General features: G+C 44.8%; 1 long non-coding RNA gene across 1 annotated transcript; it reads right to left on the minus strand.

The window, feature by feature from the left end:
• Positions 1-29,247: 29,247 nt before the first annotated feature.
• On the minus strand, positions 29,248-83,104 carry LOC138658261 (uncharacterized). Its single transcript, XR_011317418.1, has 4 exons — positions 82,963-83,104; positions 36,246-36,312; positions 34,992-35,108; positions 29,248-30,969 (listed from the first exon to the last, which is right to left on the minus strand). It is a non-coding gene; the product is annotated as an uncharacterized lncRNA (long non-coding RNA).
• Positions 83,105-144,179: the final 61,075 nt, after the last annotated feature.

The raw sequence follows: 144,179 nt of genomic DNA on the forward strand, positions 1-144,179 counted from the left end.
TCTAATCTACCCGAAGATTTCATCCATTATAAGTTCATGCTAAAGACATACAATTCTGCCCTTCACCTCTCCAAACAAACCTACTTCAACACCCTCATCACCTCCCTGTCCAATAACCCTAAACGTCTCTTTGATACGTTCCAGTCCCTACTCAACCCAAGAGAGCAGGCCCCAACCACGGATCTCCGTGCTGACGATCTGGCCAATTACTTCAAAGAAAAAATTGACCACATTCGACAGGAAATCATCTCCCAATCTCTTCACACCATGCACTGTCCTCCCTCCCCCACTGCATCTAGTTCACTCTCTGACTTTGAAGCAGTTACAGAAGAAGAAGTAAGCAGGCTCCTTGCATCTTCGCGCCCGACCACTTGCACCAGTGACCCCATTCCGTCACATCTCCTCCAGTCCCTTTCCCCGGCTATCACCTCTCACCTAACAAAAATATTCAACCTTTCCCTCACTTCCGGTATTTTTCCCTCCTCATTTAAGCATGCCATCATACATCCATTACTTAAAAAACCATCCCTCGATCAAAACTGTGCCGCTAATTATAGACCTGTCTCTAATCTTCCCTTCATCTCTAAACTCCTCGAACGCCTGGTCCACTCCCGTCTTACCCGCTATCTCTCAGATAACTCTCTTCTCGACCCTCTTCAATCTGGCTTCCGCTCTTTACACTCTACTGAAACTGCCCTCATTAAAGTCTCTAATGACCTACTAACAGCTAAATCTAATGGTCACTACTCCATGCTAATTCTCTTGGATCTCTCTGCAGCATTTGACACTGTGGATCATCAGCTCCTCCTCACTATGCTCCGCTCCATCGGCCTCAAGGACACCGTTCTCTCCTGGTTCTCCTCCTATCTCTCTGACCGATCCTTCACTGTATGTTTTGCTGGTTCCTCCTCCTCTCACCTTCCCCTTACTGTTGGGGTTCCTCAAGGATCAGTCCTAGGCCCCCTACTCTTCTCGTTGTATACTGCCCCTATTGGACAAACAATCAGTAGATTTGGTTTCCAGTACCATCTCTATGCTGACGACACCCAATTATACACTTCTGCTCCCGATATCACACCGACCTTTTTAGAAAACACCAGTGATTGTCTTACCGCTGTCTCTAACATCATGTCCTCCCTCTATCTGAAACTAAACCTGTCAAAAACTGAACTCCTCGTGTTCTCTCCCTCTACTAACCTACCTTTGCCTGACATTGCCATCTCCGTGTGCGGTTCCACCATTACTCCAAAGCAACATGCCCGCTGCCTTGGGGTCATCCTTGATTCTGACCTTTCATTCACCCCCTACATCCGATCACTGGCTCGCTCTTCTTACCTGCATCTCAAAAACATTTCTAGAATTCGCCCTTTTCTTAATTTCGACTCTGCAAAAACTCTGACTGTTTCACTTATTCATTCTCGTCTGGACTATTGTAACTCTCTACTAATCGGTCTCCCTCTTGCAAAACTCTCCCCGCTCCAATCTGTCCTGAATGCTGCAGCCAGGATCATATTCCTCACCAACCGTTACACCGATGCCTCTACCCTGTGCCAGTCATTACACTGGCTACCCATCCACTCCAGAATCCAGTACAAAACTACTACCCTCATCCACAAAGCACTCCATGGCTCAGCACCACCCTACATCTCCTCCCTGGTATCAGTCTACCACCCTACCCGTGCCCTCCGCTCCGCTAATGACCTCAGGTTAGCATCCTCAATAATCAGAACCTCCCACTCCCGTCTCCAAGACTTTACACGTGCTGCGCCGATTCTTTGGAATGCACTACCTAGGTTAATACGATTAATCCCCAATCCCCACAGTTTTAAGCGTGCCCTAAAAACTCATTTGTTCAGACTGGCCTACCGCCTCAATGCATTAACCTAACGATCCCTGTGTGGCCTATTTATAATAAAAAAAAAAAAAAAGGTTCCTCGCATCATGTTCTCATACACTTTATGCAGTATTAGCCCTCTGTGTCTGTACTGCTACATACTTAGGCAGGTAACTGGTTCATGCAGCTTTACATGAACACCTGAGCCTTACACTATAGCTGGTCCGAATAACTAAAGCAATTGTTACCATCCACCTCTCGTGTCTCCCCTTTTCCCCATAGTTTGTAAGCTTGCGAGCAGGGCCCTCACTCCTCCTGGTATCTGTTTTGAACTGTATTTCTGTTATGCTGTAATGTTTATTGTCTGTACAAGTCCCCTCTATAATTTGTAAAGCGCTGCGGAATATGTTGGCGCTATATAAATAAAATTATTATTATTATTATTATTATTATATATAAATAGTAGATAGATAGTTGTTAGATAATAGAGAAATAGTTTAGAAATAGTGTATAGATAGATAGATATATAGTGTACAGATAGTTGATAATTGAGAGATAGATAGCAGACAACATGTGGATAGGTTGATAGGATAGAATTTTTTTTTTATTTTTTAACATTTTTCGATGTTACGTCACCAATATTTATCAATTTTTTTCTTTGAGGTTGTCGACTTCTCCATGTATCGGGGATCAAAGTGACAGATAATTTGATCCCACAACTTGCGGTTCTTCACAATGTCATGGTGGGAGCTGTCACTCTGGTCCCATATGGAGGGGTTGGCTTCCACAAGGTTGATCAGTGTCTCGTTGTGAATAGTCAATGGCTCTTCATCAACGACAATCCTTTTTTTTTTGGTCGCTGACTTGGACTATGTAAACACAAAACGTTATGTTGATAGTGTCAATTTCACTGGATGGCCATATTCATATATACAGAGATAGATAGATAGATACATAGATATAGCGATAGATAGATACATAGATATAGATAGATAGATAGATAGATAGATAGATAGATAGATACATAGATATAGATAGATAGATACATAGATATAGATAGATAGATACATAGATATAGATAGATACATAGATATAGATAGATAGATACATAGATATAGATAGATAGATACATAGATATAGATAGATAGATAGATAGATAGATAGATAGATAGATAGATACATAGATATAGATAGATAGATACATAGATAGATACATAGAGCGATGGATAGATATACATAGATATAGCGATAGATAGATAGATAGATAGATAGATAGATAGATAGATAGATAGATAGATAGATAGAGCGATAGATAGATAGATAGAGCGATAGATAGATACATAGATATAGATAGATAGATACATAGATATAGATAGATAAATAGATGGAGCGATAGATAGTTTATAGATATAGTAGATAGAAAGTGAATAGATAGATTGTTGGTAAATATTGGATAGAATATTTCTAGTTTTATATTTACCACTGGCAGTTGTGGCGACGACAGACGTCTAGGGACCTTCTTTCTTTTGTGTCCTCCGTGTGCCACAACCTATTGTGTATGTAAAATGTAAAAAAAAACAATTTAACATTAAATAATGTTAACATTCATTGGATCAATAAATTTATGCCTGAAAAATTCAACATGTGTGCTATGTACCTTTGTGGTTTTTGCCTGTTTTTTGGGGGGAGGTCTAGCAGCCTCGGGCTCAGAAGACTCCTATTCACAATAAAACAATAAACATGATTTTTATTACATGCTTAGCTCAATACAATGGAGTTTCACACAACATTATTGTGGTTTTTTAAAGTGCAAGCCTACCGACTGAGAAGAAAAAACCGCAGACACGCTGCTGCTACTGCTGACATCAGTATCCGACATCTGTGTGCAACAAAGCAATACATGTTTAGTACACACACATCCGACGGACATTACAAACTTCCTTGTTGTATACAGAGATATATAATATATAGAAATGTACTTACATTTCCTGTGATCTCTTGCAACACTCTGTCACGTGCAGTAGGCCTCAGGAGAAATGTGTGGGTGGGATACTCCTCATTTGGCCGAAATAACATTTCCTGTCACATGACCACCTGTGACCACCCTCAAATGCTATTAAAACGTGTGGTCCTGTTTGGAAATTTTTCATGATTTGCGTCTGACTGCGTTTGCCATAGCCTTCCATGGCAGAATGAACGCTTCCGTTAGTAGTGCGTTAGCTTGGCCGGACCCGAAAACGCTGCAAGCCGCGTTGAAGGTCCGTCAGAAAAAAAACGTTATGTGACAAACGCATACCAATTTAGGGATGCGTCACGATGCGTCAGACAATGAAAGTCTATGGGCGCGTTAGTATGTGCGTTACATTGCGTTTTTACTACTTAAAAACGAGTCCATTAGACGGACACACCTAGCGCAATGTGAACCTAGCCTAATTGAAGCCTTTTGATCTATAATCTCATAACTCAGACTATGCAATGTGATCTTTGCTCAATTTAAAGGGAATCTATCAGTAGGTTTTTTCTATATAATCTGAGGACATCATGAGGTAAGGGTTAAAACACTGAATTCAGAGATGTGTCACCTATCAGGCTGTGTGCTGCTGTTTAGTTACAATGAAAGTTTTATCACTATTTATTATTTTTTATTATTTTATTATTTATTTATATAGCACCATTAATTCCATGGTGCTGTACATGTGAAAAGGGCTTACATACAGGGTTATAGATATCATATATAGATATAGATAAACTGCTGCATGACCAGCTCTATCCTCCCCTACTGTATTCTCACCCATCCCTTGTAGATTGTGAGCCTTCGCGGGCAGGGTCCTCACTCCTCCTGTACCAGTTATGACTTGTATTGTTTAAGATTATTGTACTTGTTTTATTATGTTTTATTATGTATACCCCTCCTCACATGTAAAGCGCCATGGAATAAATGGCGCTATAACAATAAATAATAATAATAATATAATTAACAGTAAACAAATTTACAATGACAGACTGGTACAGAGGGGAGAGGACCCTGTCCTTGCGGACTTACATTCTTCGGGATAATGGAGAAGAGACAGGAGGTCGGTGTGCTGCAGCACTGGTGGTGGTGAGGCGGCAGCTCGGGTGGTTGGTGAGGCAGCAGCTCTGGCAGTGGTGACACGGCAGCTCGGGTGGTTGGTAAGGCGGCATCGGCTCAGGTGGTTGGTTGGGCGGCAGCTCGGGTGGTTGGTAAGACGGCAGCTCGGGTGGTTGGTGGGGCGGTAGAATGGCTATTGCAATCTGTAGGCTTTCCTGAAGAGATGGGCGTGTTGAGGCGTGGATTCCAGAGGATGGGGGATATTTGGGAGAAATCTTGGAGGCGGTTGTGTGAGGAACGAATAAGTGTGGAGGAGAGTAGGGGGTCTTGGGAGGATCAAAGATTACGTGAGGGAAGATAGTGGGAAATTAGTTCAGAGATATAGGGAGGGGACAAGTTGTGGATGGCTTTGTAGGTCAGTGTTAGTAGTTTGTTTATCACTAGGACATTATCATTGCCCTGACTAGCTGCCTCCTGCCAAGTCGTCTAACCACGCCCGCTCCTCCAAACAGCTCACTGTCAACACACCCTGTACATAGAGAGCCTGGTAGGGGTGGGGGTAGCTTCCTCAGCTCTGCTACATGATACATCTAAGAATTCTGATTCTGTCACAATGGCTGCACCGAGTAAATAAGTGATACAATTCTGAAATCATGGTCTCTTTTCCTACATCAGATGCTTTCAGATGAAGAAACAAAAATCTGATGACAGATTCCCTTTAAGTAGAACATTCTTTCATATCATGAAAAAGGACACCCATATCATACTGGATGGCTGCCTTGGTCCCCACTCCTTTTGAATACATCCCATTGATAGTGCAGCTGCTCATGTTCCCGTCTACCTCGGGCCCTACCATCAGACTGTAATTCTGGTAATTTGTATGTAAATATTTATGTATGTAAATATCCTTTAATTTGACACAAGTCGCTAGTAACCGTCTGCATGAGAGTCTCTTTGCGGAGATTTTAGAGACATACTGTCGGCAGACATGTCCCCTGCGGCTGTGTCTTTATTCCGGCACCGATGTCCCTAGTGATCTCTCCGTTCAGTCTAACATAGCGATTCTGCACATTGCTAGATCCCGGTCTGACTGGCTGACCTCTCAGCTCTGCCATGTCTTCCTGGAATCAGTAAAGCGGAGAGCACCATGGCAGGAGATCTCAGGGACAGTCAATGAATTCCCAATCCTCCAACGCTGACTGATTTGAATTTTGTCTGAGCGTTTCATGTGAACTGTAGCAACCACCGCACACGAGCTGCAGACGCCACTGTGGTGTCACTGTATAAATCAGCCGGCGTAGCACACAGTGTACGTATGTTCTCGCCACGAGACCCTCCATCTGTCAGTTACAGTGGCTGATGAGCAGTTAGACTTGCACGAATTCACCACATTGAACTGCAAGCCCCAGTGCCCGCCACACACATCACAGGAACATGGGGTTATGAGTACTTCTGTCATGCTGGTTTTGTGATTGATCTGTGCTCAGAACATGGCTACGAAGAGGGGGAACAGGCACTTAAGACAAAGAAACTGCTTTATTTCCCTACAATGGTCACACGCAGATGAAAAGCCAACATCAACTTCCCTCGAAGATGAATGGAAAGGGATAGTTCGATTGCATGGAACAAATTGGCGTAGCATCAAATGATACATAGAAAAAGTGCGAGATGAATTTACATGGTGGTGACTGCGAAATGTTTGCTCTAATGATCCCTTTTTGTTACCATGGAGATCTGCAGAGCATCGCAGCCAGGGAGGGAGAATGGATCCTCTTCAGATGAGAGCTGGAGGAGCGACAGAAAATGCTTTGTTACACTAAAACTGTTTAATGCGTCCGCCCGGTCTTCGCGGTGTCTCAATTGTTCTCATCCCAAATGCGAGCCTCTCGGATCGCACCCCTGATTTCTATCAGCTCAAGAGCATAACGATGCGCAGCCTTAATGATTCACTCCAAGACAATAAATCATTCTTTATTCCTACGTAAGCACAGCTCAATCTCCTCGCAATCAGCTCCGAGCTATGACTTTCTTCAACCCCGTAAACAGCTGAAGGGGAAAACCTGCTGCATATTTTTTTTTTCCGCTCCTTTCATTTCCAAATTGCAGGATAAAGTCTTATCATCTTACCTCCATTATTAATGTGTATGTAACTGTAGCTGTGATTTAAGGTCTCTTAACCCAGACTACGCCTTTGAAATGGAGGAAGATGACAGTAAGAATTAGGCTGTAATAACCTGTCACATAATGTGATTATAGCTAGCAGAGCGACACATCATGCTGGGATGGATTACAAGCGAGATGACACTTCCCTACAGGCCACCTGCTGCATTATTATTAATAAACAACTCATCCTAAAAATAATCCATACTAAAAGCAAGAAAATAGATTGCAGGTTCACAGCCCCGGCTGGGGAGCGGAGAATCCCTAATGCTCTTAATGATCAATGGGATAGATTATTATTAGTAGAAGGCTGTGGGAGAAAAATGAAATGGGTTCTGTTTGCATGCACTTGTGTATGGGGAATATTAGTATTGCGGGCTTTTAAAGACACGGCGCTTATGATTTAAACATGTTGGAATGTACAAGTCTCGTAAACAAAGCTTAGAGTGATCTCTATTCATTTTATACCTGTATAGAGCAAATTATCTTTGTAGGAGTCCCAGGGAGAGGAATCCTACACTTGCCATGTGTAGCATTAGATCTCAGAGAAGTCATCGGGGCAGTGCTTGTGGTGCTGCCATTACACAAACCTTTAAAGCACCACTCTAGCATTTTTTATTGTACCACTGGAGTGGTGCTTTAAATAGAATTCCCTTGCCCCCAGTCTCATACTCATCTGCAACCGCCTTCATTATTTTCCAGCGTCGATCCCTTCGGTCTCCGGCGAAACATGACCTGCCGGCAAACCAAATGTTTCATGGAGTGTCGCGGAGGTCACTTTTCAATACAAGTCTATGAGAGCCTTGTTCTGGATCTCATAGATTTACATTGAGAGCTTGTGATGTAGCTTCTAACTTTTTGCAAGCCACAAGATGTCGCAGGGGGACCGATCAGTGCAGAAAAACGGTGAAGATGCTGGAGGGTGAGTATATGACCAGGGGCAGGGGCTTACATTTAAAGCGCCACTCCAGTGCTGAAATAAAAATACTGGAGTGATGCTGAAAGGCGCATCATGGAAGATCTCAGTTATAGTCACGCCAAAGACGTCACCACAAGGCGTTTGTGAGAGTTTCCTCTGAGTACTGTGGTTTCCTCCCACACTCTAAAGACATAGTAATAGGGAACTTTGATTGGGACAGTGATGATGATGTCTTTGGAATTAATGGCTTTATATAATGAAAATAAACAATTGGCTTGGCTGGAGGCTACCCACCCACCAAAAGTGTTAGCCTAGGTCCACATTTGTATATAAGGTCCCGCTAAGAGCCTCCTTTGCAGATTCTATCAAAATTATCAGAAAAATAGTGGAGCGCACTCATTTATTTTTTTGTAAATTGATAGGCACCATGATGGAAAGCAGGCAGGATAGAAGGGAGGAAGGAATGGAGGGAGATCAGGCAGCACATGGTGCTGCTGCCTGTGCTTGTTTCATTCTCCGACAGTACGGATGACAGTGTCTGGACAGATTGTGGGTGTCCTGAACCAAACCCAACACTTTCATGTATCTACAGTTATATGAAAAGTTTGGGCACCCCTATTAATCTTAAGCTTAATGTTTTATAAAAATTGTTTTTTTTGCAACAGCTATTTCAGTTTCATATATCTAATAACTGTTGGACACAGTAATGTTTCTGCCTTGAAATGAGGTTTATTGTACTAACAGAAAATGTGCAATCTGCATTCAAACAAAATTTGACAGGTGCATAAGTATGGGCACCCCACCAGAAAAGTGACATTAATATTTAGTGGATCCTTCTTTTGCAAAAATAACAGCCTCTAGTCGCTTCCTGTAGCTTTTAATGAGTTCCTGGATCCTGGATGAAGGTATTTTTGACCATTCCTCTTTACAAAACAATTCCAGATCAGTTAAGTTTGATGGTCGCCGAGCATGGACAGCCCTCTTCAAATGATCCCACAGATGTTCAATGATGTTCAGGTCTGGGGACTGGGATGGCCATTCCAGAACAGTGTAATTGTTCCTCTGCATGAATGCCTGAGTAGATTTGGATCATTGTCTTGCTGAAAGATCCATCCCCTGCGTAACTTCAACTTGGTCACTGATTCATGAACATTATTGCCAAGAATCTGCTGATACTGAGAGGAATCCATGCGTCCCTCAACTTTAACAAGATTCCCGGTGCCGGCATTGGCCACACAGCCCCAAAGCATGATGGAACCTCCACCAAATTTTACTGTGGGTAGCAAGTGTTTTTCTTGGAATGCTGTGTTTTTTTGCCACCATGCATAACGCCTTTTTGTATGACCAAACAACTCAATCTTGGTTTCATCAGTCCACAGGACCTTCTTCCAAAAAGAAATTGGCTTCTCCAAATGCTTTTGCCTACCTCAGCCGACTCTGTTTGTGGTGTGCTTGCAGAAATGGCTTCTTTTGCATCACTCTCCCATACAGCTTCTCCTTGTGCAAAGTGCGTTGTATAGTTGACCGATGCACAGTGACACCATCTGCAGCAAGTTGATGGTGCAGCTCTCTGGAGGTGGTCTGAGGATTGTCCTTGACTGATCTCACCATTCTTCTTCTCTTCCTTTCTGATGTTTTTCTTGGCCTGCCACTTCTGGCCTTAACAAGAACTGCACCTGTGTTCTTCCATTTCCTTACTATGTTCCTCACAGTGGAAATTGACAGGTTAAATCTCTGAGACAGCTTTTTGTATCCTTCCCCTGAACAACTATGTTGAATAATCTTTGTTTTCAGATCATTAGACAGTTGTTTTGAGGAGCCCATGATGCCACTCTTCAGAGGAGATTCAAACAGGAGAACAACTTGCAAGTAGCCACTTTAAGTAGCTTTTCTCATGATTGCATACACCTGGCTATGAAGTTCAAAGCTCAATGAGGTTAGAAAACAAAAAAAGTGCTTTAGTAAGTCAGTAAAATGTAGGTAGGAGTATTTAAAACAAGAAAATGATAAGGGTGTCCATACTTGTGCACCTGTCAAATTTTGTTTGAATGCAGATTGCACATTTTCTCTTAGTACAATAAACCTCATTTCAAGGCAGAAACATTACTGTGTCCAACAGTTATTAGATATATGAAACTGAAATAGCTGTTGCAAAAAAAAAAAAATATTTATATAAAACATTAAGCTTAAGATTAATAGGGGTGCCCAAACTTTTTCATATAACTGTAGGTCTACGAGGCTGCTGAGGTTGAGTCAGGAGACCCATTACCTGTTCTGACATTGCGGTCCGTACTCACACCATAAATATCACATGTGTGTAATCAGCCATAGTAGAAGAATATGTAGCAATATGTTTTAGTGTTAAAGTTAGGCTGTGTGCACACGTTGCCGTTTTTTTGCATTTTTTTTTTTGTATTTTTTTGCTATAAAAACGCATAAAAAACACATACATATGCATCCCATCAATTATAATGCATTTTTCAATTTTTGTGCACATGATGCGTTTCTTTCTGCGAAAAAATGCATTGCGGTAAAAAATGCATCATGTTCATTAATTTTGCGGATTTTTTGCGTTTTTCACGCTATTTAATGCATTGGGAAGCTCTGGAAAAAAACGCATGCGGATTTCTTGCAGAAAATGTCCGGTTTTCTTCAGGAATTTTCTGCAAGAAATCCTGACGTGTGCACATAGCCTTAGGGGATTCATGCTGCCCAAACCACGGGCAGCATGAATTGCAGCATAATTGTAGGATTGCAGCCAGGTATATTATTCTCTGAAACGTTGTAAATATACTTTGGAGTTCTGGCTGGGGACAATAGCCGGAGACGAGTCTAGTCCAGCTCCACTCCCAGCGCTGCTAGAGATGACTGACAACCTCACATGTACATAGGCAGAGACCTGTCAATCACATCGGATCTTCAAAATATGTTTTCTCTGAAATGCCAGAGCTTTAAGGAGAATAATATGTGTGACTGCAGTCTGGACGGGATGAATAACCTAACAGGTTCCCTTTCACTTGGGGGCTTATTTCCATTTTCTGTTAACAAGTTCTGTTTTATTAACCCCTTAGCGACCGCCGATACGCCTTTTAACGGCGGCCGCTAAGGGTACTTAAAGCACAGCGCCGTTAATTAACGGCGCTGTGGAAAAAGTGAATAGCGCCCCCCAGAGTCGGATTTTCCCCGGGGTCTCGGCTGCCGGTTGTAGCTGAGACCCCAGAGAACATGATTCGAGGGGTTTTTTACCGACCCCGCATTTGCGATCGCCGGTAATTAACCGTTTACCGGCGATCGCAAAAAAAAAAAAACGCGATCTCTTTTTAATTTCTCTGTCCTCCGATGTGATCGCACATCAGAGGACAGAGAAAAGGGGTCCCAGATAGCCCCCCGATACTCACCTATCTCCCCCCGGTGCTCCTCATGGCTCCCGGTGGGCGCCGCCATCTTCAAAATGGCGGGCGCATGCGCAGTGCGCCCGCCAACCGGCACCGGGTGAATCTTTGGGGTCTCGGCTGCCGGGGTTAGCCGAGACCCCAAAGAACATGATCGGGGTCGGTTTTACCGACCCCTGTTTTGCGATCGCCGGTAATTAACTGTTTACCGGCGACCGCAAAAAAAAAAAAAAATTCAAAGTGTAATTCTCTGTCCTCTGATGTGATCGCACATCAGAGGACAGAGAAATAGGGGGATTCGGGGACCCTATCATACTCACCTGTGTCCCTGGGTCCTCCTGCTGCTCCTCCTGGCCGCCGGCAAAAGAAAATGGAGGGTGCATGCGCAGTGCGCCCACCATCTGTCTCCATCTGCCGGCCGGTAGGAGAACAGCAGTTGGGGCTAAAATTAGGGTTAGGGTTAGGGCTAGGGTTAGGGTTAGGGCTAGGGTTAGGGCTAGGGCTAGGGTTAGGGCTAGGGTTAGGGCTAGGGCTAGGGTTAGGGCTAGGGTTAGGGCTAGGGTTAGGGCTAGGGCTAAGGTTAGGGTTGGGGCTAAATTTAGGGTTAGGGTTGGGGCTAAATTTAGGGTTAGGGTTCTTTCACACTTACGTCGGTACGGGGCCGTCGCAATGCGTCGACCCGACATACCGACGCACGTTGTGAAAATTGTGCACAACGTGGGCAGCGGATGTAGTTTTTCAACGCATCCGCTGCCCAATCTATGTCCTGGGGAGGAGGGGGCGGAGTTACGGCCACGCATGTGCGGTCAGAAATGGCAGACGCGGCGTACAAAAAAACGTTACATTGAACGTTTTTTGTGCCGACGGTCCGCCAAAACACAACTGATCCAGTGCACGACGTACGCGACATGTGGCCATCCGTCACGATCCGTCGGCAATACAAGTCTATGGGCAAAAAACGCATCCTGCGGACACATTTGGAGGATCCATTTTTTGTCCAAAACGACGGATTGCGACAGATGCCAAATGACGCAAGTGTGAAAATAGCCTTAGGGTTAGGGTTGGGGCTAAAGTTAGGGTTAGAGTTGGGATTAGGGTTAGGGTTTGGATTAGGGTTGGTATTAGGGTTAGGGTTGGTATTAGGGTTACGCTTGGGATTAGGGTTAGGTTTGGGATTAGGGTTAAGATTAGGGTTGTGATTAGGGGTGTATTGGGATTAGGGTTAGGTTTGAGGTTAGGGTTGAGATTAGGATTAGGGGTGTGTTGGATTTAGGGTTTTGATTAGGGTTATGGTTAGGGTTGACATTAGGGTTGTTTTGGGTAAGGGTTGTGATTATCGTTAGGGTTAGTGATTAGGATTATGGATCGGGTTGGGATTAGGGTTAGGGGTGTGTTGGGGTTAGGGTTGGAGCTAGAATTGGGGGGTTTCCACTGTTTAGTTACATCAGGGGGTCTCCAAACACGACAGCCAATTTTGCGCTCAAAAAGTCAAATGGTGCTCCCTCCCTTCTGAGCTCTGCCGTGCGCCCAAACAGTGGGTTACCCTCACATATGGGGCATCAGCATACTCGGGATAAATTGGACAACAACTTTTGTGGTCCAATTTCTCCTGTTACCCTTGTGAAAATAAAAACTTGGGGGCTAAAAAATCTTTTTTGTGATAAAAAAAATATTTTTTTATTTTCACGACTCTGCATTCTAAACTTCTGTGAAGCACTTGGGCATTCAAAGTTCTCACCACACATCTAGATAAGTTTCTTGGGGGGTCTAGTTTCCAAAATGGGGTCACTTGTGGGGGGTTACTACAGTTTAGGTACATCAGGGGCTCTGCAATCGCAACATAATGCCCACAGACCATTCTATCAAAGTCTGCATTCCAAAAAGGCGCTCCTTCCCTTCCGAGCTCTGCCGTGCGCCCAATCAGTGGTTTACCCCCACATATGGCGCATCAGCGTACTCGGGATAAATTGGACAACAACTATTGCAGTCCAATTTCTCCTGTTACCCTTGTGAAAAAAAAAACTTGGGGGCTACAATATCTTTTTTGTGGAAAAAAAAAATATTTTTTATTTTCACGACTCTGCATTCTAAACTTCTGTGAAGCACTTGGGCATTCAAAGTTCTCACCACACATCTAGATAAGTTCCTTGTGGGGTCTAGTTTCCAAAATGGGGTCACATGTGGGGGGTTACTACTGTTTAGGTACATCAGGGGCTCTGCAAACGCAACATAACGCCCACAGACCATTCTATCTAAGTCTGCATTCCAAAACGGCGCTCCTTCCCTTCTGAGCTCTGCCGTGCGCCCAAACAGTGGTTTACCCCCACATATGGCGCATCAGCATACTCGGGATAAATTGGACAACAACTTTTGGGGTTCAATTTCTCCTGTTACCCTTGTGAAAATAAAAATTTGGGGGCAAAAAGATCATTTTTGTAGAAAAAATGTGATTTTTTTATTTTCACGGCTCAACGTTATAAACTTCTGTGAAGCACTTGGGCATTCAAAGTTCTCACCACACATCTAGATAAGTTCCTTGGGGGGTCTAGTTTCCAAAATGGGGTCACTTGTGGGGGTTTACTACTCTTTAGGTACATCAGGGGCTCTGCAAACGCAACATAACGCCCACAGACCATTTTATCTAAGTCTGCATTCCAAAACGGCGCTCCTTCCCTTCCGAGCTCTGCCGTGCGCCCAAACAGTGGTTTACCCCCACATATGGGGCATCAGCATACTCGGGATAAATTGGACAACAACTCTTGGGGTCCAATTTCTCCTGTTACCCTTGTGAAAATAAAAACTTGGGGGCTACAAAATCTTTTTTGTGGAAAAAAAATATTTTTTTATTTTCACAACTCTGCATTCTAAACTTCTGTGAAGCACTTGGGCATTCAAAGTTCTCACCACATATCTAGATAAGTTCCATGGGGGGTCTAGTTTCCAAAATGGGGTCACTTGTGGAGGGTTTCTACTGTTTAGGTACATCAGGGGCTCTGCAAACGCAACATAACGCCCGCAGACCATTCTATCAAAGTCTACATTCCAAAACGGCGCTCCTTCCTTCCGAGCTCTGCCATGCGCCCAAACAGTGGTTTAACCCCACATATGGGGTACCAGCATACTCAGGAAAATTGGACAACAACTTTTGGGGTCCGATTTCTCTTGTTACCCTTGTGAAAATAAAAAATTGGGGGCTAAAAAATCTTTTTTGTGGAAAAAAAAATATTTTTTATTTTCACGGCTCTGCATTCTAAACTTCTGTGAAGCACTTGGGCATTCAAAGTTCTCACCACACATCTAGATAAGTTCCATGGGGGTCTAGTTTACAAAATGGGGTCACTTGTGGGGGGTTTCCACTGTTTAGGCACATCAGGGGCTCTCCAAACGTGACATGGCGTCCAATCTCAATTCCAGACAATTCTACATTGAAAAAGTAAAACGGCACTCCTTCTCTTCCAAGCTCTGCAGTGCGCCCAAACAGTGGTTTACCCCCACATATGGGGTATCGACGTACTCAGGAGAAATTACACTACAACTTTTGTGGTCTAATTTCTCCTGTTACCCTTTTGAAAATAAAAATTTGGGGGCAAAAAGGTCATTTTTGTAGAAAAAATGCGATTTTTTTATTTTCACGGCTCAACGTTATAAACTTCTGTGAAGCACATGGGGGTTCAAAGTGCTCACCACACATCTAGATAAGTTCCTTAAGGGGTCTAGTTTCCAAAATGGTGCCACTTGTGGGGGGTTTCCACTGTTTAGGCACATCAGGGGCTTTCCAAACGCGACATGGCGTCCGATCTCAATTCCAGACAATTCTACATTGAAAAAGTAAAACGGTACTCCTTCTCTTCCAAGCTCTGCGGTGCGCCCAAACAGTGGTTTACCCCCACATATTGGGTATCGACGTAGTCAGGAGAAATCGCACTACAACTTTTGTGGTCTAATTTCTCCTGTTACCCTTGTGAAAATAGAAATTTGGGGGCAAAAAGATCATGTTTGTAGAAAAAATCCGATTTTTTATTCTCACGGCTCAACGTTATAAACTTCTGTGAAGCACATGGGGGTTCAAAGTGCTCACCACACATCTAGATAAGTTCCTTAAGGGGTCTAGTTTACAAAATGGTGTCACTTGGGGGGGTTTCCACTGTTTAGGCACATCAGGGGCTCTCCAAATGCGACATGGCGTCCAATCTCAATTCCTGCCAATTCTACATTGAAAAAGTAAAACGGCGCTCCTTCACTTCCAAGCTCTGCGGTGCGCCCAAACAGTGTTTTACCCTCACATATGGGGTATCGACGTATTCAGGAGAAATCGCACAACAACTTTTGTGGTCTAATTTCTCCTGTTACCCTTGTGAAAATAAGAATTTGTGGGCGAAAAGATCATTTTTGTGCAAACAAATGCGATTTTTTATTTTCACGGCTCTACGTTATAAACTTCGGTGAAGCTCTTGGGGGTTCAAAGTGCTCACCACACATCTAGTTATTTAAGGGGTCTAGTTTACAAAATGGTGTCACTTGTGGGGGGTTTCCACTGTTTAGGCACATCAGGGGCTCTCTAAACGTGACATGGCGTCCGATCTCAATTCCAGCCAATTCTGCATTGAAAAAGTCAAACGGCGCTCCTTCACTTCCAAGTTCTGCGGTGCGCCCAAACAGTGGTTTACCCCCACATATGGGGTATTGGCGTATTCAGGAGAAATTGCATAACAACATTTATGGTTAAATTTCTGTTTTTATACTTGTGAAAATAAAAAAAATGGTTCTGAATTAAAATGTTTGCAAAAAAAAGTTAAATGTTCATTTTTTCTTTCCACATTGTTTCAGTTCCTGTGAAGCACGTAAAGGGTTAATAAACTTCTTGAATGTGGTTTTGAGAACCTTGAGGGGTGTAGTTTTTAGAATGGTGTCACACTTCGTTATTTTCTATCATATAGACCCCTCAAAATGACTTCTAATGTGATGTGGTCCCTAAAAAAAAAAGGTGTTGTAAAAATGAGAAATTGCTGGTCAACTTTTAACCCTTATAACTCCCTAACAAAAAAAAAATTTGTTTCCAAAATTGTGCTGATGTAAAGTAGACATGTGGGAAATGTTATTTATTAACTATTTTTCATGACATATCTCTCTGATTTAAGGGCATAAAAATACAAAGTTTGAAAATTGCAAAATTTTAAAAATTTTCGCCATATTTCCGTTTTTTTCATAAATAATCGCAAGTAATATCGAAGAAATGTTACCACTAACATGAAGTACAATATGTCACGAAAAAACAGTCTCAGAATCACCAGGATCCGTTGAAGCGTTCCATAGTTATAACCTCATAAAGTGACAGTGGTCAGAATTGCAAAAATTGGCTCGGTCATTAAGTACCAAATTGGCTCTGTCACTAAAGGGCCCTTCACATTAAGCGACGCTGCAGCGATACCGACAACGATCCGGATCGCTGCAGCGTCGCTGTTTGGTCGCTGGAGAGCTGTCACACAGACCGCTCTCCAGCGACCAACGATCCCGAAGTCCCCTGGTAACCAGGGTAAACATCGGGTAACTAAGCGCAGGGCCGTGCTTAGTAACCCGATGTTTACCCTGGTTACCAGCGTAAAAGTAAAAAAAAACAAACACTACATACTTACCTACCGCTGTCTGTCCCCGGCGCTCAGCTTCTCTGCACTCCTCCTGTACTGGCTGTGAGCACAGCGGCCGGAAAGCAGAGCGGTGACGTCACCGCTCTGCTTTCCGGCTGACCGACACTCACAGCCAGTACAGGAGGAGTGCAGAGCACAGCGCCGGGGACAGACAGCGGTAGGTAAGTATGTAGTGTTTTTTTTTTTACTTTTACGCTGGTAACCAGGGTAAACATCGGGTTACTAAGCGCGGCCCTGCGCTTAGTTACCCGATGTTTACCCTGGTTACCAGTGAAGACATCGCTGGATCGGTGTCACACACGCCGATCCAGCGATGTCCATGGGAGATCCAGCGACGAAATAAAGTTCTGGACTTTGTTCAGCGACCAACGATCTCCCAGCAGGGGCCTGATCGTTGGTCGCTGTCACACATAACGATTTCCTTAACGATATCGTTGCTACGTCACAAAAAGCTACGATATCGTTAACGATATCGTTATGTGTGAAGGTACCTTAAGGGGTTAAATATTGCCCCAGAAAGTGCTAAAACCATGAAAATAATGTGCACAAACATATACAAATGGCTTTTATTGCTTCTCTCATAACTTGTCTTATGTTTCCTTGCTATCAACCCTGCCACCCCACAGAGGCCTCATCTACTATCATCCACCTTTCTACAGAAAGAGACTTGGCAAGTTGCATTTCATTATTGCTCCCTTGTGCTCAGAGAGATATAGACCCCCGTCCTGCACCCCCAGCCCCCCTCAAACCTCCCCCACTTCCCATGCCCTATGAAGCACTTGATATTTCAATTTAAGGAAAGTAAGGATCCACCATTATCAAATATGTTGTGTTGTTCCATCAGGGCATATGCAAAGTCAATAATAAGTAACATTGCATCTGTTTGTAAATGTCACGTGATAAAACTGACAAGTATTTTGCATTTTAGGTGTAAAAAAAAACAGAAATAAATCATCTTTGGGAGGTAGTAAAAGCTGCTGTGACAGGTTGAATGGGATTTTTTTTTTCCAGCAGACGGGGAGGAATTTTCACAGCTTGGGATGGTGTGAGATGAGTGGCAGGTTAGGAAGTCCATTGCAGAGGATTTCTCATATGTTCTTTTTATATCAGTCTAAATCAAAGATTGAGTCTTTGCTTTCTATTCTCACATTACACTGGTCTACAAAAAAAAATATTTCTGGCATGGACTTTAAGAACAGTTTTAGACTAATTTGAGGGTGCTGAATTCAAATCTGATCTTATAATTTCTCTATCACATCACGTTTTTGCGCTATAGGTATATAGCCTATTTTCATGAATTCCATGATAAATATAAGTAGTGTATGAAAAGTGCCGGTTTATACGGTTCACTAAGGTAAATTTAGTTTTCATTTAGTCTCCCAATAAATGTGAGAATATCTTTGTTTTCTTTGAACATGCAAAATTCCCATTTGTTATGATAACATCCTTGTTTTCTGTGCTACTGGGATATGTCATATGCTGCTCTCATCCTGCGCCCCCTTCCTGTCATGTGCAGTCCCCATCCTGCGCCCACATACTGTTTTGTGCGCCTCCATCTTGTCATGTGCGACTCTCTTTCTGTGCCCTCATCCTGTTATGTGCTCCCATCCTGCACCCCAATCCTGTCATGTGCTCCCATCCTGCACCCCAATCCTGTGATGTGGTGCTCCCATCCTGCGCCCCCATCCTGTCATGCGGTGCTCCGGTCCTGCACCCCCATGCTGTCATATGCTGCTCCCATCCTGCGCCCCCATTCTGATATGTGCTGCCCCCATCCTGGTATGTGCTACTCCAATTCTGCGCCCCCATCTTGTCATGTGGTGCTCTCACCCTGTCTCCCCATTCTGTCATGTGCTGCTCTCATCCTGCCCAATCCTGTCATGTGGTGCTCCCATCCTGCGCTCCATCCTGTCATGTGCTGCTCTCATCCTGCCCAATCCAGTCATGTGGTGCTCCCATCCTGCGCTCCATCCTGTCATGTGCTGCTCTCATCCTGCATCCCCATCCTGTCATGTGGTGCTCACATCTTATCATGTGCTGCTCCCATCCTGCACCCCATCTTGTCATGTGGTGCTCTCACCCTGTCTCCCCATTCTGTCAGGTGGTGCTCCCATCATGCGCCCTAATTCTGTCATATGGTGCTCCCATCCTGCGCCCCCATCCTGTCATGTGCTGCTCTCATCCTGCCCAATCCTGTCATGTGGTGCTCCCATCCTGCGCTCCATCCTGTCATGTGCTGCTCTCATCCTGCCCAATCCAGTCATGTGGTGCTCCCATCCTGCGCTCCATCCTGTCATGTGCTGCTCTCATCCTGCATCCCCATCCTGTCATGTGGTGCTCACATCTTATCATGTGCTGCTCCCATCCTGCACCCCATCTTGTCATGTACAGTCCCCATCCTGTGCCCTCATCCTGTTTTGTGCGCCTCCATCTTGTCATGTGCTACTCTCTTGCTGTGTCCTCATCATGTTATGTGCTCCCATCCTGCGCCCCAATCCTGGTATGTGCTGCTCCCATCCTGCGCTCCATTCTGTCATGTGCTGCTCCCATCCTGCACCCCCATTCTGTCATGTGCTGGTCCCATCCTGCGCTCCATTCTGTTATGTGCTGCTCCTATCCTGCACCCCCATTCTGTCATGTGCTGCTTTCATCCTGCGCCCCTATTCTGTCATGTGCTGGTCCCATCCTGCGCCCCATTCTGTCATGTGCTGCACCCAGTCTGCAACCTTATTCTGTCATGTTGCTGCGCTGACGTATTTTCGATATATATTCAGTAAATAGTCACTGCCCCGGATGCATAACTTACAAAATGCCGCATGGCGCCTGAAGTGCGCTATACGCATGTGCCATTTCTGACGGAGGATTCATGTCTGGCCCGAAGAGACCCCGTGGCAATACCTGATGGGTAAGTTGTTGTGCCGGAGATCACGGTATGCATTCAGTGCCTACGTATACCGCGATCTCATGGGCCACAATCCTCGTCCCTGGATGCGTAACTCTGTGGGGTCCATACTGCACGGGCTCATCACGCTTGCGCAGTCTATAAAGGCTTCGGACAGAGTGATGCTCCTGGCATTATATTATCGATATATATATTGTGACAGGGTCATTGGCACAGTGTACGAAGGGAGATATGTGTCACTGCGCATGTTGGAGTCAGTGGTATGAAACCAGGATATTTTTCCTCCAGCACACTAAGTGTTGGGACGGTTAAAGTAAGCTGCATACATGGGCTTGTTTTATGTGAGCACTCACAGAATGGGCAGGAGAGTGCTCACCATATCTCTTCCTGCAGCCGACACATGTACTAGCAGGACCTGCGGTTGTGTCACAATCATGTGATCATCACATGGTCCGGGTTAAATACCTGGACATGTGGGACAGTCTGTGTGGTGTCTTGGGAGAGGAAGTACTCCCACATAGCTCCAAAAAAGAGCATAGGACATTGCCTGGTGCCTGAAGAAAGGACTCTGTTAACGCTTTACTTGTTTTGTTTTTTTCCATTAAGCCAGAAATTCTCTGTTTTGTTTTTGTGATCCCTACCTTCGTGATTGTGGATCGCCCCCGCGGGCAGTGGGGTACTCGGTACCGGGTCTTTCGGTTCTCAGGGGGATGTCACGGTGGCTCACCTGGTCCGTGGCCCGTGGGACGTCTGTGTTAAAGGGAAAGGTCTTTAAAGGGATATGTTCGTGACGCCACCTGTGATATTCGGTCAGGGTGACCGATGCTGCTAAGGGGTCTGCTGGGGTGATGTTATGGCAGCTAGATGGTATACCTTCCCATAGGTGAAGTGTGTCCCCAGGATATCCCACTGTGTAGATGGTAGATGGTGTGAGGCGCAGTGAAGAACGAGGACACAAGGTTGCAGTCTCTTTACCTTTTACTGAAGGCTTCAGTATCCACAGTCCAAAGCACAGATCACAGGGCAGGCAGAGTCCAGCCGGTTTGGAGGCAAATCCAGAGTCCCCTTATCCAGGTGGAAATCAGTAGCCTTCCTCTAGCGCATTGGTGCTGTAGTACCTTACTGCTAAGCCTCTCATAAGGTCCTCACAAATGTTGTAGATGTTATTGGTGTTATCTCTCTCTCACTCTCTCTGCCCCCCAGATGGAAGGTTCCCACCCCTGTCAGGGACCAACTACCTGAGCCAAGCTCAGCCAGCAACTGCCTAACTTCCTCTTCAGGCCACCAGTTTTACCTAAGTGTGAAGAGTGCCCTAATAAATAGGAGCATAGCTCACCCTGGTGGACTGGAGTATGAAATGTGTTGTATGTTTGTGTTACCTGGTAAAGAGATCTCCTTTATTGCCTCTAAATGTAACATCACCCCCCTAGAGGAGAATGATAATACTGCAATGACCAGGACCCTGGGGCGCTGCACTCCCCCCCATTAAATCCAGTACTCCCGGACTGGGAAAAGAAAACAACAATACATTAGTAAAAGACATACACATTTTTGGAAATGCTATGAAACAAGTTAATATAAACTGTTGCTTCCCTTTATGGGAGGTGAAAATACTTGAACGTTGCATAATAAAACTTATTTACATTTGGGAATGGAACAATTTAGCAAAAGTAATGTTCTAACTAACTATGAAATACAAGTACCTTTACAGGTATACTATCTATTAAGTGCAAGTACCCTCTAAGGGTATACTAACATAGAACCTCAAAGTGCAAATCAACATTTTCTTTGTCTAAGTCACAGTGTAAAGTTTCAACCAACCTCCACGGGTCTACTGTTATTCAAATGCAAAACTTCCCTTCATTTTATTCAAAGTAAATCATTAAGTATTCTCTATCTCTGGCGGCATACTACCGACTATGTAAACTCAATTCTATCTATTATATTAACTTTTTAATATATTAACTTTCTGGCAAAGTGCAACAATTCACATCCCCTTTAATGTTTCAATTAACTTAGCGAGGTAGTGCAAAGTACCGATATTCAAATCAATTATTAACTCTAAAATAGCAAGAACTTTCACGATGTCATCAGGAACAGTCTCTTCAAAAAGCTCTTCTTGTAAAACCAGTAGGGAGCACCTTTAAGAAGGTGTAAATTATTTACAAGCAGTTCAGGAATCATTCACCGTCCATGATTCTGCAGTCCTTAAGGCAACAATGAAATTGTGCAAAACAAAACATAGGATCCCTTTAACAGGGGACCCCTTTTAGAAATAACCCTAGTCAGGTTCAGAACTTGGAATCCTCCTTGAACTGAGGACCCCTTTAAGACATAACCCTAGACGGGTTTAAAGCAGCAAAAAGATCAACAGTTAACTATGTACAATCAACTGCAAATTCGCAAATTGCTAGAACAGTTCTGGCGGTAGCACTGGCGGGGGCAGTCCTTTTGGATACGAATGACTGCCCGGCATCACAGATAGTGCATCTGCACTCTGAATTGGGGTCTGTGTGCTCACAGTTCTTTGTTTCACTAAGGCACCCGCACATCTGGAGCACAGAACGACAGGTGCTTTTTCAAGGGCGGCTGCTGTTGTGTCTCTCACCTGGCCAGGTGAGGGCGGTGTTGGGCAATGTGGAGCCTCTGGTGGTAATGGCTCTGAGTCGCGAGATGGCAATCTTGCTTCAGTCAGTTCACGCTTGTGTACGAGGAGGGCATAACACCCCTTATCTCCCCAGTGCATGGCATAGGTGACACGATCACCAGGGCAGAGGTCCCTACCAGGGTGGCCCTCCATCAAATGCGCCTCCACATCTCGCCTGTTCACAAAGACCTCCGGGTAAAGGTCCGGTTCTTTAATGAATCCCCAGCCGGTATCAAGGCGGAACACCACTACAGTCCCGCATCTTTGTGGGCCTCGGTCTCCATGGCCTATCTTTCGGGCCCGGGCTTTAGCCTGCAGCTCTCTCTCATGTGCAGCCTGGCGCTTAAGCTGTTTCTTCCTCTCCCACTCCTCACACTGCAGGGCCAGCTGCCGGCGGTATTCCTGCTGGGTGATGATCTCAATGCTCTCTCCCGCCTGCTGAGCCTCCCCAGGGAACCCGATCAAATCGGTATTGGTATGGGTCAACCTGAAGGTCACCCACTTTCCCTGGATGTCCACAGTCTGCCTAGTGGGCTGCAGCTGGGCGTCGGAGGTCCTCAGGGTCTCCCAGGGCCTTTCCCACTCTAGGCGGCTACACACCCGGCCGGGTGGTGGTGGTGGTGGTGGAGGGGAGTCGACTGGCACTAGAAGGGCAGTGTCCTCAGCTACCGGGACAGGGTTTGCAGGCTTACCCGTGGCCACGACATCGCTGGTGCTGATCTCTTCCTCTGCAGGCTGCGGCTCTGTCGGCTGGCTGCACTTCTGCTCTTGGATGCTGGAAGCTGCACGGTACCAAGACCTCCACAGCTGGTGGCACAGCTCCTCCACTTCCGTGCCGAGAACCTCCGGGTTCATACATGGCGGCGGAGCCTCCTCAGCTTCCAATTGGCAGACAGTACTGCGGGTATTCTCCCCCTCCTCCTGATGACCTCCGCTCACCATCTTGCCAACCAGGGAAGTGTCTGCTTCCTCCTCTGGTTTCTGCTCCTCCCTGTCTGGAGGGCGGTTCCTTCTTCCTCCACCATGCCAGACTAGGAGGCGGATTCCTTTGGTTGATGGGCATATTTTTCTGGCGGGAATTTTTAGTGGCAACTCACAGTTGATTAGTGACACAGTCTTTCAGCACAAATCACGGTTAGGCACAGTTCTGGCACAGTCTCTAGGCGCACATGACCCGATTTTCAGGCTTAAGTAGATCCTGTTCGTGATGCCAAAAGATTTGGAGCGCCCCCGCGGGCAGTGGGGTACTCGGTACTGGGTATTTCAGTTCTCAGGGGGATATCACGGTGGCTGACCCATTCCGTGGCCCGTGGGACGTCCGTGTTAAAGGGAAAGGTCTTTGAAGGGATATGTTCGTGATGCCACCTGTGATATTCGGTCAGGGTGACCGACGCTGCTAAGGGGTCTGCTGGGGTGATGTTATGGCAGCTAGATGATATACCTTCCCATAGGTGAAGTGTGTCCCCAGGGCTTCCCAGTGTGTAGATGGTAGATGGTGTGAGGCGCAGTGAAGAACGAGGACACAAGGTTGCAGTCTCTTTACCTTTTACTGAAGGCTTCAGCATTCACAGTCCAGAGCACAGATCAGAGGGCAGGCAGGCAGAGTCCGGCCGGTTTGGAGGCAAATCCAGAGTCCCCTTATCCAGGTGGAAATCAGTAGCCTTCGTCTAGTGCCTTGGTGCTGTAGTACCTTACTGCTAAGCCTCTCATAAGGTCCTCACAGATGTTGTAGATGTTATTGGTGTTATCTCTCTCACTCTCTCTGTCCCCTAGATGGATAGGACAAACCCGTATGACTGGTGGCTTGAGGCTTTTTACAGGGACTCTATCATGCCCCGGCCTCCCGTGGGTGCCACCTTGCCTCCTGGGTATGGGGCGGATCAGTAACTTGCAATTAGCTGTCCTGCCAGTCTGTGAAGCAAGGCATAAATGACTGTTGCTCCCTCGGTGTTCCGGCTACCGGGATCCTGCGCCTCAGAAGAAGGCAGCCTGTGTAAGGCAGAACTCCTTTTGGTATCCACTCCTTTGCTATGACTTCTTCCCTCTCTCTCTACAATACAGTTCTCTTTCGTGTCCTTTCTTAGGAACTGCCGCACTCAGGGCAGGCGCAGCTCCGTGTCCCTCGGTCCAGACCTCTGACAGGCTCCCACCCCTGTCAGGGACCAACTACCTGAGCCAAGCTCAGCCAGCAACTGCCTAACTTCCTCTCCAGGCCACCAATTTTACCTAAGTGGGAAGAGTGCCCTAATAAATAGGAGCATAGCTCCCCCTGGTGGACTGGAGTATGAAATGTGTTGTATGTTTGTGTTACCTGGTAAAGAGTTCTCCTTTATTGCCTCCAAACGTAACATCACCCCCCCCTAGAGGAGAATGATATTACTGCAATGACCAGGACCCTGGGGCGCTGCGCTTGCTGACTCCAATAAACCAGCAGGTGCTTCATCGCCAAATTGTTCTTGGGTATACCGGAGGAAGCAGCTAAGCATGTCAACCCCTCACAATAAATATAGATAGATAGATACATAGATATGAGATAGATAGATAGATAGATATGGGATAGATAGAAAGATGTGAGATAAATAGATACATAGATATGAGATAGATATAATAGATAGATATATACCGTAGATAGATATATATAGATAGATGCATAGATAAATAGATATGAGATAAATAGATATAACAGATAGATAAATAGATATTAGCTAGGTATAATATATCGATAGATATAATAGATAGATATGAGATAGATAGATAAATAGATAGATGATAGATATGAGATAGATAGATAGATAGATAGATACATTGACAGATGATAGATATGAGATAGATGATAGATAGATAGATAGATAGATAGATATGGGATAGATAGATAGATAGATAGATAGATAGATAGATAGATAGATAGATAGATAGATAGATAGATAGATAGATAGATAGATAGATAGTCTTGCTCTATACAGAGAATGTGTATAATGGAGATGTGAATATGGATTACCTATTAGATAAAGTTAGATATGTGCCCAGATAATGTTATTACATATATTTTAAGCTGAAGGGTTGTGCTAAGAACCAAGGGTTCGTGTTAGACTAGTTTTATACTTGCATTCCTGTGCGCTGCAGATGGCAGCATACGTCTTCCTTGCTTCCTCCGTGTAGCTCCGCCTACTGCGCCTGTGTCCTGCGTTTCCCTGCATTGCGTACCTATCTTTAATATTGGGTGCGCAGGGACATGCGTTGTATGCGGATGCGTCCGCATGTGGCGATTTGAGGTGTGTGGCAATCGCACGCAAATGCAAAATTGTCAAGGGCCCACCAGTAACCAACTCCAGGTCCCCACATATCAGATACATGCAAATATGACTTTATCCTCATGCACAAATTTCTATAGCAATAAACTGAGTTGATTGTTAAATGAATAAGATGTCACCTTTGTATATAATGAATCAAGTGTATTGTGCCAAGTACTGCTCATATAAGACAGTAGTAGCCCACTCCTGCACAGGGGCCCACCAGAGGCTTCTCCTTTTCTCCTGTGGCTTAGTCCAAGTATGCGTAAGGTGTAGAAATACCCACCTTTATAATATACCTAACTAGGCTATTTATTAAAGATAAACTATTAGCCAGTACCTGCTGCAGCACACCTTAGACGACTGAGCACTATCTAAATTACAAGCAGAAAGAAAAGTTACAGGGACAGTCCGGCAGGTTCCAAGACAGCTGATGCAGCAGAGTCAAACAGGTTCTGTCAGTGCAAGTCTCCAAATAGTATGAGGACAACTTCTAAAGGTTTGTGAGGATGCCGGGGCAGTTTTGGGCCTACGGACCAGAAAAGGCATTGAGTGTCACGTTTCTGTCTCCCCTGTGAGGAAGATGTCGACTGGGTCTCAGAAGAAGGGAAAAATGGTGGATCTCACGGTAGCTGTACTGCTGAATAGAAGATCCATGGTACCAACAGTGAAGGTTGAAGTGGGGCAGGTCAGGCACAACAGAGGCAAGGACTGATAGTACACCGCACAAAGGAAACATCACCAAAAAGTGACTCTGTCTCAATCTGCATTCAGGCTGCAGCAGTGTGTAACCAAACTGCACAGTTAAAAAAAACTCACTTAGATATTGACATAATTATTACAACTTTCATATGCAGCATGGTGGCTCAGTGGTTAGCAGCACTGTAGCCTTGCAGCACTGGTATCCACTTTTCACTCACACTACAAAGACATGCTGATAGGGAAACCAGATGGTGAGCCCCAGTGGGGACAGTGATGATGAGTTCTGTAAAGCGTTCTGGAAATGAATGGCTCTCAAGAAGCAAATAAAATACATCATCCTTTTTTTCATGATACGTGGGGCCTTGCATTCATGTTTTAGCATACTCTTTTTATTTTTGCCGATATCAGTGTGAAAATAAAGAAAATATGCTACTATTTTTTCACATAAAAAAAATTAAACAACAAATTACCATTAAAATATTTAAAAATATGATTGTATTTTATGAGAGGCGGGGCTAGTAATTTGGATTGGCAGCAGCTTGAAGGAGGAAGTGCTGTCAGCATTGTGTATACAGAGATCAGGAAGGCAGAGACGGTAATAAACCATCTATGCCTTCTTTATGCAGTCAGCTCCATGCTCCCTCAGCATGATCGTGTGCAGCTGCTCCACTACGCAATGATGACTTACAATGTCACCAGACTAGAATATGGATCCCCTGTATGTGTAAAGTCTATGGGTGGTCTGCAATTGGTTAATGTTGGGTGAAAACACCATCTGTCCTAATATCAGCCAGTAAAATAATGTGTACGTGGATGCTCTAACTTTTCCTTAACAGCATTGATATGGTAAATTTATGCATGTCATACTATTGAGCAATTGCAAGCACACACCGTGATTTGCATACCTGAAGATCCGTGACTGTGATTTACACCATGTTACACATGAGTATTTGCATATTGAGATGTTGATAAGTTACACTCTCAACTATTTCCTAACCTTGTAATGGCACCATTCCTGAACCCCCAGTCCTGTAAACATGGCAGTTCTTAAAGGTTGGACCTTTAGTAATAACCCAACTAAATATGGGACAAAATTCCATCATGGAATAATCAGAAAAAATAAGCAGTAAAGTATGATCATTGGGCAGGTAATGGGTTACCGTAATTGTTTTTGTTAATGATGGACTTAGAATACCGAAACCCCTTATTTCAGCCCATAAATCATCTCTCAAATAATATTTGCAATTAATAATTCTATTCTAAATCATTGCTGAAATGTTTCGCATTAAAATGAGCAAGAACAAAGCCGGCCTTCTCCATGATATATGCAGTTCCCAGTGCCAACCATACACGTAACTGACAGCCATCGCTTACTGGGAACGGTGTTAACCACTGCTGTACCTGCTAAATCCTTAGCTAGAAGCATCGAGCCCGCCAGAAGCTAGAAATCAAAATCCATTTACATGATCTTTATTGTTTAAAATGTACAGTGTATTCTCACAGCAGTGACGCCCAACACTAAATATAGCAGGTCTCTGCAGGATGTCTCCGGTTTATTCATGTATTCTGCACAAAGATATGCAAATGGCAACACCGTCTTATTATTTTCCTTTATTTTGCAAAATATCAACAAAGTTTAATGTCTACAAAGACTCTAAGTGTCAAATACTATAAAAGCAGAGCACAAGAAAAATGCCTCGGCACCATTGTACTCTCTACAGAACAGTGGATTGACTACATAGGTTCAAAGAAACTTCCAAGTGGTAGTTAAGAACCCACTCATGGTTTTTCCTATCAGAATACAATACACACAGTATATAGCTTTAGGGAGTTTTAAAACGAGGTCGTATGATATTAGAAATAAAGGTCTGCTCTTACTGAAACAGCGCCACCCATGGGCTATCACAGCTATTGCTGCTCAGCTCCATACATTTCTATGATTTCCACTCTGATCTCGTCACTGGCTGCCATTAATGGAGATGTACTGGACTTTATAAATTATGACCTACCTTGGGGATAGATCATCAATATGAGATAAGTCCAACAACAAGCACCCCCACCGTATCAGCTGGTATCAGCACTGGCAGCGGCTGGATAGAAGCAAAGTGAATGGGAGACATAGTGCAGTGCTCTGCAGTGGCCATTAAGCAATGTACAGAGTTATTCTGTTCCACCCTGCACATTGCTTAGTTTCGGATGCTGACCCAGCAGATTTTACTTGAAGTGGATGGGGGACAAAGTACAGGCCTGCTGAGTTCTACCCACACATTAGTTCCAGACACTTCCATAGCAGTTTTCAGCTGATCGGTGGGGGTCTTATACCCAGCACCCCAACTGATCTCAAAATGATGACCTATCAATTCCTGGAAAACCCTTAAGTTGATATGTGACTATTGTATTTCATCACCGTGGAGAAACGTGGGATCAGCGGGCACCCTGGTCCGCAAGCCAGAACCGCATGGACCAGGGATCGTCCCACTGAACGCCCGCTCTCCCTTTAACGTGGGCATAACACTACTCAGACAACAGAGGGTGAGGGTAAAACAGTGTGGCAATGCTTTATTGAACCACAAAACAGGCAGATAACAAATAGAACAGTCCCAGCAAAATACCCCAAGATGGTGAACATTACAGAGTCTCATCCTTCCGTTGACTCGCCGGAATAATGGCAGCTGTGATTTCAGATCTTTCAGGATCAATAAATCCCTAAGTAAACACCTAAAATATAGCTTTTATAACTTTTTTAACTACTAAAGGAAATTATAAAGATTAAAATTCACACTGGTCAGCTTAGTATAAAGAGGACACTAATATATTATTCATTGGACTCCTATATCATACTCATTGTCCTAGCAAGATATTCAGTTATCGGCGTATGGATCAAGATGCGCCGCTACCTATATACCAAACCTATTGCCATCCAAACTGCCTAGTGATATTTAAAAATTTTCCCTAAGCCTCCCCGACATGTTTTGCCAGTATGGATTGAGGCTATAAAGTGGGCATAACAATACTCAGACAACACAAGGTGAGGGTAAAACAGTGTGGCAATGCTTTATTGAACCACAAAACAGCCAGATAACACGTAGAACAGTCCCAGAATAATACCCCAAGATGGTGCATATTACAGAGTTAAGTAAATAAGGCAGCACACTGTAGCGCTGAAACATGCAAATATGAAACACGAAAATTGCACTGAGTCTATGTTTGGATGTGCCGGTCAGGTTTTTGAAATGTATTCTCTAGCCTTCTGATCGTGCACTCCGCCTCCTAGCCACAGGTGTTTTAATTACAGCAGGTCCAATACCCCTCCACAGAGAGAGAGAATTTTAGTCTAGGAAGAGGTTTCACAAGTACCCATTCAGATGGAGACGTTTATTCTCAGCGAGGTAAGGCAAGTGTAGGACCTGGTATAAGAGAGATGCCGTAAAGGGGCTACCAGGTACACATAAAATTGGCCATTTTTATGCACTAAACGCTCTCATTTTTCATATTTCTAGTGCAGTATTGCAGTTCAATTTTCGTGTTTCATATTTGCATGCTTCAGTGCTACAGTGTGCTGCCTTATTTACTTAACTATATACGAGTTGGCGACTCTAGGTTCAGCACCTGTTCACACTGAGTCTATGTTTGGATGTGCCGGTCAGGTTTTTGAAATGTATTCTCTAGCCTTCTGATCGTGCACTCCGCCTCCAAGCCACAGGTGTTTTAATTACAGTAGGTCCAATACCCCTCCACAGAGAGAGAGAATTTTAGTCTAGGAAGAGGTTTCACAAGTACCCATTCAGATGGAGACGTTTATTCTCAGCGAGGTAAGGCAAGTGTAGGACCTGGTATAAGAGAGATGCCGTAAAGGGGCAACCAGGTACACATAAAATTGGCCATTTTTATGCGCTAAACGCTCTCATTTTTCATATTTCTAGTGCAGTAATGCAGTTCAATTTTCGTGTTTCATATTTGCATGTTTCAGCGCTACAGTGTGCTGCCTTATTTACTTAACTATATACGAGTTGGCGACTCTAGGTTCAGCATCTGTGCACACTGAGTCTATGTTTGGATGTGCCGGTCAGGTTTTTGAAATGTAAGCACATTACAGAGTCTCATCATTCCGCTGACTCACTGGGATATTGGCAGCAGTTACTTCAGAGCTTCCAGTGTCGGTTACCCCACCTGTGGCACACACACACACAGAGGAGGAAACAACAAGCTTAGGAAGATGGCAGTCCATTGTGGTACAAGGCCAGTTGCTCTAACGGTCAGAACTCGGCTTCTCTGAACATCTCCATTTAGCCAGGCGACCGGCGGGTCCCAATCCTGGCTTTCTCCAAACATATCCATGGTGCAGCGATGGTCAATGGAGCAGATCTGTATTCTTCCAACCGGGGCCGAGGTCCCCTATGTTGGCATCCTATAGAAAGACATATCAGAGTCCCTCTTGTCATGGAGCGATCACTATGTCTTGCGATCAGCCGCACCCATGATGAAACCACCATCAGAGTAGTGTGACTTACCATGTTTGGCACACATCAGATCTTAAAAATGCACAGTAACAGCACAGCCTACAATCAATGTTATTCACAGTTTTCATGAATCTCCCATCTAGATTTGCACACGATTGCAGATGTTTAGATTGGTCTGTTGCTGGTCTGAGTGTTTGCAGTTAGACAGCAGAATGCCTCTAGATAGTAAATAAGCAATTGCTCATCATTGTGGTTAGTATATGCATAGCCTAGTCTTTTCTTTCTTCCCCCCATATATTTACCGCATACTTTTTTTTTAATCAGATGAAGATGTTCCTAATTTCATTGTTCTAATATTCAGAGAGCAACTTTGTATCATGATCAGGAGCTTTGAAAATAAATCCTTTTGGCCGAAACCAGAGAGAAAATTCAACTACTATATTTTGTAGCACTAAGTTGTGAGATGCATATTAGACCATCTACAGTTACAATGCTGCATTTATATTCTAACCACCACGGACATGCAGTTTTCATGATGCCTACTACAGCTGTATTTTGGGATTTGCAACATTAATGAACAGTGATCAAGAAAACATGCCAAACGTGCTAATGAAATCAAGTATAGGTGACATTTACATGGGTTTGAAATGATACCGACCTCCGAGAGTAAGCATGATTTCACCGACGGGACTGTTGCAATGGAAGGCAATGATTTCTAGCTGTGCCCTTGCAACCAATGCAAAAAGAGCCAATTAAACGTCTTCCAGAGCTAATCTGATTTGACGGGCCATCAGAAGGCTGGTCATCATCCAAACATCAAATTATTGAGGTCTGGCTAGTCAAGCCCAAAAATGTCACCGTACCAAAGTGTTAATAAATCAAAGAGTCATGTGGGTTCTTGTGCATTCAAGAGAATGACTGCCGATAATGGAAAAATACAAAGGAATTCATTGACTATGTTTGGTCGCTGCTGGTAAGCGATCTCCGTCTGCATTCAGAGCTCCGTACCGCACAGTGCTGAGTACTGAGATCAAGAAACAGCACACAGCCGGCAATAACAGCACTAGCTGGCTGCTCTGCCGCTTGCTGAAAGCAAATTGCCAGAAGTAACCCTATAGTGCCGAGCGCTTCCAGATTGCCTACCATCTGACTAAAAAAAGAAACCTGCTTCAATTTAATATGTATCCATTCTAGTGCTTTAACTGGCCTAAATCTGTCGTTTCATTGCATTTAAAAGAATAAGTTATTGTCAAGCGCAGGATAAAACCGAAGCTGCTAGAAATGTAACAATATGCAAGTTTGGCCAAGGTAAACAGCAATAACAAGACTGACAGACATCCCATAATCCATTTATGTGACAAGAGCTCCCTCTACAGGTGATGCCAGGCAATGACGGCAGAGTTTGAGCTGGCAGCTGCATAGCATGCATAAAGAGATGAAGATATATATACTAGCAAACTCGCGCAACCACTAAAAGCGTAATTAAAATGAATAATTTAGTGATAGGTATTAATTTTATTGACTACCCCTTCTGTTATTTACTCCGCGGCTATTAAGCCACATTTCACAAGCTGTCGTTATTTGCCAAATACCATAGAACACAGTACAAAAGGGGTAAGGGTTAACCTGCCAGTGGATAATAAAAAAATATAAAACAACCTCTTTATTTTGTGTGAGCTGTAGGATTGCACTCTCTGGGGAGGCTTGACATCCAAATAGCTTTGGTGCAAGTACACAAAGTCATTTGTTCAGGAGCAGAGAGGAGCAGCTATGGCAGTCTGCTCTATCCTTGCAGCAAAGTACACATATGCGGAGTCATACAAGTCATGATAAACACTATCATTCATTCATGATTCCACCTATGTGCATGCCGCATGACATCGCTTCTGACAGAAGATCAGAGGCAACAGGAGTTCTCAAATTCAATTATCCTAAAATAACCCCTCTTATAATATAAAGTCACCCAACGATCAAACGGTCACCATAGATCTGTCTCTGAGACCGACAGTCACCTGATCATAAGACATGACATACTAAATGGTATGCTTTCAGGTTCATTAACAGGTAATATACTGTAGGTAATGCAAGACTGGCACAGTATGCCATGGCAGTAGTCATTGGGGGTGTGACAGGTGCGGGCGTTGTGATCACACCACGGCCCTGGAGCCTAGGGGTCCATAAGGTCAATTTGGCTGCGATTAGAGATGAACCAAAACTGTAAAGTTCAGGGTTTGTACCGGACACTGCTGAACTCCAAACAGGGAATTCTTCTCGAAGAGAGAGAGATTTTGCAGCTCCAAAGTTTGGGTTCCCATTGATTTCTGTGGGGTTCGGGTAGGCTTCTGCTTCCTGAATCGAACTTTAAACTAAGGTTCGGTCAAACCTAATGAACCCGAACCTCTATAGGTATGCTCATTCCTACCTGCGACAGTTGGGACCCTGTTGGAGATTTTGCATTGGGGTCCAAGAGCTTCACGTTACACCACTGGTAGTCATTCTTACTTGCCAGATTTTTCAAATCCCAGTTTGAGCTTAGCAGTCAAGTAGGCAGTCCTACTGATTGACAACTCTATCGCACTTACACAAGAAAATCAATCATTGAAGTATACCACCTTCTAGACTTTCATGATCACAGGGAGGTGATTTAGAGCAGTAAATGACAAATTATACAGAATCTTTTCCATAAACCTGTACAATAATCTGCTCAACTCCTTTGCTCTGTGATATCTTGTCTGCAGATGCAGTAGCATAGTAACATAGTTAGGAAGACTTTAAGTCCATCTAGTCCAACCCATAGCCTAGGTTTAGGTTCCCTACAACAAACAAACAAGACAGGCAAACACCCTGAAAGATGTGCCTACAAATGGAGTGTCTGGCTTGTTTTCTTATCCTAATTCACGTGACAAGGCTCATTAAAGGGTTGACAATACCTATTAGTATAGTACTTCCAGTAGGTAGCAGTAGCGTTCCTGTCTTCTTCTATGAAGAAGAGCATTGTATGGCCTATAAGTCTCCTTACACCAATTTGGCATTCTCCACATGGAGAGACGTTACCGTTTAGTCTCATTGTCAGAGTACCTCTCACCAAGTCAGTCAGCCCTCCTGTTTTGCACTGATGAGAGGCAAACACCCCAAAACATGTATCTGTAAACAGAGTAGCTGGTTTGGCTTTATATTCTAATTCATGTGGCAAGGCATCATGGTACTGAATTCTGCACGTTTGTCAAGATGCTGAAAATATTAGTTCAATCAGAGGTGTATCTACGTTTTCCAGCACCTGGGATAAGAATTCAGTTTGTTTGGCGCAGTTTGTTTCCCTAGCACATATGCGATTTACACACTTAGTCATATACTGGCGAGCTGCTCTAACTAATTCTCTCAATCTCAAGTGAAAAACTGAGAGAAGCAGGAAGAAAAGATTGTTGTCAACTGACCGTAAGATTAAAAATCGCATATGAGTGAATGGCCATGTGATGACTGCTGGAATCTGAATCCGGACAGTGAGTATATTACACGATATCAGGATTGACTGTAGGGCTTTATTTTATAATACAAGGGCTCGTCCAGGTTTGAGATGAAAGTCTGCAGTCACTCTATGTGACTGCGGGCTTCAGAATTCTCACAGGTCATGCACTGCACACTTTTAGGATTCTTCCTAGCCGGTGAAAAGAGCGGACGGTCATGTGAGTACAAGTATGCGACATGTACACTTATGACCACATTCCAACTACACTTTTCCAGCCTCGTTCAATTTATTTTCATTGAGTGAGACCACACATGTCTAGTTGTCATGTGCCCACACAAAAGAATCCTGACAGCGTGCAGTGCGCACTGTGAGAATTCAAAAGTCTGCAGTCACATAGAATGAATGCAGACTCAATACAAACTTGGACAACTCCTTTAATGCTCCTAACATAAGTAAAAATATGAGAATTAGTCAGCATCACAAAAATCATTTGCATCCAGGTACCTTATAGATAACGTTTTTCATTGGAGTCGTTCTCTTTCTTCATCTTCTTCATCCACAGCTCGTCTCTGCAGACTTTTATCTTCTCTGGTCTTCTGCAGCACATCACCACGTGATGCCCTTAAAGATAGCAGTGTCATTATAATGCTCCTGAATAAAAAATATGTGCCTTACACTGAGCCCCTGAATTAATAATTCCCCTTACTCACAAAATATGACCCCCACACTGTTTCTCTTATTCTATTTGCTCCCCACACTGCCCTCTCCTTTCCATACCGGCCCCCTCTTCACACTGTCCTTTCACACTGTGTCCCCCCTATAGGGCCGAGTCTCTATACTGTGCCCCCTCATCACACTCAACCTTCTTGGTTTACTGTCCCCTCCTGACTGTGCCCTTACACTGTTCCTCCATGCTAACACCCTCACTACTCAGTATGGGGAGAGACAAGTGTGAGTGGGCACAGAATAAAGACTGTCTCCTTGCACTTTTCCCTCCATAGTCTCCCTCCTCACACTGGTGTGTCTTCGCTACTCTGCGTGCCAGCGAGTAACGTCACCAGTATGAGCCCATGACCAGATCGCTCTGCTGACGCTGCTCTGACCCCACCTTTCAGACGCGAGTACAATTGTTCACTGGGAGCCGCTGCGCTGTACCTTCTCTGAATTGGCTGTCAGCTTGAAAGCCGACTCAGAAAATTGCCAAAACCCAGTGTGGGGGGGGCGGCAAAATGCAGCTGCTGGGGGAGACTGTGCCCAGAGCGGATGCCCAGCATGCCCCCCACCACCAAATACACCTATGAGTTCAATTACAGATTCTCTGCAGGAATTCATAGACATAACAAGAACATTTTATAAAACGTGCGGAGATTAAACAGTTTTCTCCATAAATAGGACACTGGCCGTGATGTCACCTACTGCTCATCGACTTGTGAACAATGTCTCTTGAAATTCCTAGAGTTTAGTATACAACTCCATAGACGATAAGAAGACATTTGATAAAACCGGTGGAGATGAAACATTCCTCTCCTAGTTTCCACACATACGATGCTGACGATGTCACCCACTGCTCCTCAACTTGTGAACAATCAATGTCACTAGTCCTTATCCTGTGGACCTTCCTTCTGCTCCTGGCATTTCAATCTCTTCCTCCGAGCAGGGTCACACTAATGTGATGGCTTTATCAATTCTCAGCTGATCTGCTTCAATTGTAAAAGTGTCTGTGACTGTCTTGATGCTATCGCCGCCACTTCAACTCACCTGTCAGTTAGTGCTGAATATTTGTGAATGGTCTCTTCTGTCTGTCGATGCAGTCACTGAACGGTACCTGAATGTAAAATAGAAGGGAAGAAAAGAATGAAATGAAAAACAAAGCAATTAATACCAGATTTCGTTGTTTACACCTTAATTCATGGTCTGCTGATTTTGAATTTCCCACTGCTCCATTAGGAAGAAGACAGGAGTGCGGCTGCGGTAATCACTGTAACGATAGGTCGTAAGTTCGCACTTTCACGTTGGCACTAATTACCCTCAAGTAGTTTTAACCTTTCGACTTACGATCTTTATATTTTGAAGCTCAGCATAAATTGGGTTATTTAAACAGAGAAAATGGTCAAAAAGTAAAGTGCGCAGTGCTAATTGTTCTAACTTTTTTCATGCTGTGCTTTACAATTTTCAGCACTGTATATAATAGGACTAGAAATCACGGTATGCCTGTCAAAGAGCCAGTTCTCATATTCTTAGTTATATAGAGCAAACATTTTGCATAATGTACAAATTGATATCCAACTTCTATCGTTATTAATCAAATATCGCTATTTTTGGATGACAGGTCCCTTGGGATGATAGCAAGCACAGAATCGAGTCGGATGCTTCTGATAGAGGACAGCGAGCTTAATGAAATCCTGTCAGCACGATGGACTCCATTTTCTTTATGGCATCTGTTCAATGTCCTATCAAACTTAAACTATTAAGCCTCTCACACAGGGCTCTTTCCGATGGCAAAGAGATAGTAGTCCTACGCTATATTGTGAGGCTGAGCTCTTTGCTCGAGAAAGGGAAAATACAAATGTGACAAGAGACTGTACACTAACATCGTTACAAGGCTGAACACAGTCATGAAGAAATCTCGGAGTCTGGAGCTTCTGCAAAATCTTTTACAGCTGTATTGTAACAATAATGGAGAAACAGCACCTCCACCTGTCCAACGTGTTTAATGCTTCTGTTCCTAATCATGACTACATTAAAAAGAACATTATTAACCTGCAGACATAAGGCTGATCTGTAGGTTGATAGCATTAGGAAAGTGCCTGACCGCCATACGGAAAACGTAGCACCCAGGAGAAAATAACCTTTATCCACCCTTGGGAGCCACCAGCTTTCAGTCAAGCAGGTGTACCAACACAGCTACAGTGACTGCTCACCATACTCAGAGACAACCGTAAGTAGGTCCTGGCACTTTGGCTGAAAGCCGGCTCTGTAGTTCAACAGTGCTTTCAGTCATCACTCCGGCACACTTGCATGACTGCAAGCCTGCTGTTCCTAGGAGGAATAAGCTTAAATTTCACCCATGTGTCACACCTTTAACCCCTTTCCGACGTTGGCACAATAATTCACCCAAATCGGACTCCTTCCCTTTAATGAGGGCTTCGGCACTGAGCCCACATCTTTCCCGGCATATGTCAGCTGCTTTGTGGCTCTAACTGCTGTCAATCTCCGACAGCAGCACTTAACTCGAGCTTCCGGAAATCCCGTTCATTGGTGACCATGTCACAAGAGCTCAGGTCACCGATGGGTTGGCATGACAACATGAGGTCTCCAGCCAGTGATCGGCGCTCATAGCAAGTGAGCATTTCTGCTGCATACAGGCGATCTGATCATCGCCTGTATGTAGCAGAGCCGATCGGACAATTGCAGCTTCTAGTCTCCAATGGAGACTGTTGAAGCATGCAAAAAATAAGTTTTTAAAAATATAAAAATAATATAAAAGTTCAAATCACCTTCCTTTTGCCCTATTCAAGATAAAACAATAAAAACAAATTCAAACATACATATATTTGGTATCGCCACGTTCAGAATCGCCCGATCTATCAATAGAAAAAAAAGAATTAACCTGATCGCTAAATAGCATTAGAAAAAAGGCACGAGAAAAAAGTCAAAACACCAGAATTACATTTTTTGGGTCGCCACTACACTGAAATAAAATGCAATAACGGGCGATCAAAAGATCATATCTACACCAAAATGATATCAATAAAAACGGCAGCTCAGCGCGCAATAAATATGCTCTTATGCAGCCCCAAATCATGAAAAATGGAAACGCTACAGGTCTTGGAAAATTGCACCCTTTTTTTTCCATTTTTTTTTTTACCAAAATTTGGATTTTTTTCACCACTTAAATAAAAAACAACCTATACATGTTGGATGTCTATGAACTCGTAATGACCTGGAGAATCATAATGGCAAGTCAGTTTTAGCATTTAGTGAACATGGTAAAAAAAAAAAAAACAACTGTGGGATTACACTTTTTTTTGCAATTTCACCGCACTTTGAATTTTTTTACTGCTTTCCAGTACAAAATATGTTAAAACCAATGGTGCCATTCAAAAGTTCAACTTGTCCCGCAAAAAACAAGCCCTTACATGGCCATTTTAACCTGAAAATAAAAAAGTTATGGCTTTGGGAACAAGGGGAGCAAAAAACGAAAATGCAAAATCGGAAAATGGCCCGGGGGTTAAGGGGTTAATACAGTGGCCGGGCACCCTCCTAATGCTAGTAAACTGCAGGTTAATAGTGTTATCTGACATGACATGTTCACTTTAGACATTCACAAGGTATTTCCTTATATAGAACCTTCCACTAGGGTAAGACCACCTAAGGTTATTTTGTAGAATCAACGGAGCGCTGGATTTTTCGTGACTGCATCTACTGACGGCCTCACTGGATTGGGCAGCAGCTGTAGAGGAAAATTACTGTAAGTGTGTAGAATTATCTCTTCAAATGTTTATTGGTTGATACAGACAATACCCTAGATAACACTTATCCTTAGATAAGTATCTGGCCTCTTTTTATAATGCCGATGTAATATCTGTCAGTACTACAACTTGGGGTTAGCATTCAATAGTTTGATTCCACTAACTGTAAATAATCCTTTCCTACATTCCTATTTTTCAACATGTAAAGAATGTCCCCATGCCCAAACAAGTTGAAGATGGACTCAAAATGAATTCATAAGCCTACTGCCAGGTCAAGCAATGGAACAGGAAAAAGAATCTGCATCTTTCAAAAAACCATGATTTTTATGCAGAACAATGCTCCATCGCACGCATCGAAGTCTCCACTGCTTGGCTGCCAGTAACGGCCTTAAAGATGAAAGAGTAATGACATGGCCTCTTCCTCACCAGACCTAAGGGTACCGTCACACTATACGATTTACCTACGATCACGACCAGCGATATGACCTGGCCGTGATCGTAGGTAAATCGTAGTGTGGTCGCTGGGGAGCTGTCACACAGACAGCTATCCAGCGACCAACGATGCCGAGGTCCCTGGGTAACCAGGGTAAACATCGGGTAACTAAGCGCAGGACCGCGCTTAGTTACCCGATGTTTACCCTGGTTACAAGCGTTAAACAAAAAAACAAAAAACAGCACATACTTACATTCTGGTGTCCGTCAGGTCCCTTGCAGTCTGCTTCCCGCACTCAGTGACTGCCGGCCGTAAAGTGAAAGTGAAAGCACAGCCGCTGTGCTCTGCTTTCACTTTACGGCCGGCAGTCACAGTGCGGGAAGCAGAGACGGCAAGGGACCTGACGGACACCAGAATGTAAGTATGTGCTGTTTGTTTTTTTTTAGTTTAACGCTTGTAACCAGGGTAAACATCGGGTAACTAAGCGCGACCCTGCGCTTAGTTACCCGATGTTTACCCTGGTTACAAGCGAACGCATCGCTGGATCGCATCGCTAGATCGCTAGATCGGTGTCACACACACCGATCTAGCGATGACAGCGGGAGATCCAGCGACGAAAGAAAGTTCCATACGATCTGCTACGACGTACGATTCTCAGCAGGATCCCTGATCGCTGCTGCGTGTCAGACACAGCGATATCGTAACGATATCGCTGGAACGTCACGAATCGTACCGTCGTAGCGATCGAAATGTTATAGTGTGACAGTACCCTTAGCCCGATTAAGAACTTGAGGACCCTTCTTAAATTTGAGATTTACCATGAAAGAAAACAGTCACCTCTCTGAACAGTGCCTGTGGTTGGTGCTGCCCAAAACTTTGATCACCAACAGATTAAGAAACTGACGGACTCCATGGATGGAAGGCTTATGGCTGTTATGGAAAAGAAAGGAGGCTATATTGGTCACTGATATTTTGCTTCATATGCCAGAAATGTATTTTTGTACATTTTCAGCTGCTTAGTTATTCTCACAAATGAAAATAATCGAGATGGGAAAATGTACGTTTTTCATTTAACTGCATCATAATTCTGCACACATAGATATTCTAGGACAGACAAAACCTCACTTTTACTTAATATTCATGTTTCAGGTTTATTAATCTTTTGGACTGACTGACAGCAATATAGTTGTTTAATAATCAAATTAACCCCTTCACCACCTTGAGTTTTTCCGTTTTTTTCTCCCCTTTTTCCCAGAGCCATAACATGTTTATTTTTCTGTCAATATGGCCATGTGAGGGCTTGCTTTTTGTGCGACGAGTTGTACTTTTAAACAACACCATTGGTTTTGCCATATAGTGTACTAGAAAACAGAAAACAAAATTCAATTGTGTGTACTTCGACACTTGTTATTTGTTTTGCTTTTTTACTATGTTCACTAGATACCAAACATGCCTAGGATCTTTTTCATTTAAGTGGTGGAAAAAAATCAGTCTCCATTCATGATTTGGGGCTCGGTGAGGGTTTATTTTTTGTGTGCTGAGCTGATGTTTTTATTGATACCATTTTTTATGTAGATTTGATCTTTTGATCTCCCATTATTGCATTTTAATGCAATGTTACGGGGACCAAAAAACTTAATTCTGGCATTTTGATTCTTTTTCTCATTACGCTGTTTACTGATCGGATTAATTATTTTTATATATTGATAGATCGGGCGATTCTGAACAAAGTGATACCAAATATGTGTATTTTTATTATTGTTATTATTATTATTATTATTATTACTATTATTATTGTTTTATTTTGAATGGAGCGAATGGGTGGTGATTTGAACTTTTAGATTTTTTTATTTTTTAAATCTTTTTTAAAACTTTTTTTTTTACTTTACACAAAATGTAGCAAAAACGTTCACTTGTTATGTCATGCCAACCCATCGGCGACCCACAGCCATGTGACACGGGCGCTGATTGGCGGGATTAGTGATGCGCTTCTGGAGCTATCCTGTTAAAAGATATTTCCACAGCATTTGATTACTCACTGATTAAAAGACATAGGAAAAAGCATGATAAGAATCTTTTACTTGGACATTTCCGTTCCTGTATCACCAAATAGATGAAGTGTGCATATTGCTTAGTGAATTGTATCATTGCTGAATTAGACGTTTCTCTGTAGCAGCTAGTCATGTTCCTTGTTATAAATGGTATTCTTTTTCTGTTCAGAAATTTCGTGAGAAATGCTGTACAGACAGATCTATTGTTCCACCTTAAACTACATTCATCCACTTTGCTATTACATTTGTTAACAGAAACTGTAAGAAGCGGGATGATTATATATAGTGATATAAAATGCTGTAGTTATAATATTTAAAGGGAACCTGTCAGCTGATTCATGCCGCCCAAAACTGAGGACAGCATGAATCAGAGCCTGGATGCATCCATCCTGAAATGCTTGATGTAATATAGAGAATATAGCTGGAAGTTCCGGTTGGGGACCATAGCCGGAGATGAGACTAGTCTGGCACTGCCCTCAGCCGGCTTCTCTGGGCATCAAGTCAGGTGTTTGACAAGTCTATTGTTATGGAAGAGATCTGTCATTATCCCTTTTTGCCACTTTGCCAGAAAGTTCTTCTCTTCTCCATTAGATCTATGACATCACATGATTAAAACTGACCAGCTGAATCCTTCTAAGCTTTATGTAGAAACAGGAGGTCTTTTCTTCAGGCATGAGTCATCACTGCACAGCCCCTGGCAGGGGGGAGGACTGGATCAGTTGCTTCAGGAGTTGAAGAGGGGGATGACTCATGCAGGGGAAAGAGACGTCCTGTTTCTACATGCTGCAAAGAAAGAAAAGAGGAAAATTAACTGGGTGGAAAGGAAAAGGAGCAATTGTAAGTACACAGTGCTGTATATTATGATGATTGCAATATATTAGGAGGGTAAAAACTTTTGATGGAAGGAAAAGAGTTTGTTTAAGTCAATGAGGATTGGACCTCAACTGCGATTGGTTCCTAATGTATTGCAATAGTGGTAAGAATTCTTGTGTATTCTCAAATAAAACTTGATTTATACATATATATATTTTTTTTTTTTAACCTATTTCTATAAAAGGATGTGTCTTAAAGGGAACCTGTCATCCCCCAGGCGTTTTTAACTAAAAGAGCCACCTTGTGCAGCACTAATGCAGCATTCTGTCAAGGTGGCTCTTTTAGTTGGGGTCTTTGGCCAGCTTTCTTTCCTCCTCTATGCATCATTCTCACTAGGTTAGCACGACCACTCTTGTCTCCATGTGCCTAAGAAAAGGCAAGAAGATTTGTTACGGAAGACTTGGCACACAGGAGTCAAAGAAGAGGCCTGTAGGTATCCAAGGAGCAGTGTCCCTCCACATGTACAGAATTGGGTACACATTGGGAATGAATATCTCAATGTATTTAGTGAAGCCTTTACTACATGGTGTGATCGGCAATCGGAGAATATTCAATTTAGGAGGCGGCTGGGCATGATTGATCAAGGATTGATCAGAGTTAGGGGAGTGGCTGACCAAAGTAACTGGGCATGCTCCTAATATGTCATTCTAGTAACACACTCTAAGGACTGTAGAGAGTACTACAGAGTCACTACTTATTACCTCTTGCAGATGTGGTCTTCTAAAGAGTGCTGCTTGGGTGGGGTGGATTGCTGTCTTTTTTTAAGAGTTTTTTTAGTAGTACACAGTATCTCAGCTACTGCCAAACAACATAAACCACACCTGTGTTCTGCTGGACATCAGGACATGTTTCAGATGATGCAGAACTTCCTTTTGAAAAGGAGGACAAAAAAAGGTTTTCTAAGTGGCAGGTGAGTCATATACAATAATGAAATTTACCCTTTTCTATAACTATAAATAAATATTAGCAAACAACTAAAAGTTGCATGACCTGTCTAAATATACCGTCTTATAATTTACCATAGTAAACAATAATTCATATATCTTCACTATAGTGAGTGCAATGTCAGTATATTTACTTGGATGCAAAGTTGGTCTTCCTTTGAATTATAGCATCTTCCACTTTGTCGCTTCCCGTATCTCACGAAAGTTCTTTTGTACCTAAATAGTGATCATTGCTACCAAGAGTCCTTGAACTCTCGCAATGATATGAGGTGGTCCACGCTGTCTTTTCAATATGAATGAAGAGAAAACACAGTACTTAAGAGAATTAAAAGAAAACACTTCAGTACTTTTTCAAAAGCAATTTCTACTACCAAGCCGTATCATCAATTATTGTATACGGCCTTGAATCTGTGCTAGAAAAGTGCATGTGAGGAAAACACTGTTGTTTGGAAAGTTACGGCATTGTCAGAAAAGTGTATACTGCACATGATAACAATGAGAATCTACACTTAAAATTCAGATTTATGATCTTTGATAGAATTTTTATGAAAGGGACAACAAATATATAAATATGTTATAAAAAAATCAAGATGAATTAATTAAAATGACAACATTCATCAAACTTAACTCATAGATAAAGCAGCCAGGTGTTAATAAAACATCACATTCACATAAATTTTATATTTGTTCTGTTGTACATGCAATTTACAATTGTCCTCGGTAATTTTATGAGTCACGGATAAATACATTTTCCGCATCGGGGCACTTTACACTGCATTTATGTGAATTCTCAATAAAATTCATATGATTTACGGCACTGGTAGGTTTTCATTATTGCACTGTGAATTTTGTATGCTGCAGAATATGGTAATTTGCATTTAAATTGCAATTATCAACTGAAAAGTTTAGCATTGCTTGCAAAACTTTGGTCATTGTTAATTATGCACAATGTATGTGGGCTAAGGCTGGAGGTCTTCGAAACTTAAAAATACATTAATAAAAGTATGAACTAGCTCTATTATACCCACTGAACATTAAATAACTATCCATAATGTAATATAAAGCGGAAGAGAGAGAATGAATGAGATAGGTATACATAGATCTAAATGAGCAGGTCGATCTGCAGACGATTGAGTTCAAGTTGAATTTCCTGAAATTCTCAGTTTCATGAAAACTCAAAAATGTTGCTATTGAATTTGTGCTTTACAAAGAAAACATTTTGCCCGGGACCATTTCCTACACTGCTGTAGAATCGGAGAGCGAGCTAATGTCATTTTGCCACGTGGACCTTCCAGTAACGCCCTGCAGTTATGACATCTTAGGGATTCTCTTACCTTGTATAGGGGAGTTTAGTATAGGGCCATCATAGATCAGCAGTTCCCAGCTAAGGACACTTTGTACTGCAGGGTCGTTTTACACCTCCAGAGTCATTTGGTAAGTCTTTCTCTTCTGTAGAGTATAAGCTCTTATGGCCAGCGAGGTCCACTCTCTCCTGTAAAGTATAAGCTCTAATGGACAGAGGGGTTTGCTCTCCCTCTCTCCTCTAGAGTTTAAGCTCTTATGGTCAGTAGAGGCAGCACGGTGGCTCAGTGGATAGCACTGCAGCCTTGCAGCGCTGGAGTCCTGGGTTCAAATCCCACCAAGGACAACATCTGCAAAGAGTTTCTATGTTTTCTCCGTGTTTGCGTGGGTTTCCTCTGGGTTTTCCGGTTTCCTCCCACATTCCAAAGACATACTGATAGGGAATTTAGATTGTGAGCCCCAACGGGGACAGTGATGATAATGTGTGCAAACTGTAAAGCGCTGCGGAATATGTAAGCGCTATATAAAGATCATTATTAGAGTCCTCTCTCTCTCCCTCTCACATGCTCTCCAGAAGAATTTAAGCTCTTGTGGTCAGCAGGGTCCTCTTTCTCGCTCTCTCTCCTGTAGAGTGTAAGCTCTTATGGTTAGCAGGGTCCTCTCTCACCTGTAGATAGTAAGCTCTTGTGGTCAACAGGGTCCTCTCTCTCCTGTAGATAGTAAGCTCTTGTGGTCAGCAGGGCTCTCTCTCTCCTGTAGAGTGTAAGCTTTTATGGCTATCTCTCTCTTTGGCCTGTAAAGTGTAAGCTCTTGTGGTCAGCTCAGTTCTCTTTCTTTCTTTCCTTTCCACCACGTGTATTTTCCAAAAAAGTGCAAGCTTTCCAGTATTAAAATTGTCACTATTTTAATTGCCGCAATTCAAACTTTCTTGGAAAATTCGCAAAACCGGAGAATTCGAATATCAAAAGATCCAATCATCTCTAATCGATAGATGTAAGATAAATAGATATAAGATAAATATATAATAGACGTAGATAGATAGATAGATAGATAGATAGATAGATAGAATAATGTAGCAACAAAAGTACAGATAACAGTGCAGGTTTAAGTGCCAGCCCACAGGTTGTAACTCACCAACCTATGGTATATAAAAGAAAGCAAAGAAAGTGGGCAGCACTCAATGGCAAATTCCATGCAATAAACTAGTGAACTTACTGGCCCACGTTAACAAGAGGCAACATTTTGTCCAAGAGCGAGTGAGCCTTTGTTAGGCCTAAAATAAAACCCAAAAAGAGAGTGATGGACACAAGAGCGTATCAAAAAATTATTAATTTCTTTATTATTGCAAATTCTTAAAAACAGAGAACAAACGCAAGTATAAGGCTAATAGTCAGATGGGCAGCAACACCATAGTGCCAGATCCCAGCAGAGTTACAATTTATAGGATACATAATTATATATACTGAAATAGAGGAGGGAACCGGTTTAGGGGAAAAAAAATCACAAAAAAGGGCTGTCATGAAGAAATATTCAGAGGACAAAATGGAGATATGTAACAACACGTATACATGTATAGATCCTGTGGGGTAATATAAAGTGCTTGTGCAAATAAGTAAACTTGTAAATTCAATATTCAGAGTATAAAGTCCCAAGAAAGAAATACAGCCAACCACACAGGAGATATACATGAAGGATACAGTTAATTGTAAGAAACAGCCAGTAAATATGGTAATAAAACTAAATTTAAATAATTACAATTAAATCCGTCCACAAAGGGATGTAAGGAGGTAAAGAAATACATGATTAATTACAAATAATCACAGCCAATGAATATGGTAGAAAATCCAAATGTGAATACACCCTGTTTTCAAATCAATAAGACAGAACACAAATAACTATCAACCCGATGACCAACCTGCTGAAGGACGTAGAAGAGGCAGGCCCCAATGCACCATCCTGCAGTTCAAAGTTTTATCCAATTGAAAATAAAAGCAACTTTAAAAATACACATACCATATATACTCGTGTATAAGCCAAGTTTTTCAGCACATTTTTTGTGTGCTGAAAATGCCCCCCTTGGCTTATATACGAGTAATTTTCCCAGAAAGACGGCGGGGGAGGGGGAACGGCAGAGCAGCAGGTCACAGAGGCAGGAGCCGGCGGCTGTAAATGTGCCTGCTGCTAAAGAGAAACGAATATTGACTGCATCAGCAGTGAATAGTCATTTTTCTTATAGTGTGCACAGTAGTTGCAGCTGCCAATTTCCAGCACACATCCTACTTACCCTCTTTGCGTACCCTCGCTGTATCTCCTTCCGGTGCCAGTCTTCTGGCCGAGCAATCACGTGTCGCGCGTTCATTAAGGTAATGAATATTCACCCCTGTCCATAGGTGTGGAGTGAATATTCATTACTGTAATGAGCTGGGACACATGATCGCTCGGACAGAAGAACTGCTGGTGCCAGAACAAGATGCAGCAAGGGCGCGCAGCGAAGGTAAGTAGGACGTGTTTTTTTTAATAGGAATCATGCATACAAGGATAGGGGATAAAGAGCCATGCATACAGGGACGGGGAGCCATGCATACAAGGAAGGAGAGCCGTGCATACAAGGATAGGGAGCTATGCATACAAGGACGGGGATGGGGAGCCATGCATACCAGGATAGGGATGAGGGGACAATACATACCCGGCTTATACTCGAATAAATACGTTTTCCCAGTTTTTTTTAGGCAAAATTAGGTGCCTCGACTTATACTCGGGTCGACTCATACTTAAGTATATACAGATTTTATACACCTGTATAAATTAATCAGATTGGCAAATGGCGTAGCAGGAAAAAAAAACAGAATTATGCTTTTTTTGGCCGCCACAACATTGCATTAAAATGGAATAAGAGGATATTAAAACATCATATCTACCCCAAAATGGTATCAATAAAAAAGTAAGCTGAATCAGCAAAAAAATAAGCCTTCACCCAGTCCCAGATCATGAAAAATGAATGGTCGCAAAAAATGGCAACATAAGCAAAAAAATATTTTTCTTATAAATTGTGGAATTATTGTTCACCACTTAAATGAAAAAGAACCTATACATGTTTGGAATCTGCATACTCATACTGACCTGAGAAATTATACTGCAAGATCAGTTTTACCATATAGTGAACATGGTAAATAAAAAACAAAAAAAACAATTGCGGAATTGCACATTTTTTGCAATTTCACCGCACTTGTAATTTTTTCTACATGATTTCCAGTACACTATATGGTAAAATCATTGGTGTCATTCAAAAGTACAACTCGTCCTGCAAAAAAACAAATAATCCTACGGCCATATTGACGACAAAATAAAAAAGTTATGGATCTGGGAAGAAGGGGAGGAAAAAATGAAAACATGAGTGTTCTTCTCATGTAGAACGTTTGGAATACTATGTGTGACAATGGGCATCTTATCCAGTTTATTGTGCTCACCATTGCAATTATGCCAATGCTTGGACCATTCAGATAAAACTACTGTAGTAAGAAAAAGGAAAAAAAACAATGTAACAAATGATTAATGCAATTAGCTGAAAGGAATAATTTTATAGCATTCACAAATGGCTGTAGTTGCCACGTCTCCATTCTGTTGTTTCCTGTGTTCGGAGATATTTATAAGACTACTGATGTCATATAACACAGTCAACCCAAGGTTAGTAGCTCGACAATAAATCTAAATAACCACAGAAAGCTTTAAGTACATCTGCTGCCATAATTCAGTCAATTCAAGCCTACCTTCTACATAAATATAAGTAATGGGGCTGCAGTTAAACGAAAAGTGTCTGTTGTCTTTCCTGAGGATTGTGAATGGATTGGAGGACACGCGATCTGTGCCAAGCCAGAAATAAAAGAGAATACTAATTCGGAATGACTCGTGATCTCTGAACAGTCTGTCATTCTTAGGAGGCTTCATCCTTGTATTGTAAAGAAATCGCTTCACTTCTCAATTAACAAAACAACGATACTGGACTGGAAGCAATCACAGATGGTCCAAATGTACTGATGGCAGCTGGAAAAAAAATATTGGATTTAAATGAATATCTAATTGTGGATCATAAAATCAATGCCATCAATGCCAGGTGCTCCCTCACTAAATATATAAAGCAATGTACCCAGAATTTATAGAGGGGATTCCAAACTCAGCATTGCGCTCTATGTAATGGAGAAAACAAGTCTAACTTACTACATGTGACAAAGAAATGATGAAAACTCAAAAAGAGCCGCACATTTTATTAGTTTCTGTGGAATCTTTGGAGCTATGAGCATAGAAGACAACCGACTAACAAGGTTACATGGAGTGATGAGTGATCGAATGGATGGTATTATAATAATATCATGATGTTCTTCTCAGCTCTGCAACTGCGTGTATGAATGATATGCAAAGATGGAAACATCAATCTTATAATAATAATAATGCTATTAATAATAATAATGAGACTCCAGGGTTGGGGGTAGGGCAGGTGATATGGAAATGTGACGAGATCTGTTTATATGCAATTTATAAATAGATATTATTATTATTATTATTATTATTAATAATAATAATAATAAAATCCTATGATAGGAGTCTCTTCAGTTCATCATTTATTCTTCAAGATTTTTGAATAGAGTTTGATGTTCGTAACAAGATCAATTTTTAAAGGGGTTGACCACTTTATCTTTATCTATATTATTTAGGACACAATTTTGTAGCACTTATCAATGTAGAGGTATTAGATTCTCCTCCCACATTTGTTAGCGTAGCCTTCTTCACAGACTGCATAGTTCTCCTACTTTACTGCTGGATCACGTGACCAAACCTGTCCTTCACGTTCTACCACTTGATAAGCACTACACACAAGGAGCCCCAGTGTTTTGTGCAGTGTTTTTCCATGATCCTCTATTTTTTTTAGTCTTGCACAGTGCGCCTATTCCGTCTTAGGTTTCCAGCACACCTCCTTGCTATTAACAGTTCCATGATGTCACATAAATGGGCCTCTTAAGACTTGTTTCATGACTTACACCATATTTACTATGCATTTTTATGACTTGTCCAAGAAGAGTTTCTATTACAAGGATGGTGACTTATCAGAAAGGGGACTTGGCCTATGGTGTGGCACAGTCAACTAAGAGGCGTTGTAAAATTAGACTAAACAGTCTTAAAATTAGACAGAGTTATAAAACAGCATGAACCACTATGATAAATGTGACTCATTTTAAGATTGTCTAATCTAAGTTTTGTACTAAGAATTAGAGGTTTTTTATCAATATGCCCCACTGTATCATGCATTACACTGCTTGGAACAGTGCTAGAAAAAGCACATGTATATAACATTGCAAAATGTACAAAGTTATACAAAATACGCTATAACTACAAAATTATTGGCACAGTTACATTTTATTAAAAAAAAATGCTACATGGGCTGGCTGCATCCTGTGGGGCATTTGTTCAGAGACCTGGGCGGGTAAGGGGTGCTACCCCTTTTTTAGTTGTGTTTTGAATTTTTGGAGGATTTTTAGTCCTCTTTTGTGGCTTTGCTACTAGATTAGTGATAGGACTTGCAAGCGTGAGGACCCTTGACATTGGGTTACGAGCTTGCATATCTTGGCAAAAATATCAACCAATGCCTCACATATTTATATGTTTTTTGTGCACTTTATTTTTCAGGATGCAGCCAGCCCAGCACATTGGGTCTTGTATACAGGGGTGTTCACATGGGAGGCATTGAGAGAGTACTGGCGGGACAAATAGGCTGTGAACCAGACACTATGCATTACCTGCGTGTGAACAGAGCCATATACAGGCCTTTATTGTGCAAACATGTACCAAGCAGTCTCCCCCTCCATTAATTGGTAGGCTGTGAGTGGCTGTCTATTTGGTATTTTGCACCTAAGTTGTAGATTGTGAGCCCTCGCGGGCAGGGTCCTCTCTCCTCCTGTACCAGTTGTGACTTGTATTGTTCAAGATTATTGTACTTGTTTTATTATGTATACCCCTCCTCACATGTAAAGCGCCGTGGAATAAATGGCGCTATAATAATAAATAAATAATAATAATAAGTTGACAACATCTTAGCTGCATAGCCTGGCTGCATCCTGTAGTGTATTTGTTCAGAGACCTGGGTAGATGAGCAATGCTGCCCCTTTTTCAGCTGTATTTTTGAATTTTTGGAGGATTTTTAGTCCTCTTTTGTGGCTTTTCTACTACACAGTTACATTTTATACCTATGAAAGATTGTATGACATACCATGCTAAATCCATAGGCATTAATATGGATTCATTCCGTCTGAAGCTAAAAGCGCTTCCACGCTTCTTGAAAGGCTAAAACTAGATTCTGGAGTGTATTGTAAGGACGCAGCACTTAATCTTAATTTTCCAGATGTCTATTTTCAGTAGGCCAGGAGGCATAGACTATTATATTTATGTTGACTTTTGAATTTATGTTTTTCTTTGGTTGGTCAAGAGTCACAGACTATTTTTCATAGGTGCATGGATGTTTACTTTTGAGTTGATGTTCGTTGGAACTTATGTGTTATCTCTGGAGAAGAGGCAGGAATGGTCATGGAACAATCAATATTTGTTAATACGTTGATTACACATTGTACTAGGCTAGCTAGTTTGGTGACATGAAAAACAGAGAAGGACGATGTCACTGGTTTACAGAGAGGAGCAAGAAGACTGCAGCATCTGATTTCTCCTACTCCTGCACTGATTAGAAGCATGTCACCTTCATATTAAATGGTGTAAAAAATTTTAGCAGCGCAGGGATTACTCTGCTCAGTTGAGAGCTCCTGGAAGCTTTCCTGTATTAAGGCTGTCAGCTGTGCACTATAAGCCACTCTCATCTCCTATATAAACTGAGTCCTGGCTAACACTCATTGTCAGAGTTAACTTATGCTTATTGCTGGAGGTTGTTGGTGGTTGTTGCTGAATAAGGTATTTGGTGGATTTATCTGTGACTGTTGCTAGGTTTTGAATGTGAGATAACTTCCTTTCTTCTCCTATTTTGGTTTAACCCCATCCTCCACTCACCAGTGTTTACTTCTGTTGTTTATGTTTGTATATTTGTATGATTGGTATTTTCCTTTATCCTTGTTTGGATTACCTTGCTTTTCTGTTTGGTATATTACGGCACACTACTACTCCCCTCTTCCTTGGGTGGGAGAAGGGTACAGACTGAGGGCGGATTCAGGAGCTAAGGCAAGGTACATGGCCCCGGTTTCTTCACTATCAAAAGTAATCCAGGGATCAGGGTGAGCTAGGGTGCCCCTAGCATTAGGGACTGAAGCCCCTGGTCTCGGGACACCCGACAACAGAGCTGTGACAGACGAACTATGCAGATTGATTAAATACTCAAACAATAATAGTTAAACTCACCCCCCACTGACCTGTGAATGATGACCTTACCCACAGATGGGAGTATAAAAAGGGATTTCTATCATTCTGCATAAAGAATGAAGTGATTTGACAGAACAAAAGCCAGGACACCACGACTCCATAATGGAAAACGCTACAAGGACTACATGGCTCCATCAAGATGGACACAGATTTAATATTCTACAGGATGTCAGCTTAGAGGACCACGGCCCCAGCTCAAAGAATACAGATCCATTGACCATCACTGAACCTATGGATACCTTTGGGGAAGCCAGGATTTGGACCCACTGGTCACTTGAGCCCCATGAATACATTTGGGAAAGCCAGGATTGGGACTCACCGGTCAACTGGCTTCATGAAGATATCTGGAGAAGCCAGGTTGTACCTCCTAGCCACGTACCTCAATGGATTGTCAGCTTCCTAAGCTTGTTGTTACCTTCTCTCTGTGGGTGTCCGCCAAAAGCGGGGTGCCACTGGTGGGGATAGATGGCTATGAAAGTCGCAGCTGCTCTAATCCTGGCAAGTCATAGGGGTGACATGCTGTAACTTTGCACCTTCTTAGATATTTTGCTGGGACTGTTCTATATGCTATTGCTTGTTAGATGGTTCAATAAAGTATTTCCATGCTGTTTTTCCCTCATCATGTGTTGCCTGAGTAGTATTATGCCCATGGGAAAGGAGAGTGGGCATGCAGTGGGATGGGCCTTGGTCCATGCGGTCTCGGGTCAGCAGACTAGAGCACCCACTGAGCCCCCCATATCTCCACATGTATCTACTGTAATTTTGCACATTCTTCGAGGAGAGCATTTGTGAGGTCAGACACTGATGTTGGGTGAGAGGGCGTGGGTCACAGTTACTTTTGTTGCTCGTGCCAAAGTACCTATATGGGGTTTAGGTCAAGGCTCTGTGCGGCCAGCCAAGTGGTTCCACCCAACTCACCAAACTATACTTTTATGGGGATTACCTTTGGAGAATCACACTGTGATGGGTCATCATTAGTGTTGAGCATTCCGATACCGCAAGTATCGGGTATCGGCCGATATTTGCGGTATCGGAATTCCGATACTGAATTCCGATACTTCCCGCGTATCGGATACCGGAATCGGAAGTTCCCAGAATTCAAATTGAACGCAGCAGCCAATGAGGAATGAATGAAAGTGTGGGCACATCCTGTTTAGCATGGTGGGCATGTAAGTACTGGCAAGGCTTGGATTGGCTGCTGAAATGATGTCACTCTGCACTATAAAAAAGCGCTGCCGCCATTTTGCGCTCACTCTGCTGTGATTTCAGTTAGGGACAGGACGCTGTGTTCTAACTGAGGGCCAGTTGAGCTAGCTAATTGCTTTATTTTCCTTTCCAAAGGCTAATTTAGCAAAACGCTGTGTGTTCTTCACTGTTCACCTTGCTCTTGCCTTGCAGCGCTGTTTTAACAGCGTTCTGCAAGGTCTCTGTGTGTGTGTGTGTGTGCAGCTCACTCTGTAGTCTGTGTGCAGCCATATACCCGGTTGTATTCAGCTCAGGGGGGGTTCACACTGCCTCACACAGTTGTTCTTTTTTGCTCTTAGTGCAGCCTGCTGCACATTTTTTCTCAAATTTCCTATTAGTGTTTTTCCACCAGTCTCCAGCTCTATTGTGGAAAAACACTACATAGGATAACCTAGAGGGGGGTTTTTGGGCCTTGCAGCGCCGTTTACGGCTGTCTGCACGGTCTCCGTGTGAGCCCAGCTCGCCCTGTAGTCTGTGTGCAGCCATAGCCGGTTGGATTCAGCTCAGGGTTCGTTACTGGCTCATACCTTGAGAAAAATTTTCCTTTTTTTCAAATAGTGCAGCCTGTTTAAAATTTGAAAAAAAAAATTCCTATTAGTGTCTTTCCACTCGTATCCAGCTAAATAGTGGAAAAACACTATATAGGATAACCTAGAGGAGGGTTTTTTGGCCTTGCAGCGCCGTTTACGGCTGTCTGCACGGTCTCCGTGTGAGCCCAGCTCGCCCTGTAGTCTGTGTGCAGCCATAGCCGGTTGGATTCAGCTCAGGGTTCGTTACTGGCTCATACCTTGAGAAAAATTTTCCTTTTTTTCAAATAGTGCAGCCTGTTTAAAATTTGAAAAAAAAAATTCCTATTAGTGTCTTTCCACTCGTATCCAGCTAAATAGTGGAAAAACACTATATAGGATAACCTAGAGGAGGGTTTTTTGGCCTTGCAGCGCCGTTTACGGCTGTCTGCACGGTCTCCGTGTGAGCGCAGCTCGCCCTGTAGTCTGTGTGCAGCCATAGCCGGTTGGATTCAGCTCAGGGTGCGTTACTGCCTCATACCTTGAAAAACAATTTCCTTTTTTTCAAATAGTGCAGCCAGTTTAAAATTTGAAAAAAAAAATTCCTATTAGTGTCTTTCCACTTGTATCCAGCTAAATAGTGGAAAAACACTATATAGGATAACCTAGAGGAGGGTTTCTTGGCCTTGCAGCGCCGTTTACGGCTGTCTGCACGGTCTCCGTGTGATTTAAACTAGCTCTGTAGCCCGATCTGCACCAAAAAAAAGGTTAAGTTCACCAAACACAACTTACACTTGTGTAGGCCACATTTGAAAAATAATAAAGTTTAGTCCACAATTTACAACATTAGTGTTTCTTACACCTGTTAGGAGGAGCATTACAGGAATAAGCACACTAAGGCCTTAGTACTTTTCTGCTTATCTTTATCTGTCAACCAAGATGAAGAGGGCAGGGAGTAAGGCACGTGGGCGTGGGCGCGGAGCAGGGAGAGGAGCAGGGAGAGGACGTGGTGATTCTGTGCCTGCTGCGGGCGCCGGTGACTCGTCGTCACTCAGTTTCAGCAGGGAACAGTCCTTCATGCGCAGCTTTGTCGGAGAGCGCCGTGCACCGCTGCTGCGTGAAGACCAAATTGAAGCCGTTGTCGGGTGGATGGCAGCTAACGCCTCGGCATCGACTTCAGTTAGTGCCACATCCTCTCAGGCACAGAGCACTGGAGAGCAGCCATCTGTCTCTTCACCACCTGCCAAATTGGCCAGGCAGTCAGAGAGCCCAGGACAGGAGCCGTCTCTACTTCTGTTCTCTGAATCTCTTGGCTTGGAAACAGGGGGCCAGCCAAGCAGCATTGGAGAAATGGAAGAAGAGGCAGTGTGCAGTGATGCCCAACACCTTTTTCTCTCTGACTCTGAAGAGGCAGGTGGGCCAGTGCCTCCGGTGACCACAGCGCAGTACGCATCTGATGATGAAACTCAGGTGCCGCTTTCTCGTGCGTACTGTGCTGCTGAGACTACCCAGGAGGAGCAGTTGGTGGCAGAGGGTAGTGGAGATGATGAGGTCCTTGACCCATCGTGGCGTGAGGAACAGGAAGGTGGTGGGAGCAGCTCAGAGGAAGAGCTTCCTCTTACGGGCCAAAGAGGGAGAGGGAGGGGGAAGACTGCGGAGCCTGTAGCCTCCACTTTGGCACCCGTTAGGAGCCTGTCTCTTTCCAAAGCCAAAAAGGGCGCTCCCAAGACTTGCAGTGCCTGGTCCTTTTTTGACACAGTTGCAGATGACATTTGTTTTGTCAAATGCAAGCTGTGTCATCATAAAGTAAAAAGAGGGAAAAATGTCAGCAACCTCAATACCACAAATATGTGGAAACATGTGCGGACCAGGCACGCGGTGGAGTTACAGAAACACACTGAAGATGTAGGCCAACCAACAGCGGCAGCTACCACCTCTTCAGCTCGTGTTGCCTCTTCCTCCAGCTCACGCACAGCTGGTTTGGCTTCCTCCCAGAGACCTTGTGTAATTCCACCCACAGCACCACCTTCCCAGTCATCCTCACACTCCCAGTCTACTCTACAGCCATCGGTAGTACAGGCATGGGAGAAAAGGCGGGCATTCTCGGCCAACCACCCCCGAGCACAGGCTCTGAATGCAGGCATTGCCAAACTGTTGTCCCTGGAAATGCTCTCGTTCAGGCTGGTGGAGACTGACAGCTTCCGTGACTTGATGGCATTGGCAGTCCCACAGTACAAGGTGCCCAGCCGCTTTTACTTCAGCAGGCAGGCTGTCCCTGCCCTGCACAGGCATGTTGAGGCAAACATAAAACATGCGCTACTGAACGCCGTCAGTAGCAAGGTCCACCTCACCACCGATGCGTGGACCAGTCAGCATGGACAGGGGCGATATGTTTCCCTCACTGCCCATTGGGTTAATGTTGTTGAGCCAGGTACAGATCGTGCGAGTGGCGCAGGACGTGTCCTGCCCACTCCAAGGATTGCAGGAATCCAGTCTGTACGCATCGACTCCTCCTCTTACACCAGTTCCTCTGATTCCTCTCTGCAGGATCCGTCACAGTCCACCTCCACATGGACCCGTGAACGTTTACCTATGACCGACATGAGCACAGCCGTGGCCAAACGTCAGCAGGCCGTCTTGAAACTAGTTTCATTGGGGCATCGAAGCCACACAGCGCAGGAGCTCTGGAATGCCATCAAGCAGGAGAGCGATGTGTGGTTACTGCCAGCGAATCTCCAGCCAGGCATGGTAGTGTGTGACAATGGCCGAAATCTGGTGGCAGCTTTGGCCCTTGGCAACCTCACTCACATCCCATGTCTGGCACATGTGCTCAATTTGGTTGTGCAGAGTTTTCTGAGGGACTATCCGGATCTTGATGCCCTGCTGCACAAGGTCCGCCTAGAGTGTGCTCACTTGCGGCGTTCCAGCTTGGCCAGATCCCGCATTGCTGCTCTGCAGCGCCGATTCCGCCTTCCGGAACACCGCATCATATGTGACCTACCTACCCGGTGGAATTCCACGTTACATATGTTGGAGCGGTTGTGTGAGCAGCAGCAAGCAGTTATGGAGTACCAGCTGCATCAGGCGCAAAGAAGTCGCAGTCAGCGCCGATCAGACTTCACAACCACAGAGTGGGCCACTATGAAGGACGTCTGCCAGGTTTTGCGTCCTTTTGATTATTCCACGCGGATGGCAAGTGCAGATGATGCACTAGTCAGCATGACTGTCCCCCTTATCTGCCTGCTTCAGCAAACTTTGCAAGGGTTAAGGGATGATGTGGTGGAAGAGGTGGAGGATGAGGAGTCACCTTTTCCATCAGCTTCTGGAGAGTCAGCGCCACGTGGTTCCTCACAAAGGGGTACGCAGGGGCCAATTTGTGAGGAGGATGAGGAGGAGTCAATGGAGGAGGAAGAGCTCCGTCCAGAGGAGGGAGCGACACAATTGTCCAGTGGTCAGTGTGTACAGCGAGGGTGGGGTGATGACGAGCGGGCAGAGATCATGTCTCAAGCAGGGGACAGCGTTTCTGGGCCGGTTGGCACTCTGCAGCACATGGTGGATTTCATGCTGCAGTGCCTGAGAAACGACCGCCGCATCGACCACATTCTCAACATGCCTGATTATTGGGTGTTCACCCTCCTCGATCCTCGCTACCGGGACAACGTCCAAAACCTCATCCCTGCGTTGACCCGGGAGCGTAAATTGCGGGAGTACCACGACACACTGGTGAATTCCATCATCTTCTCCTGTCCAACTGAGAGGAGTGCTGCTAGTGCTTTACAAAGCAGCTCAGTGCGTCGAGGCAGTGGGGGAGGCTCTGCCCAAAGAGGGAGCAGAAGCAGTGCCTCTGCCCAAGGCAAGCCCAGTATGGCACAACTCTGGCACACTTTTGTGTGCCCGCCCCAAATGTCTACACCATCACCGGCGGCTCCAGTCAGCAGGAGGCAACGGTTCCGTCAGATGGTGACAGACTACATGGCTTGCCCTCTTACTGTACTCCCAGACGGCTCTTCCCCGTTCAAGTTTTGGGTCTCTAAGCTGGATACATGGCCAGAGCTAAGCCAGTATGCATTGGAGGTGCTGGCTTGCCCTGCGGCTAGTGTCTTATCGGAACGTGTCTTTAGTGCCGCAGGTGGTGTACTAACAGACCGTCGCATGCGACTATCCTCCGATAACGTTGACCGGCTTACTTTCCTGAAAATGAACCAGGCCTGGATCTCGCAGGAATTTGCCACTCCTCTGCCTGATTAAGTAATTGGGTGTCATCCAGGTCTCCTGCTGTGTTCATCTTTCTACCACCTGAACTGCTATTCCTGGGCTCCAACACCGCCAGTTGCGGCTCAGAAGTGCAGGCTGCACAGTAAAAACATACGACCCAGTGTTATTGGGTTTCAGTAACGTCAGCTGATCCCCAGCTGTGTAGCCGGCAATGTGTCCTGCGACCGCCACGCTGGCACAACAACCTAAATGTAAGGGAACCTGTCCCCCCCCCCCCCCCCGTCGTTTGTTACTGAAAGAGCCATCTTGTGCAGCAGTAATGCTGCACAAGGAAAAGGTAGCTCTTTTTTTTTAGCTCTTTGCACACGCAGAACTTAACACTTATAAAATGTGTTCACTGATACCGTTATACCGTCCCGGAGCTGGGACTTTCCTTCGTAATGTGACGCAGCACAGCCGTCATTCCTACCCCCTTGGTGCCATGCGCTGCCTCCTCAGCGTTGTTTTAAGCTGTCACGGAGCCTGCGCTGTTCTGTTATCCCTTGGGCATGCCCTATTTGCGCTGCCTGTCTTCTGACATAATTTGGTGTCAGGCTGGCTGCGCCTGTGCGGCCGCGGTGCCCGAGATCCCGCCTCGCAGTGTCTTCTGATTGAGTCACACTGCGGGCCTGGGATCCATGGGCATGCGCAGTGCATATCTTCCCCTCGGGCTCTCGCTCATTTCCCTCCGCCTTCTTTAGACTGTGCGCCGTCAGCTGATCCCTAGCATGCCACGGCCGTGACACCGCACAGTCTGAAGAAGAGGGAAGGAGGGGAGTGAGAGTCGAGGTTATGCACTGTGCATGCCCATGGTTCCAAGGCCCGCAGTGGGATTACGTTAGATGAGACTGCGAGGTGGGATCTGGAGCAGCGTGGACGCACAGGCACTGACAGCCTGACACCAAATTATGTCAGAAGACAGGCAGCGCTAATTGGGCATGGCCAAGGGCTAACAGAACAGCGCAGGCTCCGTGGCAGCTTAAAACAACGCTGAGGAGGCAGCGCACGGCATCAAGGGGATAGGAATGACAGCTGTGCTGTGTCCCATTACGAAGGAAATTCGCACCTCCGGAACGGTTTAACGGTATAAAGGGACACATTTTTAGTGTTTACTTCGGTGTTTGCAAGGAGCATAATTAAAAGAGCAACCTTTTCCTTTTGCATCCTTAGTGCTGCACAACATGGCTCTTTCAGCTACAAACGTCTTGGGGGGGGGGGTTAAAGGTTTCCTTTCAACTTGCTCCAATCAGGCTTCGGCCTACACTCTGTTCCTCTGCTCCTCCTGCTGTCCCTGGGCTCTAACACCGCCAGTTGGTGCCTGGAAGTGCTGTGTGCACAGTCAACAGTCGCTCCTCTGTTATTGGGGTTCAGTAACGTCAGCTGATCCCCAGCTGTGTGTGCGGCAATACCTCCAATCTGCTCCTCCTGCTGTCCCTGGGCTCTAACACCGCCAGTTGGTGCCTGGAAGTGCTGTGTGCACAGTCAACAGTCGCTCCTCTGTTATTGGGGTTCAGTAACGTCAGCTGATCCCCAGCTGTGTGTGCGGCAATACCTCCAATCTGCTCCTCCTGCTGTCCCTGGGCTCTCACACCGCCAGTTGGTGCCTGGAAGTGCTGTGTGCACAGTCAACAGTCGCTCCTCTGTTATTGGGGTTCAGTAACGTCAGCTGATCCCCAGCTGTGTATCCGGCAACGTGTCATGCGACCGCCACGCTGGCACAACTAAAATGTAAGGGGACCTGTCCCCCCCCCCCCCTAGGCGTTTGTTACTGAAAGAGCCACCATGTGCAGCACTAATACTGCACAAGGGAAAGGTCGCTCTTGAAATTATGCTCCTTGCAAACGCTGAACTACACACTCATGTAATGTGTCCCCTCACACCGTCCAACCGTCCCGGAGGTGGGACTTTCCTTTGTAATGTGACACAGCACAGCCGTCATTGCTACCCCCTTGGCACCGTGCGCTGCCTCCTTAGCGTTGTTTGATTCCGTCATGGACCCTGCGCTGTTATGTTATCCCTTGGCCATGCACAGTTTGCGCTGCCCGTCCTCTGACATCATTTGTTGTCGTCCTGGCTGCGCCTGTGCGTCCACGCTGCCCGAAATCACACCTCGCAGTGTCGTCTAATGTGATCCCACAGTGGGCCTGGTATCCATGGCCATGCGCAGTGCATATACTAGCCTCTCACTCCCCTTCTTCACGCTTCTTCAGACTAGGCGGCGTCAGCTGATCCCTAATAGCATGCCACGGCCGTGACGCCGCACAGTCTGAAGAAGCAGGAAGGAGGTGAGTGAGAGGCGATGATATGCACTGCGCATGCCCATGGATCCCTGGCCCGCAGTGGGACTACATTAGATGACACTGCAAGGTTGGATCTCGGGCAGCTTGGACGCACAGGCACTGCCAGCCTGACACCTACATGATGTCAGAAGACGGGCACCGCTAACTGTGCATGGCCAAGGGATAACATTACAGTGCGGGCTCCGTGACAGAACCAAACAACGTTGAGGAGGTGGTGCCCGGCACCAAGGGGGTTGGAATGACGGCTGTGCTGTGTCACATTACAAAGGAAAGTCCCACTTCCGGGATGGTTTGACGGTGTGAGGGGACACATTATATGAGTGTGTACTTCAGCGTTTGCAAGGAGCATAATTTTCGGAGCCACCATTTTCCATGTGCAGTATTACTGCTGTACAAGATGGCTCTTTCAGCAACAAATGCCTGGGGGGGGGGGTTAAAGGTTCCCTTTCAACTTGCTCCACTGCAGGCTTCGGCCTACACTCTGCTCCTCTTTGATTCCCTGGGTTTCAACACTGTCAGTTGCCACCTGGAAGTGTTGTCTACACAGAAAAAAACACTAGGTGATGTGTCAGTGGGGTTCAGCACCGCCAGCTGTTCCCCTGCTGTGTAGTCGGCAACGTGTCCAGCACAAGCCACGCTGGCACAACAGAACAAAAGCTGCCACCAGTGCAGGCTTCGGCCTACACTCTGCTCCTCTCCTCCTCCTGCTGACCCTGGGCTCAAACACCGCTAGTTTTTGCCCGGAAGTGCTAGCTGCACAGAGAAAAACACCAGCCAATGTGTTAGTGGGGTTCAGCAACGCCAGCTGTTCCCCTGCTGTGTAGCCGGCAACGTGACCTGCAAACGCCATGCAGGCACAGGAACTGAAATTAAAAGGGAACCTGGCCCCACCCCCCCAGGTGTTTCTATGTATAACAGCCACCTAGTACAGCAGTACTGCTGCATTTGTACAAGGTGGCTGACTTTTTCTCCTTGCCCACGTGGAACTCAACACGTACAAAATGTGTCTCATTGAGACCATTCCACTGTCCCTGAGGTGTGACTTTCCTTTGTAATGATACGCAGCACCCCCCTTGGTAGCGTTTCCCGTCTTTTGTCATCATGGTTAGCTGGCTGCGCCTGTGCATCCGCCCTGCTAGAAACAACGCCCCTCGTTGTCATATTTATTTTGTCAGCGAGGGTGTGGTTTATGGGCACGAGCAGTGCATATGTTCGCCTGTCTTAACTCATCTCCTTCCGCCTTCTTCAGACTGTGCGGCCTCCTGGCCGTGGTAGGCGATAAGGGATCAGCTGAGGCCGCCCAGTCTGGAGCCGGTGTAAGGACATGTGTAAGCGGCAAACCTATTTACTGCACAAGGCCACGAATCCCAGCCACGTAGTGTGATTGTTTGAAAACACACTGTGGGTCTGGGATTCATGTCCATCGCTAACCGCAACGGCCGACATGAAATGAGGTCAGAAGACAGGAAGCGCTCACAGCGCATGGCCAAGGGATCACAATAGCGCAGACTCCTGTACAGCAAATAACAACGCTCAGGAATCTGCGCCCAGTACCTAGGTGCAAATTTTGACACCTGTGCTGCGTCTCGTTAAAAAGACAAGTCACGCCTCCACAACTGTTTGACAGTATAATGGGCTAAATAGTGTACGTGTTTTAGTCAGCGTGTGCAAGGAGCAAAACAAATAGAGCAACCTTTTACTTGTGCAGCATTAATGCTGCACAAGGTGTGGCTCTTGTACCTTGCAACACCTGAGGGGGGGGTTAAAGGTAACCTTTGAAATTGGTTCAACTAGGCTTCGGCCTACACTCTGCTCCTCTACTCCTCCTGCTGACCCTGGGCTCAAACAGCGCTAGTTTTTGCCCGGAAATGCTAGCTGCACAGAGAAAAACACCAGCCAATGTGTTAGTGGGGTTCAGCACCGCCAGCTGTTCCCCCGCTGTGTAGCCGGCATCGTGTCCAGCAAAAGCCACGCTGGCACAACCGACCAAAAGCTGCCACCAGTGCAGGCTTCGGCCTACACTTTGCTCCTCTCCTCCTCCTGCTGACCCTGGGCTCAAACAACGCCAGTTTCTGCCCGGACATGCTAGCTGCACAGAGAAAAACACCAGCCAATGTGTTAGTGGGGTTCAGCACCGCCTGCTGTTCCCCCGCTGTGTAGCCGGCATCGTGTCCAGCACAAGCCACGCTGGCACAACCGACCAAAAGCTGCCACCAGTGCAGGCTTCGGCCTACACTTTGCTCCTCTCCTCCTCCTGCTGACCCTGGGCTCAAACAACGCCAGTTTCTGCCCGGACATGCAATCTGCACAGAGAAAAACACCAGTCAATGTGTCAGTGGGGTTCAGCAACGCCAGCTGTTCCCCTGCTGTGTAGCTTGCAACGTGACCTGCAAACGCCACGCAGGCACATGAACTGAAATTGAAGGGAGCCTGCCCCCCACCCACAGGTGTTTCTATGTATATCAGCCACCTTGTACAGCAGTACTGCTGCATTTGTACGAGGTGGCTGACTTTTTCTCCTTGCCCACGTGGAACTCAACACGTACAAAATGTGTCTCATTAGAGACCATTACAATGTCCCTGAGGTGTGACTTTCCTTTGTAATGACACGCAGCACCACCCTTGTTAGCGCTGCCCGTCTTTTGACATCATTGGTTAGCTGGCTGCGCCTGTGCATCTCCCCTGCTCGAAACAACGGCCCTCGGTGTCTTATTTTTTTGGACAGCGAGGGTGTGATTGATGGGCATGTGCAGTGCATATGTTTGCCTGTGTTCACTCATCTCCTTCCGCCTTCTTCAGACTGGGTGTCCTCATGGCCGCGGCAGGCGATAAGGGATCAGATGAGGCCGCCCAGTCTGAAGCAGGTGTAAGGACATGTGTGAGCGGCAAACATATTTAGTGCACCAGGGCACGAATCCCAGCACCGCAGTGTGATTTTTTAAAAACACACTGTGGGTCTGGGATTCATGTCCATCGCTAACCGCAACGGCCGACATGAAATGAGGTCAGAAGACAGGAAGCGCTCACAGCGCATGGCCAAGGGATCACAATAGCGCAGACTCCTGTACAGCAAATAACAACGCTCAGGAATCTGCGCCCAGTACCTAGGTGCAAATTTTGACACCTGTGCTGCGTCTCGTTAAAAAGACAAGTCACGCCTCCACAACTGTTTGACAGTATAATGGGCTAAATAGTGTACGTGTTTTAGTCAGCGTGTGCAAGGAGCAAAACAAATAGAGCAACCTTTTACTTGTGCAGCATTAATGCTGCACAAGGTGTGGCTCTTGTACCTTGCAACACCTGAGGGGGGGGTTAAAGGTAACCTTTGAAATTGGTTCAACTAGGCTTCGGCCTACACTCTGCTCCTCTACTCCTCCTGCTGACCCTGGGCTCAAACACCGCTAGTTTTTGCCCGGAAATGCTAGCTGCACAGAGAAAAACACCAGCCAATGTGTTAGTGGGGTTCAGCACCGCCAGCTGTTCCCCTGCTGTGTAGTCGGCAACGTGTCCAGCACAAGCCACGCTGGCACAACAGAACAAAAGCTGCCACCAGTGCAGGCTTCGGCCTACACTTTGCTCCTCTCCTCCTCCTCCTGCTGACCCTGGGCTCTAACACCGCTAGTTTTTGCCCGGACATGCAATCTGCACAGAGAAAAACACCAGTCAATGTGTCAGTGGGGTTCAGCAACGCCAGCTGTTCCCCTGCTGTGTAGCTTGCAACGTGACCTGCAAACGCCACGCAGGCACATGAACTGAAATTGAAGGGAGCCTGCCCCCCACCCCCCCAGGTGTTTCTATGTATATCAGCCACCTTGTACAGCAGTACTGCTGCATTTGTACGAGGTGGCTGACTTTTTCTCCTTGCCCACGTGGAACTCAACACGTACAAAATGTGTCTCATTAGAGACCATTACAATGTCCCTGAGGTGTGACTTTCCTTTGTAATGACACGCAGCACCCCCATTGTTAGCGCTGCCCGTCTCCTGACATCATTGGTTGGCTGGCTGTGCCTGTGCGTCCCCCCTGCCCGACACAACGCCCCCCGTTGTCTCATATATTTTGACTGCGAGGGTGTGATTGATGGGCACGAGCAGTGCATATGTTCCCCTGTTTTCACTCCCCTCCTTCCGCCTTCTTCTGACTGTGCGGCCTCATGGCCGCGGCATGCGATAAGGGATCAGCTGAGGCCGCCCAGTCTGAAGCAGGTGTAAGGACATGTGTGAGCGGCGAACATATTTACTGCACAAGGCCACGAATCCCAGCACCGCAGTGTGACTTTAGGAAAAGCCACTGTGGGTCTGGGATTTATGGCCATCGTTAACCGCACCGGCCAACATGAAATGAGGTCATGAGACGGCCTGCACTAACAGGGTATTGCCAAGGGATAACACAAGAGCGCAGACTCCTGTACAGCAAATAACAACGCTCAGGAATCTGCGCCCAGTACCTAGGTGCAAATTTTGACACCTGTGCTGCGTCTCGTTAAAAAGACAAGTCACGCCTCCACAACTGTTTGACAGTATAATGGGCTAAATAGTGTACGTGTTTAATTCAGCGTGTGCAAGGAGCAAAATTAAATAGAGCAACCTTTGACTTGTGCATCATTAATGCTGTTCAAGGTGTGGCTCTTGTACCTTGCAACACCTGAGGGGGGGGTTAAAGGTAACCTTTGAAATTGGTTCAACTAGGCTTCGGCCTACACTCTGCTCCTCTACTCCTCCTGCTGACCCTGGGCTCAAACACCGCTAGTTTTTGCCCGGAAATGCTAGCTGCACAGAGAAAAACACCAGCCAATGTGTTAGTGGGGTTCAGCACCGCCAGCTGTTCCCCTGCTGTGTAGTCGGCAACGTGTCCAGCACAAGCCACGCTGGCACAACAGAACAAAAGCTGCCACCAGTGCAGGCTTCGGCCTACACTTTGCTCCTCTCCTCCTCCTCCTGCTGACCCTGGGCTCTAACACCGCTAGTTTTTGCCCGGACATGCAATCTGCACAGAGAAAAACACCAGTCAATGTGTCAGTGGGGTTCAGCAACGCCAGCTGTTCCCCTGCTGTGTAGCTTGCAACGTGACCTGCAAACGCCACGCAGGCACATGAACTGAAATTGAAGGGAGCCTGCCCCCCACCCCCCCAGGTGTTTCTATGTATATCAGCCACCTTGTACAGCAGTACTGCTGCATTTGTACGAGGTGGCTGACTTTTTCTCCTTGCCCACGTGGAACTCAACACGTACAAAATGTGTCTCATTAGAGACCATTACAATGTCCCTGAGGTGTGACTTTCCTTTGTAATGACACGCAGCACCCCCATTGTTAGCGCTGCCCGTCTCCTGACATCATTGGTTGGCTGGCTGTGCCTGTGCGTCCCCCCTGCCCGACACAACGCCCCCCGTTGTCTCATATATTTTGACTGCGAGGGTGTGATTGATGGGCACGAGCAGTGCATATGTTCCCCTGTTTTCACTCCCCTCCTTCCGCCTTCTTCTGACTGTGCGGCCTCATGGCCGCGGCATGCGATAAGGGATCAGCTGAGGCCGCCCAGTCTGAAGCAGGTGTAAGGACATGTGTGAGCGGCGAACATATTTACTGCACAAGGCCACGAATCCCAGCACCGCAGTGTGACTTTAGGAAAAGCCACTGTGGGTCTGGGATTTATGGCCATCGTTAACCGCACCGGCCAACATGAAATGAGGTCATGAGACGGCCTGCACTAACAGGGTATTGCCAAGGGATAACACAAGAGCGCAGACTCCTGTACAGCAAATAACAACGCTCAGGAATCTGCGCCCAGTACCTAGGTGCAAATTTTGACACCTGTGCTGCGTCTCGTTAAAAAGACAAGTCACGCCTCCACAACTGTTTGACAGTATAATGGGCTAAATAGTGTACGTGTTTAATTCAGCGTGTGCAAGGAGCAAAATTAAATAGAGCAACCTTTGACTTGTGCATCATTAATGCTGTTCAAGGTGTGGCTCTTGTACCTTGCAACACCTGAGGGGGGGGTTAAAGGTAACCTTTGAAATTGGTTCAACTAGGCTTCGGCCTACACTCTGCTCCTCTACTCCTCCTGCTGACCCTGGGCTCAAACACCGCTAGTTTTTGCCCGGAAATGCTAGCTGCACAGAGAAAAACACCAGCCAATGTGTTAGTGGGGTTCAGCACCGCCAGCTGTTCCCCTGCTGTGTAGTCGGCAACGTGTCCAGCACAAGCCACGCTGGCACAACAGAACAAAAGCTGCCACCAGTGCAGGCTTCGGCCTACACTTTGCTCCTCTCCTCCTCCTCCTGCTGACCCTGGGCTCTAACACCGCTAGTTTTTGCCCGGACATGCAATCTGCACAGAGAAAAACACCAGTCAATGTGTCAGTGGGGTTCAGCAACGCCAGCTGTTCCCCTGCTGTGTAGCTTGCAACGTGACCTGCAAACGCCACGCAGGCACATGAACTGAAATTGAAGGGAGCCTGCCCCCCACCCCCCCAGGTGTTTCTATGTATATCAGCCACCTTGTACAGCAGTACTGCTGCATTTGTACGAGGTGGCTGACTTTTTCTCCTTGCCCACGTGGAACTCAACACGTACAAAATGTGTCTCATTAGAGACCATTACAATGTCCCTGAGGTGTGACTTTCCTTTGTAATGACACGCAGCACCCCCATTGTTAGCGCTGCCCGTCTCCTGACATCATTGGTTGGCTGGCTGTGCCTGTGCGTCCCCCCTGCCCGACACAACGCCCCCCGTTGTCTCATATATTTTGACTGCGAGGGTGTGATTGATGGGCACGAGCAGTGCATATGTTCCCCTGTTTTCACTCCCCTCCTTCCGCCTTCTTCTGACTGTGCGGCCTCATGGCCGCGGCATGCGATAAGGGATCAGCTGAGGCCGCCCAGTCTGAAGCAGGTGTAAGGACATGTGTGAGCGGCGAACATATTTACTGCACAAGGCCACGAATCCCAGCACCGCAGTGTGACTTTAGGAAAAGCCACTGTGGGTCTGGGATTTATGGCCATCGTTAACCGCACCGGCCAACATGAAATGAGGTCATGAGACGGCCTGCACTAACAGGGTATTGCCAAGGGATAACACAAGAGCGCAGACTCCTGTACAGCAAATAACAACGCTCAGGAATCTGCGCCCAGTACCTAGGTGCAAATTTTGACACCTGTGCTGCGTCTCGTTAAAAAGACAAGTCACGCCTCCACAACTGTTTGACAGTATAATGGGCTAAATAGTGTACGTGTTTAATTCAGCGTGTGCAAGGAGCAAAATTAAATAGAGCAACCTTTGACTTGTGCATCATTAATGCTGTTCAAGGTGTGGCTCTTGTACCTTGCAACACCTGAGGGGGGGGGTTAAAGGTAACCTTGGAAATTGGTTCAACTAGGCTTCGGCCTACACTCTGCTCCTCTACTCCTCCTGCTGACCCTGGGCTCAAACACCGCTAGTTTTTGCCCGGAAATGCTAGCTGCACAGAGAAAAACACCAGCCAATGTGTTAGTGGGGTTCAGCACCGCCAGCTGTTCCCCCGCTGTGTAGCCGGCATCGTGTCCAGCACAAGCCACGCTGGCACAACCGACCAAAAGCTGCCACCAGTGCAGGCTTCGGCCTACACTTTGCTCCTCTCCTCCTCCTCCTGCTGACCCTGGGCTCTAACACCGCTAGTTTTTGCCCGGACATGCAATCTGCACAGAGAAAAACACCAGTCAATGTGTCAGTGGGGTTCAGCAACGCCAGCTGTTCCCCTGCTGTGTAGCTTGCAACGTGACCTGCAAACGCCACGCAGGCACATGAACTGAAATTGAAGGGAGCCTGCCCCCCACCCCCCCAGGTGTTTCTATGTATAACAGCCACCTTGTACAGCAGTACTGCTGCATTTGTACGAGGTGGCTGACTTTTTCTCCTTGCCCACGTGGAACTCAACACGTACAAAATGTGTCTCATTAGAGACCATTACAATGTCCCTGAGGTGTGACTTTCCTTTGTAATGACACGCAGCACCACCCTTGTTAGCGCTGCCCGTCTTTTGACATCATTGGTTAGCTGGCTGCGCCTGTGCATCTCCCCTGCTCGAAACAACGCCCCTCGGTGTCTTATTTTTTTGGACAGCGAGGGTGTGATTGATGGGCATGTGCAGTGCATATGTTTGCCTGTGTTCACTCATCTCCTTCCGCCTTCTTCAGACTGGGTGTCCTCATGGCCTCGGCAGGCGATAAGGGATCAGATGAGGCCGTCCAGTCTGAAGCAGGTGTAAGGACATGTGTGAGCGGCAAACATATTTACTGCACCAGGGCACGAATCCCAGCACCGCAGTGTGATTTTTTAAAAACACACTGTGGGTCTGGGATTCATGTCCATCGCTAACCGCAACGGCCAACATGAAATGAGGTCATAAGACAGGAAGCGCTCACAGCGCATGGCCAAAGGATCACAAGAGCGCAGACTCCTGTACAGCAACTAACAACGCTCAGGAAGCTGCGCCCATGCAAAAAGGTGTTTTCGACACCTGTGCTGCTTTTCTTTAAAAAGACAAGTCACGCCTCCACTACTGTTAAACAGTATAATGGGCTAAATAGTCTACGTGTTGCATTCAGCTTGTGCAAGTAGACAAATTAATAGAGCAACCTTTTACTTGTGCAGCATTAATGCTGCAGAAGGAGTGGCTCTTGTTCTTTGTAACACCTGAGGGGGGGTTAAAGGTAACCTTTGAAATTGGTTCAACTAGGCTTCGGCCTACACTTTGCTCCTCTCCTCCTCCTCCTGCTGACCCTGGGCTCTAACAACGCTAGTTTTTGCCCGGAAATGCTAGCTGCACAGAGAAAAACACCAGCCAATGTGTTAGTGGGGTTCAGCAACGCCAGCTGTTCCCCCGCTGTGTAGCCGGCATCGTGTCCAGCACAAGCCACGCTGGCACAACCGACCAAAAGCTGCCACCAGTGCAGGCTTCGGCCTACACTTTGCTCCTCTCCTCCTCCTCCTGCTGACCCTGGGCTCAAACACCGCTAGTTTTTGCCCGGAAATGCTAGCTGCACAGAGAAAAACACCAGCCAATGTGTTAGTGGGGTTCAGCAACGCCAGCTGTTCCCCCGCTGTGTAGCCGGCATCGTGTCCAGCACAAGCCACGCTGGCACAACCGACCAAAAGCTGCCACCAGTGCAGGCTTCGGCCTACACTTTGCTCCTCTCCTCCTCCTCCTGCTGACCCTGGGCTCAAACACCGCTAGTTTTTGCCCGGAAATGCTAGCTGCACAGAGAAAAACACCAGCCAATGTGTTAGTGGGGTTCAGCAACGCCAGCTGTTCCCCCGCTGTGTAGCCGGCATCGTGTCCAGCACAAGCCACGCTGGCACAACCGACCAAAAGCTGCCACCAGTGCAGGCTTCGGCCTACACTTTGCTCCTCTCCTCCTCCTCCTGCTGACCCTGGGCTCAAACACCGCTAGTTTTTGCCCGGAAATGCTAGCTGCACAGAGAAAAACACCAGCCAATGTGTTAGTGGGGTTCAGCACCGCCAGCTGTTCCCCTGCTGTGCAGCTTGCAACGTGACCTGCAAACGCCACGCAGGCACATGAACTGAAATTGAAGGGAGCCTGGCCCCCACCCCCAGGTGTTTCTATGTATAACAGCCACCTTGTACAGCAGTACTGCTGCATTTGTACAAGGTGGCTGATGTTTTCTCCTTGCCCACGTGGAACTCAACACGTACAAAATGTGTCTCTTTGAGACCATTCCACTGTCCCTGAGGTGTGACTTTCCTTTCTAATGATACGCAGCACCCCCCTTGGTAGCGCTTCCCGTCTTCTGACATCATTGGTTGGCTACTTGCGCCTGTTCGTCCGCCCTGCCTGAATAAAATGCTCCTCGTTGTCTTAATTATTTTGACTGCGAGGGTGTGATTGATGGGCACGAGCAGTGCATATCTTCGCCTGTCTTAACTCATCTCCTTCAGCCTTCTTCAGACTGTGCAGCCTCATGGCCGCGGCATGCAAGAAGGGATCAGCAGAGGCCGCCCAGTCTGAAGCAGGTGTAAGGACGTGTGTGAGCGGCCAAAATATTTACTGCTCAAGGCCACGAATCCCAGCACCGCAGTGTGGCTTTATGAAAAGACACTGTGGGTCTGGGATTTATGGCCATCGTTAACCGCACCGGCCAACATGAAATGATGTCATAAGATGGGCAGCGCTAACAGGGCATTGCCAAGGGATAACACAAGAGCGCAGACTCCTGTACAGCAAATAACAACGCTCAGGAAGCTGCTCCAAGCACCAAGGCGTTATTTTGGACACCTGTGCTGCGTCTCATCAAAAAACCAAGTCACGCATCCACTACAGTTTGACTGTAGAATGGGGTAAATTGTGTATGTCTTTCATTCAGCGTGTGCAAGTAGACAAATTAATAGAGCAACCTTTCACTTGTGCAGCATTAATACTGCACAAGGTGTGTCTCTTGTACTTTGTAACACCTGAGGGGGGGGTTAAAGGTTTCCTTTGAAATTGGTTCAACTAAGCTTCGGCCTACACTCTGCTCCTCTCCTCCTCCTCCTGCTTCAACACGGGCTCTAACATCGCTAGTTTTTGCCCGCAAGTGCTAGCTGCACAGAGAAAAACACACGCCATTGTGTTAGTGGGGTTCAGCAACGCCAGCTGTTCCCCCAGTGTGTAGCCGGCAAAGTGTCCTGCAAACGCAACGCAGACACAAAGCTGCCTCCAGTGCAGGCTTCGGCCTACACTCATCTCCCCCTGCTTACCCTTTGCTCCAACACCGCTAGTTGGGGCTCTAGGAAGACAATCTTTAATAGGCAAGGCAACGCATCCGGGTTCCAGCACCGCCAGCTGGTTCTCGGCAGTGTTTTTGTCACAGGTACTCCCTCGTGCCAAGCCTGGTTTCAGCACCGTCAGCTGTTTCCGGGTTGTGTCAAGCTCACTGAGACACCTATGCTTGCCTCGTCGTGGTGCGGTCGGGTTAGCCAACTCCAGGGTGCCTCCAGTTTAGGAGCTTCCTATGTGGGCTGCGTGAACTGGTAGTCAAGGCTGGTTCTGTAGTGCCAGTAGGCCCAGCTCCCCCTGTAGGACTGTTGGGGTTCGGTAACTGCGGCTGCCTCGCGGCCTAGCTGTTCTCTCCTCTCCTGTGGACCTTCGGGTCCACCACCTGGTTCCAGCACCGTCAGCTGGTTCCGGGCCGAGCCTTTGGCTTAGGTGCCTCCTCCTGGGTATCCGAGTTCCGCCAACGCCAGGCGGTCCTTGGTAGTGCTTTTAAGCGCGGGCACCTACAGCTTAGTAACCGGGTTCCAGCACCGTCAGCTGGTCCTCGGTCGTGCCATTGGCTCTTGCACACTGGGGCAACGCATCCGGGTTCCAGCACCGCCAGCTGGTTCTCGGCAGTGTTCTTGTCACAGGTACTCCCTCGTGCCAAGCCTGGTTTCAGCACCGTCAGCTGTTTCCGGGTTGTGTCAACTTCACTGAGACACCTATGCTTGCCTCGTCGTGGTGCGGTCGGGTTAGCCAACTCCAGGGTGCCTCCAGTTTAGGAGCTTCCTATGTGGGCTGCGTGAACTGGTAGTCAAGGCTGGTTCTGTAGTGCCAGTAGGCCCAGCTCCCCCTGTAGGACTGTTGGGGTTCGGTAACTGCGGCTGCCTCGCGGCCTAGCTGTTCTCTCCTCTCCTGTGGACCTTCGGGTCCACCACCTGGTTCCAGCACCGTCAGCTGGTTCCGGGCCGAGCCTTTGGCTTAGGTGCCTCCTCCTGGGTATCCGAGTTCCGCCAACGCCAGGCGGTCCTTGGTAGTGCTTTTAAGCGCGGGCACCTACAGCTTAGTAACCGGGTTCCAGCACCGTCAGCTGGTCCTCGGTCGTGCCATTGGCTCTTGCACACTGGGGCAACGCATCCGGGTTCCAGCACCGCCAGCTGGTTCTCGGCAGTGTTCTTGTCACAGGTACTCCCTCGTGCCAAGCCTGGTTTCAGCACCGTCAGCTGTTTCCGGGTTGTGTCAACTTCACTGAGACACCTATGCTTGCCTCGTCGTGGTGCGGTCGGGTTAGCCAACTCCAGGGTGCCTCCAGTTTAGGAGCTTCCTATGTGGGCTGCGTGAACTGGTAGTCAAGGCTGGTTCTGTAGTGCCAGTAGGCCCAGCTCCCCCTGTAGGACTGTTGGGGTTCGGTAACTGCGGCTGCCTCGCGGCCTAGCTGTTCTCTCCTCTCCTGTGGACCTTCGGGTCCACCACCTGGTTCCAGCACCGTCAGCTGGTTCCGGGCCGAGCCTTTGGCTTAGGTGCCTCCTCCTGGGTATCCGAGTTCCGCCAACGCCAGGCGGTCCTTGGTAGTGCTTTTAAGCGCGGGCACCTACAGCTTAGTAACCGGGTTCCAGCACCGTCAGCTGGTCCTCGGTCGTGCCATTGGCTCTTGCACACTGGGGCAACGCATCCGGGTTCCAGCACCGCCAGCTGGTTCTCGGCAGTGTTCTTGTCACAGGTACTCCCTCGTGCCAAGCCTGGTTTCAGCACCGTCAGCTGTTTCCGGGTTGTGTCAACTTCACTGAGACACCTATGCTTGCCTCGTCGTGGTGCGGTCGGGTTAGCCAACTCCAGGGTGCCTCCAGTTTAGGAGCTTCCTATGTGGGCTGCGTGAACTGGTAGTCAAGGCTGGTTCTGTAGTGCCAGTAGGCCCAGCTCCCCCTGTAGGACTGTTGGGGTTCGGTAACTGCGGCTGCCTCGCGGCCTAGCTGTTCTCTCCTCTCCTGTGGACCTTCGGGTCCACCACCTGGTTCCAGCACCGTCAGCTGGTTCCGGGCCGAGCCTTTGGCTTAGGTGCCTCCTCCTGGGTATCCGAGTTCCGCCAACGCCAGGCGGTCCTTGGTAGTGCTTTTAAGCGCGGGCACCTACAGCTTAGTAACCGGGTTCCAGCACCGTCAGCTGGTCCTCGGTCGTGCCATTGGCTCTTGCACACTGGGGCAACGCATCCGGGTTCCAGCACCGCCAGCTGGTTCTCGGCAGTGTTCTTGTCACAGGTACTCCCTCGTGCCAAGCCTGGTTTCAGCACCGTCAGCTGTTTCCGGGTTGTGTCAACTTCACTGAGACACCTATGCTTGCCTCGTCGTGGTGCGGTCGGGTTAGCCAACTCCAGGGTGCCTCCAGTTTAGGAGCTTCCTATGTGGGCTGCGTGAACTGGTAGTCAAGGCTGGTTCTGTAGTGCCAGTAGGCCCAGCTCCCCCTGTAGGACTGTTGGGGTTCGGTAACTGCGGCTGCCTCGCGGCCTAGCTGTTCTCTCCTCTCCTGTGGACCTTCGGGTCCACCACCTGGTTCCAGCACCGTCAGCTGGTTCCGGGCCGAGCCTTTGGCTTAGGTGCCTCCTCCTGGGTATCCGAGTTCCGCCAACGCCAGGCGGTCCTTGGTAGTGCTTTTAAGCGCGGGCACCTACAGCTTAGTAACCGGGTTCCAGCACCGTCAGCTGGTCCTCGGTCGTGCCATTGGCTCTTGCACACTGGGGCAACGCATCCGGGTTCCAGCACCGCCAGCTGGTTCTCGGCAGTGTTCTTGTCACAGGTACTCCCTCGTGCCAAGCCTGGTTTCAGCACCGTCAGCTGTTTCCGGGTTGTGTCAACTTCACTGAGACACCTATGCTTGCCTCGTCGTGGTGCGGTCGGGTTAGCCAACTCCAGGGTGCCTCCAGTTTAGGAGCTTCCTATGTGGGCTGCGTGAACTGGTAGTCAAGGCTGGTTCTGTAGTGCCAGTAGGCCCAGCTCCCCCTGTAGGACTGTTGGGGTTCGGTAACTGCGGCTGCCTCGCGGCCTAGCTGTTCTCTCCTCTCCTGTGGACCTTCGGGTCCACCACCTGGTTCCAGCACCGTCAGCTGGTTCCGGGCCGAGCCTTTGGCTTAGGTGCCTCCTCCTGGGTATCCGAGTTCCGCCAACGCCAGGCGGTCCTTGGTAGTGCTTTTAAGCGCGGGCACCTACAGCTTAGTAACCGGGTTCCAGCACCGTCAGCTGGTCCTCGGTCGTGCCATTGGCTCTTGCACACTGGGGCAATGCATCCGGGTTCCAGCACCGCCAGCTGGTTCTCGGCAGTGTTCTTGTCACAGGTACTCCCTCGTGCCAAGCCTGGTTTCAGCACCGTCAGCTGTTTCCGGGTTGTGTCAACTTCACTGAGACACCTATGCTTGCCTCGTCGTGGTGCGGTCGGGTTAGCCAACTCCAGGGTGCCTCCAGTTTAGGAGCTTCCTATGTGGGCTGCGTGAACTGGTAGTCAAGGCTGGTTCTGTAGTGCCAGTAGGCCCAGCTCCCCCTGTAGGACTGTTGGGGTTCGGTAACTGCGGCTGCCTCGCGGCCTAGCTGTTCTCTCCTCTCCTGTGGACCTTCGGGTCCACCACCTGGTTCCAGCACCGTCAGCTGGTTCCGGGCCGAGCCTTTGGCTTAGGTGCCTCCTCCTGGGTATCCGAGTTCCGCCAACGCCAGGCGGTCCTTGGTAGTGCTTTTAAGCGCGGGCACCTACAGCTTAGTAACCGGGTTCCAGCACCGTCAGCTGGTCCTCGGTCGTGCCATTGGCTCTTGCACACTGGGGCAACGCATCCGGGTTCCAGCACCGCCAGCTGGTTCTCGGCAGTGTTCTTGTCACAGGTACTCCCTCGTGCCAAGCCTGGTTTCAGCACCGTCAGCTGTTTCCGGGTTGTGTCAACTTCACTGAGACACCTATGCTTGCCTCGTCGTGGTGCGGTCGGGTTAGCCAACTCCAGGGTGCCTCCAGTTTAGGAGCTTCCTATGTGGGCTGCGTGAACTGGTAGTCAAGGCTGGTTCTGTAGTGCCAGTAGGCCCAGCTCCCCCTGTAGGACTGTTGGGGTTCGGTAACTGCGGCTGCCTCGCGGCCTAGCTGTTCTCTCCTCTCCTGTGGACCTTCGGGTCCACCACCTGGTTCCAGCACCGTCAGCTGGTTCCGGGCCGAGCCTTTGGCTTAGGTGCCTCCTCCTGGGTATCCGAGTTCCGCCAACGCCAGGCGGTCCTTGGTAGTGCTTTTAAGCGCGGGCACCTACAGCTTAGTAACCGGGTTCCAGCACCGTCAGCTGGTCCTCGGTCGTGCCATTGGCTCTTGCACACTGGGGCAACGCATCCGGGTTCCAGCACCGCCAGCTGGTTCTCGGCAGTGTTCTTGTCACAGGTACTCCCTCGTGCCAAGCCTGGTTTCAGCACCGTCAGCTGTTTCCGGGTTGTGTCAACTTCACTGAGACACCTATGCTTGCCTCGTCGTGGTGCGGTCGGGTTAGCCAACTCCAGGGTGCCTCCAGTTTAGGAGCTTCCTATGTGGGCTGCGTGAACTGGTAGTCAAGGCTGGTTCTGTAGTGCCAGTAGGCCCAGCTCCCCCTGTAGGACTGTTGGGGTTCGGTAACTGCGGCTGCCTCGCGGCCTAGCTGTTCTCTCCTCTCCTGTGGACCTTCGGGTCCACCACCTGGTTCCAGCACCGTCAGCTGGTTCCGGGCCGAGCCTTTGGCTTAGGTGCCTCCTCCTGGGTATCCGAGTTCCGCCAACGCCAGGCGGTCCTTGGTAGTGCTTTTAAGCGCGGGCACCTACAGCTTAGTAACCGGGTTCCAGCACCGTCAGCTGGTCCTCGGTCGTGCCATTGGCTCTTGCACACTGGGGCAACGCATCCGGGTTCCAGCACCGCCAGCTGGTTCTCGGCAGTGTTTTTGTCACAGGTACTCCCTCGTGCCAAGCCTGGTTTCAGCACCGTCAGCTGTTTCCGGGTTGTGTCAAGCTCACTGAGACACCTATGCTTGCCTCGTCGTGGTGCGGTCGGGTTAGCCAACTCCAGGGTGCCTCCAGTTTAGGAGCTTCCTATGTGGGCTGCGTGAACTGGTAGTCAAGGCTGGTTCTGTAGTGCCAGTAGGCCCAGCTCCCCCTGTAGGACTGTTGGGGTTCGGTAACTGCGGCTGCCTCGCGGCCTAGCTGTTCTCTCCTCTCCTGTGGGCCTTCGGGTCCACCACCTGGTTCCAGCACCGTCAGCTGGTTCTCGGCAGTGTCTTTTGCTCTTGTACCTTCTGCTCCCCATCCTGGTTCCAGTACCGTCAGCTGGTTCCGGGCAGAGCCTTTGGCTTAGGTGCCTCCTTCTGGGTATCCAAGTTCCACCAACGTCAGGTGGTCCTTGGTAGTGCTTTCAGGCACGGGTACCTCCTGCTTAGTAACCGGGTTCCAGTAACGTCAGCTGGTCCTCGGTAGTTCCATTGGCTCTTGGACCTTCGGCTACCCATCCGGGTTCCAGTACCGTCAGCTGGTTCTCGGCAGTGTCTTTTGCTCTTGTACCTTCTGCTCCCCATCCTGGTTCCAGTAACGTCAGCTGGTTCCGGGCAGAGCCTTTGGCTTAGGTGCCTCCTTCTGGGTATCCGAGTTCCGTCAACGTCAGGCGGTCCTTGGTAGTGCTTTTTAGCACGGGTACCTCCTGCTTAGTAACCGGGTTCCAGTAACGTCAGCTGGTCCTCGGTAGTTCCATAGGCTCTTGAACCTTCGGGTAGCCATCCGAGTTCCAGTTCCATCAGCTGGTTCTTGGCATTTTCTCAGCCTTCTTGTACCTTCTGCTACATTTCCAAGTTGAAGACCCTAACGTCGACGACCCGGAAGACCACCACGATGACGACGACACGGAAGACCACCCCGATGACGACGACGACGACGGCGGAGATGACGACACTGGAGACGACGACCCTGGAGACGACAACATGGAAGACCGAGAAGCAGAAGAACAAGAGGCTGCAGAACAAAGAGCAGAAGAACATTAAGCATAAGACTTAATATCAGAGCAAAAGATATTATCTAAATTATATGCAGAAGAAGACTAAGCAGTGTATGGGGGTGAGTCCGTTCCTCCTCGTGGTGCCCCTGGATAAAGCCTGATGCTGCAGGCCAAACTGAACGCGGACAAATGTAACTTTTGTGACTGGCAGAACGGAAGGTGTAATCTTCAAACTTTTATAGATAACAACTACGGGAATGCCTGTCACAAATGAGAATATGATGAAGAAGTAGAATAGGAAGAATAATAACAGTGGAATAAAAAGAATATGTAGAATAAGAAGAATAATAATAGTTGAATAAAATGAATATGAAGAATGTAATAAAAAAAAAAAAATAGGTAGAAGATGAAGAAGAAGATGAATAAGGTGAAGAAGTTGATGTCAAAGATGCTGATGATGATGAAGATGAAAGTGTGGGAAAAGAAAAAAAAAAAGAAAAAAAAGAAGGGGAAGGGCGTGGAATAGTGAAACATCAATATCTGACAAAATAAAAAAAAAATTTACATAGTCAATATCTTTGTCACTCCGAACGTCTTAAAAAAAAACAAAAAACATGCTATTCTATTTGATTGGGATAAACCTCTATGACTTTAATGTCTCCGCCACCTCCCCAAATACATCCGGCATTATTCTTAGTTGTTTTCCTTCATGTAGAATGAACCTACAAGGAAAGAAAGGGTTTATTTTAATTCCGATATTTTGGTCCCATTGACTTGCATTGGGATCGGGTATCGGTATCGGCGATATCCGATATTTTTTGAATATCGGCCGATCCAAACCGATACCGATACTTTCCGATATCGGAAGGTATCGCTCAACACTAGTCATCATTCTTTGTTATTCTATAGTATAGACACTATAGGATGTTAATGTAGGAGTTGTTTTTCTAATCTAAAACCTCAGTATTCCAGTTAAATTGCCGTGTTGGCACTTTGAGATAAATAAGTGGATTTTAGATTGGAGTTTGGGCACTCGGTCTCTAAAAGGTTCGCCATCACTGCCCTGGACCAATACTGATAAAAATAATTCTATTCTAGTGATCAAGAATTCACTTGTTGCTTAGAAGGTTCACATCACAATCACATGTCCAGTGGGTCACATTTAGTATTCAGGTATTAAACAACTGTGCAAGAAGAAACAGTAGCAATAAATAGAATTAAAGCCATAATTTTAGAAGTATGGGGTATAACAGCAATGCCAGCTTTGCTCTTCATCTGTATTCACTTCTTTGCCTGACCCCTATGCTTTCTAATTTTAATTGACAGTTAGGACATGTAATTACTTTTTACTGCCTTTCACTAAGATGCTTTTGTGACCTTTAACTCTATAAGCACAGAAATCTAGGGGTTTTGTATAGAATTTATAGAATTAGAATCTGAAAAGCGAGTCCATTAGTTTAAAACATTCCACTGTAATGCAGGCATATCCAGTTACTCCTCTCTCTGATACCGTATAATATGTTGTCTGCTAGAATAAAAATCCACGTCTCTAAGCTACAGCAGCAATTATTGTTGAGACTAATGGATTAACGCACGCATCATGAGTTCTAGATCTTCTGACTTCTAAGTGTGATCAGTGACTGATTAGTTGCTTATTGCAACATGTTTATTTCCCCTGGGTTCCTTGCAGATACCTTCCTTTCTTAGCTTCAAACACACTAATAACTGTGGAACATTATTATCATCTTGGTTAATTTTGTATTTACTTAGTGTGATGAGATTGCTTTTCTCCTCTCATGTTTTACAGAAGTTGCATTCTCAATGCAAGAGACTCTCAGATGTGCTTCACTATGCTGTTCGAGAGAAGCGCCGGCACTGAAGTGCTTGGGAAAATGTCTGACCGTGATTACATCCTGGGTGACCGGCAACAGGCCAAGCTTGTAGCAGAAACAGCTCTCTCATTAATAGCGTGTAATGCCCATGAGATGGCCAGGCTAAAGCATATCAAATAGGAGTACATGCTTTTACTATATTCCCTAAGCTCGTTCTTGGGAATTTTTCTCAACCGGATTGCTTTTGAAATCTAAATTTAAACAAAAGAGCCCTAAGCGATACTATGCTAGCATCCATACAACAATCAACATGGCAGACCTAAGAACGCCAATTTAATAATCAATTTTTCATCACCTAGAAGGTGCTTTCATAAGAATAGTGCAAAGAAGGATGAGTAGAGTGACCCAAAGATGAGAGACGGCTCCGGCTACTGCTGTATTTACCCATCCTCCATATCCCGGGAGAGGAAGACCTTCTCCTTATCTTTTCATCTCTTCCTTTATTACTTTTGACATAGGTTTATGGAAAGTGTAGACCTCAAAAAGGTTAATTCAGCCCCTGAAAAATGGGTGACCTGTACTGACTCTTCACCTATATATATCATTGGAAGAATGGCTAATTTAAACAACCAGGCCAATCCATCGATTCAAAAATATCAGAAGGAAGAATATTTTACCTTTTATGGCTTACGTTTTATGGGTTTTTTTTCCTCCATTATTAGAAGGAAGCAAAGTTCTAAGCCTTCGCCTTCCACTTTCTTTCATCCATGGCCTTAGCTCGTCAAGTTGAAGGACATACTAATTTTTTCAATTGCACTATATGCAATACATTTCCTGAATCAGTTTCATCCCATAGAACTATATGGCAGTACAATGTGAATAACATGCAGCATGTCCATGATGCAGCCCTATATGTACACAAACCTAATTTTGTTGAAAGATATTTGAACTGTGAATGTTTCATAGAGAGTCACAGGTTTACAAAAGATGTATCTCGTACATGGAAGATGTATAGCAGCATTTCAAAATACATAAATGGTTTATACCATAGTATATAGGGTAGCTTAACTTACTGTATAAATTGGATTTCAGGTATTAATGAGGAACTATTACTTGCCATAAATAAATACCGTATTTTTCAGACTATAAGACACTTTAAAAAAAAAAAATTGGATTGAAAACGGGGGTTCGTCTTATAGTTGGAATGTACTTACAGTTAGTGTAGTGGCAGCAGGAGTTGAGCGATTCTTCCAGTGGTCTGACACTGCAGAACAATGATCTCGCTCCCATCCTAGCCTGGTGCGGCTCGTGCGGCAGCTTCGGCAGTGATCGGTGGTGCGCGGTGGTACAAGGGGATCTGGCGACATTTTGTGAAAGCCCGGAGGCCCCACACTTCTATTGCCTCGATGCTGTGGCCTCCAGGAAAATGGCCGCCGGAGGAGGCGCATGCGCAGATTGAGATCTCGGTTTCGAGATCTTGTCTCCTGAGATCTCAGGATGAGATTTTGTTGCCAAGATCTCAATCAGCACCTAGAGAATCAATCTGGCCTCTGCGAAAATGGCTGCCGGAGGTGGCGCACGGACAGATTGAGATCTCGGCTCCCTAGATCTCAGGACGAGATCTCATTGCGAAGATCTCAATCTGCACATGCGCCACCTTCGGCGGCCATTTTCCCAGAGGCCACAGCATCAAGGCAATAGAAGTGCGGAGGCTTCAGGCTTTCACAAAATGTCGCCGTAGCCCACGCACCACCACGCCCCGCCGAACCTGCAGCACTGGGATGGGATTTCCAGGAGACCACCGCATCACAGCAATGGATGTGTGGAGACTTCGGGTTTTCACAAAATGTCGCCGTAGCCCGTCGCACTGCCTAGCACCAGTGAACCTGCACACCAGTTTAGGTGATATCGCCAGACCACCAAACACCTTCTGTGACTCCACTCCACCAGCACTGTCAATCTCCCCGAGTAAGCTGAATTCAGTACTGTAAGACGGACCCCATTTTTTTATTTTTTTCCCCATTTTCATTCTGAAAATTTGGGGTGCGCCTTATGGTCCGGTGCATCTTATAGTTCGAAAAATATGGTATATGTAATCTGACATTGTTCTTTCATTTATTTGCCTCTGCATTCCTGAGATATGACACCTCTTCTTGTATGTAAATTTTATGCAAATCTTGGCCTCGATTCATCAAGACTAGCATTGCTAACGCCAGTCTTGATGAGGTAACATGTTGGAGTCAGACACACTTGTGATTCACTATTAGGCGCAAGCCTTTTAATGTATCCAGCACTTCTGAAAAGTGGTGTATACCTCCATACACCTTGCCACAAATATTACTCCAGTCAGCAACCAGAGAAAGGGTTCTAACGTACGGCGTGCCACAGCTTGTCGTGAATTACAAGAGTTCTGGTGTGATGCCAACTGTTGAAATCACATCCTGCCACAGCTCAGCCCTAGGCAAAGTCAGCCAAAAATGGCGTGAAAACCTCAAGTTGTGCTATTTACCAAAGTGGTTTACGCCAGATTTATGCTAAAAATACTGATGAATTTGGGCCCTAGTCTTTTAAGCCAACTGCACACAGTTCTCAACTTTTCCTTGTGGGTGTATTCTTGGGGGTCACACACAGTTGGCTAACAAGACTATATTTATACACAAATAATACAATTCCAGAATTTCCATATTATAAGTGCGGGAACAAAAAACAAACAATACAAAAATCAGGGACAAAAGACAAAAAGATGACAAAGATGGCAAAGGGCAATAGCGACAAAAAATATGTCAAAGAAGAGACTTCAGGAAAAAAAATTGCCGGCATTTTTCTTAAATGTCTTCTGCAGAAAAAACTCAGTGGGTGCATTGGCGTTTATGAGACATCATGTGCAGTGCACCTACTCTAAAGGAATGCATTCAAAATGCAATTACGCACATAAAACCATATACATTAAGGCTGGTTCTCCATGAGTGGGAGAGATTCACATGTCTTTAAAGGATTGTATATATGCTCCCCGCACATTGTGTTCTTAGATATTATTAAAGTGTGATTGTGACTCATCCATCATCTACTATGCTATAACATTTCCGTAATACATGTTTACTATAGATACAAGCTGGTCGTATATGTACATGAGAAAATATCAGGACAACGATGGTTCCGTCTGCTGAGATGGTTAACACTAACCTGTCCACACATAAAGAGCCATTCACAGAAGACCTATTTAGTGTTTTTCATCATATACGGTTGATAGAATTACAGCAAGAAAAAAAGGCGAGGAAGCAGATTGAAATAAGAAAAAAGGGAAGCGAGAAATGTCATAGCCCACACTGCGGTCCTGCAGTCATTTTTTGTATTTTCATCCACCTCCTTAGAGAAATAAGATTAAACTATAATCAATTCCAACACCTGCATTCTGTGCCGGGGAGACACAGATAACAGAGAAAAGATGTTTTCCAATGCAGCTGCACACCTGTCGAAATCCCCATAGCAGGGCCGGGTTTGGACAAAGCTGAAAGAGAAAGGCGTACGCTTCCACAGTCTTTACTGATTCTTTTAATGGGCTTTGATGGGTTTCATTTAACCACAGAAGAAATGTGCAAAAGCATTTTTATTTGGAAGTAATTGAAAATATGTTTTTCAGCCACATTACCGCCCCTCTCCCCTCCGATTCCCTTTATTTTCAGCGTTAACGTGCAGACGCCGGGGTTGCGCGTGCCAATACTGGCATCTAGTGTCGAGGATGCGAAACTGTGCTGAGTAAAGTCGAATGATTTTTATCACGAACTTCATGTACAGTACAGCAGCACAATGCAGATTAAAAACGCCCCAGAGCTTGCGCAAATGGCTCACGCGGCTTTTTACAGCTTGTTCCAGTCACCTGAATCTCACACGGAGCAAAGCACTGTAATCACAAAGGATTCTGGGCATGCAAAATGTAAATGCTAATGAGAGCATAAAACAGCTACTTTTGTTTCCTACACAGCGGCGCGGCTCTGTTTATTGGATTTGCACATTCTACGGGCTGCGCAGAACAAGCTGTGTAATGCAGCATGCCAGTAAAACCTTTAGGGAAATCCATATGAGAGGAGATCAAGAAAAAAGCAACCAAATGCCAGCAACAGACATGTCAAATCTGAAAGATTTCACTCCGTCTCACTTACTAGAAGATATTTTCATCCTTCTGCAGCCCGATCACTCTCATATTCTTCAAAGGAAATAGGCTGTTTGAAGTCACAGACCACTTTCTTATGATACCCGAACTCCGTTATTTGCTGCGTCGCGGTGGACGGCGCATTCGCCTCCTGTCCCTGACCTCGGAAATAGTGCTAGGCTTGCACGTATTAACAAGCCATTCTAACATGTGTGTATTCTTGGTGCCAAATCTATAATACTTTGCATATGTAACTTTGCATTGACAGACCAAAGCCAACAACTAATGGCGCCAGATGTTTACTCGAAAGACCCCAGGCTATCAGTAAATGCAAGGTTAACTTTTTTTTCTATCCAGTAATATTGCTTTTTACAGTGAGATAGGACATTAAATAACTGTACAGCAATCTGATATTTGCTGCCAAAGTAATGTAATTGGGCTATAAAATACGTGTGAAAATATTTAATCTGCGGCTGAGCCCAGAATGAGCATTTAATAGTCAATCACTTTTGAGATAAAATACACCTTTTACGTCCCAGAGGAAATAAACAATGAAGAAATCGAACTTCAGACTGATGTAAGATATTGATTCATTGGAGGGCTGTACATGTGCATTGCAGTGGTATTGCAGACCCTCTATGGCAATAAACTTTATTACATGCAGCTACACACCTGGATATAAGTGTGCGGGGAAGGCAAGAAATGTATTATGTACTAGAGTTTTACAAGGTAATGAATTCTCATGGACCCTCACATTTCGTGCTGCGTTCATGACCAGAAAATTGGTAACTTATATTGTGAAAACTACTCCGTTCTAGTTCATGTTACACTGGTGCCAAACTTAGGGAAGTTTATATTGCTTGACTGCATTTTAGTATGATTCTAGACAAAAATGCTTGGCATATAGAGTGAGCAGGATAGTGCTCTTCTACTGCATCTACCCCTGTGCTCAACATGGGAGGCAATGAGCCTTGTAATAATATAGCAAAAATCCTGTTAAAGTAGATCAGTCCCAAGACTGCACAATAGACACTGCATATACTAATGCATAGCTCTCTTAAGACCTGATGAGGCAGAGGTACTTACTTTGAGAGTACATGTTAAAATGGCTTCATAATCCTGATGGTAAAATGAGCATTTTATGGGTCCCAGCTACAGAGTGATACAGTTCATGAGTCAAAGAGAATTCATTTTGACCACCCAGCCTGACTGACGGCTGCAGCTTGTACTGAACAGTGTGAGAGCTCAGTAGCAGGAAGAAGGAACACTGAGGAACTGTCAATCAGGTAGTTGGGAGGAAATTGAGTATCAAAAGAATCATACAGCCACTCTGATATGGATTTTCAAAGAAAGTAAACATTCCTTGCCAGGTCTGACAGATCTAATGAAGGCAGTTTGTAGTGAAAACTTTAGTGACAGATTCACTTTAAGGGCTCATACTCACATGCGAAAAACTCGGATGAGTCTCGCACGTCAATACCCGGCACTCAAGAGCGGAGCGCGTGGCCGCGTAGCAATACATACAGCAGCACTCTCCGATCTGAGGGTCGGGTGCAGCGCCGGGTATTGACATGCGAGACTCATCCGAGTTTCTCACATGTGAGTATGAACCCTAAGTATAAAAATGGCGTGGTCCATTGTGAGCATCCAGGGGTGTAGCTATAGTAGTGCAGATGTAACATTTGTACCAAGAACATGATTATCCAGGGAAGGGGTCCTCAACTTATGTATCTCGAGAGCCACATGTGGTTCGCGGGCCCGTGATGTGTGGCTCGCGACTGCCTGCCAGCTTGGTGCATTAGTACAAGGTATGCTAAAAAGCGATTAAGAGCAGATCTCTAGATGGTGCACAGAAGAGCAGATCTGAATGGGGATAAGATAGGAAACCCTGGAGCTTGACATACTGCCTTGTGTGATTTCAGTGGAAAAGCTTAGGCTGTCATTATAATAGGAATCTCTGGGTGTCACTAATGTGAGTGGGGCAGGAGCTGGATGTGGCTCTAGACCCTCTCTCAAGGTCAGGAAGGTTGGGGACCTCTGATGTAAAGCATGCCCAAAGACTCTTTGCTACCTAGGATGACGCCAAATTAATAATAGATGAGATATGTTATTGATTTATGATTGAAGCCCAGAGCTCCCAGTCGCACCTCCGTGCACACCATACACTATTGAAATTAAAGCAGATTGTTTATTATGAAGCTACGAATGAGATTTGATTTCTTTTTCTGGGTATTTTTTTAATTTACTATCAAATTTTTAAAACGAGAAAAAAGCTCTTAAGAAAACTTAGGGGAAACAAAAACACACAACATAAATTAGTAAGATATAGCACATGTAGGTGTATCAACACATCTCCTATAGCTTTTAGCCCCTTCCCGCCATGTGCCATACATATACTGCTCTGCGGGAGGTGTGCTATCGCAAGGAGAAGTATATGTATGGCGCTGCAATAGTGCAGCCTCACGCTGAGCACTGCGGCGATTGGTTGCGGGTGTCAGCTGTATGTGACAGCTGACATCCAGCAGCAGCGCCCACGATCGATGCTAGCACCGATCACAGGCATTTAACCCCTCTGATGCCGCTGTCAGTAGTGACAGCAGCATAGAGGAGCATCGTATGGTAAAGTAGTACTGTACAGCCAAATATAGGGTATTTCTACATTCAGCAGAAATTGTGGGACAAATTCTGGTGGCATTTTTACCCATTTCCCAGTGTGAAAATGTAAAACTTGCGGCTAACACACAATCTTGGTGGTAAAAATGTAAATCATTTTTTCTTCACTGCCCAATGGTATAAAAGTTTGTGACACACCTGTGGTGTCAATATAATCACTGCACCCCTAGATGAATTCATTCAGAGGATTAATTGGTAAAATGGGGTCACTTATGGGGAGTTCTGCTGTTCTGGCACCTCAGGGGCTCTGCAAATGTAACATGGCACCATCAAACAAGTGCATCAAAATCTGCACTGTAATATGGCCCTACTTCCCTTCTAAGCTGTGCACTGTGCCTCAATAGTAGTTTTTGATGCCATATGATATCAGGGAACTCAGGAAAAATTGCACAACAAACTTTGGGGTCCATTTTCTCCTTTTGCCCTTGTGAAAATGCAAAATTTGTAGCTAAAAAATATTTTTGTGGGAAAAATGTGATTAACACTATAAATGTCTGTGAAGCACCTGTGGGTTCAAGATGCTTAATACACATCTAGAAACTAGGGTCTAGTTTCCAAAATGGTGTCACTTGTGGGGGGTTTCCACTTTTTAGGCACATCAGGGGTTCTCCAAAAGCAACATGGCAACTGCTAGTTATTCCGCACATTTTAGATTCAAAAAGTCACATGGCGCTCCATTCCTTTCAAGCCAAACCCAAACACTTGTTTTCCTCCACATATTGGGTATCTGCGCACTAAGGAGAAATGGCACAACAAATTGTATGGAGCAATTTCTCTTGTTACCCTAAGGCTATGTGCACACGTAAGAAAAGAAGTGCAGAATTTTCTTGACAAAATCCGCAGCTCCTGGCAGAATCCGCAGCCGCAGATTTGCCGCGGTTTTTATGCGGATTTTGTGCGGTTTTTATGCGGAATTGCTGCGGATTTTGTGCGGATTTTCTGCGGATTTTGCCACTGCGGATTTTTAGCATGGAGGGGTGCAGAAACACTGCAGATCCGCACAAAAGAAGTGACATGCACTTCTTTGAAATCCGCAGCAATTCCGCACTGATTTTTCGGCACCATCCGCACAGCTATTTTTTTTTCCAATTTACTAACATTGTACTGTACATCACAGTGCGGATCTGCAGCGTTTCTGCGCGGTAAAATCCGCTGCGGATCCACAGCAAATCCGTATCGTGTGCACATACCCTTATGAAAATGGTGTCACGTGTTGGGGGTTTCCCTTGTTTAGGCACATCAGGGGCTCTCCAAACATGACATGGCGTCCGCTAATTATGCCAACAAATTTTAAATTCAAAAAGTGAAATGGCTCTCCATCCCTTTTGACCTCTGCCGTGAGCCCAAATGCTTAGAAAAAATTGTACAACAAAATGTATGGTCCATTTTCTCCTGTTACCCTTTCGAAAATAAAAAAAAAATAGGTCAAAGTGAAAATTTTTGTGAAAGAAAAAGAGATGTTTATATTTTTCTTCCACATTCCAAAAATTCCTGAAAAGCATCTGAAGGGTTAATAAACTTCTGGAATGTGGTTTTGAGTAACGTGAGGGTGCATTTTTTAGAATGGTGCCACTTCAAATGTGAGGTGGTCCCTAAAAAAATGGTTTTGTAAATTTTGTTGAAAAAATGAGAAATTGCTGGTCAAGTTTTAACCCTTATAACCTCCTAACAAAAAAAAATGTTCCCAAAATTGTGCTGATGTAAAGTAGACATGTGGTAAATTGTATTTATTAACTATTTTGTGCAATATGACTCTCTGATTTAAGGGCATAAAAATTAAAAGTTTGAAAATTGCAAAATTTCTCAACAAATTTCCGTTTTTTATCAAAAATAAACACAAGTCATATCGAAGAAATTTTACAACTAACATGATGTACAAAATATCACGAAAAAACAATCTCAGAATCAGTGGGATCCATTGAAGCGTTCCGGAGCTATAACCTCATAAATTGACAGTGGTCAGAATTGTAAAAATTGGCTTGGTCATTAAAGGGACTCTGTCACCTGAATTTGGCGGGACTGGTTTTGGGTCATATGGGCGGAGTTTTCGGGTGTTTGATTCACCCTTTCCTTACCCGCTGGCTGCATGCTGGCTGCAATATTGGATTGAAGTTCATTCTCTGCCCTCCATAGTACACGCCTGGGAAAGACAAGATTGCTTTGCGCAGGCGTGTACTATGGAGGACAGAGAATGAACTTCAATCCAATATTGCAGCCAGCATGCAGCCAGCGGGTAAGGAAAGGGTGAATCAAACACCCGAAAACTCCGCCCATATGACCCAAAACCAGTCCCGCCAAATTCAGGTGACAGGTTCCCTTTAAGGACAAAATTGTCTCTGTCACTAAGGGGTTATTAGGATGTATCATCATGTTTTGCATTAGAATTTTCTTAGATTAAATTGTTTTCTTGGAACTGGTGAGGCTGGTGTACTTACTAAAACAATCTCTTCAGAATAGCTATATAATCCATTATGTTAGTTTATCTCAATTTCTATCTACCTAGCCTTATTAACAGCTCCTCAATATCCTTTAATATCCTTAATTTAGCTGATAGCATTGTTTTTTCTAATGTATTTGGTTTTTTGTAATAAATTATTTTTACAACTTGGAGTATTGTGGGAAATCGTTATTAAATTTTGTAAAATATTATAGCTTTTTACAGCAGAGTTTCCTAGAAGAAGTCATTTTGCACGACTGACAAACTGCTCTGCTATATCTGAATGATGCTTACAAAGCAGCCTGTATGTAGACATCGAATATCTCCTCCTCGATGTCTTCAACAGCAATCTCAAAATCAGTGCCCAGGGGTCAAATTTTAACTCTCTATAAGAAATTTAGGACTTTGCTCGTTCTATTTGAGCTTTGTTGTTAAAACCATTTAGAACCCTTTTTAACCTCACAAGAACTGAAAGGAGAGGCGCCAATCATTCAAGATGCAATGTTCTTTCCCATGACAGTTTACTGAATGCGTGCGGCGAGTCTAGCTAAATAAATTGCACTTTTAGGTATCTGAAGTATTTTTATGAAGTGTATTCTCTGGTGACGAAGCCAACAGAGTTGCATCTTGACAGAGACAAGAAGATTGGATTGTAAGTGGTTAAAAATATTTAGGACTCCTTTACCCATCTTGTATTCATTGTTTCCATTTCTTGGACATACTCCATTCTCTCCTCTTCTCCTTATGGCTATCTGTCACTAACATAACAGTGGAAATGGCATGGCAGCAGCTGAGAAGAACAGATTGATCCATTCATGTGCTCTTAGCTTTCTTCCCTCAGCAGAACAAAAATCACACTGCGATACTTTATTAAATGTGAAAGTAGGAAAGGAGAAGGTCTGAGTCACCCCAACCTCCAACACAAAAAGAGAGTACTGAAGTAAGAGAGGTGATGATGGACTAGTCACACATCGGCAAAAGACATTATGACAGATTAAATGCTTGTGTTTCTTCTTCATAATCCTAAGTGTTGCTTTTCCATGACCCGTCTCCGTGTGCCACAAGGCTCTTATCATCACATTAGATTCACAGTAATCAGTCATAAGAAGCAATCATTTTAGAAGACATATCTCTTAAAAATTTGACAGGAAAAATTCAGCTACTATTCACATACTCAAACACGTTTACATAAGTAGAAGACTGTCTATTACCAGGAAGCAGCCATTATACCATAAAATGTTCACATTTATTGTAGGCATAGAAGGATTTTTTTGAGATTCATGCACATAACTTCTACTGAGAGATTGGCTTATTGGCTGTGGAAATTGAAATACATCATATGGACAAAGTATTGGTATAACTAGGCGAGCTTTCATGACATTGTATACAGATAGACAATACTAGTGGAGTTGGTTCTCCTGCATCTCTAATAGCTTCCGTTCTTCTAGGAAGACTTCTACAAGGTTTTGTATGTAATGTGTCTGTGGTAATTTTAGCCCATTCATCCAGAAGAGCATTTGTGAGGTCAGACACTAGTTCATGTCAAAGGTGCTCAATGGACATAAGGTCAGAGCTCTGTGTGAATCAGTCATGTTCTTCACCAAATTCATCAAATCATGCCTTTATGCACCATGCTTTGTGCTCATGGGCACAGTCATGCAGCAACAGGAAAAGGCCTTCTTCAAACCATTTGCACAAAGTTGGAAACATACAATTGTCCAAAATGCCTTGGTATGCTGAAACATTAAGAAGAGATGTGAAAAGAAACTGCTGAACAAAAAAAGAAAATAAGGTGTTATCTGATAATAGGAATACAGTAGAAGGGAGAGAAGTGCCAACCTGGCTTAACTGTGTGATCAGGGCTGCCACTAGGCAATTTGGGGCCCCACACTGGCCAAATTTTCAGGTCCCCCTTGAGACTCCACCCAGGCTCCACCCCAGCCCTGCCTCAACCCCAAACTTTCCACAGTCCCACCGTCCTCTGTTGGAAAAACTCCAATTCTCACCAATCACACATTAACAGTTCCCATCACGAGATCACACATATAGCCAGCAGCTCTTGTTTTGGCCAAAATATTTTTTTAATCTGCTACCACGACAAGGTAGACTCCTTTGGCCAGGCCCTACTCTTACCTATTAAACATTTGTTAAAATATGCAATATTAGGTATATTCTAATTTTTTTTTTAATTTTTAAAATGACCAATAATATCACATACAAGGGACAAATACCACAGCACCATGACCAGACACCATATTACCACCACATAGTGACCTATAATACCACATACCAGAAGCAAATACCGCTGCACCATGTCTAGACCACATATTACCACCACAGTGACTGAATAATATCACATACAAGGGACACATACCACCGCGCCATGTCCAGACCACGTATTACCACTACATGGTTACCAATAATGCCACATACAAGGAACACTTACCAACACAACATGACCAGACCACATATTACCACCACACAGTGACCGAATCATAGCAGATACAAGGAACAAATACCACCACACCATGGCCGGACAGCATATTACCACCACATAGTGACTGAATACTACAATACTGATCATTAATTTAAAAAAAACACAATGCTGTCACCATAAGTGGCATTATATACAGAAGATCTGTACTTACTATGCAGTGTCTGTGTACAGGTAATACAGTGATCACCAATGATATTATACACAGGAGCTCTGTATATAGTGTCAGTGTACAGGTAATAAAGGGATCAGCAGTGACATTATACACAGGAGCCCTGTATAAAGTGTCAGTGTACAGGTAATACAGTGATCACCAGTGACAATATACACAGGAGCTCTGTATATAGTGTCAGTGTAAAGGTAATACAGATGAGTCGCCCCGTCTGGACCATGGGGTACTCGGTGCCGGGTCCTGAGTTCACAGGGGGATGTCACTGTGGCGACCCAGTCCGTGGCCCTGGGTGTCCATGTAAAAGGGAAAGGTCTTTAAAGGGAATAAAGCTTGTGTTCGTGATGCCACCTGTGGTATTCGGTCAGTGGGGACCAACGCTGCTTTAAGGGGTCCTCTGAGGTGATGTTATGGCAGCTAGATGGTATAACGTCCCACAAGTGAAGTATAACCCCAGGGCTCCAGGTGTGTAGATGGAAGATGGTGAATGGCACAGTAAAGAATGAGGACACAGGTTTGCAGTCTCTTTACCTTGTTTACTGAAGTCTTCAGGCAGCCACAGTCCAGGGCACCAGATCACAGGGCAGATAGTGTTGTGAATTCTGTGGCTGAATTCACTCCTGTGGTCACAAGTGGTACTGCAGCTTCTGAGCTTCCTCCCTCAGGTGTTCTGGTGAGCTCGTTAACTGCTTCATTACTTAACTCCGCCTGATGCTGCTATCCTTGCTCCTTGTCAATGTTTCAGTGTTGGATCTGAGCTTCTCCTGATTGTTCCTGTGACCTGCTGCTCTGTATAGCTAAGTGCTTTTTGCTTTTTTGTTGCTTTTTTTCTGTCCAGCTTGTCTTTTGTTTTGCTTGAAGCTCTGAGACGCAAAGGGTGTACCGCCGTGCCGTTAGTTCGGCACGGTGGGTTTTTTTGCCCCCTTTGCGTGGTTTTGCTTTAGGGTTTTTTGTAGACTGCAAAGTTCGCTTTACTGTCCTCGCTCTGTCCTAGAATATCGGGCCCCACTTTGCTGAATCTATTTCATCCCTACGTTTTGTCTTTTCATCTTACTCACAGTCATTATATGTGGGGGGCTGCCTTTTCCTTTGGGGAATTTCTCTGGGGCAAGTCAGGCCTATTTTTCTATCTTCAGGCTAGCTAGTTTCTTAGGCTGTGCCGAGTTGCCTAGGTAGTTGTTAGGCGCAATCCACAGCCGCTTTTAGTTGTGTTTAGGATAGGATCAGGTGTGCAGTCTACAGAGTTTCCACGTCTCAGAGCTCGTTCTTGTATTTTTGGGTATTTGTCAGATCACTGTGTGCGCTCTGATCGCTAAGCACACTGTGTTTCTGGATTGCCTTCATAACACCTGTCATTAGCAAACATAACAGTACAAGGAGCCAAACTAATGATTCTCAATAGAGGGAAAGAAAAAGTTCTGACATTTTTTTTTTTTTTTTTTTTTTCTGCTCTGTATTCACTTTTTTTTTTTCCCCTAGACATTTGGGTGATTCTGGACACAGGTGTGGACATGGATATTCCGGGTCTGTGCTCTTCAATGGATAATCTCGTTATAAATGTACAAAAAATTCAAGATACTATTGATCAGAAATCTATTTTAGAACCAAGAATTCCTATTCCTGATTTGTTTTTTGGAGATAGAACTAAGTTTCTAAGTTTCAAAAATAATTGTAAGCTATTTCTGGCCTTGAAACCTCATTCTTCTGGTAATCCTATTCAACAGGTTTTGATTATTATTTCTTTTTTGCGCGGCGACCCTCAAGACTGGGCATTTTCTCTTGCGCCAGGAGACCCTGCATTGAGTAGTGTCGATGCGTTTTTCCTGGCGCTCGGATTGCTGTACGATGAGCCTAATTCAGTGGATCAGGCTGAGAAAAATTTGCTGGCTTTGTGCCAGGGTCAGGATGATATAGAAGTATATTGTCAGAAATTTAGGAAATGGTCAGTACTCACTCAGTGGAATGAATCTGCGCTGGCAGCTTTGTTCAGAAAGGGTCTCTCTGAGGCTCTTAAGGATGTCATGGTGGGATTTCCTATGCCTGCTGGTTTGAATGAGTCTTTGTCTTTGGCCATTCAGATCGGTCGACGCTTGCGCGAGCGTAAATCTGTGCACCATTTGGCGGTACTGCCTGAGGTTAAACCTGAGCCTATGCAGTGCGATAGGACTATGACTAGAGTTGAACGGCAGGAATACAGACGTCTGAATGGTCTGTGTTTCTACTGTGGTGATTCCACTCATGCTATTTCTGATTGTCCTAAGCGCACTAAGCGGTCCGCTAGGTCTGCCGTCATTGGTACTGTACAGTCCAAATTCCTTCTGTCCATTACCTTGATATGCTCTTTGTCGTCGTTTTCTGTCATGGCGTTTGTGGATTCGGGCGCTGCCCTGAATCTGATGGATTTGGATTATGCTAAACGTTGTGGGTTTTTCTTGGAGCCTTTGCGGTGTCCTATTCCATTGAGAGGAATTGATGCTACACCTTTGGCCAAGAATAAACCTCAATACTGGGCCCAGCTGACCATGTGCATGGCTCCTGCACATCAGGAAGTTATTCGCTTTCTGGTGTTGCATAATCTGCATGATGTGGTCGTGTTGGGGTTGCCATGGCTACAAACCCATAATCCAGTATTGGATTGGAATTCCATGTCGGTATCCAGCTGGGGTTGTCAGGGGGTACATGGTGATGTTCCATTTTTGTCGATTTCGTCATCCACCCCTTCTGAGGTCCCAGAGTTCTTGTCTGATTATCAGGATGTATTTGAAGAGCCCAAGTCCGATGCTCTACCTCCGCATAGGGATTGTGATTGTGCTATCAATTTGATTCCTGGTAGTAAATTCCCTAAAGGTCGATTATTTAATTTATCCGTGCCCGAACACGCCGCTATGCGCAGTTATGTGAAGGAATCCCTGGAGAAGGGACATATTCGCCCATCGTCATCACCACTGGGAGCAGGGTTCTTCTTTGTAGCCAAGAAGGATGGTTCGCTGAGACCGTGTATTGATTACCGCCTTCTTAATAAGATCACTGTTAAATTTCAGTATCCCTTGCCATTGTTATCTGACTTGTTTGCTCGGATTAAGGGGGCTAGTTGGTTCACTAAGATAGATCTTCGTGGTGCGTATAATCTGGTGAGAATCAGGCAAGGAGATGAATGGAAAACTGCATTCAATACGCCCGAGGGTCATTTTGAGTATCTAGTGATGCCGTTCGGACTTGCCAATGCTCCATCTGTGTTTCAGTCTTTTATGCATGACATCTTCCGTGAGTATCTGGATAAATTCCTGATTGTTTACTTGGATGACATTTTGATCTTCTCAGATGATTGGGAGTCTCATGTGAAGCAGGTCAGAATGGTTTTTCAGGTCCTGCGTGCTAACTCTTTGTTTGTGAAGGGATCAAAGTGTCTCTTCGGTGTGCAGAAAGTTTCATTTTTGGGGTTCATCTTTACCCCTTCTACTATCGAGATGGATCCAGTTAAGGTCCAACCCATCCAGGATTGGATTCAGCCAACATCTCTGAAAAGTCTGCAAAAGTTCCTGGGCTTTGCTAATTTTTATCGTCGCTTCATCTGTAATTTTTCTAGCATTACCAAACCATTGACCGATTTGACCAAGAAGGGTGCTGATTTGGTTAATTGGTCTTCTGCTGCTGTGGAAGCTTTTCAGGAGTTGAAGCGTCGTTTTTGTTCTGCCCCTGTGTTGTGTCAGCCAGATGTTTCTCTTCCGTTCCAGGTCGAGGTTGATGCTTCTGAGATTGGAGCAGGGGCGGTTTTGTCACAGAGAGGTTCTGATTGCTCAGTGATGAAACCATGTGCTTTCTTTTCCAGGAAGTTTTCGCCCGCTGAGCGTAATTATGATGTGGGCAATCGAGAGTTGCTGGCCATGAAGTGGGCATTCGAGGAGTGGCGTCATTGGCTTGAAGGAGCTAAGCATCGCGTGGTGGTATTGACTGATCATAAGAACTTGACTTATCTCGAGTCTGCCAAGCGCTTGAATCCTAGACAGGCCCGTTGGTCGTTATTTTTTGCCCGCTTCGACTTTGTGATTTCGTACCTTCCGGGCTCTAAAAATGTGAAGGCGGATGCTCTGTCTAGGAGTTTTGTGCCCGACTCTCCGGGTTTATCTGAGCCAGCGGGTATCCTCAAGGAAGGAGTCATTGTTGTTGTGAATTCTGTGGTCACAAGTGGTATTGCAGTCTCTGGGCGTCCTTCCTCAGGTGTTTTGGTGAGCTCGTTGGCTGCCTTGCTATTTAGCTCCACCTGAGTCTGTCTTCCTTGCTCCTTGTCAATGTTCCAGTGTTGGATCTGAGCTACTGCATCTTTCCTTGGGCCTGCTGCTCTGCTAGATAAGTGCTTCTAGTTTGTTTTCTGTTTTTTCTGTCCAGCTTGTTATTATCTTTTGCTGGAAGCTCTGAGAAGCAAAGGGGTGCACCGCCGTGCTGTTAGTTCGGCACGGTGGGTCTTTTTGCCCCTTTGCGTGGTTTTCGTTTTAGGGTTTTTTGTAGACTGCATAGTTCTCTTTGCTATCCTCGCTCTGTCTAGAATATCGGGCCTCACTTTGCTGAATCTATTTCATTCCTACGTTTGTCTTTTCATCTTGCTAACAGTCATTATATGTGGGGGCTGCCTATTCCTTTGGGGTATTTCTCTGAGGTAAGTCAGGCTTGTATTTCTATCTTCAGGCTAGTCAGCTCCTCAGGCAGTGCCGAGTTGCATAGGTAGTGATAGGCGCAATCCACTGCTGCTTCCAGTTGTGTGAGGACAGTTCAGGTACTGCAGTCTACAGAGATTCCACGTCTCAGAGCTCGTCCTATTGTTTTGGGTTTTTGCCAGATCTCTGTATGTGCGCTGATTACTGCACGCTGTGTTGCCTGATTGCCAGCCATAACAGTACAAGGAGCCAATTCAATGATTTCCAATAGAGGGAAAAAAGAAATCCTGACATCATTTTTTTTTCTTAGCTCTGTCTTCAGTCTTTTTTTTCCCCTAGACATTAGAGTGCTTCAGGACACAGCTGTGGACATGGATATTCAGGCTCTGTGCTCCTCAATGGATAATCTCGTTGTAAATGTACAAAAGATTCAAGATACTATTGATCAGAAATCGATGCTAGAACCAAGAATTCCGATTCCTGATTTGTTTTTTGGTGACAGAACTAAGTTCCTGAGCTTCAGAAATAATTGTAAGCTATTTTTGGCCTTGAAACCTCATTCTTCTGGTAATCCTATTCAACAGGTTTTGATTATTATTTCTTTTTTGCGCGGCGACCCACAGGACTGGGCGTTTTCTCTTGCACCAGGAGATTCTGCATTGAGTAATATTGATGCATTTTTCCAGGCGCTGGGATTGCTTTACGATGAGCCTAATTCAGTGGATCAAGCTGAGAAAAATCTGCTGGCTTTATGCCAGGGTCAGGATGATGTAGAACTATATTGTCAGAAATTTAGAAAATGGTCAGTACTCACTCTGTGGAATGAATCTGCACTAGCGGCTTTGTTCAGAAAGGGTCTCTCTGAAGCTCTTAAGGATGTAATGGTGGGATTTCCTATGCCTGCTGGTTTGAATGAGTCTATGTCCTTGGCCATTCAGATCGGTCGTCGCTTGCGCGAGCGTAAATCTGTGCACCATCTGGCGGTATTGTCTGAGAGTAAGCCTGAGCCTATGCAGTGCAACAGGACTATGACTAAAGTAGAACGGCACGAACACAGACGTCTGAACAGACTGTGTTTCTATTGTGGTGATTCTACTCATGCTATTTCTAATTGTCCTAAACGCACTAGGCGGTTCGATAGCTCTGCCGTTATTGGTACTGTACAGTCCAAATTCCTTTTGTCCATTACCTTAATGTGCTCTTTGTCATCATATTCTGTCATGGCGTTTGTGGATTCAGGCGCTGCCCTGAATCTGATGGATTTGGATTATGCTAAACGTTGTGGATTTTTCTTGGAGCCTTTGCGGTGTCCTATTCCGTTGAGAGGAATTGATGCTACACCTCTGGCCAAGAATAAGCCTCAGTACTGGGCCCAGCTGACCATGTGCATGGCTCCTGCACATCAGGAAGTTATTCGCTTTTTGGTACTGCATAATTTGCATGATGTGGTCGTGTTGGGGTTGCCATGGCTACAAACCCATAATCCAGTATTGGATTGGAACTCTATGTCGGTAACCAGCTGGGGTTGTCAGGGAGTACATGGTGATGTTCCATTTTTGTCTATTTCGTCATCCATTCCTTCTGACATCCCAGAGTTCTTGTCGGACTTTCAGGATGTATTTGAAGAGTCCAAGTCTGATGCCCTTCCTCCGCATAGGAATTGTGATTGTGCTATCGATTTGATTCCTGGTAGTAAATTCCCTAAGGGTCGTTTATTTAATTTGTCCGTACCTGAACACACCGCTATGCGCAGTTATGTGAAGGAGTCCCTGGAGAAGGGACATATTCGCCCATCGTCGTCACCATTGGGAGCAGGGTTCTTTTTTGTAGCCAAGAAGGATGGTTCGCTAAGACCGTGTATTGATTACCGCCTTCTTAATAAGATCACTGTTAAGTTTCAGTATCCCTTGCCATTGATTTCTGACTTGTTTGCTCGGATTAAGGGGGCTAGTTGGTTTACTAAGATTGATCTTCGTGGTGCGTATAATCTGGTGAGAATCAGGCAGGGAGATGAATGGAAAACGGCATTTAATACGCCCGAGGGTCATTTTGAGTATCTGGTGATGCCGTTCGGACTTGCCAATGCTCCATCTGTTTTTCAGTCTTTTATGCATGACATTTTTCGTGAGTATCTGGATAAATTCTTGATTGTTTACTTGGATGACATTTTGATCTTCTCAGATGATTGGGAGTCTCATGTAAAGCAAGTCAGAATGGTTTTCCAGGTACTGCGTGCTAATTCCTTGTTTGTGAAGGGATCAAAGTGTCTCTTCGGTGTGCAGAAAGTTTCATTTTTGGGGTTCATCTTTTCCCCTTCTACTATCGAGATGGATCCGGTTAAGGTTCAGGCCATCCAGGATTGGACTCAGCCGACATCTCTAAAAAGTTTGCAGAAATTCCTGGGCTTTGCTAATTTTTATCGTCGCTTCATCTGTAATTTTTCTAGCATTGCCAGACCATTGACCGATTTGACCAAGAAGGGTGCTGATTTGGTTAATTGGTCTTCTGCTGCCGTGGAAGCTTTTCAGGAGTTGAAGCGTCGTTTTTGCTGTGCCCCTGTGTTGTGTCAACCTGATGTTTCTCTTCCGTTCCAGGTCGAGGTTGATGCTTCTGAGATTGGTGCAGGGGCGGTTTTGTCACAGAGAGGTTCTGGTTGCTCAGTGTTCAAACCATGTGCTTTCTTTTCCAGGAAATTTTCTGCTGCTGAGCGTAATTATGATGTGGGCAACCGAGAGTTGCTGGCCATGAAGTGGGCATTCGAGGAGTGGCGTCATTGGCTTGAGGGTGCTAAGCATCGCGTGGTGGTTTTGACTGATCATAAGAACCTTACTTATCTTGAGTCTGCCAAGCGCTTGAATCCTAGACAGGCCCGTTGGTCGTTATTTTTTGCTCGTTTTGATTTTGTGATTTCATACCTTCCGGGCTCTAAAAATGTGAAGGCGGATGCTCTGTCTAGGAGTTTTGTGCCCGACTCTCCGGGGTTATCTGAGCCGGCGAGTATCCTCAAGGAAGGAGTCATTGTGTCTGCCATCTCCCCTGATTTGCGGAGAGTGTTGCAGAAATTTCAGGCTAATAAACCTGATCGTTGTCCGGCCGAGAAACTGTTCGTCCCTGATAGGTGGACTAGTAAAGTTATCTCTGAACTTCATTGTTCGGTGCTGGCCGGTCATCCAGGAATCTTTGGTACCAGGGAGTTGGTTGCTAGATCCTTTTGGTGGCCGTCTCTGTCGCGGGATGTGCGTGCTTTTGTGCAGTCCTGTGGAATTTGTGCTAGGGCTAAGCCCTGCTGTTCACGTGCCAGTGGGTTGCTTTTGCCCTTGCCGGTCCCGAAGAGGCCTTGGACACATATTTCGATGGATTTCATTTCTGACCTTCCCGTTTCTCAAAAGATGTCTGTCATTTGGGTGGTCTGTGATCGCTTTTCTAAAATGGTCCATCTGGTGCCCTTGGTTAAATTGCCTTCCTCCTCTGATTTGGTGCCTTTGTTCTTCCAGCATGTGGTTCGTTTACATGGCATTCCTGAGAATATTGTTTCTGACAGAGGTTCCCAGTTTGTCTCAAGGTTCTGGCGAGCCTTTTGTGGTAGGATGGGCATTGACCTATCTTTTTCCTCGGCCTTCCATCCTCAGACTAATGGCCAGACCGAACGAACCAATCAGACCTTGGAAACATATCTGAGATGTTTTGTTTCCGCTGACCAGGATGATTGGGTGTCATTTTTGCCGTTGGCTGAGTTCGCCCTTAATAATCGGGCCAGCTCGGCTACCTTGGTCTCTCCATTTTTCTGCAATTCTGGGTTCCATCCTCGTTTCTCTTCAGGACAGGTTGAGTCTTCGGACTGTCCTGGTGTGGATTATGTGGTGGACAGGTTGCAGCAGATCTGGACTCAGGTAGTGGACAATTTGACCTTGTCCCAGGAGAAGGCTCAGCTTTTCGCTAATCGCAGACGCCGTGTGGGACCCCGACTTCGTGTTGGGGATCTGGTTTGGTTATCTTCTCGTCATATACCTATGAAGGTTTCCTCTCCTAAATTTAAACCTCGTTTTATTGGTCCATATAGGATTTCTGAGATTCTCAATCCGGTGTCTTTTCGTCTGACCCTCCCAGACTCCTTTTCCATACATAATGTATTCCATAGGTCGTTGTTGAGAAGATACGTGGCACCTATGGTTCCATCTGTGGAGCCTCCTGCCCCTGTTTTGGTGGAGGGGGAATTGGAGTATATTGTGGAGAAGATTTTGGATTCTCGTGTCTCTAGACGGAAACTCCAGTATCTGGTCAAATGGAAGGGTTATGCTCAGGAAGATAATTCCTGGGTTTTTGCCTCTGATGTCCATGCCCCAGATCTTGTTCGTGCCTTTCATGTGGCTCATCCTGGTCGGCCTGGGGGTTCTGGTGAGGGTTCGGTGACCCCTCCTCAAGGGGGGGGTACTGTTGTGAATTCTGTGGTCACAAGTGGTATTGCAGTCTCTGGGCGTCCTCCCTCAGGTGTTTTGGTGAGCTCGTTGGCTGCCTTGCTATTTAGCTCCACCTGAGTCTGTCTTCCTTGCTCCTTGTCAATGTTCCAGTGTTGGATCTGAGCTACTGCATCTTTCCTTGGGCCTGCTGCTCTGCTAGATAAGTGCTTCTAGTTTGTTTTCTGTTTTTTCTGTCCAGCTTGTTATTATCTTTTGCTGGAAGCTCTGAGAAGCAAAGGGGTGCACCGCCGTGCTGTTAGTTCGGCACGGTGGGTCTTTTTGCCCCTTTGCGTGGTTTTCGTTTTAGGGTTTTTTGTAGACTGCATAGTTCTCTTTGCTATCCTCGCTCTGTCTAGAATATCGGGCCTCACTTTGCTGAATCTATTTCATTCCTACGTTTGTCTTTTCATCTTGCTAACAGTCATTATATGTGGGGGCTGCCTATTCCTTTGGGGTATTTCTCTGAGGTAAGTCAGGCTTGTATTTCTATCTTCAGGCTAGTCAGCTCCTCAGGCAGTGCCGAGTTGCATAGGTAGTGATAGGCGCAATCCACTGCTGCTTCCAGTTGTGTGAGGACAGTTCAGGTACTGCAGTCTACAGAGATTCCACGTCTCAGAGCTCGTCCTATTGTTTTGGGTTTTTGCCAGATCTCTGTATGTGCGCTGATTACTGCACGCTGTGTTGCCTGATTGCCAGCCATAACACATTGTGTCTGCCATCTCCCCTGATTTGCGGCGGGTGCTGCAAAAATTTCAGGCGAATAAACCTGATCGTTGTCCAGCAGAGAAACTGTTCGTCCCTGATAGGTGGACTAATAAACTTATCTCTGAACTTCATTGTTCGGTGTTGGCTGGTCATCCTGGAATCTTTGGTACCAGAGAGTTAGTGGCTAGATCCTTCTGGTGGCCATCTCTGTCACGGGATGTACGTACTTTTGTGCAGTCCTGTGGGATTTGTGCTAGGGCTAAGCCCTGCTGTTCTCGTGCCAGTGGGTTGCTTTTGCCCTTGCCGGTCCCAAAGAGGCCTTGGACACATATTTCGATGGATTTCATTTCTGACCTTCCCGTTTCTCAAAAGATGTCAGTCATTTGGGTGGTCTGTGATCGCTTTTCTAAAATGGTCCATCTGGTGCCCTTGGCTAAATTGCCTTCCTCCTCTGATTTGGTACCTTTGTTCTTTCAGCATGTGGTTCGGTTGCATGGCATTCCTGAGAATATTGTTTCTGACAGAGGTTCCCAGTTTGTTTCAAGGTTTTGGCGAGCCTTTTGTGGTAGGATGGGCATTGACCTACTCTTTTCCTCGGCTTTCCATCCTCAGACTAATGGCCAGACCGAACGAACCAATCAGACCTTGGAAACATATCTGAGATGTTTTGTTTCTGCAGACCAGGATGATTGGGTGTCCTTTTTGCCGTTGGCTGAGTTCGCCCTTAATAATCGGGCCAGCTCGGCTACCTTGGTTTCTCCATTTTTTTTGCAATTCTGGGTTCCATCCTCGTTTCTCTTCAGGACAGGTTGAGTCTTCGGACTGTCCTGGTGTGGATTCTGTGGTGGATAGGTTGCAGCAGATCTGGACTCAGGTAGTGGACAATTTGATCTTGTCCCAGGAGAAAGCTCAACTTTTTGCTAATCGCAGACGCCGTGTGGGTCCCCGACTTCGTGTTGGGGATCTGGTTTGGTTATCTTCTCGTCATATTCCTATGAAGGTTTCCTCTCCTAAATTTAAACCTCGTTTTATTGGTCCGTATAGGATTTCTGAGGTTCTCAATCCTGTGTCTTTTCGTTTGACCCTCCCAGACTCCTTTTCCATACATAATGTATTCCATAGGTCGTTGTTGCGGAGATACGTGGCACCTATGGTTCCATCTGTTGAGCCTCCTGCCCCGGTTTTGGTGGAGGGGGAATTGGAGTATATTGTGGAGAAGATTTTGGATTCTCGTGTTTCTAGACGGAAACTCCAGTATCTGGTTAAATGGAAGGGTTATGCTCAGGAAGATAATTCCTGGGTTTTTGCCTCTGATGTTCATGCTTCCGATCTTGTTCGTGCCTTTCATGCGGCTCATCCTGGTCGGCCTGGGGGCTCTGGTGAGGGTTCGGTGACCCCTCCTCAAGGGGGGGGTACTGTTGTGAATTCTGTGGCTGAATTCACTCCTGTGGTCACAAGTGGTACTGCAGCTTCTGAGCTTCCTCCCTCAGGTGTTCTGGTGAGCTCGTTAACTGCTTCATTACTTAACTCCGCCTGATGCTGCTATCCTTGCTCCTTGTCAATGTTTCAGTGTTGGATCTGAGCTTCTCCTGATTGTTCCTGTGACCTGCTGCTCTGTATAGCTAAGTGCTTTTTGCTTTTTTGTTGCTTTTTTTCTGTCCAGCTTGTCTTTTGTTTTGCTGGAAGCTCTGAGACGCAAAGGGTGTACCGCCGTGCCGTTAGTTCGGCACGGTGGGTTTTTTTGCCCCCTTTGCGTGGTTTTGCTTTAGGGTTTTTTGTAGACTGCAAAGTTCGCTATACTGTCCTCGCTCTGTCCTAGAATATCGGGCCCCACTTTGCTGAATCTATTTCATCCCTACGTTTTGTCTTTTCATCTTACTCACAGTCATTATATGTGGGGGGCTGCCTTTTCCTTTGGGGAATTTCTCTGGGGCAAGTCAGGCCTATTTTTCTATCTTCAGGCTAGCTAGTTTCTTAGGCTGTGCCGAGTTGCCTAGGTAGTTGTTAGGCGCAATCCACAGCCGCTTTTAGTTGTGTTTAGGATAGGATCAGGTGTGCAGTCTACAGAGTTTCCACGTCTCAGAGCTCGTTCTTGTATTTTTGGGTATTTGTCAGATCACTGTGTGCGCTCTGATCGCTAAGCACACTGTGTTTCTGGATTGCCTTCATAACACCTGTCATTAGCAAACATAACAAGATAGGGTCTGGCTGGCTTGAAGGAAAGTTAGGAGTTTCCTTATCCAGGTAGATATCAAAAGCCTTCCTCTAGCGCCATGGTGTTGTAGTCCGTTACTGCCTAGGGCTTCACATAAGGTTCTTACAGATGTTATCTCCCTCTCTCTATCCCCCGGACAGGATAGGACATGACCCGTATAACTGTTGGCTTGAGTCTGTTTATAGGGACTCTAGCACGCCCCGGCCTCTGAGGGGTGCCACCGTGCCTCCTGGGTGTTAGGTCGGACAGGTAACGTGGAGTTCAGCTGTCCTGCCTGTCTCTGATGTAAGTCATAGAGGTCCTTACAATCTCGGTATTATGGCTACCGGTCTCTGCGCCTCAGAAGGAGGCATGTTATGGACCTGGTGGTTAGGAGCACCCGGAACGACCTGATGGTTAAACTCACACAGGACAAGCTCTGGGAAGTGGGAGCTCTGCCGACCGCAACCCCTAATTCTATCACACAACTAGAAATAGCCGTGGAGCATACCTAACATGACCTAGACGCCTCTTCACAGCCTAAGAGCTAACTAGCCCTAAAGATAGAAAATAAAGCCTACCTTGCCTCAGAGAAATTCCCCAAATGAAAAGGCAGCCCCCCACATATATTGACTGTGAGTTAAGATGAAAGTCACAAACACAGAAATGAAACAGGTTTCAGTAAAGGGAGGCCAGACTTACTAAACAGACTAAGGATAGGAAAGGTATCTTTGCGGTCAGCACAAAAAACTACAAAAGACCACGCAGAGTGTGCAAAAAGACCTCCGCACCGACTCACGGTGCGGAGGTGCCAGTCTGCATCCCAGAGCTACCAGCTAGCAAGGCAAAATCATGATAGCCAACTGGACAAGGAAACAATGAACAAATAATAACTAGCAGGGACTTAGCTTCTGCTGGAGTAGACAGGTCACCAGAAAGCTCCAAGAGCGAACTGAACCAGTACAAGAACATTAACAGCTGGCATGGAGTAACGATCTGAGTGGAGTTAAATAGAACAGCCAGCCAAAGAATAAACTGTCACCTGTGGAAGGAACCTCAGAAGCAGCAGCTCCACTCACAGCCACCAGAGGGAGTACATGGACAGAACTTGCCGAAGTACCATTCATGACCACAGGAGGGAGTTCGAAAACAGAATTCACAACAGTACCCCCCCCCCTTGAGGAGGGGTCACCGAACCCTCACCAGAGCCCCCAGGCCGATCAGGATGAGCCAAATGAAAGGCACGAACTAGATCGGCAGCATGAACATCAGAGGCAAAAACCCAGGAATTATCTTCCTGACCATAACCCTTCCACTTGACCAGGTACTGGAGTTTCCTTCTCGAAATACGAAAATCCAAAATCTTCTCCACCACATACTCCAACTCCCCCTCGACCAACACCGGGGGAAGGAGGATCAACGGAGGGAACCATAGGCGCCACGTATCTCCGCAATAACGACCTATGGAACACATTATGGATGGCAAAAGAAGCTGGAAGGGCCAAACGAAATGACACAGGATTGAGAACCTCAGAAATCTTATACGGACCAATGAAACGAGGCTTAAACTTAGGAGAGGAAACCTTCATAGGAACATGACGAGATGACAACCAAACCAAATCCCCAACACGAAGTCGGGGACAAACACAGCGTCGGCGGTTAGCGAAACGTTGAGCCTTCTCCTGGGACAATGTCAAATTGTCCACCACATGAGTCCAAATCTACTGCAACCTGTCCACCACCGTATCCACACCAGGACAGACCGAAGGCTCAACCTGCCCTGAAGAGAAATGAGGATGGAAACCAGAATTACAGAAAAAAGGCGAAACCAAAGTAGCCGAGCTGGCCTGATTATTAAGGGCGAACTCAGCCAAAGGCAAGAAGGACACCCAATCATCCTGATCAGCAGAAACAAAGCATCTCAGATATGTCTCCAAAGTCTGATTAGTTCGTTCGGTTTGGCCATTTGTCTGAGGATGGAAAGCCGAAGAAAAAGACAAATCAATGCCCATCTTAGCACAAAAGGACCGCCAAAACCTCTAAACAAACTGGGAACCTCTGTCCGAGACGATGTTCTCCGGAATGCCATGGAAACGAACCACATGCTGGAAAAACAATGGCTCCAAATCAGAGGAGTTCAAGAAAAGCACATCCAGCCCATGAATGGCAGCGCTTCCCAGGACTCACATTCAAAGATGATATTTCATATTTTTTTATTTCATAACTTTTATCCCAGTCTCAGAAACTTGATTTGGGGTGTGGACCAAGTTCAGGTTTTCCTGAACTTGGTCCACACCCCAAATCAAGTTTCTGAGACTGGGATAAAAGTTATGAAATAAAAAAATATGAAATATCATCTTTGAATGTGAGTCCTGGGAAGCGCTGCCATTCATGGGCTGGATGTGCTTTTCTTGAACTTCTCATCCTGTGTGAGCCTTACTCTGGCTCTCTCACTTGGATCCACCCGAGGCAAGCTGCAAGCCCTGTATATTGAAAAGTATCTCAGAGGGAATTTGGAGGATACACGATCTAAAGCCATTTTAGTCTTTTATCAGGTGAGTGCATAAAATTGTGCACCCTTTAAAGACTATAATATTGTGTTTACGCACTTAGGGCGCCGCGATTTGTCTGTTCTTCTCTCCCAAACAGGGTTTTTTTGTATACCAAATCAGAGGAGGAAGGCAATTTAGACAAGGGAACCAAATGAACCATCTTAGAGAAGCGATCACAAACCACCCAAATGACCGACATCCTTTGAGAGACAGGGAGATCTGAAATAAAATCCATGGAAATATGCATCCAGGGCCTCTTCGGGACCGGCAAGGGCAAAAGCAACCCACTGGCACGAGAACAGCAGGGCTTAGCCCGAGCACAAGTCCCACAGGACTGCACAAAAGAACGCACATCCCGTGACAAAGAAGGCCACCAAAAGGATCTAGCCACCAAATCTCTGGTACCAAAGATTCCAGGATGACCCGCCAACACCAAACAATGAACCTCAGAGATAACTCTATTAGTCCATCTATCAGGGACAAACAGTCTCTCCGCTGGACAACGGTCAGGTCTATCAGCCTGAAACTTCTGCAGCACACGTCGCAAATCAGGGGAGATGGCAGACAAAATTACCCCCTCTTTGAGAATACCCGCCGGCTCAGGAAAACCCGGAGAGTCAGGCACAAAACTCCTTGACAGGGCATCAGCCTTCACATTCTTAGAGCCCGGAAGGTACGAAACCACAAAATCAAAACGGGAGAAAAACAGCGACCATCGAGCCTGTCTAGGATTCAACCGTTTGGCAGACTCGAGATAATTCAAATTCTTGTGATCCGTCAAGACCACCACATGATGCTTGGCTCCTTCAAGCCAATGTCGCCACTCCTCGAATGCCCACTTCATGGCCAACAACTCTCGATTGCCAACATCATAATTGCGCTCAGCAGGCGAGAATTTTCTAGAAAAGAAGGCAGATGGTTTCATCACCGAGCCATCAGAACTTCTTTGCGACAAAACAGCCCCTGCTCCAATCTCAGAAGCATCAACCTCAACCTGAAACGGGAGCGAAACATCTGGCTGGCACAACACAGGGGCAGAAGAAAAACGACGCTTCAACTCCTGAAAAGCCTCTACAGCCACCGAGGACCAATTGACCACATCAGCACCTTTCTTGGTCAAATCAGTCAACGGTTTAGCAACACTAGAAAAATTAGCGATGAAGCGATGGTAAAAATTAGCAAAGCCCAGGAACTTCTGCAGGCTCTTCACAGATGTCGGCTGAGTCCAATCATAAATGGCCTGAACTTTAACAGGGTCCATCTCGATAATAGAAGGGGAAAAAATGAAACCCAAAAATGAAACCTTCTGAACCCCAAATAGACATTTCGACCCCTTCACAAACAAGGAATTTGCACGAAGAACCTGGAACACCATTCTGACCTGCTTCACATGAGACTCCCAATCATCCGAAAAGACCAAAATATCATCCAAATATACAATCATGAATCTATCCAGGTAATCTCGGAAGATGTCATGCATAAAGGACTGAAACACAGATGGAGCATTAGAAAGCCCGAATGGCATAACCAGGTACTCAAAATGGCACTCAGGCGTATTAAATGCTGTTTTCCATTCATCGCCCTGTTTAATTCGCACAAGATTATACGCCCCTCGAAGATCTATCTTGGTGAGTCAACTAGCCCCCTTAATCCGAGCAAACAAATCAGACAGCAGCGGAAAAGGGTACTGAAATTTGACTGTGATCTTATTAAGAAGGCGGTAATCAATACAAGGTCTCAAAGAGCCATCCTTCTTGGCCACAAAAAAGAACCCTGCTCCCAACGGTGATGACGACGGGCGAATATGACCTTTCTCCAAGGATTCCTTTATATAACTCCGCATAGCGGCGTGCTCTGGCACAGATAAATTAAACAGTCGGCCCTTAGGAAACTTACTACCAGGAATCAAATTAATAGCACAACCGCAATCCCTATGAGGAGGTAAGGCACCGGATTTGGGCTCTTCAAATACATCCCGGTAATCTGACAAAAACTCAGGGACTTCAGAAGGAGTAGAAGGCGAAATTGACAGCAATGGAACATCACCATGTACCCCCTGACAACCCCAGCCGGACACAGACATAGATTTCCAATCCAATACTGGATTATGGACCTGTAGCCATGGCAACCCCAAAACGACCACATCATGCAGATTATGCAACACCAAAAAGCGAATATCCTCCTGATGTGCAGGAGCCATGCACATGGTCAATTGAGTCCAGTACTGAGGCTTATTCTTGGCCAAAGGCGTAGCATCAATTCCTCTCAATGGAATAGGATACTGCAAGGGCTCCAAGAAAAAACCACAGCGCCTGGCAAACTCCAAGTCCATCAAATTCAGGGCAGCGCCTGAATCCACAAATGCCATAACAGAATAGGACAACAGAGAGCAAATCAGAGTAACAGACAAAAGAAATTTAGACTGTACTGTACCAATGGTGGCAGACCTAGCGAACCGCTTAGTGTGCTTAGGACAATCGGAGATAGCATAAGTGGAATCACCACAGTAAAAACACAGCCCATTCCGACGTCTGTGTTCTTGCCGTTCAGCTCTGGTCAAAGTCCTATCACATTGCATAGGCTCAGGCCTATGCTCAGAGAATACCGCCAAATGGTGCACAGCTTTGCGCTCACGCAAGCGCCGATCGATCTGAATGGCCAAGGACATAGACTCATTCAGACCAGCAGGCATGGGAAATCCCACCATGACATCCTTAAGGGCTTCAGAAAGACCCTTTCTGAAAATTGCCGCCAGGGCACACTCATTCCACTGAGTAAGCACAGACCACTTTCTAAACTTCTGACAGTACACCTCCGCTTCATCCTGACCCTGACACAAAGCCAGCAAGATTTTCTCTGCCTGATCCACTGAATTTGGTTCATCATAAAGCAATCCAAGCGCCAGAAAAAACGCATCTACATCACGCAATGCAGGATCTCCTGGCGCAAGGGAAAATGCCCAGTCTTGAGGGTCACCACGCAACAAAGAAATAATGATTTTTACTTGTTGAACGGGGTCACCAGAGGAGCGGGGTTTCAAAGCTAGAAACAGTTTACAATTATTTTTGAAATTCAGGAATTTAGATCTATCCCCAGAAAACAAATCAGGAATTGGAATTCTAGGCTCTAACATCGGATTCTGAACCACAAAATCTTGAATGTTTTGTACCCTTGCAGTGAGATGATCCACACAAGAGGACAGACCTTGAATGTCCATATCTACACCTGTGTCCTGAACCACCCAGATGTTAAGGGGAAAAGAAAGACAAAAAACACTGCAGAGAAAAAAAAATGGTCTCAGAACTTCTCCCATCCCTCTATTGAGATGCATTAATACTTTGGGCCAGCTGTACTGTTATGGACCTGGTGGTTAGGAGCACCCGGAACGACCTGATGGTTAAACTCACACAGGACAAGCTCTGGGAAGTGGGAGCTCTGCCGACCGCAACCCCTAATCCTATCACACAACTAGAAATAGCCGTGGAGCGTACCTAACACGACCTAGACGCCTCTTCACAGCCTAAGAGCTAACTAGCCCTAAAGATAGAAAATAAAGCCTACCTTGCCTCAGAGAAATTCCCCAAATGAAAAGGCAGCCCCCCACATATATTGACTGTGAGTTAAGATGAAAGTCACAAACACAGAAATGAAACAGGTTTCAGCAAAGGGAGGCCAGACGTACTAAACAGACTGAGGATAGGAAAGGTATCTGTGCGGTCAGCACAAAAAGCTACAAAAGACCACGCAGAGTGTGCAAAAAGACCTCCGCACCGACTCACGGTGCGGAGGTGCCACTCTGCATCCCAAAGCTACCAGCTAGCAAGGCAAAATCATGATAGCTAACTGGACAAGGAAACAATGAACAAATAATAACTAGCAGGGACTTAGCTTCTGCTGGAGTAGACAGGTCACCAGAAAGCTCCAAGAGCGAACTGAACCAGTACAAGAACATTGACAGCTGGCATGGAGTAACGATCTGAGTGGAGTTAAATAGAACAGCCAGCCAAAGAATAAACTGTCACCTGTGGAAGGAACCTCAGAAGCAGCAGCTCCACTCACAGCCACCAGAGGGAGTCCATGGACAGAACTCGCCGAGGTACCATTCATGACCACAGGAGGGAGTTCGAAAACAGAATTCACAACAGAGGCAGCCTGCTTGTGGCTGGTCTCCCCCTGGTATTGTCTCCTGTGCTTTGCTCTCTTGCACGCTCTCTGCAATGTATTCGGCTTTCTTAATGTCTCTTTCCAGGAGCTGCTGCACTGCGGCCACACAGCTCCATAAACACTCTTCTGCCTCAGACTGATCCAGTCTGTTTCCTGGCAAGAACTCACTGACTTTCCCTACAGATATACAGATACCAGTTATATATATATTGGGAGTCACCTAGTAAGTAGGATCAAAAGTTCCCCCTGTGGCCTGGAGTGTGAATGTGTTACATGTTGGTGGTACCTGGTTACAGTTATCCCTTCTTGCCTTCAAGCGTAACATCACTCTCCCCGTGAGGAAAGCAATGCTACTGTGACGACCAGGACCCTAGGGCACCACACAGTGATCACTAGTGACATTGTACACTGGACCTCTGTATATAGTATACAGTGTATAGTGTCAGTGTACAGGTAACACACTGACTCACCAGTGATGTCTCTAGGTGAAGTCCTTAATCTTCACTTTTCAACTTCATCCAGCACAGACCGCCATCACTTCTTCCAACCAGGGCTCGTCTCTGCAGGAAATAACACAGTTATCTAGAGCTCCGCTTGCAGAACAATTACTTATTTTTTTCCCAACTTTTACACTACACCAGATGAAGAAAAAAAGGTGATAGTGCCGCTCTGCACAGTAACAGGACCATCCCCCATTTAAAACAGTATCCTCAAAAAATAAAATAAATACAGCGCATGACGTCACTGTCATGAAATGGCCTGTCCACACTGCGTATGAAGGAAGAGCATACTGCTGGACCACAGCCAGATAAGAAGAAGCATTTTTTTGTTCTGATGGAAGACAGATATATGAGAGCCATGATGGAGACATATGGGGACCCGGATTGAGACATGTGGGGACCAGAATGAAAGACATATGGGGAACAGGATGGGGGACATATGGGAGACATATGGGGGCCAGGATGGAGAACATAGTTGCCCAGGATGGAGGAAATAATTACATAAAGGGGCGAGGATAGCTGACCTTATTAAATAATGAGGCCCAGAATGAGGGACATTACAGGAAGAGATCCAGGACAGGGTATATTACTTGAAGGGGCTCAGGATAGGAATATAATTCTAACAGAAAGGTGCAAGATATTATAACAGGAAGGGGCCAGGATAAGGGTCATTATTACTGTGGGGGCTAATTAAGGGATATTATTACTGTTGTGATGTATTTTATTTTTCAGGATACTGTTTTCAATGGAGGAAGGAGTCCTGTTGCTGAGCAGGGCGGCAATATGTCACTTTTTTCTTCATCTGGTGAAATGTAGAAGTCGGGGATAAAAGTGGGGAATGCTCTAAAAGCAATCAGCTATAGATGACTGTGTGTTATTTTCTGCAGAGACGAGTCCTGGCTAGAAGAAGTGAAGGCAGTCTGTGCTGGATGAAGAAAAAAAGCAAAGATGAATCACTTCAACTACAGACATTACTGGTGAGTCAGTGTGTTAACGGTACACTTAAACTATATACAACTATATATACAGAGCTCCTGTGTATAATGTCTCTGGTTAGAGTTGAGCTAATTTGATCGAGTCCCTGCTTATTCATCAAGCTATAGTGCTTGCCTAATAAGCTGCAGTGGGAACCCGGATACATGGAGCACGCCGGCTGATCAGCTGTCCGGCGCCACAGCTGCATGTGTTGCAGCTGTGTCACTGTCACAGCACATGCATGGAGAGCTTGTGAGTTGGGCTCCATGTATCCGGGTTCCCTCTGAGCTTATCTGGCAAGCGCTATAGCTTGCCGAATAAGCAGAGACCTGATCAAGTTCGCTCAACTCTATCTCTGGTGACCCCTGTATTACCTGTACACTGACACTATATAGTATTTACAAAGCTCCTGAGTATAATGTCACTGGTGATCCTTGTATTACCTGTACATTATCCTCTATATACAGAGCTCCTGAATATAAAATCACTGGTGAGTCCCTGCATTACCTATACACTATACACTAGGGGTGTCAAACTGCATTACTCAAGGGCTGCAAACAGGTCATGTTTTCAGGATTTCCTTGTACTGCACAGGTGATAATTTAATCACCAACTCATTATTTGTGTAGGTGATTAAATTATCACCTGTGCAGTACAAGGAAATCCTGAAAACATGACCTGTTTGCAGCCTTCGAGGAATGCAGTTTGACACCCCTGCTATACACTGTATACCTCCTTTACCCCCAAGGGTGGTTTGCACGTTAATGACCAAGCCATTTTTTTACAATTCTGACCACTGTCCCTTTATGAGGTCATAATTCTGGAACGCTTCAACGGATCTTGGCAATTCAGACAAAGTTTTCTCGTGACATATTGTACTTCATGATAGTGGTAAAATTTCTTTGATATTACCTGCGTTTATTTGTGAAAAAAATGAAAATTTTGAAAATTTTGCAATTTTCCAACTTTGAATTTTTATGCAATTAAATCACAGAGATATGTCACACAAAATACTTAATAAGTAACATTTCCCACATGTCTATTTTACATCAGCAATTTTTTTGTTAGGGAGTTATAAGGGATAAAAGTTGACCAGCAATTTCTCATTTTTACAACACCATTTTTTTTTAGGGACCACATCTCATTTGAAGTCATTTTGAGGAGTCTATATGATAGAAAATAACCAAGTGTGACACCATTCTAAAAACTGCACCGCTCAAGGTGCTCAAAACCACATTCAAGAAGTTTATTAACCCTTCAGGTGTTTCACATGCATTTTTTGAATATTTAAAAAAATGAACATTTAACTTTTTTTCACAAAAAATTTATTTCAGCTCCAATTTGTTTTATTTTACCAAGGGTAACAGGAGAAAATGGACCCCAAAAGTTGTTGTACAATTTGTCCTGAGTATGCCGATACCCCATATGTGGGGGTAAACCACTGTTTAGGCACATGGCAGAGCTCGGAAGTGAAGGAGCGCCGTCTGACTTTTCAATGCAAATTTGACAGGAATTGAGCTGGGACACCATGTTGCGTTTGGAGAGCCACTGATGCGCCTAAACATTGAAACCCCCCACAAGTGACACCATTTTGGAAAGTAGACCCCCTAAGGAACTTATCTAGACGTATGGTGGGCACTTTGACCCACCTAGGGCTTCACAGAAGTTTATAATGCAGAGCCGTAAAAATAAAAAATCATATTTTTTCACAAAAATTATCTTTTCGCCCCCAATTTTTTATTTTCCCAAGGGTAAGAGAAGAAATTGGACTCCAAAATTTGTTGTACAATTTGTCCTGAGTACGCTGATACCCGATATGTGGGGGTAAACCACTGTTTTGGCGCATGGGAGAGCTTGGAAGGGAAGGAGCGCCGTTTGACTTTTCAATGCAAAATTGACAGGAATTGAGATGGGACGCCATGTTGCATTTGGAGAGCCACTGATGTGCCTAAACATTGAAACCCCCCACAAGTGACACCATTTTGGAAAGTAGACCCCCTAAGGAACTTATCTAGATGTGTGGTGAGCACTTTGACCCACCTAGGGCTTCACAGAAGTTTATAATGCAGAGCCGTAAAAATAAAAAATGTTCCCACAAAAATTATTTTTTAGCCCCCAGTTTTGTATTTTTCCAAGGGTAACAGTTGAAATTGGACCCTAAAAGTTGTTGTCCAATTTGTCCTGAGTACACTGATACCCGATATGTGGGGGGTAACCACCGTTTGAGCGCATGGCAGAGCTCGGAAGGGAAGGAGCATCATTTGGAATGCAGACTTAAATGGATTGGTCTGCAGGCGTCACATTGCGTTTGCAGAGCCCCTAATGTACCTAAACAGTAGAAACCCCCCACAAGTGACCCCATATTTGAAACTAGACCCCCCAAGGAACTTATCTAGATGTGTTGTGAGAACTTTGAACCCCCAAATGTTTCACTATAGTTTTATAACGCAGAGCCGTGAAAATAAAAAATAAAAAATTTTCCCACAAAAATGATTTTTTAGCCCCCAGTTTTGTATTTTCCCAAGGGTAACAGGAGAAATTGGACCAAAAAAGTTGTTGTCCAATTTGTCCTGAGTACGCTGATACCCCATATGTGGGGGAACCACCTTTTGGGCACATGGGAGGGCTTGGAAGGGAAGGAGCGCAATTTGGAATGCAGACTTAGATGGAATGGTCTGCAAGCGTCACATTGCGTTTGCAGAGCCCCTAATGTACTTAAACAGTAGAAACCCCCCACAAGTGACCCCATATTGGAAACTAGGCCCCCCAAGGAACTTATCTAGATGTGTTGTGAGAACTTTGAACCCCCAAGTGTTTCACTACAGTTTATAACGCAGAGCCGTGAAAATAAAAAAAATGTTCCCACAAAAATTATTTTTAGCCCCCAGTTTTGTATTTTCCCAAGAGTAACAGGAGAAATTGGACCCCAAAAGTTGTTGTCCAATTTGTCCTGAGTACACTGATACCCCATATGTTGGGGTAAACCCCTGTTTGGGCACACGGGAGAGCTCAGAAGGGAAGGGGCACTGTTTTACTTTTTCAACGCAGAATTGGCTGGAATTGAGATCGGACGCCATGTCACGTTTGGCGAGCCCCTGATGTGCCTAAACAGTGGAAACCCCCAATTATAACTGAAACCCTAATTCAAATACACCCCTAACCCTAATCCCAACGGTAACCCTAACCACACCTCTAACCCTGACACACCCCTAACCCTAATCCCAACCCTATTCCCAACCGTAAATGTAGCCCCAACCCTAACCCTAACTTTAGCTCCAACCCTAACCCTAACTTTAGCCCCAACCCTAACTGTAGCCTTAACCCTAGCCCCAACCCTAACCCTAGCCCTAACCCTAGCCCTAACCCTAACCCTAGCTCTAACCTTAGCCCTAACCCTAGCCCTAACCCTAGCCCTAACCTTAACCCTAGCCCTAGCACTAACCCTAACCCTTACCCTAGCCCTAACCATAGCCCTACCCCTAATGGGAAAATGGAAATAAATACAATTTTTTTAATTTTTTTAATTTTTCCCTAACTAAGGGGGTGATGAAGGGGGGTTTGATTTACTTTTATAGCGGGTTTTTTAGCGGATTTTTATGATTGGCAGCCGTCACACACTGAAAGACGCTTTTTATTGCAAAAAAAATTTTTAGTGTTACCACATTTTGAGAGCTATAATTTTTCTATATTTGGGTCCACAGAGTCATGTGAGGTCTTGTTTTTTGCGGGACGAGTTGAAGTTTTTATTGGTATAATGTTTGGGCATGTGACATTTTTTGATCGCTTTTTATTCCGATTTTTGTGAGGCAGAATGACCAAATACCAGCTATTCATGAATTTCTTTTGGGAGAGGCGTTTATACCGTTCCGCGTTTGGTAAAATTGATAAAGCAGTTTTATTCTTCGGGTCAGTACAATTACAGCAATACCTCACTTATATCATTTTTCTATGTTTTGGCGCTTTTATATGATAAAAACTATTTTATAGAAAAAATAATTATTTTTGCATCGCTTTATTCTGAGGACTATAACTTTTTTATTTTTTTGCTGATGATGCTGTATTGTGGCTTCTTTTTTGCGGGACAAGATGATGTTTTCAGCGGTACCATGGTTATTTATATCAGTCTTTTTGATTGCGTGTTATTCCACTTTTTGTTTGGCAGTATGAGAATAAAGCGTTGTTTTTTGCCTCGTTTTTTTTTTTTACGGTGTTCACTAAAGGGGTTAATTAATGATATAGTTTTATAGGTGGGGTCGTTTAGATAAAGAAATGTATTTAGTATTTATAGGAAGAATTTTTTTTTTTTTAATTTTTGGTGGAATTTTTTTTTTTTTTTTTTTATATATGTGAATATTTTTTTTTACACTATAACATTGCCCCGGGGGGGCATCATGTTGTAGTGTAAGATCGCTGATCTGACACCTTGCTGTGCACTGTGTCAGATCAGCGATCTGACGTGCACTTCTCCTGGCTTCCCGACGCCTGCTCTGAGCAGGCGCAGTAAAGCCACCTCCCTGCAGGACCCGGATGCCGTGGCCATCTTGGATCCGGGCCTGCTGCAGGGAGGAGGATGTAAGAGACCCTCGCAGCAACGCGATCACATCGCGTTGCTCCTGGGGTCTCAGGGAAGCCTGCAGGGAGCCCCCTCCCTGCGCGATGCTTCCCTATACCGCCGGCACACCGCGATCATGTTTGATCGCGGTGTGCCGGGGGTGAATGTGCCGGGGGCGGTCCGTGACCACTCCTGGCACATAGTGGCGGATGTCAGCTGCAATAGTCAGCTGACACCCGGCCGCGATCGGCCGCGCTCCCCCCGTGAGCGCGGCCGATCGCGTATGACGTACTATCCCGTCGGTGGTCATACGGGCCCACACCACCTCGACGGGATAGTACGTCATATGTCAGAAAGGGGATACTATATGCAGAGCTCCTATGTATAATGGCACTTACAATAATATTAGTGTTATTAGTATTGTATCTTTTAATTAATGATCAGTATTGTAATATTCTGTCATTATGTGGGAGTAATATGTGATCTGGTCATGATATTGCGGTATTCATCCCCTGTATGTGGTATTATATGGTCACTATGTGAAGGCAATATGTACTCTGGTCATGATGGGATGTTTTTTGCACATATTTTCTGTCGAGGCCTGAGATTAGTTGCAGCAGACAATTGAGGTGACAGATGGACAGAAGGTCATCCCTTCCAATTTGAGCAGGGTTCCTTTAGTACTAATTTTTAAAACCTTGAACAAAACCTTTTAAAACTATACATCATACTAAAAAGTACAAAAACAAAGAACACACAACCGAACTAATGCCCAAGAAATAAATTGAAATAAATTTATTAATACAAAAATACACCAATTGGTGGGGGGGGGGGGAGAAACCAACAAAAAAAGGCAAAACAACAAGGAGACAGGGCAAAATACAGTCCTGAAATGGCAAAGAAATGGCAAGATATATAAAAAAAAGAGATAAATAAATATAAAGCCAAACACTGAACTGAAAAAAAAAATAAATATATATATATATATATGTATATATATATATATATATATATATATGCAGGCACAGAGCTGATGACAAAAAGAAAGGGGTGATACACCTTTAAATATACCTGAAAGGGTTAACAGGCTAAGACAAATGTAATAACTGCAGTTGCAGTAAAAAACATGAAGATATAAATATGTACATATAAAAACAGTATTTTAAAGTGAGAGTTTGTGCGGCTATATATGTGCTTTACACTAATAGTAGGTACAGGGAGACTGCTAAATGAGGTAGAGACACTATGACATATGTCACATGGGAGTAAACCATATACAGTGGGGCAAAAAAGTATTTAGTCATTCAGTAATAGTGCAAGTTCCACCACTTAAAAAGATGAGAGGCGTCTGTAATTTACATCATAGGTAGACCTCAACTATGGGAGACAAACTGAGAAAAAAAAAATCCAGAAAATCACATTGTCTGTTTTTTTAACATTTTATTTGCATATTATGGTGGAAAATAAGTATTTGGTCAGAAACAAAATTTCATCTCAATACTTTGTAATATATCCTTTGTTGGCAATGACAGAGGTCAAACGTTTTCTGTAAGTCTTCACAAGGTTGCCACACACTGTTGTTGGTATGTTGGCCCATTCCTCCATGCAGATCTCCTCTAGAGCAGTGATGTTTTTGGCTTTTCGCTTGGCAACACTGACTTTCAACTCCCTCCAAAGGTTTTCTATAGGGTTGAGATCTGGAGACTGGCTAGGCCACTCCAGGACCTTGAAATGCTTCTTACGAAGCCACTCCTTCGTTGCCCTGGCGGTGTGCTTTGGATCATTGTCATGTTGAAAGACCCAGCGACGTTTCATCTTCAATGCCCTTGCTGATGGAAGGAGGTTTGCACTCAAAATCTCACGATACATGGCCCCATTCATTCTTTCATGTACCCGGATCAGTCGTCCTGGCCCCTTTGCAGAGAAACAGCCCCAAAGCATGATGTTTCCACCACCCTGCTTTACAGTAGGTATGGTGTTTGATGGATGCAACTCAGTATTCTTTTGCCTCCAAACACGACAAGTTGTGTTTCTACCAAACAGTTCCAGTTTGGTTTCATCAGACCATAGGACATTCTCCCAAAACTCCTCTGGATCATCCAAATGCTCTCTAGCAAACTTCAGACGGGCCCGGACATGTACTGGCTTAAGCAGTGGGACACGTCTGGCACTGCAGGATCTGAGTCCATGGTGGCATAGTGTGTTACTTATGGTAGGCCTTGTTACATTGGTCCCAGCTCTCTGCAGTTCATTCACTAGGTCCACCCGCGTGGTTCTGGGATTTTTGCTCACCGTTCTTGTGATCATTCTGACCCCACGGGGTGGGATTTTGCGTGGAGCCCCAGATCGAGGGAGATTATCAGTGGTCTTGTATGTCTTCCATTTTCTAATTATTGCTCCCACTGTTGATTTCTTCACTCCAAGCTGGTTGGCTATTGCAGATTCAGTCTTCCCAGCCTGGTGCAGGGCTACAATTTTGTTTCTGGTGTCCCTTGACAGCTCTTTGGTCTTCACCATAGTGGAGTTTGGAGTCAGACTGTTTGAGGGTGTGCACAGGTGTCTTTTTATACTGATAACAAGTTTAAACAGGTGCCATTACTACAGGTAATGAGTGGAGGAAAGAGGAGACTCTTAAAGAAGAAGTTACAGGTCTGTGAGAGCCAGAAGTCTTGATTGTTTGTTTCTGACCAAATACTTATTTTCCACCATAATATGCAAAAAAAAAATGATAAAAAACAGACAATGTGATTTTCTGGATTTTTTTTTCTCAGTTTGTCTCCCATAGTTGAGGTCTACCTATGATGTAAATTACAGACGCCTCTCATCTTTTTAAGTGGTGGAACTTGCACTATTGCTGACTGACTAAATACTTTTTTGCCTCACTGTATTGCAGCTAATAGCTTAAGTGGAGTGTCAAAAGCAGGCTTTACCTGTAGTGCTACCTGTCTCCTGGATGTGACAGTCCCCGACGCGCGTTTCGGCATCTGCCTTCGTTATTTAATCATACTAAAAAGTGACTGACAGAGACTGGATCACTGTGTGCTGGACAGGAGGCAATGAGAATATAAATGATAACTGAAGGTACAGGTGGGGTAAAAAGGGTAAAGCGCCTTTACTTTCAATTACTGTTACTTGTATTTTGTGTTGGAGGAAAATGTGTGAAATGGGAGTGGCTATCAAAAATGGGTATGACTTTTTTGAATGGGTGTGGCATTTTAAAAGGGCGTGGTTTATTAACATAAACAGGGAACCAGTTGTTAAAAAACTGAATCCCGCATCTGCTCTTATGGTCTGAGTGCAGTCCGATTTTCACAAACTGACTAAATTAAGATTTTCAATTTTTATTTTCCCCATCTTCTACTCATCTGAGAGAATCGGAGCACACTGTTATGACCTAGTGGTTAAAACGCAACATGGAGCGAGCTCTGAGAAGGTGGTTTCTCTACTGACCGCAGTCCCTAATCCTAACAACAACACTAGAAATAGCCATGGGATGTTCCTGACTCTCCCTAGACACCTCTTCACAGCCTAAGAAATAACTACCCCTAAAGAAGGAAATAGAAAGCTATCTTGCCTCAGAGAAAACCCCGAAAAGGAAAGATAGCCCCCCACACATATTGACTGTGAATGGAGAGGGAAATGACGTACAAAGAAATGAAATCAGAATTCAGCAAAGGAGGCCAATACTAAACTAGATAGACAGAGAGAAAAGGATACTGTGCGGTCAGTATAAAAACTACAAAATCCACGCAGAGTTTACAAAAATGAACTCCACACCGACTCACGGTGTGGAGGGGCAAATCTGCTTTCCCAGAGCTTCCAGCTAGCCTGAATAACACATAGTGACAAGCTGGACAAAAAGAGACATATTTGCAAAGCAATAGAGTCCAAACAAATGGACAAACAAAAACTAGCAAAAACTTATCTTTTGCAGACAAGGACTGGCCATATGAGAATTCCAAGGAAAGAACCAAATCCAACCAAGAACATTGACAGCAGGCATGGACTAAAGCCCAGAGCAGGTTTAAATAACAAACCCAGGCAAGGCGATTAGTGAAGGCAGCTGCTACAGCTACCTAAAGGAGCAGCAGTTCCACTCGAAACCACCAGAGGGAGCCCAAGGGCAGAACTCACGAAAATACCATTAGCAACCACAGGAGGGAGCTCCAAAACGGAAATCACAACAGCACACTATGATTACACTGTGATCAGAGTGTGATTAGCATTATCTGTCCGATGCTCTGAGATGACAGAATATATGCTGGTGCGACCCCAGCCTAATAACACTATTTTATGTCGGTGTATGATAGTTTCTTTGTGCTACATAATGGCATTGGGTTACGTGGCAGCTTTGAGGCTGGGCAGCAATTACAGTAAACGGGTGAACACGTAGAGCTTTTGGCCCAGGAACTTTTCAATTAGTTTCTGGTTTATAGTTTCCATATATCTTTCTGTCTAGAAGTGAACCTTACTCATTGTATGTAAACCATTTTTAACGCTCAATTCTACTCCATATAACGTTTTCTTTCTTATCTAGGTCATTAGTTCTAGATTTATTCTCAAAGAAACAAGCTTCTTGCTTAAAATAAATCTCAGCTTTCAAGGATTATTCTATTATCTTCTAATTAATATTCTTAATATTCTATTTTATGATTTTTAATGCACTCCATCTATGATTACTGGAGAGCCTCTTCCCCTAGCTGTTGTTTCAGGGCAGCATCACAATTTCATTAACATGCATTGTATGGCACCACCCAGATGGCATTGAAACATTTTCTTTCAAACCCTGAATCCACATGTCAATAAAGTCTGTGCTCCTGGCAAGGAACAGTCAGACTCACAACTATTATCCCCAAAAATACAAATAAGATGCCTTCCCAGCATGAGTAACAAGATTCGCATATTGTGCCACTGAAAGAAAGTGCTCGCTGCACCAGGCTGGCTTCAAACAAGTTGTAAAATTCAGCCAAGGTAGAGCTCAGCATCCTAATGTGAGAACAGTGTGATAAATCCCGTTCCACCTTTACATTCCCTAGCCTAGAGACACGGCGGCATGGAGAAGTGTATTTAATGAGAATGTAACATGTATTATTTAGAGCTTGTTTAAACAGCGAACCATAATGCAACTAAATTTATATAGCATCTGCGCAGAGTTCTGATGATTCTGACGGCAACTTTTTATCTTGTCATTCCCAGTAAAAATGATCATTAAAGATCCAAAATGAGCCAGCTGTGATATCTTGTGATTGAAGCCGGCGTCTTTGCTAGTGACAACTAGAAATGTATTTACCATAAATTACAATCCCACACAGAGGTTCACGCTAGGTATTTTAAGTGCCGCTTATGGCTACGCCGAGTACTAATATATATCTGCTTTCAAAGCGACTCTATTAAATGGCGTTTAGCTACTAGTAGAAAAATGGCATGTAGGCAGGAATTAAATGATGGCTTCCCAGCATTCAACTCTCACTTTCCTACTGCAGGTTGATCATGATGGTTGATGATAAGACTACTTTCATACTGCAGTATTTTTGTCAGTATTTACCTAAGTATTGGAATCTACATATAAAAAAATGTTTTCGGCTTCCATCAAACAGATTTTTTTGTAGCTTTTTTATTCTGGTTTGGGAAAAATATCATTGATGTTCATGTACTTTTACAAGCGTTCTATGTGTCTTTTTTATTCACACACTGGCTCCTCATTCCAAGTGGGGATTTTGTAACCCTATGTGACCCGCAAAACCTATAAGTTCTTAAGTGAGGTACATCGATGAAGGTCGAAATTGACCGAAACGTCTACTGTTTGTACTCTACTTTATTAAATCTTCACTGCAATCACGTTCGTGTGTGCCAAGTTTATCTTTAATATGGGAAGAAAATGAGACTGGAAATGATAGAGAGCCATTATCCTGAAAGACGATATGACAATGCGACAATATTCCAAGTGAGGCAATAAAGTCGGCAGCTGGTGTCATCACATGCCTGTGTCAACAGACATGGACAAATGGTAAATGGCCCAAAGACTGGGCAAGATCAGTGTTTATTCCTATTCTGAAGAAGGGAGATGTTACCATCTGTGGAAACTATTGGAGTATTGTGATCATACCTCATGTATATTAAGCGTGGTATATTATCCCCCGCATTATTAGAATTAATAACTAGTGTAGCATATGGATAAAAATTAACCTTTATTAGGTATAGTTTAAAAACCAATAAGGTACTACTATCTAAAGAAAAACAAGGGGAAACATAAAAAACAACTGGAAACCTTATGTGTAAAGTGCCCTATTACCTACACAGAATGGGAAAAAGACAGGACTAACAACAAATAACAAAAACTAAATTGCACTGACTAGTGAAAAAATCACCGCCAATTTTCCATAGTTACCAAATGATCAAAGAGGAATGGTCTCCCTAAGATCACCAGAAAATGTGGGCTCACTATGGTATATCCTGTTGTGACTATAAGACTGCAGATGTATACAATATAAATAAATGCACCCTTATCTATAATTACCAGGAATCAAATATACCCAAATATTGCAGCCAAAAATAGCAACCCATAGGTACAAAGTATTGTCACAGACCACATAACATATATACACCCTGCATTAGTGGATTGTTGGGTATACAAATGGCGTCAGTGCAATAAAATAGAACATTCCTCAATGCACCAATATTTAATCCTAACTATCCAACATATCAAACCGGGAACTTATACCTCTTTATACATAATAAGAGTGTTCCCTGATGGGTTTGGCGTGTGGTGCAAAACCAGGGTTTAATGATGGTGAAATAATTGTATCCGGAACGCTGCGATGTATGCAATACAATAGTCAAGGGAACCCTATGTTTGGGTGGATCTCACCGCTTATGGTTCTGCCATCGCCAGACGATCCCTTCTGTCCGTTCACCTCATGCCCGCCCCCGGTATAGGAATGTGCTGCTGCCAGGCGGCGTCTCCCGACGCGTTTCCTCACCAAAGATTCATCAGGGGAGAAATGCTGCTGCCGTTAGGAGTCTCTCCCTTCTGTGTGATTTGTAAGTTCGGCACGATGCCGCGCTAACCTTTAGCTCCGCCCACTGGCGTGTGACGCGTACACCGGGCTTGTCTCTGCATTTCCGGGCAGAAAGAGGCTTTCCCCTGCTAAATGACGCGCTGGAAATCCCCGCATGGCGGCGCATGCGCACCCCCATAGCAAGCACCCTTACGTCAGTGTCTGTATAAGCAGGCTCCTGCCGGATTCTCAGCGAAGAACTGAATGGGACACAGATGCGTGCGTTCACGCCATACCGTTCCCTTAAAGTGACCATACATTCTAGCAGCTCCGGTTCAAGTAACCCCCATTCAGCCGCTCAGATGATGGACACTCAAAACCGGATCAGTACAAAAAAGAGACTAATCCGGTTTACCTATTGGCATGATTCAGGACAATCTCAGCAAATATTTTGACTTAGTGTCACGGAAAACCAGGCAAGTCGGGCCCAAAAGAGACCGAAACCCCTGTAAACGAACAACGAAAAATCTATAAATGCAGGGGCAAAAGGGACAACCCCAAATGTTCTTTTATCACTACATTGCCAAAAGGAGATCATAAGGACGAGAGAGAGTGTTAATACAGATCGCTTCAAAGTTTTAAAGAACTTTTATACTCTTTTTTTGAATAAACTCTTTTTTTGAAAAAAACTCTTTTTGAAAAGAACTTATGGAGGGTAGAATTATCATATACGGGTCACCACATCTTCACCACCCCAAGATCAACGTGGGAAACAGTGACCCTACATATGCCCTATCATGCTTAGCTATACTCCTCACCCTACCTATCGCGGAGGTTGGCACCCTAGGAGAAACCTGCGCATATGGCGCCCCCACTCGACGTCGACTGTCCCAAACTATTTTACCCTATAAGTCCCTAATTGCTTCATAGGATAGCTGGAAAAAAGAGAGTGAGCAAACATATTTAAACTAGCTTTGAATATATCTAAGGCAGGGGTTGGATTATCCCTATGTTTGCATCCCTACCTGTCGCGGGGGTTGGCACCCTAAAACCTTCGCAAAACGGCGCCCCCACTCCTCGACGACTGGCCCTTGTACCTGACCCTATAAGGAATAGCACAACTGTGTGATAGTCCTTGATTACAAAAAACAACTGTACGATAATGTTTCATTTAGCCCTAATGGTTGTACTGTTCTCAGCATGAAAATCCACCTCGTCTCCTTCTGGAGTATAAATTTGTCCCAGTCACCTCCTCTTTGTGGAGGCACTACTTTGTCGATCCCCATGAAATAGATTTTTTTGGGGTCACCCTGATGAAAAGCATTCATGTGGGAGGCCACCGGGGTCTCACGCTTGTTCACAATATCACGAATATGTTCACCACCTCTTTTACGAAATTCTCTTTTGGTCTTTCCCACATATTCAAGGCCACATTCACACGTGGCCTTGTAGATGACTCCTTTGGTACGGCAATTGATGAAATGTCGAATAGTATAGGTAGTGCCCGTGACATTCCCAACAAAATTCTTTGCAGGTCTAATAGAAGCACAACTTTTGCAGTTGCCACATTTATAGCAGCCCTTTGCCTGATTTGTTATTAAGCCTGAGCCACTACCTGGGTCATAATGGCTGTGGACCAATCTGTCACGAAGGGACTTACCCCTTCTATAGGTAATTTGAGGTACAGGTGAAACATATTGTTTTATGTCCCTATCCATATGTAAAATCGGCCAGTGTCTCTCGAAAATTTCTCTAATCTGATTTGCTCCATTAGAGTACCTAGTAATAAAACGTATAGTATTCTCCTCATCAGACTTGGGTTTAGGTGTCAATAGATCTTTCCTTTCCTTTCTCAGTGATTCTTTATAGGCTTAATTTAATACGCCTTCTGGATACCCTCTTTCCAAGAACCGATTTTTTAAGTCTCTGGCCTGTTTCTGGAACACGTCATTGTCTGAGCAGTTTCTACGTATTCTAAAGTACTGCCCTTTTGGGATAGCCCTCTTCAGCGGAGCAGGATGATTGCTTTCCCACCTGAGGAGAGAGTTCGTGGCTGTGTCCTTTCTGTGTGTTCTTGTGATTAATTCGCCATTAGGACCCTTATCGATGCGTATGTCCAAGAATGCCAAACTAGTGGCATTAGCTTCATATGTGAAGCGGAGACCTAGATCGTTGATGTTTAGACCTTCCACAAAACTTGCAAACTCAGTGGCGTCTCCTTTCCATATTACAAACACATCGTCAATATATCTCAGCCACAGAACTATTCTCTCCTCAGGATGGGTCGCAATGTCACCAAAGACGACCGTTTCCTCCCACCAGCCCAGGAGCAAGTTTGCGTACGAAGGCGCACAAGGACTACCCATCGCGGTGCCCCTGAGCTGGTGGAAGTACTTACGGTCAAACAAAAAAACATTTCGAGTTAGACAAAATTCCAAGGCCTTAATGACAAATTTGGGATAATCCATAGGGATAATCCAACCCCTGCCTTAGATATATTCAAAGCTAGTTTCTCTTTTTTCCAGCTATCCTATGAAGCAATTAGGGACTTATAGGGTAAAATAGTTTGGGACAGTCGACGTCGAGTGGGGGCGCCATATGCGCAGGTTTCTCCTAGGGTGCCAACCTCCACGATAGGTAGGGTGAGGAGTATAGCTAAGCATGATAGGGCATATGTAGGGTCACTGTTTCCCACGTTGATCTTGGGGTGGTGAAGATGTGGTGACCCGTATATGATAATTCTACCCTCCATAAGTTCTTTTCAAAAAGAGTTTTTTTCAAAAAAGAGTTTATTCAAAAAAAGAGTATAAAAGTTCTTTAAAACTTTGAAGCGATCTGTATTAACACTCTCTCTCGTCCTTATGATCTCCTTTTGGCAATGTAGTGATAAAAGAACATTTGGGGTTGTCCCTTTTGCCCCTGCATTTATAGATTTTTCGTTGTTCGTTTACAGGGGTTTCGGTCTCTTTTGGGCCCGACTTGCCTGGTTTTCCGTGACACTAAGTCAAAATATTTGCTGAGATTGTCCTGAATCATGCCAATAGGTAAACCGGATTAGTCTCTTTCTTGTACTGATCCGGTTTTGAGTGTCCATCATCTGAGCGGCTGAATGGGGGTTACTTGAACCGGAGCTGCTAGAATGTATGGTCACTTTAAGGGAACGGTATGGCGTGAACGCACGCATCTGTGTCCCATTCAGCTCTTCGCTGAGAATCCGGCAGGAGCCTGCTTATACAGACACTGACGTAAGGGTGCTTGCTATGGGGGTGCGCATGCGCCGCCATGCGGGGATTTCCAGCGCGTCATTTAGCAGGGGAAAGCCTCTTTCTGCCCGGAAATGCAGAGACAAGCCCGGTGTACGCGTCACACGCCAGTGGGCGGAGCTAAAGGTTAGCGCGGCATCGTGCCGAACTTACAAATCACACAGAAGGGAGAGACTCCTAACGGCAGCAGCATTTCTCCCCTGATGAATCTTTGGTGAGGAAACGCATCGGGAGACGCCGCCTGGCAGCAGCACATTCCTATACCGGGGGCGGGCATGAGGTGAACGGACAGAAGGGATCGTCTGGCGATGGCAGAACCATAAGCGGTGAGATCCACCCAAACATAGGGTTCCCTTGACTATTGTATTGCATACATCGCAGCGTTCCGGATACAATTATTTCACCATCATTAAACCCTGGTTTTGCACCACACGCCAAACCCATCAGGGAACACTCTTATTGTGTATAAAGAGGTATAAGTTCCCGGTTTGATATGTTGGGTAGTTAGGATTAAATATTGGTGCATTGAGGAATGTTCTATTTTATTGCACTGACGCCATTTGTATACCCAACAATCCACTAATGCAGGGTGTATATATGTTATGTGGTCTGTGACAATACTTTGTACCTATGGGTTGTCATTTTTGGCTGCAATATTTGGGTATATTTGATTCCTGGTAATTATAGATAAGGGTGCATTTATTTATATTGTATACATCTGCAGTCTTATAGTCACAACAGGATATACCATAGTGAGCCCGCATTTTCTGGTGATCTTAGGGAGACCATTCCTCTTTGATCATTTGGTAACTATGGAAAATTGGCGGTGATTTTTTCACTAGTCAGTGCAATTTAGTTTTTGTTATTTGTTGTTAGTCCTGTCTTTTTCCCATTCTGTGTAGGTAATAGGGCACTTTACACATAAGGTTTCCAGTTGTTTTTTATGTTTCCCCTTGTTTTTCTTTAGATAGTAGTACCTTATTGGTTTTTAAACTATACCTAATAAAGGTTAATTTTTATCCATATGCTACACTAGTTATTAATTCTATTTGGATAATATACCACGCTTAATATATATTTTACATTGGCATGGCAGGCTTTCTCAGCACAGGAATTGACACAAACCAATGGGTCACGGAGGCCAGGGAGGTGTTCTCTGAGAGATCTTACACCCAGAAAAAGTACGTCCCCTCATTTAATGCGGCATTCAAAGAACTGACAAGAGTATACAAAGATCAAATAGCCTCGTGGTGGGAGGTACAGAGCCTGGATAATTATATCAAATCAGGCATTGTACCTAGACATCTGAGGATTACTCTGGCACCAGGCTATAGATATAAAAATCCCAGTTTATTAGCCAAATGGGAGAGAGAAGCTACGGCAAGCTCCCTTAGGTTGATGGGACTATTGCTGGAAGAAGAAAAACAAAATCTAAATATCCTAAATGAATCTCTGAAAGAGCACATTGATATTACAAAAAAGTTTTCCTCTGAACCCGAATTTGCTAAAAAAGAGATCCAATTGCAGAACTCAGTAGAAAGATTTCAATATCATTTGAAGGATAAAAAACATAAATTTTTCATAAGGGATCTTCAGGAGTTCAAGGACAATAGAGCCTATTCATTTTCCGCCAGTAAATTTCCCCGTAAAGCAGAGACAGACATTTCATCATCGGAGGCGGAAGTCTCAGATAGTGAAGGGAGATCTAGTGGACAAAGAGGTAAAGGAAAAAATAGGGGGAGAGGAGGTAACTGGGGACGCGGTGGCAAAAAATCTCCGGTCAAGAATAATTTTTTAGACCTGAGCTACCCCCTCAGGAGCCGGACCAACCCCCCAACATAAACATGCAGGTTATAAATCTCTCCTCAAAGACACTATCAGAGGCTGAAGTAGCACTGTTGAGCAGGGGTCTTTCTTTTGTACCTAGCTCAGATACGGATACATTTGAAGTAATTAAAGATGTGAATAACGGCACCGCGCTCGGGTTATAAAAGAAATGTCATTACCCTAATGCTCCTGGATATGCTGATGAACACATATGTCCTGCTGGCAACAAGATATGGGCTGGTGTTCATCAGCATAACCCTGATGAAGAAGGGCGCTCACCCTTTGAAACGCGTCGGTAATCTTTTTGGTCCTCGGGAGCCTCCATAGGCCTGTGACGTCACACGCTGCTTGTCAGCGTCGGCCATCTTGGTTTCCTAGTGCAACCAGGGACGCCTCCGGCCGGGACGTTCCCTGGCTCTGCACTCAGTAGCGGCACTGTATACCGCTCGTCCGCACACGCTCTTGTGTGCCCACCCTCCGGTCATCGCCAGCGGGCACGGATTGTGCTGCATCCGTGCCGCCCGACCGCACACGCTCCTGCGTGCCCACCCTCTGATCATTGCCAGCGTGCATGACTGTGCCTCATCCGTCCATACGCCCATCAGCAGCGGAGTGTGCCCAGTATTGTCATTCATGGTAAGGAACCTCTTCCTTTCCTCCTTCTTTTCTATTTAGCCCCTTAGTATTGTTTTCTAGAAGGGGCTCATTGCAAGCACATAGTAGTGCAGCCCCTGACTTTAGTACACCAGCCCATATCTTGTTGCCAGCAGGACATATGTGTTCATCAGCATATCCAGGAGCATTAGGGTAATGACATTTCTTTTATAACCCGAGCGCGGTGCCGTTATTTACAATATATTTTTTTGGTTCTTTCAGAAAGTGGCACATGTTCTGTGGCCACCAGCAGCTGGGTTATTGTGTCAGGTTATCCCCATTTATATAGTGGGTTGAGGTGTAGAGCGCCGGTGATAGTGTTTTGTAATTAAAGATGTGAATTTATTTGTTAGACGTCTTAAATGGAAAAAATTCTTCTTAAAAGAAGAAAGAAAACAATGTGCAGAGCTGGGTATTGATGAGGATCTATTGCAAGATGTGCAACTTCTGTTCCATCTAGGTGACATAGACCCAAATACTGAAGGCTTGGGGCCTTTCACGAAATTAAAAAATAAAAGTTCAAGTATGCCTCCACCCATGGGAGATTTAGGCTCCATTGACATTTTTTTGAATTTGGTCACAGAGGATCTTATGAGGTTGTCAGATATAAAAAGTAAGAAATCTTATAACCTATCGAGGAATGAAATGAATTGTTTATGTGACCTGGAAAAAAACAAGAATATCACAATTAAGCCTTCAGATAAAGGGGGCAATGTGGTGGTGATGGATACACAAGATTACCATAATCTGTGTTTCTCTCTATTGAAAGGGAAGGAAGAATACAGAATACTGCCACATAGCCCCCTTAAACAATTCCAAGGTGAATTAAAAACCATCATAGAGGACGGCTTTAGGGAAGGAGTAGTAAGTAAGGACGAGAGGGACTTCTTGTTACCAAAACACCCTGTAATACCTACGTTCTACTGTCTTCCTAAGATTCACAAAGGAACAAATCCCCAAAAAGGACGGCCGATAGTCTCAGGCAATAATAGTCTGACTGAAAATCTTGGAATCTATGTGGATAAGGTTTTGAAACCATTTGTGGGAGCTTTAAATTCTCATGTACGGGACACCACGGATTTGTTGCTTAAATTGGAGGGTGTCTATCTTGACCCAGACATGATTCTGGGTAGTATTGATGTGGAGGCACTGTACTCGTCGATTCCCCATGACAAGGGGTTGAAGGCTGTGGGCCATTATCTGGGCACGAGAGGTACACAATATGACAGACATAACAAATTTGTCATTAAGGCCTTGGAATTTTGTCTAACTCGAAATGTTTTTTTGTTTGACCGTAAGTACTCCCACCAGCTCAGGGGCACCGCGATGGGTAGTCCTTGTGCGCCTTCGTACGCAAACTTGCTCCTGGGCTGGTGGGAGGAAACGGTCGTCTTTGGTGACATTGCGACCCATCCTGAGGAGAGAATAGTTCTGTGGCTGAGATATATTGACGATGTGTTTGTAATATGGAAAGGAGACGCCACTGAGTTTGCAAGTTTTGTGGAAGGTCTAAACATCAACGATCTAGGTCTCCGCTTCACATATGAAGCTAATGCCACTAGTTTGGCATTCTTGGACATACGCATCGATAAGGGTCCTAATGGCGAATTAATCACAAGAACACACAGAAAGGACACAGCCACGAACTCTCTCCTCAGGTGGGAAAGCAATCATCCTGCTCCGCTGAAGAGGGGTATCCCAAAAGGGCAGTACTTTAGAATACGTAGAAACTGCTCAGACAATGACGTGTTCCAGAAACAGGCCAGAGACTTAAAAAATCGGTTCTTGGAAAGAGGGTATCCAGAAGGCGTATTAAATAAAGCCTATAAAGAATCACTGAGAAAGGAAAGGAAAGATCTATTGACACCTAAACCCAAGTCTGATGAGGAGAATACTATACGTTTTATTACTAGGTACTCTAATGGAGCAAATCAGATTAGAGAAATTTTCGAGAGACACTGGCCGATTTTACATATGGATAGGGACATAAAACAATATGTCTCACCTGTACCTCAAATTACCTATAGAAGGGGTAAGTCCCTTCGTGACAGATTGGTCCACAGCCATTATGACCCAGGTAGTGGCTCAGGCTTAATAACAAATCAGACAAAGGGCTGCTATAAATGTGGCAACTGCAAAAGTTGTGCTTCTATTAGACCTGCAAAGAATTATGCTGGGAATGTCACGGGCACTACCTATACTATTCGACATTTCATCAATTGCCGTACCAAAGGAGTCATCTACAAGGCCACGTGTGAATGTGGCCTTGAATATGTGGGAAAGACCAAAAGAGAATTTCGTAAAAGAGTTGGTGAACATATTCGTGATATTGTGAACAAGCGTGAGACCCCGGTGGCCTCCCACATGAATGCTTTTCATCAGGGTGACCCCAAAAAAATCTATTTCATGGGGATCGACAAAGTAGTGCCTCCACAAAGAGGAGGTGACTGGGACAAATTTATACTCCAGAAGGAGACGAGGTGGATTTTCATGCTGAGAACAGTACAACCATTAGGGCTAAATGAAACATTATCCTACAGTTGTTTTTTGTAATCAAGGACTATCACACGGTTGTGCTATTCCTTATAGGGTCAGGTACAAGGGCCAGTCGTCGAGGAGTGGGGGCGCCGTTTTGCGAAGGTTTTAGGGTGCCAACCCCCGCGACAGGTAGGGATGCAAACATAGGGATAATCCAACCCCTGCCTTAGATATATTCAAAGCTAGTTTAAATATGTTTGCTCACTCTCTTTTTTCCAGCTATCCTATGAAGCAATTAGGGACTTATAGGGTAAAATAGTTTGGGACAGTCGACGTCGAGTGGGGGCGCCATATGCGCAGGTTTCTCCTAGGGTGCCAACCTCCGCGATAGGTAGGGTGAGGAGTATAGCTAAGCATGATAGGGCATATGTAGGGTCACTGTTTCCCACGTTGATCTTGGGGTGGTGAAGATGTGGTGACCCGTATATGATAATTCTACCCTCCATAAGTTCTTTTCAAAAAGAGTTTTTTTCAAAAAAGAGTTTATTCAAAAAAAGAGTATAAAAGTTTTTTAAAACTTTGAAGCGATCTGTATTAACACTCTCTCTCGTCCTTATGATCTCCTTTTGGCAATGTAGTGATAAAAGAACATTTGGGGTTGTCCCTTTTGCCCCTGCATTTATAGATTTTTCGTTGTTCGTTTACAGGGGTTTCGGTCTCTTTTGGGCCCGACTTGCCTGGTTTTCCGTGACACTAAGTCAAAATATTTGCTGAGATTGTCCTGAATCATGCCAATAGGTAAACCGGATTAGTCTCTTTTTTGTACTGATCCGGTTTTGAGTGTCCATCATCTGAGCGGCTGAATGGGGGTTACTTGAACCGGAGCTGCTAGAATGTATGGTCACTTTAAGGGAACGGTATGGCGTGAACGCACGCATCTGTGTCCCATTCAGCTCTTCGCTGAGAATCCGGCAGGAGCCTGCTTATACAGACACTGACGTAAGGGTGCTTGCTATGGGGGTGCGCATGCGCCGCCATGCGGGGATTTCCAGCGCGTCATTTAGCAGGGGAAAGCCTCTTTCTGCCTGGAAATGCAGAGACAAGCCCGGTGTACGCATCACACGCCAGTGGGCGGAGCTAAAGGTTAGCGCGGCATCGTGCCGAACTTACAAATCACACAGAAGGGAGAGACTCCTAACGGCAGCAGCATTTCTCCCCTGATGAATCTTTGGTGAGGAAACGCATCGGGAGACGCCGCCTGGCAGCAGCACATTCCTATACTGGGGGCGGGCATGAGGTGAACGGACAGAAGGGATCGTCTGGCGATGGCAGAACCATAAGCGGTGAGATCCACCCAAACATAGGGTTCCCTTGACTATTGTATTGCATACATCGCAGCGTTCCGGATACAATTATTTCACCATCATTAAACCCTGGTTTTGCACCACACGCCAAACCCATCAGGGAACACTCTTATTATGTATAAAGAGGTATAAGTTCTCGGTTTGATATGTTGGGTAGTTAGGATTAAATATTGGTGCATTGAGGAATGTTCTATTTTATTGCACTGACGCCATTTGTATACCCAACAATCCACTAATGCAGGGTGTATATATGTTATGTGGTCTGTGACAATACTTTGTACCTATGGGTTGTCATTTTTGGCTGCAATATTTGGGTATATTTGATTCCTGGTAATTATAGATAAGGGTGCATTTATTTATATTGTATACATCTGCAGTCTTATAGTCACAACAGGATATACCATAGTGAGCCCGCATTTTCTGGTGATCTTAGGGAGACCATTCCTCTTTGATCATTTGGTAACTATGGAAAATTGGCGGTGATTTTTTCACTAGTCAGTGCAATTTAGTTTTTGTTATTTGTTGTTAGTCCTGTCTTTTTCCCATTCTGTGTAGGTAATAGGGCACTTTACACATAAGGTTTCCAGTTGTTTTTTATGTTTCCCCTTGTTTTTCTTTAGATAGTAGTACCTTATTGGTTTTTAAACTATACCTAATAAAGGTTAATTTTTATCCATATGCTACACTAGCGATCATACCTCATGACAGCCACATACTACTGAAGATCTTACAAAGATGGTCATAGCTTTGCATTAATGAAGAACTGTCAGAGGAACAAGCAGAATTCAGAAAAAGCAGAGAAACTGGAGATGTGATTGCTAACATTACATGGATAATTGCAAAGGCCAAAAATACAAGAAGGAAATCTATTTTTGCTTCATTGACTAAAGTAAAGCCTTTGACTTTGTTGATAACCAGAAAATTTGGAATACCATGAAATATATGGGTTTGCTGACTCTTCTGATCACCCTCATTAAGAACCATTACATTGACCAAGAAGCAACACTCCAAACGGAATATGGTGGCACAGCATGGTTCAAAGCAGAGCGAGGTGTCAAACAATGCTGCACCCTGTCACCATTTTTCTTCAATTTTTATGCAGACGTTATTTTCTGGAAGGCTCGACTTACAGAAAAAGAAGAAGGAATCGAAATTACTGGACGAACCATCAGCATTCTTCAATGTGCAAGTGATACAACATTGATAGCAGTAAGCGTGGATGGAATGAAGAACTTATTATTGAGGGTCAGGATGGAAAGCTCGAACATGGATCTGTTACGCAGTACAAAGAAATTGACTACTGCCAGGTAAGAGCGGGAGACATTTGAAATGGACAACAATGACGAACTGGAAGTTTTAAAGGATTTTAACCTACTTGGATCAATGATCACTCAAGATGCAACACTGGAAGTCAATATGAGAATAGCTATAGGCAAATCAACAATGAAGTTACTGGACAAGGTCTTTAAATAGAGGAACATATCACTGGCAATGAAGACATGGCTGGTACGGATGAGAAACCTGGACTATAAAGAAACAACACCGAAGAAGAATGCCTTCGAAATGTGGTGCTGGAGAGGATGTTATCAATACCATGGATGGCAAGGAGAACAAACAAAACAATTTTGGAGCAAATCAAACCAGACATGTCACTCGAAGTAAGGATCACTAATCTATGATTTGCCTATTTTGTACACATCATACAAAGAAAGCAATTACTGGAGAAGGACATGCAGGTCGGAAAAATAGAAGGAACAAGGCAAAGAGGAAGACCAGCTGTGAAGATGACACTGGTAGATCCATCCATCAAATTGCCATGGCTTGAAATTGGGCGCAAGGCCGATAAAAAAAGAAAACGGTATGGAGATGTGATAGTTCTAGTTCCTCACCAATTTCATATTGAAAATATGTCTTGAAGATAAATATTTAATGATAAAATACTCACTGAATAAAATCTCTTTTTCTTGGTTTTCAAGGCCTTCTCATTCCTATATTCAGCTATGGTAAAGTCTACAGACAATTACTGAATGTCTACATACATACACAGTTTTTTTATGTTTATAATAATAATCTTTATTTTTGTATAGCGCTAACATATTCCGCAGCGCTTTACAGTTTGCACACATTATCATCGCTGTTCCCGATGAGGCTCACAATCTAAATTCCCTATCAGTATGTCTTCGGAATGTGGGAGGAAAACGGAAAGCCCGAAGGAAACCCACGCAAATGTGGGGAGAACATATAAACTCCTTGCAGATGTTGTCCTTGATGGGATTTAAACCCAGGACTCCAGCGCTGCAAGGCTGCAGTGCTAGCTACTGAGCCACCATGCTGCCCATATGTTTGGCATGTTGGTGGCTTTTTGGGCTTGTGGTTCTTTCTTAAAAAGCAGCATGATTTGGCTATAAATTTTGGAGGCATTTTTCAAATATTGTAATTTTGTTTATGGAACTTGAAAAGTGCTAGAAAAAAATATTACAAATATTAAATATTAAAAACTCCACAAAACACATTCATAAAAAAATGTGTTTAAAAATGTTTCAATAATAATGTGTTAAAATATTTATTAAAAATATATGCCTGCCTTTGAATCCACATTCTGATGGTTACTGAGAATATTTTCATGGCTGCTTGCCAGATTTATCATGTTATTAGGCAGATAAATGCACAGCTGAAAGGACTGCTCTCATTTCATGTACCGCTACCCAAGTTCCATACTTCTTTCTTTTTATTAAATGTATTATTTATTATTCTTCATTACATTTTCTATTTGTTATATATTATTTAACCTTTTCAAGACCTTGCAATCTTTCCTTTTTGCTCTTTTGTTTTGTCTCCACTTCTTTTAACAGCCTTAGCTTTTTTATTTTTTCATCGACAGCTGTTTAGGACTCGTATTTCTGTTTTTTGATTAGTATCATAAAATCTAAAGCCCCGATTCATCATTTGCGGGGGTTGGTTGAGTTTTAAGTCACTCTTCTTTGTTGTCTTGTGGCATTCATTTTTGTTTTGTGATCCAAACTCTTTAAAATGGCACCTTTGGTTTATGAATTTTGCCAAAACCAGTTTCTCTTTTTGCCTTGGACCTGTTTTGTACCTTTTCACTAAACAAGATCACTAAATAAACAAAAAGAGACAATTTTAAAAAGGTGCAAATCAATTGATGAATTTGGTGAACAAAAAAAGGTCACTAATTGAGAGGTATTCACACCCCAAAACTTGCAAAAATGCAGTGATGAACTGGGCCATAAATGTTATCCAATGTTTAAACACTGCATAGAGCAAATTGACATCCGTCATCAAGTAAATGATGTGAGTGAGTGGTCGAGATTTTATACCCCTGTCATCAAGATGACATTGAAATAATTTTAAAAATATGCTTTGTTATAGTCTCATTTATTATAAAAAGTATTTTTCCATACGGCCTTGGTCGTTGTCAAGTTCCTGCAGGGTTAACTGCAAGGCCGGACCCTAATGGGAAGCGGATTCCTAGGGCGACCAGCGGGTATTCTTTATGGATATAGGAAGTGTAGAGAGTTAGAGTAGTGTTGGAGAGGAGGTGAAAAGGAAAGTACATGTGGACCAGTGGTGGTATATACGAGGATCAGCATGAAGAGGAACTAGTTACAGAGGCGATTGATTAAACACAGAAGTGACACCCAAGTATTGTATAAAATCTCCGTTATTTGTAGGAAAGCATTCAAATTGTACTGGAATACCAAGAGGTCACCATATGTGCACGCAGTATAGTGGAACCACTAGAAGAGACTAAAAGAACCATGCTCCAACCATAGCCAGGACCAGAACTACCACAACAGGAAATGTTTAAATTATATGTATTTATTTAGTAACAATAGAGATGTGGCCCTTGAGACTAGACTAAGCAAAGAAACATGGTAAGAGGATCATAGCGACTCAAATCAACCTGCACCCAGTAAAAAGTATGCATTCCAAGAGTGTCCCTATTTCTTTGCTGTACCTGTTGCCGGGAACTAACTGTAAGTCTGGGGAAGGAGCCAGTGCATTGTATGGAAGGCAATGGAGAATGCGTAACTTGTTACTCCCTGTACACCAGTTTGGCTCTGCATAAAAAGGACATTGTTTGTAAGAACTGGTCTGGCTTCCTGATTGAAAGGATTAAAGGGAATCGTACTGCACCAAGTATCAGAATGGAAGGTGAAAGTATCAGAATCTGAAGTAATGTAATGAACACCCACAGCACTTAATTTTCTGTAACTTGCCCCGGCATGGAAAAAGCGTCCCACTCCCATGACTCCATGACTACTACCGTGGGCCAAGTTATAATGTTGTAGTCTGATTTCTAATTGATGATTATTGATTTTTAATAGCGTTATACTGTATGTATGTATAAAGGTAACAGGTGAATGAAAAAATATTATGATGGGTGATGACATCTATTAAACAGGCAGTAAATGTATAAATCTCCTTTAAACATTTTATTTTAGGCTTCATACAATAATAATAAGACATTTACACTGATGAGGATATCTTTTACTCTTGAATCTCAGCTGCAGGCTGACTCCTATGTCTTCTTTCGTTGATCTGTTATGTGAGGCCATTTGGAGCTGTCATTACTTCTTACTCCTTTCCTCAGAAGTGAAATATGCTGCTATATGACCAGCAGTTCATTTTTCCAATCTGTTTGTATATGAGGGTGTAAATATGTTACAAAGGGCGAATGCTATTTAGATTCAATGAGAGCTGCATAAAGTCGGCAAGCTGTCAAGTAGATGCTTCGTTAAATTGATTTACTATTAGACAGCTGAAAAAAAAATTGTGGCTTGCGTATAGAGTAAACTTTATGTGATTCTATAGGAAAGTTTTAGGGGAACTTTTCCTAAACTATCTGAGCGTTCTAATCCTATTATGAATCCATAGCAATTTATATTCATTATTGGATTTTGATCTTGAGTTACATGTGCTTTGAGAATTTTATTCCCAACATCTGGAGCTCCTTTTGATTCTCCATTTGTATTCATTTGTATCCAGACCAGGTTGCACTATACTACAGGAATTAGCGCAACAGATTTTTTCATATATCTCTAGTCTCGGCGTACCTTCACAGTTGTTTCACACATATCTGCCTGAAGCTTTTCCTATTCCTTTCTTACACTGACCTATCCATCTCTGAGGCGCTTGTGTATCTATCCAATCCTTTATAACTTTCTGCTGATGTTCTAATTTTGTGAGAAGCTCTTGTATGTTGGGAATATGCCTAGGGTCAGAAATAAGGATGCAATTACAGCCAGAGAATACCAGAATGGCTAGAGACAGAGCCATGGACTTAGCCACCAAATAATGTCAAGAGTGACTCCTAAATAATTTGGTTCCAGCATATCATAACCCAAAGCATGAGGAGACTTAGTCACAAGTTGTCCATTTGACTTAATGTGCCAAAAATGACCTAAGGAGATGATGATGAGAGAGGTGTGCAGAGAGTAAACCATGGCCTCAATGAGCATTGAGTAGATGACACTGAAGTAGTAAAACTCCTACTCTAACATTGACATAACTGTGACTTCCATTGCATTTTGAAGAACTGAATAACATTTTTAGCTCCATACAAAACTGTCTACCTGCTATATATCAGGTATGAACTAACGCCTATGAGGTGCACACCCATTCCATCAATACTGTGCGCTTAACTTCCATCACTAAAAGTGGTGAGGTTAGGTGTCATGTAGCCAAGATATATGGCCATTATTAGAGTCACTGCAGATTGCATCTGTTACCATTTGCTGCTATTAGGTGCTGGTCAGTTTTGCTTTTTTGTAGCATACGTTTGGAGGTCATGACGGTTGTTACATTTGGCTGGGCTCCCCACCCCATCATTTTAATGCTGTTATCAATTACATTTTACTTGTGTAGTAATGGGCACAGGAGATTTTATAAGTGCAGTCCTTATGGCAGTCATACCACTTAAAATTCATATACGCAATGTTTGTGTATATCTTGGTGCACAGTGTTCTGCTGTGATTTTGTGACCTTTATGCGATCAGTAATATGGAAATTGAATGTTATCATTTTAGTTCTTTTAGGATATTTCAAGAACAGAGATGTGAAATCTAGAACTACAAATCTCATCTTCGCCTATAAGATTGAACCTATGACAGACAAATCAGATCACAATCACTAGATTTCATAATGCAGACTGCATCCGTTATAAAATACATCTCATAAAATGGTGTCTTACTGTGACATTCCATGTCAGAATGGATGCATAATCCTCACATTAAGTCCAAGTAGAGTTAGGCAGGAGGGGAAACTTTCCCAACAGATTATACAGCCATTCTGACATGGACTTTTAAAGTATGTACACCAGCTTTGTCTAAGAGAATAATATACTGTATGTAGCTTGTATAATAAATATGGTGACCGATCTGCTTTAAATACCATTTTAGACATTCGACTATACATGTAGGAAATCCAACACATTTTTGGGACTGTGTCTTATAACACTAATAGCCTATATACCATTCCACAATAACAGTAAGTAGAGCGCATTTATTAAGGGAATTTCATTTGATGGAAGAACTGAAAAGGAGTAATAAATTGTATTTGTTTTTCTGAAGCCTCCATCTTCTGAGAATGTCAAAGGATAAACCTAACCCCAGGGTAAGCTAATGTCAATAACACTCTGTCCACAGGTGCATTTTCACTACACTAGCAGTAAAAATTGCTCTTTGAGCCGGCCCGAGGCTGATGTACTCCCAAGTTACACACATATTGCTGCACATCCACAAAGCAAACCCTGACCCCATGCTATGCCCACTGTGCTATATTTGGAGATACAATGTAATTGCAAAAAGAAGAGAAATCAGTCACTCAAGTACATTACCAACATCACAGCTAAATATTCCCAGTATATTTGGTTATAATATGGAAACTGTCTTTTTAGGGCCATCTACCCTGTAAGCCAATGTCAGATTCATTATAGATCCTTGAAAAACGTGTCGGAGTATCAGCCAATCCAGAGACACCCAGAATTGTATCGGAGGTCTTGCTCCTCATTAGTAAACAATGATTCTGGTTGACTGTGCAACTCTCGGGAATTACCGGTTCAATTTCCTGAGATCTCACTGGTGCAAGGAGCCTAATAAGCAATGACGTCTGGGACAAACTATGCAAATTCCAAGTGCTGCCCATACTACCTATAGGTTTCATTGTTTAGACAGAATACCTTCTTCTGGAAAAAAAACTAATGTATACAGTTTTTTACAGAGAGCATCGCCTGTAAGAGTTTCCGCTCAGGCTAAAGAGAACCGGTACCTACCGGGAGCTGTGATTAAAAATCAAGGAGCCTTGTGTTTTCCTTCAGATGCTCAATTAGCATCAGCCATTTTATTCAGAACAGTTTTATTTAATACTCAGGTATATTTATGTTGTGCATCGTACAAGAGACTAATTAATGTGGTTCCAAGAATTCTAAAAAGTTGCAAAAGTCAGTTTCCCTGGCAACAAATTTCTAATCTCAAAGATATGAAGTTATATGCTCTCCACTACTGAAAATAATACAACTATGAAAAGAATACTATGCTCTATTATTAAGCTAATTTCTTACTCAGTAAATGAATAATTTGCAGAGGGAAAAAAACACTTTTGCATGAGAAATAGGTCTCCTCTAAACCTTGAGATTTCTAGTGCTATACATTGAATTACCTTTATATAACATATAATAAAAGTGTGCTATGTTGAGCTAAAGCATCCCCATCAAGCCTCCCGCAACTTTTTAAACCTCCTTAGTTCCACCCTAATAAAGTAATGATTCTGCCTGAGAGCCCCTTCCAACCTGAATATTGATATCTTTGTGCCACCCCCAACAGAAAAAATACACACCTAATCCAAATCTTCTCTCTCAAAGGGATTAATACAGCTGATTTTTGGCCATTGTTACTTTCCTTTTTTTCATTCTCCACCAGTAAGATTTTAGAATGTAGGGCAACTTTCCCTGTGACACCATCCCCACAACCAACACCACCACCACTTCAAAGCTATTCCACTGCCACTACCTGAGACTTTGCACAGCTTCCCTGATATTGCTCTAAGAAACAACTTCTCTTTTGCCTCAACACTTGGATTTACTTTGGGAGGGCAGGTGACATTGTTACAGGGCTCTCTAACTAATGCTGCAGAACAGCACTATCAATAAATGAAACAGTTATGTGGGCATTTTAGCTTGCTTTGATACAGGACACTGGCTTTTATATTGCAGCACAGCAGTTCAGAGAATATTTTGAACCCTCATCAGCCGGCCAAAGTTCTTACAACCCTGCCTTGCGGTGCAAGGGGCAGAGTACTCCCATAGAATTTTATTACAAATTTCATCCACAGAACATGTTTTCACATTTTCCCCTCAGCTCCAAAATTTCAGCTCCAAGTTGGGTATATTACAAATGCCGCCAATAAAAAGCTGGTAGCATGATTATGGATCAAGCTGGAAGCCACCATCTAGTTTGCTACCGGCAGTCCAGTTAAAAAAAGTGACTAGACGGCTGATGACAATAATTTATTTCCCATACTACTAAAAATCAGACACCAGTTTAGAAAAATTATTTCTTTGGCCTATGATTGGCAATGACATGGCTGATGCCAATTGTTTATTTCCCAGACTATTAAAAAACACACATCAGTTTAGGTCAGGGCTCTGGCTGGGCCAGTCAAGAATGGTCACAGGGTTGTTCTGAAGCCACGCCTTTGTTATTTTAGCTGTGTGCTTAGGGTCATTGTCTTGTTGGATTTTGAACCTTCGGCAAAGTCTGAAGTCCATGTCACGGCGCCACCTGCCGCCGCTCCTGCCGCCGTGCCTGCCGCTCACTCTGTGCGCCGACATACTCACCCATCCCAGTGTGCTCCAGCGGTGTGCGCGCGCCTTCCAGTCTCTTCTTCTAAATCGCCGCCGGTCCCTGTCTCTCGTCGGGTGCACGTGCGCGCCTCTCACTGTGCACGCGCACTTCCTCTCTCTGGCCTGCAGACGCTCCGTTCCTCCACTCTATGATTCTGGAGGATCTTGACCCGGAAGTTCTGCAGCACTCGGTCAATTTAAGGTAACTCCTTCCTCTGCTCCATGCCTGCTTGTCATTTGTCCTCACTTGACCCAGGTCCCTCTGTGCTTTGTTTCTCTTCAGTGTGATACTCTGTCCGTCTTGTGTCTATGCCTTACCGTCAGTCCTGGTCATCTGCCATATCCTGCCTGTCCAGCATTTTCGCCATATCCAGTCTGTCCGCCATATCTTGCCCGTCCTGTGTTTCCGCCTTATCCAGTCTGTCCGCCATATCCTGCCCGTCCTGTGTCTCCGCCATACCTTGTCTGTCCAGGGCATCCGCCATATCCAGTCCACTCTGTTTCAGTCACTCTGTCCTGTGTCTAAACCTTAGCCACTTCTGCATCTTTCCTCTCCTACTTCCTGTTCCCCGGTATCAGCTTCTGCGGCAATAGTCTCCCTTGGCCCTGCCCCTAACGCTCCCTGAATTGGGGGTGGTCCACCAGGCCAGCTTACCCTTGGGAGGTTCGTTGTCATGGTTCTGCAGGTTCACTTTTAGGAGATCCATAAGATCTTACAGTCCAGAGCACTCTGGAAGAGGCTTTCATCCAGGATATCTCCATACTTGGCCGCATTAATGTTTCCTTCAATGACAACCAGTCGTCCTGTCCCTGCAGCTCAAAAACACCACCGTAGCATGATGCTGCCACCACCATGTTTCACTGTTGGGATTGTATTGGGCAGGTGATGAGCAGTGCCTGGTTTTCTCCACACATACCGCTTAGAATTATCACCAAAAAGGTCTATTTTCTTCTCATCAAACCAGAGAATCTTATTTCTCATAGTCTGGGAGTACTTCATGTGTTTTTTAGCAAACTCTATGCAGGCTTTCATATGTTTTGCACTGAGAAGAGGTTTCCATTGCGCCACTCTGCCATAAAGGCCTGACTGGTGGAGGACTGCAGTGATAGCTGATTTTGTGGAACTTTCTCCCATCTCCCTACTGCATCTCTGGAGCTCAGCCACAGTGATCTTGGGGTTCTTCTTTATCTCTCTCACCAAGGCTCTCCTCCCACGATTGCTCTGTTTGGCTGAACGACCTGGTCTAGGAAGACATCTGGTGGTCCGAAACTTCTTCCATTTAAGGATTATGAAGGCCACTGTGCTCTTAGGAACCTTGAGTACTGCAGAATTTCTGTTGTAACCTTGGCCAGATCTGTGCCTTGCCACAATTCAGTCTCTGAGATCCTTGCCTTGGCCAGTTCCTTTGACCTCATGATTCTCATTTGGTCTGACATGCACTGTGAGCTGTGAGGTCTCATATTGACAGGTGTGTGCCTTTCCAAATCAAGTCCTATCGGTTTAATTAAACACAGCTGGCCTCCAATAAAAGAGTTGAACCATCTCAAGGAGGATCACAAGGAAATGGACAGCATGTGACTTAAATATGAGTGTATGAGCAAAGGGTCTGAATACTTATGACAGTGTGATATTTAAATTTTAATTTTTTTGTTAAATTTGCAAAAAATTCTACATTTCTGTTTTTTTTCAGTCAACCTGGGGTGCAGAGTGCACACTAATGAGAAAAAAAGTACTTTTTTTAATTTACCAAATGACTGCAATGAAACAAAGAGTGAAACATTTAAAGGGGTCAAAATACTTTCTGTACCCACTGTAAGTGAAAGGTGAAGCAGCGCCCGACAAACACATGATGATGTTGGTTGTTGAAAGCAAAGCTAACTCAACGCTTAGACAGCACATGGCTGGCTAAGTCGAAATATGAAGGTCTCGGGTAATGATGTTAGTGGTGTCTGTTTCCTGGGTTACCACAATAAACCTATCATGGACTAACCATAGGGCAAGGAAACAAGACCCGGTTCTTGAGCCAGGACAGTTTAGTAACATGTACATAAATGTAAAATTATTTATCCCCTACAGTAAACTTGATAAAAAGTTTGATGTGCCACAAAATAGTTCTAAAGAAAAATTACAGCTTGCTCCCATAACAATATGCAAATGGTTCTGCCCGGGTGTCAAAAGACCACATAATAGGTAACAACTTCACGTTCTACTGTATTATTCTGTGTTATCACTGGGCGGGGATCAAGTATTGATTTAAAGTGAACCTGTCATGTTGAAAACTAATCTGCAAGCAAAATATCATAAAGCAGGAGGAGCTGATCAGAATGAAAGCCATTGCTGTACATTTTTGTGGAAAAAGTTTCAGTAAAACTTGTATTTTAGCCATTGAAATGCCAGGTGTTTGCATACATGTGAGTGTGTAATAGTATGCATGCAAATTGCCTCTTCTGAGAAAAAGAGGACTTAAACTCTATAGCGCCACCTGTTGGAAGTAGCGATCCTACAAGTCACAATCAACCCTTTAAACGAGTCGTGCAATATGACTTAGGATAAAAGCCAAATCAGTATCTCAATTCGCATAGTATGCAAGTACTGAGTATGTCACCACGGAACAGACAGACCAACAGTTGAGGGGTTTAATAACAGGAATAAGGTTCTCCTCGCAGGGAGGAAGCAATGGAAAATAACTAGCAATAAAACAGTGCAAAAATATGGGAGTCAAACAGTGTAACAGAATTAAGCAGAATTTTCTTGAGAAAAGATCACTTATCAGTCTGATGAGGACTTGCTTGAAGGGTCGTCTTCTCCAACGTAGGCGCCGAGAAACAGCGGCACTTGTTGTCCCTCTGTTGTCCGTGGGCTGAGTAGTCTCTAGGAGCCCGCTGCCTGGGGTTTCGGGAGTTAATGTGATATGCACAGGCTCTGAGTCTTTAGCTTTCACAGCACAGCCAGGAATCAGGGGCTCTGCACTGTTAAGTCTTTGTACCAGGAATCAGGGGCTCTGCACTGTTAAGTCTCTCACCAGGAATCACAGTCACTGTACTGATACCGCGGGTACCAGGGGGTCGCAGTATCTACACGGGCCAATGTCTCTACACGGGTCTCAAAGTGCCCCTCACCAGTCACAGCAGAGTCCGCTTTAAGGTACTCACAAGATGCAGTCTTTCTGGGCAATCTCCCTGTATTTGTCCTCTGACCAGAAGCTCTCTCTCTCTCCCGGAGCGCAGCTGCACCCTGCTCTGACCGCTGCTCACG

The sequence above is a fragment of the Ranitomeya imitator genome, chromosome 1, assembly GCF_032444005.1.
Source record: "Ranitomeya imitator isolate aRanImi1 chromosome 1, aRanImi1.pri, whole genome shotgun sequence".
In the NCBI taxonomy this organism is placed as follows: domain Eukaryota; kingdom Metazoa; phylum Chordata; class Amphibia; order Anura; family Dendrobatidae; genus Ranitomeya; species Ranitomeya imitator.